Genomic DNA, 144,179 nt, shown 5'->3' on the forward strand with positions numbered 1-144,179 from the left:
CCTCAAACTAGAACTCAACCAAATGCAACCCAGTCCCACCACTGAGAACTTTGTCTAGCTAAAAGAGGTGGCCAGTTCAGACTCTGTGTTCCTCATTACTAAGAGTTCTCAGTAGGATCACCCTCATAGGTTCCAGGAAGTTTCCACTGCACTACTTTCCTACCCTACCCAACTGTTTGTCAGTTTCAGCCATCTCTCCCCTACTCTTCTTCCAAACCACCACAACCCCCCCCCAAAAAAGGAAGGAAATACTATAAAGTAATCTGCGTTTGTAACTTGGATTTAATGAGAAATTATTGATTGTATTAGTATATTTTATAAGAGTTTATGGTTCCTCTTAGGATTTGTATGGTATTGATCCAGGCCCTTCTGGCTTTCATAGTCTCTATTGAGAAGTCAGGTGTGACTCTGATGGGTTTGCCATTATATGTTACTTGGTCTTTTTCCCTTGCAGCTTTTAGTATTTTTTTCTTTGTCCTGTATACTTACTATTTTGATTATTATGTGGTGAGAGGATTTTTCTTTTCTGGTCTAATTTATCAGGTGTTCTGTAGGCCTCCTGCATTCTTATTGGCCTCTCCTCTAAGTTGGAGAAATTTTCATCTTTGACTTTGTTGAAAACAGTTTCTGGGCCTTGGAAAAGGGAATCTTCTTTTTCCTCTATTGCGATTATTCTTAGGTTTTGTCTTTTCATGTTGTCTTGGATTCCTTGGATGGTTTGTGTCAGGAATTTTTTAAATTTAATATTTTCTTTGATAGATACATCGATTTCTTCCATTGTATATTCCACAGAAATTGTCTCTTACTGAAATTGTGGTACATTTACACAATGAAATACTACTCAGCAATTAAAAACAAGGAAATCATGAAATTTGTAGGCAAATGGTGGGATCTAGAAAAGCTCATCCTGAGTGAGATATCCCAGAAAAAGAAAGACACACATGGTATATACTCACTTATAAATGGATATTAGACATATAATATAGGATAAACATACCAAAATCTGTACACCTAAGGAAACTAATCAAGAAGGAGGACCCTGGGTAAGATGCCCAATCTTCATTCAGAAAGGCAAACGGGATGGACATCTGAAGAGGGAGAAACAGGGTACAGGACAGGAGCCTACCACAGAGGACCTCTAAAATACTCTAGCCAGAAGGGTATCAAAACATATGCTGAGACTCATGCCCAAATTTTGGGCAGAGTGCAGGGAATCTTATGAAAGAAGGGAGGGATAGAAAGACCTGGAGCAGACAGGAGCTACACAAGGAGAGCAACAGAATCAAAAAATCTGGGCCCAGAGGTCTTTTGTGAGACCGATTCTCCAAACGAGGTCCATTCATGGAGATAACCTAGATCCCTTCCACAGATGTAGCCCATGGCAGCTCAGTGTCCAAGTGGGTTCCCTAATAATGTGAACAGGGGCTGTCTCTGACATGAACTCATGGGCTGGCTCTTTGATCACCTCTACCTGAGGGGGCAGCAGCCTTACCAGTCCACAGAGGAAGACAATGAAGCCAGTCCTGATGAGACCAGCTAGACTAGGGTCAGAAGGGGAGGAGGATCTCCACTATCATTGGACTGGAGGAGGGGCATAGGAGAAAAAGAGGGAGGGTAGGATTAGAAGGGAATGGGGGAGGGGGCTACAGCTTGGATAAAAAGTGAATACACTGAATTAATAAAAATATAATAAAATTATAAAAGTAAAAAATACAAAGTGGATAAACTGTAACTAATAAAAATTTGAAAAATATAAAAATAAAGTAAAAACAATTTAAAAAAGAAAAAAAAGAGTTTGTGGTTAAATCTTGAGGATTCTTTCAGATTTTGGGTCTATCAGTATTTCTTGATATCTCTGAGGCTCAAGTTACATGAATATGAGCGTATGTGACATTTTGAAATCATAACTGTTGTTAGTGTTTTTCCTTAGCTATCCTTTCTCGTCTTCCTTCAGTCTATCTAACCCTTTTTTTTCTGATAGTCTCAGGAATTCTTATAACTCCATTGAGCAATTTCCTTCATTTTTAATATCAGTACTACAAGTTCTATTATAAAATATATTTATTACTCTGGCCAGAATTTTCTTTCATGACTTTTGCCCTTCCTCTAAGCTGTGAATATATTAAAAAGAACAATCTCTAATTTCAAATGATGCATGCAAATAAACAAAGGGAGTGCATCTTTTTATTTCCCTGGAAGTTTTAGAAATGGGGACTGTTCTTTCCTCTGTCAGGTCATTTTATATTATTGGTGTAAACTGAAAATAACAGAGTATGGAACTTTACAAGGTACTTATTCAACTTTATGCACCACGTTAACGCTTCTTTAGGAAAACAGGGAGAAATCATACCACGCTTTTCATTTTATTTACATGCTGCCTAGAATATATTCCACCAAGTTTAATAAGAGTTCTTATTAGAGGGAGAAAATACAGAATGTGCTTTATAATATTTATCATATAAGGCAATTATAATTGCTCTGTTTCTATAATTTCTTTGTAGATATAATTTGATGAGTCATTTTCATCACACCTAGTACATAGTTAAAATGTGTAATAGAAGGAAAGGCAGCATTTTAAAATTTAACTTTAGTCAATGTCTTAGTAATGTGACTAGAACATTCTGACTTAGCATAACTCTCTGAGAGCCTCGCAGGCCAATAGTTAGCATTTGCTCTCACCTTACTGGTTAACAAAAGTAACTAGATATCATTTCATCAAATGCTGTACAATCGGTGAAACATTTCAATTTTCTTTTCTGGCTAATTCTGTCTATGGAAGGTATCTTGTGTAGAAGTGAAATAATTTTATAACTCTTTAATAAAGCAATCTTAATCTCCAGCCAATCCCCAGGTTTCACATTTACATTTTCGTCAAGTATATACTAACTTGATGTGCACTAAGCATCCTATTTGGAGATTCTATTCACCATATTTAAAACTGGTGTCCCAGTCAACAGGAAACCCAGTTACTTGCTTGCGTCCATTCAAACAACTGGTTTCCATATATCTGGAATGCTGAAGAAGTGACTGCCTGAGCAGTTAATTCAGACAGGTTCACAGTTTCTGCCTGTGTTTGTTCCAGTGCTCTACATACTGGGATTGAAGCGGCTATGTTCTTCATGAGAGTCCACTTTGTAGTACAAGTAAAAGAAGTAATCATGGCATGTAATTTAGACAACAAAACAGTTGATTTATATTTAAGGAAGTTAGAAAAGAAAACCTAGAGAATATTAAGAAAACAATGTTATTTAATATTATGAAAACAATAAAAAACAAGTATGTCTAGTTGTTGAATTTCCCAAATTCTCTTTAACATGCACTTTGAAATTGACTTTACTATAGGTAGACAGTCATAATTACAGAGCTAGTTGTTTTTCCCACCATGAGATTATAACAAAAAAGGATGTATTTTAATAAATAGCCAAATAAATATGTCAATTATACATTGGAGGAAAGGTAACCTTAAGCATCCATTAGAAAAATTTCAGCACAATGTGTGAAAACCACCTCTGATGTCCTAGCTTCTTTAATATCTGATTTTTTTCTTATGTTTTAAGTCTTTTGGAAAACTTATCTTATTCTCAAAACTAATATATACAGGCAGGTATGCCAGGCTCAATACTTATGAAAACATTTTTCATAATTTGAAAATAAATTTGAATAAACTGAATTTTGAAATAATCAACACAAAACCCTAAAAATATATAATTAAAGAAAAACAGAGAATGTATTTAAGTGGAAACAGAGTGTGAGGGGCTCATGGGAAGGATTGAAGGAAGCCAGTTGGAAATTATATGATTATATTTTAATAAAATAAAAAGTTCCTACCTCAATCTTATTATCTTCAGGGAGATTTCTCTGTGTAGTTTTCTAAAGGATACTGGCTAAATCTGCGTGAAGTTGAGGGCATACGTCTATGTGAGTCTAAGTAGAGTCTAGGAAGATGAGTTTAGATGGTTAGGTTTTTGAAACAGTAACACTGAAGAAAGGGAGAGGCGACAGTTAAAAAGATGTAGAGCTGAACTTTGAATGGTGAGATGTGATGTGCTAAGGAGGAAATTTTTAATGAGGTGACAAGGCTGAAACTCTTGAGATCAGCTGTTATCTTTCTTCAAGTACCTGAGACTCTCGCAATAGGATAATTAACGTGGTGATGGTGACATGGACTCTAAGTCTGTGTGTCAGTTTCTGTGTCGCTATAGCTGCTGATGGACAAACATCTGAAAATAGAATCCACCTACAAGCATATTTTATCTGTGTCTCACAACAGGCTTACTACATTGCCTTTGTCTGCGCTAGGGCTTCAACTGCTGTGACAAGACACTGTGACCTAAAACCACATGGGGGAAAAATGGCTCACTTTGCTTACACTTCCATGTCACACTCCATTAGGAAAAGACATCAGGGCAAGAAGATATAGCAAGGCCCTAGAGAAAGGAATGGAAGTAGAGCTATGGGCCCCCTTAGTGGCTAGAGAAAGGAATGGAAGTAGAGCTATGGGCCCCCTTAGTGGCTTGGTTTTTCATGGCTTTAGCATTATAATTTCTCATACTCAGGAGCACAAGCAGCCCAGCAGTGGCACCACCACAGAGAACCCTCAAACACTGATCTTCAATCACGAAAATTAGTCACAGGCTTGTACCTAGACAAATCTAATGGAGGCATTTTCTCAATTGAGAGACTGAGAGTCCCTGTTCCCCAATAACTTTTACTTGTATCAAGTTTGTAATAGACCATCCAGGGCAGCCCTCTTACCTTGGCAGATGTTGGGAAGCAACAGTTTATAATGTACACATCTTCTGATATCTTTCTCTGGGAATAGCTGTTTGAAAGGTATCTCTCCAATCAACAATTTTGAGGTCAAATATAGTGCTCTATTCAGCAGCTTTTTTTATTAATATATTCAATGGTAAAATCAAGAGACTGTCTGCTTAGCTGTCATTCTCAGAATGGACTTGGTTCAGATTCTTTGGGTTTGATCTACAAGTACAGCACCCACACAGGTGAATTCTGATTTAGATCTGTAAGGGAAAAATACATAAATGTTGCTTCTTACACTTCTACCACTAAGATAATCCCTAAATTCTTCTGGAATCAATAATTTCTTGCTGATTGAATTGGTGGAAATACAAAGCAAACAAGAAGGTTCACTCTTCTGTTCAGAGGCAGTGTGAGCTCCTGTTGGAACATTCTTCCAGCAACTCTAAGCGTTCTTCAAGTTCTATGCCTAATCTAATTGATTTCATTGTTTTACATCATGCTTTGGTGCTACCATGGTAGGATATTAAAGGAACAATACAACGACTGATACAAATTATCCCTTATCTCAGATTAAAACTTCAATATTGTAATTCTGATAAAACAACTGAGACAATAATTTTAAAGGAGGAATGCTCTGTTACTGCTAAAAGTTTATCGGTTTTCAAGTCATGCCTTGTGACTTTGTTGCTCTTTGCCCTGTGACATGGCAGTGGACCATGACAGATGAAGGGCACAGGAACTTGCTCGAATCTTGTTTTCTTGGATACAGAGGTACTGGAACGCACAGACACCCAATGTCTCATTGAAGGAGGTAACTATGATAACTGTGTACATTCTCTCACTATATCCATTTTTTTTCTTTAAATATGAGCCAATAGAAGATAAGGTTTTTATAGGTAAGTCTCTGGCAAAACATTCAGGATCCAAAAAAAAAAAAAAATAGCACTGGGAATCAACATTAGCCAGGAAAAGTATGGCTACCATTAAAGTTCTGAGGAAATTCAAACATGCCTGCATGCTAGGCATGACCAAGGAAGAAAGGCCCTCATTTCTGTCTTTACATTTATGTCATCCTTGATGACTATTTAGTACATCACGGAGTTAGAAAGCTTTGCTAGGAAAGGGAAAGATTACTACTAGGGGGACAAACAATGCAGTTATGAAACTGAAGGTAAAGAATTCCATGTGGCAGCTTTGAGCCTCATATTGAATCAATGTATACCACAGCCGACATATCACCACAATTTCAATTTCTATAATAAATTCTTAAGAAGAGCACCTTATGGTAGAAATAACCAATCGCTGTTCAGGTCATAATAATGACAGGAAACATAATGGATTGCTCTCTTTTGACAAATAATGATGTCTGTGAAAGAATCCCCAGTGACCTCCCTCACATGCCAGAGATCAGCTAACCAGATTTTCTAAGAATACTTATACAGGAAACAAAACTGTGCCCTTATGCATTATTTAAGTTTGTGTGAAACAAGAAAATAAAAGCCTTTGTGCCCCTGCCTGCAGTTCTTCGGGTTTCTCCAGAAACAAGTGTGACACAGGATGTGCATGAAATTCTTTGCAAGTTGTTCCCAAGAAACATTGGTGCGAGAACAGAAATTGAGACAAATATGGAATGGAAGCAATGCTGGGTCCCTTATTAAGCCAGTTAGCTTGATGAGCACATGAAGGTAAATCCTGCCTGGGATCCTGGGACTTCCTTTAGAGCACACAGTATGGAGACATTCACCTGGAAGCCAGGGACCTGAGGTGAAATCGCATTAACTCCCATCAATCACTAGTTGAGAGATGCTCCCTGAGGCATGTTAGTTCACAGGCATCACCGTGTGGTGCGGGCACAGCAGGTTGCAGAGGGCACAGAACACCTGCAGAGAGTCTCAGGGGCTGACAGTGGGAGGTTAGCCTGCTATGAACAAAAATGTTAAATACTGACAGGACACTGGCAATGTGCCAAAGACATTTACAACACATTTTATTTAGTGGGAGAGACAAACATTTACCCATTTATTAATAAACATAAATCTTTATAGCGTCCTGATTTGGATAAAAATAGCCTACTTTTGGTTCTTGGTTTTCTGCAAATACTTTCATTGTAATTCTTAATTTTGAGGATAAGGTAGTAAAAATGAGTTCTTAGAATTTTCTAATATGAAGGCTGTGAAGTTATATCAACAGCAAGATTATTGTATCACATCAAATAAGGTCAATGGGATAATTATATGAGAAAGTGCAATGTAATACTTAAGTACTATAATGATTTCAGTTAATTAATTCCATGAATCTGACATTTAAAGATTAAATGAAGTTAAATACCTTACCCAAAAAACAAGAAAATTAAAAAGAATTGTGGGTTTATTTTCCTATATAAAGTTTTAAGCATTATTCTTTGAGTAAATCCATCTATAAAAAGCAAAATATTTCAAATAATATTAAAACATTTAAATTGTATTTTGCCTTGACATTGAATTAAATCATAGTTCAAGTAAGCATTAGGCAATTATGTAGAAAGATTAAAGATAATGATTCCTACATTCTTAAGTTATATTTTAGGTGAACTAAACTGAGGAAATGGAGCATTAAAGACCAACTGAGAATAAATGTTGTATTAAGATGTCTTTATTTAGTGGAAACAGTAGTAAAAGATTAGAATTTTGGCCATTATTATGGATTATCCAAAACACAGATTTAATTTTTTTTTCATTAGAGAAAGGGACATAGAAGGCTTCTGTGACAACCCCTCCCCCTCACTCCACCTCAATCCCCCCAATTAATAGCCTAGATAGGAAGCCACCAAAGAGAACTCTTAAAAAGTGTGATGAAGATGCTGAAGTGTAGATCTCCACATTTGATGCTTCTGTTGGGGCTATAAGAAGGGAAGGACTTAGTTTCACTTAAGCAGAAGGCCACTGAAAGGTTGACCATGCTCCACTGAGTATATAGATAACATGATTTAGTCTTTCTAAAAGTATTTATTCTAGTAGTTAGTTTTACTCTTATTGTGGAAGAGGGAGACACCAAAGAGTGGGGGGGCAGGCACTGAAGGACTAGGAAGTGAATGTGATCAGAGTTCATGATATGAGAGGCCCGGAGAATCAATGCAAGTGTTATGTTATGAAAGAAGAAAGAAAGAAAAGAAAATTTGCCAACTAATTCTCCCTCTGATTCATGCATGCTATTAGCAAAGTTGTCATGCTGGCTCTGAATTACCCCAGCTTCTCATTGATTAAGAACAACAACGCTAATCTAGTTTCTTAAAGAGAATATTTGTTGCATTTTAAAAACTAAATAAAAGTTTATCTTTAGTAATCATAACTGAACATGTTAAACTCTGCATTCAATTGATTATATAATGTGATTGTGTATTATAAGATAGATGGCCTGAAAACTTTTATTTTCAATAAAATGTGCTTCATGGTTTCTGTCAGATTTAGTATTAATTATACTTATGCCAGCCTTTTAGTACATGAAAAGTGTTTTAACCTATAGAAGTCAATGACTATAATTTTAGAGTGCATGTATAATTTAAGAAAATTGAAAAATAGCAACTGAAGATTTGAATTAGCAGCACTTTTAAAAATTAATTAATTTTACACCCCAACCACAGTTTCCCTCCCTCCTTTTTTCTCAATCCCTCCTTCCCCCATCCACTCGTCTTCCCTTCCTCTTTAAAAAAGAACAGTTCTGCCAGCCCTACCATATCAAATTGCATTAAGACTGGGCGCACCCTCTCCTATGAAGGCTAGAGAAGGTAAGGCAGTAAGAAGAAAGAGTATCAAGGGCAGACAGGAAACAGCCCCTGCTCCCACTGTTGGGAGTTCCATGGAAGAGCAAGCTACACAACTGCTACATATGTGCAGAGGGCATAGGTTAGTTCAATGCAGGCTCTCTGGTTGGTGCTTCAATCTCTGTGAGCTCCAATGGACTCAGATTAGTTGACTCTGTGGGTTTTCTTTTGCTGTCCTTGACCCCTCTGTCTCCTACAATCCTTCTCCCTATTCCACAGGATTCCCCAAGCTCCACCTAATGTTTGCGTTTGGGTCTCTACATCTGTTTCCATCAATTGCTGGGTGAAACCTCTCTGATGATGATTATGCTAGACTCAACAGTGTCGGGGTGGGCACATGGCACGGGTTTCAAGCTGTACTTTTTATCATTGAAGATGTAGAGTAGAATTAAATAGTGGCTTTCTGATGCAACATTTTGCTTCTTAAAATTGAAGATTGTGCTACAGATTCAAGGAAGTGGCTGTAGGTAACATGATTATTTTCTTCTTCACAGCTGAATGGGTTTCATTAGGAATATTCCTAGTAAACTTACATTTATACATGTACATTTAGGTGACAACTAACAGTATATTTGTGCCTATTTTTGTCTATTAGAAACACATGTACATATTGACTGAAATCTTTGTAAGTGTGAATAATGTTTAATGAAACTGGAATTGCAGATACTGTTTAGCATGTTGATTTCACCTTTCTTGGATAGATAACTAGAAATATAGTTGCTGGATCATGTGGTGAAGTATTTTTAGATTTTTAAGGAATCTTGATCTTGTCTTATGTCCTCATGATACTAATTTATATTCCTAGCAACAGTGCAGAAGGTTTCCATCTGATTTCTTTTGCTAACATTTGTCCTTTGCTTTTCTTTGTTATTTTTCACAGTTGCTGTCCTGGAAAGGGTAAGGCAGTATGTCAGCCCTCTTTAACATGTATTTCCTGGATTAGTTTCTGAGCATCTCTCTGAGTACATGTTGGCCAACTGTTTTATCTCCTCTAGAGACATTTATTCTTGCTTGACTTATCAGATACATGGCTGCCAGGAAATTTCTTCCAATTCCTTCATTATCTCGTCTGTCTCTTTACTGATTTCCTTTGATCTGTAGATTGCTTTTTGGTCACTTACTGAGCATATGAAAATAGAAGCTACAATTTTCTTTAGTCACATGTTGGAATACTTTCAATATCATAAATCTTCATTTTTGTTTTTGTTTACTATGCTGTAGTGAAAATTCTCCTTAAATCATTGCTCAAACAAATGACAAAAAAATAACATAATTTTCATTGTGGTAATTTCCATTTCAGGACACATCCTACATCTAGATTGACATCATTAGTCAATCTAGAAATTAGTTTTGTACATCATATGAGAAATGACTTTTCCATAATTTGGCCATGGTATTTTATCATGAAAAAGAAAAATAACCAATGCATATAGTATGCTATAAATATTAAATCTTAAGCAAATTAGAAATTTATCCATGCTAATAATTCAATTCATTTATTATGTGTCAGTTAAATTTAATTTTTTCCAGTTAAGATAAATATGCTAGGTACTTGATGAATTTTGCTTGTAAACATTTTTGAGAAGGTTATGCATTGAATACACTGAAATATGCAATAAATATTAAATATATAATAAATATTGAGATCTACAGATATATTTATGATGCAGCAAATAACTTTTACTGAATTACTTAGTAGAATTTCTAGTAAATTGAGAGAAAGTAATGTTTTTGCACAGTTTACTATCTGCTGTAAGACAGAGAATAGTTTCATGACCTCTTTCTGCAGCTTCATTTCATAGCACACAGTAAAATTAAGGCAAAAATTTATGTATTTATTTATAAATTTAATTTTATTTATATATTAATTTATTACAGTTAATTCACTTTGTATAACTGCTCCAGCCCTCTCCCACATCTCCTCCTACCCAGCCTTCCTCACTTATTCCTATGCCCCTTTCCTAGTCCCCTGACAGGGGAGGACCTCCTCCCCTTCTATCTGACCTTAGTTTATCAGGTCTCATCAAGGCTGACTGCATCATCTTCCTCTGTGGCCAGGCAAGGCTGCACCCCCGCCCCACCGAGGGCTAGGAGATAAAAACGTCACTATTAATTTCAAAGTGTATAAATGTTAACAAGTATTTGAACAATAAAAACAACAAAACTATGTACTTATTTTGAAGAGCTATCTGAAAATAAAAATTATATTAGCACTAAAATTTAAACCAAACCATGTTAGAATTTTCTGTTATTAAAATAAAAAAAAAACTTAGTGGGTTTTAATTTGAACATTGCATTCTTAGCAATAAAATAACAATTTTAATAAAATAAAAAGATTTCTCATGGAAGCAGAAAATACTTAAATTTCTTTATATATATAATTATCTGTGTATAGTATTTGTTTCAATTAAAATAAATGAAGGAGTGAAGTACCTAAGTTCTTGATATCTATTATAGTTTATGAAACCAATAGTTTCAAAAAATTATTATGTGTAAGGAGGTACTGCAGGCGCTAAAGGATGCTAAAAATGCTATTCATGTAATATTATTTCCTAAAAATTATCATACAGAACTCTGAACTATAATTTATTAACACTCTCATACTTAAACACAAACACTTGACAGTGCAGAATAAAATAAGCACAGAACACAATAATATTTTGTATAAAAATGTTCTAATAGAGTCTGAAAAAATACAGAGGAGCAAAGAGAAGACCTAGTTTTAGTTCCCAGCTCCACCATCGCAATTGACAATTGTCTTTAACTGCAATTTCAAAAGGTCTGATACTAATGTCTGGCCTAAGTGGGGAGCAATAATGTGCTTGGTTCACATGCATACTTGCACCAAACCATTTGTACACATAAAATATGAACGAACCATTTGTTGGGAAAAAAATTTCAATAGTTAAATGAATGTATTATTATTTTTAAAAAACTCAGCTTTATTGCATGAATAGCTCACAGCAGCATTACTATTGCAGCAGCCATCTTACAATATTACAAGCTCCTCCAGCTAATATAACGTGGTTTCTGATATTGAAGCAAGTATGCACTTGACCCTTTGACATTTCTCTACCACATTTGCTTGATTCAAATGTACCTAGTTAAAGAACGCATAATTTCTAATCATTACTTTAAGAATAATGATGGTAATAAGGAAATATAAACCATTAGTAAATCATGCTTAAGATAAAATTTTATTTTACTTTAATAGAGAAGAATATATTATCAAACGCATTACTTTTTATATTACAATTCGTTTCACCAGTATTCTCCATCCCTTCAGCACTCTGAATTTTTTGCACCGTGTGTGTGTGTGTCACTATAATTAAATCAGTATAATATGACTCTTTAGAAGAAATGTGTCAGAATATACAATTATTTTATGTCTATTGGACAACACTTATTTACTGACCAAGAATAATTTTTGTTGCATTTTAATGAAAAACTAATCTTTACATTTACATTACTTCTATGTAGCAAAATTTGACTTTATTTTCATGAATTCAGTTTCAATATTGAGATAATAAATAAAATAGTCCATCATGTAATTTTTAGTTATTTATTTAATGTGTATGGGTGTTTTAGCTATACAAATGCTTGTACACAACATTTGTGCCTGTTCACTGTGTAGGTGTTGGATTTCCTGGGACTGAAGTTACAGTTAGTTTGGAACTGTTATGTGGGAGCTGGGAATTGGACCCAAGAATATAGAACTGATTAATAGTTCCATCCCTCAGTAATTATCTTTTTAGGCAGTGAATATATTTCTAAACAACAAATTACCAGATAAAATATTCTCTTATTAATGAAGACCATCATCCCGTGAGACACATCCTAATTGGTATCTAAGTCAATAATGCCATCTCCACTAAGTAAGAGCTTTTCTAAGTGTGTGACACCTACTATTTCCACAAAGAAAAGGTTTTCAGCTTGTTAAAAAGTGACAATAAGTCAACCTGCTTATAATGAAATAATCGCAGTTTTATGAGGAACAACATTTTGAAACCATGACTTCACTGGTTAAGTATAGGAAAATCTGCCTGCACTAATTCTCGATTTTCATATCAGTAAATAGTCTCCTCAACCTCATCAGGTCTGATGCACACTGTTCTGCTTCTTGTTACATCATCAAATGTATTCCCAGTTATTCATACAACTGTGAAAATGAATAAGACACAGAATGTCCTTCAACTATTCTTATGGGTTCTATGTTATTTTACTTTTCTGTCAAAGGTACAAACTATGCACCAAAATTCATGAAGATGAAAAATAGCAGTGTACCACTTTTAATATTACATATAAAAGGAAAGTTAGGCTTATTTCATTTTATTTTGTAGCATACCTAGCAACCCATGATTTAAAGTTTATGTAATAAAGGGACAAGAATTGTTCATGAAAATTATCCCTTATGAAATAAAATGCTAAAGGTCACACATTCACTCAAATATATTAGGCTATAAAAAATAGACATAAAAAGTAAAGCTGATATTGAGGTAGGCCTTCTGTGCAATGTCTAAGGAAATTATGTTTCATACAGTGTTTAACCAAGTGGGAATGGGATATGGAAAAAGCCAAAAGCTGATATTGCAAGTAACAGATGCTTGGTTATATGACCTGCCAGAGAGCCTGACTGTCTATTAACAAAAAAAAAAAAAAAAAAGTGTTACTGAATCTGTTATAATCTGTTATTTGGTCTACATTTCTTTTTTTCCAAAGTGGCTTAGCCAATTAAAAAAAAAAAAAAAAGATTTAAGTGTTGTGTGAAGATCCTTTCCCAGTCTGTAGGCTGCCATTTTCTTCTCACGACAGTGTCCTTTGCTTTACAGAAGCTTTCAGTTTCATGATGTCCCATTTATTGGTTGTTGATCTGAGAGTCTGTGCTGCTGTGTTGTCTTTAGGAAGCTGTCTCCTGTGCCAATGATTTCCAGGCTCTTCCCCACTTTTTCTTCTAACTGGTTTAGTGTGTCTGGATTTATGTTGAGGTCTTTGATCCACTTAGAATTTAGTGTTGTGTGGAGTAATAAATATGGATCTATTTGCATTTTTCTACATGTAGACACCCAGTTCGACCAGCACAATTGTTGATGATTCTATCTTTTTTTCTATTGTATTGTTTTGGCTTCTTTGTCAAAAATCAAGTATCAGGGCTAATATCCTGAATATATAAAGAATTTAAAAAATTAAACACCAACAAACCAAGTTATAAAATTTAAAAATGGGGAATAGAACTTAACAGAGAATTCTCAATAGTGGGATATTTAATGGCAGAGAAACACTTAAAGAAGTATTCAATGTCCTTAGTCATCAGAGAGACACAAATCAAAACAACTTCAAGATTTCACCTCACACCAAGCAAAATGACTAAAATCAAAAACCCAAGTGATAACACATGCTGGAAAGGATGTAGAGAAAGGGTTACCCTCCTCCATTGCTGGTGGGAATGTAAACTTGTACAACTACTTTGGAAATCAACTGGTGCTTTCTCAGAAAAGTAGAAATAGTATTACCTCAAGATCCAGGTTTACCACTCCTAGGAAAATATCAGAATATGCTCAACTACACAACAAAGACATTTTCTCAACCACATTCATAGCAGCTCTATTCATAATAGCCAAAAACTGGAACCAACCTTGATGTCCCTCAATGGAGGAATGGATACAGAAATTGTGGTACATTTACATAACGGAATACTACTCAGCTATTAAAACAAGGAAATCATGAGATTTTTAGGCAACTGGTGGGAACTAGAAAATTTCATCTTGAGTGAGGTAACCAAGATCATTTTGAGAGGTAACCCAGAAACAGAAAGACACACATGGTGTATTCTCACTCAGACATGGTTATTAGACATATAATATAGGTCAGACATAATAAAATCTATACTTCTGAAGAAGCTAAACAACAAGGAATATTGAGCATCCTAGGAAGGATGCTAAATCTTCATTCAAAAGGGTAAACACGATAGACATTGAAAGCAGGAGAAGACAGGGAACAGGACAGGAGCCTACCACAAATGGTCTCTGAAAGATTCCACTGATCAAGGTATCAAAACAGAGGATGAGGCTCACAATCAAACTTTGGGCATGATGCATGGACTCTTATGAAAGAAGGGGGAGAAAGAAAGACCTAGATGGGACAGGAACTCCAAAAGTTGACCAACAGAGAGAAAAACAAAACAAAACAAAACAAAACAAAAAAAAAAAAAAACAAAACTGGGCCCTAAGGGCTCTGAAGAGAATGATACCCTAAACAGGGACAATGCATGGAGAGGACTTAAAACCCCTGCTCAGATGTAGCCCATAGATTCAGTATCCAAGTGGCTTTCCCTAGTCAGGGGAGCAGGAGCTGTCTCTGCCATGAATGCAATGACAGACTCTCTGATCAACTCCCCCTTGCCAGGCCACGGAGGAGTAACACCGTCCTGATGAGACTGATAAGCTAGAGTCAGGTAGAAGGAGAGGAGGACCACCCCTATCAGCGTACTAGGTGAGGGACATAGGAGGAGACATAGGAGGGTGTGAGGGTGAGATTGGGAGGAGACAAGGAAGGGGCCACTGCCAGGATAAAAATCGAATACATTCTAATAAGTGACAATAAAAATTAAAAAAAATAAATAAATGTGAAAAAGAAAAAAAAATGAACGTTGTGGAAACTTAGACTTTATGTTCCCAGCAAGAATTGAGTTTTGGTTCTTCTCACAGACATTGGATTAGGTGAGAATTTTATTCATGAGAAATTATGTAATATTTTAGACTGGGGGCTGAAATGCATATTGAAACAAACAGAGACAAAGGGATAGGCATGCACTATATGTAGAATTGGAATATAATATATTCTTGGATCAAAGTACTTTCTCGGGGCTGGAGAGGTGGCTCTGTGGTTAAAGAACACAGTTGCTCTTTCAAAGGACCCAGGTTCAATATCAATGCCTACTTGGCAGCTCACAACTGCCTTTAACTTCAGTTTCAGAGGATAGGACACCCTCACACAGTGACATGCTTGCAAAAAAGATGTTCAGTCCTCATTCAGAAAGACAAATGGGATACACATCAGAAGTGGGAGAAAACGGAACAGGAGAAGAACCTATCTCAGAAGGTCTCTGAAAGACTCTACTCAACAGGATATTGAAGCAGACGCTGAGACTCAAAGCCACTTTGAGCAAAGTGCAAGGAATCTTATGAAAGAAGGAGGAGGTAGGAAGATCTGGAGGGACAGGAGCTCCACAAGGAGAGCAACAAAATCAAAACGTCTGGCACAGGGTCAGATGGAAGGGGAGGAGGACCTCGCCTATCAGTAGAGCTGTGGATTGATGTTGAAATGTTGACGCCAGGTATCTAGGAGCTGGTCTCGGGAAGTATGAAGGATCCAAATTCTGATTGTTGACATGGATCACCTCTGGAACTGCAGAAGTGGGTAGGGGTGCATATGAAAAGATACAACACCACCAGGCAACATGTGGACTTTTCTTGATACCAATACGGGGACTCATTGTGAGACCTAAACTATTTGGTGAAGCCCTCAGGGAGACAGAAGGAATCCAAGGCTTGGCTCTTGCAGCAGAACATCCCTGGGTCTGAGGACCCATGCTCCATTCTATCCATTTAGGCAGGTCTGATTCGGGCACTGAGGGATCTTTTGTAATTCCTGAACCTGGGAGACAGCTGTGGAGAGGCTAGAATTATGGGCCCCAGTTCCCAGAATGTCCCCTCCAGTCAAGGAAACATTGATGTCAGTGTTTGGGGGTCAGTTGTTAGGTTGCTCGTTTTAAACTACAGTCTCTTGGTCATCTGCCACTCAGATGCACTTTGCCGCCATCTTGGAAGTCTTTCTCTTCTGTAAGTTTTGACTGAACACTTAAAATTTGTATAAAACCCTGAAAACTCAGGGGATGAAGCTTTTTTAAGCCACGATCTGTTGAAATATTGGGTGGAATTTTCCATGAACACCCTCTGACTGTGTTTCCATGGTTCTCTTTTGTGTTTTACAAAGCCTGAACACATCTTGTTCTGAACTTTTCCTCTGAGAACTCCCTGGCCGGTTCTCTTTCTTCTCCATAGTTCCCACTTATTTAGTGGGATGCTATTCTTGAACACTTCAAACAAAATTTACACCCAGGATAACATTAGTAGCAAATTCTATGTCATTTTCTGTTCATTGTTTCTTTGTTGTTTTTCCTGTGTTAGATAATTAAGCCTTGTCTAGACAAAACAATTTCCAGGCATTAGTTGAACTTTTTGTAGTTTCTTTTCTTCTCTGGATTTTCAGCTTTTCTGTTTCTCACAGTTCCAAAATCCCCAATATCTTTAAGAATATTCTACCTTATTAGCAAACTCTCATATTGAATTTTTTATTATTTTAAAAAATTATTTTAAAATATATTTTATGTCTAAATACATGAAGGTAATATTTGTTTCTTTAAAATGTTTATCGGTGTTTACTGTGTACATTTTCGAATACATAAGTGACTTTAGAAAGGCCAATGTTTAGTTGAAGCTACTTTAGCTGTATTTAACATCTGAAGCTGAGAGACTGAACAGTCCTCCTATCATGCATTCTACTTGAAATTGCATGTCAACTAAGATAACTTATATCTTAGAGAATATTATGATTATAAAATTGTGAGTTTGACTTTCATCACATTGAATCATTGTGACAAAATTTATTTTCTGACAAAAATTATAAGACAATAATTCTGCTATGTAAAATAAGGCACTCCCTTAGAATGTTTTAAAAAATATTTTTGTTACATTGAAAACACATGCTAAATTATGTCAAATACACTAATTGAATGCATGCAACTATTCTTTTTTGAAAATTTTATTTTATTTTTTTATTTATTAAAGTTTATTCATTTTGTATCCCTACTGCTTCCCCTTCCCTTGTCTCCTCCAAGTCCCACTCACCTTCCTTCCCTCTTCTCCCTATGCCCTTTTCCTAGTCCACTGATAGGGGAGGTCCTCCTCTCCTTCCCTCTGACCTTAGCTTATCAGGTCTCATCAAGACTGGCTGCATTGTCTTTCTCTGTGGCCTAGCAAGGCCTAACCCCCCCAAGGGGAGGTGATCAAAGAGCAGGCCACTGAGTTCATGTCAGAGACACTCCCTGCTCCCTTACAAGGGAACCCACTTGGAAACTGAGCAGTCCAGGGGCTTCCTCTGAATAGGGGGTCTAGGTCCTCACTATGCATGGTCCTTGGTTGGAGTATAAGTCTCTGCAGCTCCCCTTCCTCCCGAGCCCATGTTTTTTGGCTCTGTTGTTCTCCATGTGGAGTTTCTGTCCACTCCAGGTCTTTCTAGCTCCTTCTTCTTAAAGTTTCAAGCACTCTGCCCAGAGTTTGGCAATTTTTCTATGTGAAATCTCTGGAAGTTACTTCATTAAAAGAAAAAATTAACTACCACAAGGTGCCCTCCAAACCCTTCCTGCTTCTCTCTCTTGCCTGCACCCCAATCAAACATAAATACAAAATAACTAAAAATTTAAAATATGTGTTTATGGACTTTTGAGATTGTGAATGAGAGCAGAAGCAGGATTATAAAAAATTAATTTAGCATGTTCACAGATAAGCACACAGGTACACTAACTGCTTTATCCATGAATCAGGTATAGGCACAACAATGCAAAAATGACAGCTCTTCTACTTGTTCCATCTCATTTTGATTGAAAAAAAAATAAGTTAGCTGTCATTTCTGAGGCACTTTTAACGATTGTCATTATTTTATTTTTATTTTTTTATTTTCTCAGCTGTGGATAGAAATCAGGACTTTGTGCAAGTTAGACAAACAACCTCAGCCACAGCACTGTTTTTAAGCTAATAGAATAAAATGGAGGCTATTGCTTCCATATGAAAGCTTCTCACTGCTATTCATTGAAGAGAGTATTGGTATTTGAACTGTTGCTCCTATTATGAGAGCTGTGAGCTAAAATTCATGAAGGTCTGATGAGACATTACATAGATGTTTGGTGTCTCCAAGCTCATCTGCACTTTCAAAATAGTTTATCACTATCAGTTAGCTCTTTCAGCATCATGGAGTTGCCTCCAGGATGCAAGGCATTCTTTAGAGTCTTGAAGACATGCAGTGTGGGCAGATTTGGAAAATAATGGGGTTCAGTATACATTGAAAGGAGAAGGTTGGAGGTAATCAAAAGATTACAGGGCACTGAAAGAAAGGTTGAAGGAGGTGATGTTGTGATAGCGAAGCAGAGAAAATGAGACGTGCAATGTGTTAGATGAGTCAGAAGAAAAACAATTTTGACAGGACACTAAACATCTTTCTAACATTGGTGGAATTTGCCTTTATTCCCAACACTTGGGAGGCTGAGACAGGCAGGTCTGTGAGTTTGAGGCCCACCTGGTCTACAGTGAGAGGACAGCCAGGGCTGACTGAGAAACCTTGTCTGGAAGAAAAAAAATAGTTTCTAAAATGATACCTTCAGGAAAGGAAGTACTTAGTACCTTCTACAAAATGACTTACGTGGTGATATAAATTGAAAAAATATCAGGAGACTGAGAATTTTTTTTCCTAATTTTCCTGATCTCATGTTCCATCTCATGTGCTAATATGCATAAGAACTTTAGTCCCCAAACAACTATGAACCAAATATAATTTCTCAAAACTGAAAAGTTGGGTCTGGTGTAGTGGCACATACCCTGAATCCCAGCATCCAGGAGGCAGAGACAGGCAGATCTCTATGAGTTTGAAGCAAGCAAGTGAGTCCAGGACAGTCAGGGCTTGTTACATAGAGAAACTTTTGTCTCAAAACACATTTTTTTTTAATTTTTGTTAAGGACATGATATTTGGACCTTAAAATTATTCTCTGAACTGATTGAAAGTTAACTACCACTAAAGCAATGCAAATCACAATGGTTGACTTTGCTTTGGGGAAAAGGCCTTAAATCCAAGGACTTCATAGAATCAGTCAGAATCATAACACAAAATAGCTTTTAAAACTCTTGCTGTAGATGAGTAAACAGACATGCATTTTATTTTAAAACTATTTCCATACATGTAGGAGGAAAAAAGTACACAGGCTAAGTGTAGACACTCAACCACACTCCAGAAAAGGAGAATTATTTAAAGCTAGACAGCATCAGTCTTAAGTGCTGATTATAGAGGAATTTTAATCTAGCAGAGTGGTTGGTCTGGCAAGGGATTACATCCAAAGACCTAAATCTGTGTGATCTAGCTGGAATACAGACACACTTTTACTACATGCCTATAATCCCAAATAATGATGTCTAACTGAGGGGCAGACAAAGTGATAAATCAGGAAAGATTTGACAGAATGAGTCAGACATTGGATATGCCCAACTCTGATGAGAATAGACAGGAAAGAGAGGGTACTTAGGAACAGGGCAGGGAGAGAGGGAGGACTTGCATTTGGTGCAGTTCCGTTGAGTGCAGTTGGCTTTGTGTAGTCAGCGCAGTTCAGTTCCTGGAGTTCAGAGACAGTTTTTTTTCTTCAAGCAGAACAATACAGTGAGAAGCAGATAGGAGTCAGTTTGAATCAGCCAGCTTGGGGAGGAATGAGAAGAGCTGAGTTGAACCAGCCAGCCAGAGTTCAGGAAGATCTAGGAAGTGTAAGCTTATTCATCAGTAAACCTTAGAGGCTGAAACATTCTAGGCCTAGATCAGCAGGGTTGTGGTCACTATATCAAGTTTAGTGTTAGTAGTTTATACATATGACTTCATGTCTATATTATTTTATTTAGCTTAATATTCATCAAGGCTATTTCTCTAAACACGTTTTTAAAATGATTTAAAAAATCAATTAATTTGTGTCTACAAAAGCAGACACAATGTGAAAAATATGAAATAGTTCCATAGTATAAAATATGTTTGAGAGTCATGTATATTTTACGAAAGAAATTTCATACAATGCTTTGTTGGTGACCATTTGATGAATGGTGCATTTTAATCAAATATAAAATCGAAGCTGAAGAAATGGCTCAGCAGTCAAGGACAAATTTGCTGATAAAGAGGACCAGGGCTCAATGCCTAGCATCCACATGATAGCTCATCACAGCCTGTAAAGCCAATTCCTAGAGATGCTGTGTAATCTCCTACCTGTGTGGGCACCTGAACACATATGGTACACAAGCAACCATTAGTGTCTACATAATACAAATAAATAAAAGTAAATTTTAAAAAATCCATATTTACTGTTGTACTCATTCATCTTTTCATTCTAAATTTTAATGTAATTGACATCAATCTACACACTTTTTACTTGAAGTTCTTCCAAATATACTGATTTTCAACATAATCTGTGTAATAAGATCAACTGGGAAATATTAAATGTCACCTCAGTTTGATTTGAAATCAGATGATGTCTGAACAGTAGAGTTATGAAATTCTCCCAAGGCCAGTAAGATGGTTTTGTTGGTAAAAGGACTTGCTGTGCAAGCCTGATGATCTGAATTTGAAACCCACAACCCACCACAGAAAGAGAGAAACAACTATCAAAAACTATCCAGTGATTTCCACATATACACCATGATATATAGTGTATAAATAATAATAATAATAATAATAATAATAAATAACAATATAATAAAAATAAATGAAATAAATAAATTCTCTTTAAGTAAAAGACAATGTGCAGCTAACTTATAAACTAAAGCTTAAGCATTGTTTTATGTTTTCACTTTACTTCCTTAAATTAATTCCAAAGTCTTTACTCACGGTAGAGTCCTGTCATTATTTTCCCAGGGAAACCTAACTGATTTTCTAGGTATTCCTGAGGACAGAGGGAAGCTTGTGTTTTAACTTTGTGTCCTTAGACATCTTTCATTTCAAATATACATGAGACATCTGATTAGAAGCTTAATCAAGTGGCAGAAGCTGTGATGATATTAGGTTCAATATTAATCTTCAAAACTGTCATGGAATTGGCCATCGTATATTGAGTTTTTGGCATATGAGAGATTTTAGAAGCATTAATTCTTATTCTCAATGGGTTCCTTCCACGTATCTCAAATAAATCTTAATAACACAATAAGCAAATGGAATTTCCTAAGTGTTCAACTATGAATAAAGTCCAAATTAATTATGAAACGGAGCCAACCATTTATGTCATTCTATATTTAAATAGAGCAAGAAAATCACTTACTCAGACACATAGCAGTATAGGTGAGGCTCTCCAGGCAATATAACACCATTACTGTTGTGAACATCAAGAGAATTGTTTATCTCCTATGTTTCTCATATTAATAATTATTTTCTCAGAAAAATCTGGCCTGAAGTTTTGTCTTTAAAAATATACATAATTTACTATCATGAAACTTAATTGTTCTTTTAAGATTTATGTTGGGTTTCTGAGGAAGAGGGTCCATGGCCTGGATGTAACTTAGAGAAGTAATTTTTAAATCTTCATTATGAAGATTTTAATGAATATTTTAATATAAGCTGTAAAGGTAATGATAATGTATCATTTGTATAGTTCATAGAATCTGAACTAGTCCATTCTTAAAACATAATTCGCTAACTTAATGGGCAGGTGATGAGTCTGTGTTTACTACTTTCCTGCAAAGATATATTCATGTATTAAAATTTCATCAACATTTATACACTGTATTCACTTTCAGTGCCTGCGAACTGTTTCAACATCAGGATGGAGAATATGAGGAGGTTTTTCTTCTACAGAGAATGTTTTGCTGCCAGACAGCCTGGTACTGTGGGAATGCATTACTTTGGCTTCTCTTTTATTTTTTTCATAATCAACTTTGCAGTTCTTTATCACGTTGATTGTTCCACATGCTTTCATGTTAGAGCAATGAGTATGATAAATGCAATATTATGTTTCAACTGGGAAATTAATAGTTTTCTTAAAATAAATTTTCACTAAAAAATAATTGAAATTTCAATTTTAAATAAAGCTTCTGTGAAATTCGGGTTAATCAGAATATTTTAAGGCTTATCTTTTTAAAAAGTTATTTTGCTTTTTAATTATAACATAATTACATCATTTTCCTTCCAAATATTTTTATATATCCCTCTGTGCTTCTTTAAAATTCATGGCCTCCTTTTTTTTTTTTTTAATTAATTGTTGTTTCAGACAAATTGTCTTGTCTACGGAAGAGCACACCAATTGGGTATCCAGTATCAACTGGTCAAATTTAAAACAGAAAACATTAACGTTATTGAGCAGGCTATACATATGTATGTAGGAATATATATGTACAAGTATAATGAATGTATGAGTATGTTTGTTTATATGTATATAGGACATTTTAATTTTAAATTCTAAACATCTAAATTATTTATATGAGTGAGAAACTAGACACTATAAACCAGTGCTCAGTATTTACTCCTATGATTTTAGAGCAGATATCATCATCACTGGCATTGTTATTACAAGACATTTTAAAGTTTCGTGATTATTTTGCTATGTGCACTTCTTGAATTCTGAGAAGAAAAAAGATTTATAGTATTTTCAGTTAATAATAAAAAGCCATAGAATTATATTTGTTAGCTTAGAAGAAAAGTTGAATTATTTTCTGTTTACAATCAAATGGCATCATTTTGAAATAAAAAACTACTTTGACAAAACAATTCTGAAAATTAAAATGTAAGCAAACTAATCTAGACTCATAACTTTCATGTGAATGAGACTATTCAAAAATTCTGTCATTTGGAGGCGGAGAACTTTACATAAAATACAACTTATAACTTAGACACTGAATGTCATAATATCGTTAGACCAAATAGAACAATTAACTTCCTTTTGGCTCTGTTTGAATTGTGAAAACTCAATTATTACTTTTCAAATAACTTTAAACAATTAAAGTATAACTAAGAATAAGAAAACTTGAATAGTCCTTGTTCCCCTCACTATGGGAAACCAATTGGTTACTGAGCTACCACAGGCTACATCTGAGCAGAGGTTCTAGGTCATGTCCATACGTGGTCCTTGGTTGAATATCAGTCTCAGAAAAGACCCTGTGCTCAGATATATTTGGTCCTTGTGGAGCTCCTATCCTTTCGTCATCAGACTAACTCCCATTCTTTCATATGATTCCCTGTACTCTGCTGAAGGTTTGGTCATGGGTCTTTGTATCTGCTTTGAAAACACTGCTAGTTAGAGTCTTTCAGATGCGCTCCTGTCATGCGTTCAATGCACATCCCATCTGTCTTTCTAAACGAGGATTGATCATCTTACCCCATGTCCGCTCTCTTGATAATCTTTTTTAGGTGTATAGATTTCATTATGTCTATCATATCTTATAGGTCTATATAAGTGAGTATATACCATGTTGTTTCCAGGTTCTGGCTATTACAAATAAAGCTGCTATAAACATGGTTGAGCAAGTATCCCTTTTGTATACTTGAACAAAGTTTGGGTATATACCTAACAGTGGTATAGCTGGGTCTTGAGGAAGCACTATTCCTAATTGTCTTAGAAAGCACCAGATAGATTTCCAGAGTGGTTGTACTAGTTTACATTCCCACCAGCAGTGGAGGAGTGTTACCCATTCTCCACAACCTCTCCAGCATGTGTTGTCCCTTGAGTTTTTCATCTTGGCCATTCTGATGGGTATAAGGTGAAATCTCAGGGTTGTTTTGATTTGCATTTCTTTGATGGCTAACTCAATGACTGGCTCTTTGACCTCCCCACCCCCCAAGGGAGGAGCAGTTCTGATAGGCCACAGAGGAGGGCTTTGCAGGTAGTCCTGAAGATACCTGATAAAATAGGATTAGATGAATGGGGAGGAGGTCCCCCCTATCAGTGGACTTGGAAAGGGGCATGGTGGAGATGAGGGAGGGAGGGTGGGCTTGGGAGGGAATGAGGGAGCGGGACACGGCTGGGATACAGAGTTAATAAAATGTAACTGATAAGAAAAAAATAAAATTAAAAAAAAAAAAAGAATAGATTCCAGCTTGGCTTCTCCAGGAAAACAATGGATGCCATGCTGTGCAGTACAGAAAAGTAGTCTAGGAAGCCAGTTACAAAGTTGTTAGGAGCTGGGAAGCAGGTTGGCACAAGGTCTTTGTTACAGATAGGGATGCTACCATTCCCAGGACAGTTGGACTAAATATGATATTGTGTTACCAGAGCCATAGAGTTTGGAATGCCTATTGGAGGGGCATTCTAGGAAACCTGGCATCACGGAAGGAGAGTGTTTTCAGTGGTTGCTGCTGCTGAACATTAGAGTTTGATCTTCTTTGCCTGGTTTCTTTTCTCCAGTGTCCTACCCTTTGATATGTCTCACTCACTGGACCTAAGTGCTACCAAGCTGACAATGCAGTCTTGGAAATTTAGTTTTTAGTAGAAAGGTGACAAATGGATTATCTTTACCCAAAGTAAGTAGCTATCATAGTTGGCATGGAATAATTTTTAGACATGACAAACACTGTAAATTTTTAAAATATGGAAGCCAAATTTTGTTTAAATATAAACTGAGTGAATTCTTGGTACACATAAGACCCAATTTGACTTATTAATATTTATATAAAGTATCTCATATTTAGGGTACTTGTGTTGTAAGTATTACTGTAAGTATTTAATAAAAAAGGGACAAAAAAAGGAAAACATGAATAAAGATTCAAGCTCTTAATCTAAATGTGTAAATTATTTTAGGATAAAGGTTTAATATTTTAAACCATCAGTTTGCACTATTTTGCTGATTAGATTAGAACATGTCTTAGAACCGATTATTATATCCTGGCTCCACTTAGTTTGAACTCTCTTTTGTGACTTTTGCTGATGACTTGATGTTTCGGGGCTCACAGTTTGGTCTGTTGGTTGCTCTGCAGTCATTGCTGTCCTGCTGATGAGACACAGTGTGCTTTTGGTGCCACCATCTTGCATCTCCCATGTAGACGATTTGTAAATTCTTCAGTACCTAATGGTTAAGTTCCTCAAAACCGCAATCTAAAATGCTTCTAATTTAGGCTATTGAAATACTGAACACCCAACTCCTAAATTTAGTGAGTCTCATATTTGGTGGAAAATAGATATAATTGGTACATTTCTGTAATTCCAGAGGTTTCAAGAATGACACAAGTAGGTCAAGAGTTGGTGGTCATCCAGGCTTCAGCATAAAACCTTAAAGAAAGTACTGGCAAGGAGATTAAGAATTAAGACCAGTGCCAATATCTAGTTTTTTGATGCCTTTCACCCATGCACCCATAGAAGGATGTTTCTCCCAAGAAATGACCTAGGAAAGAATTGAAAATCTCAGTGACAATTAACGTACCAGACCTTTACTGGTAGAGTACTTCCTTCTGAACCCCAAAATACATTAAATAGTCTAGAAGAGTTGATTGTTGAAGATTACATGCAAAACCCACCAAGTATCCCTCCAACCAAAAAAAAAAAATAAAGTCACACTATTTTATTTACTAAAGTTTTGCTAATATTTCTGTTAGAGCTATCTTGATTTATACCATTGACTGAAGTCTTCATATTATTTCATCAGAAAGTGTATTATGGAAAATAAAGTATAACGTCTTCCAACCAGCATAATACAAACATCTTCTTTCCCTGCTAGTGTCTTATTAATTGTGGTTTTGTTCTCCCAAGTATTCAGCTGGTGACAGCCAGATGGCTAGATACTCCTTTAATCACATCCTTAATGTAACTGATGACAGGTGAATGTTTCTTGATTGTCTTGCATTCTTCTATATTGTTAACCAGTAGATTATAGTCTATTATAACCTTATATCTCTCTGACTATGGGCCTCAAATTTATTTGGAGCTATACTGGGGACTTGTTTTAAAATTTTATTTGTTTTTATATTAATTACAGTTTCTTCATTTTGTATCCTAGCTATAGCTCTTCCCTCATTCTGTCACAATTCCCCTTCCCCATTCTTCATCTCCTCCCAAGCCCCTCTCTAAGTCCACTGATAGGAGAGTTGCTCCTCCCCTTCCATTTGATCCTAGCTAGAGTCAATGCAGACTTCGAAGGACCCAGGTGTTGACATCTTACTCCTTACTCTTGGGGTTAGCTTTGCTAGGAAGAGAACTAACAGCAAGGACAAAGGGTACAGTCAAGCATGTCCCTTTTCACTCTGCCTTGGGTAAAAGGTTCCAGTCTCCAGAGTCCCATCATATATCTCCTCTAGAAACATTTAACGTAGAATGATTGCTATTTGGAACCCCCAACTCGCCGTTGCTTAAGGCATTCAAGATGTGTTAAAAGTTCTAAGATCCCAGACTGGGTGATAAAAATCCATCCACCTATTATGTAAGACATGGGAAGTAGCTTATATTATTTACTGATAAGGATGAAAAGGATGGGCTGTAAAATTGAGTGTAAGAATGTTTAAGAAGTCCATGTAATCTAAGAAAAAGCAAAGCAGAGGAGAGATGCAATACAACATCTCCAAAATCCCCCTGACTTTTAGTTGTTATTTATTTTATTTATTTATTTTTATTTTTATTACACATATCTTGTAGCAACATCTATGGACCAAGCAAAGTGCAGGAAGTAACATCTCATTTTTATGCGGAGATAGCCTTCAGGAGCTATTTTAATTCTAAGCAATGTTATAGGAGGATGCTTAATTGTGACTTACTCAAAGATAACATTAATAACATTATCAGCAGTAGCAACTGTGAGTCAAAGATCTCTATCTTTCAGAAGACATTATCTATGAGTTAGTTATATTTTAGATTTTTAGAAAATGATTACCTTCCCCTCTATTGTTGCTGGCAAATTATATATCCTTCACATACCTGTTTAGCAAAGCTGAACATTCCCTCACTGTTATAACTTGCATTTTGTGTCACACAGCCGGGTGTTCATAGTGGCTTCTTTTCTTGAAGGATATATGTTGGTTAGAGTCTATTTCTGCTGACTCTATGGCCTCTCTGATAAAAAGAATAGTCAATAAATCAGTGTCCCAATTGTCCTCTGTATCCTCACTGGTCTTGGAGTGCAACTGCCAAAATATGCAAGTCCTCCTTGACCATTTTATCTTCACTGGTACACACACCTAAGATTTCTTGAACATTCAGAAGTAAAATTTTACCAGGGTCATAATTTAAATATTGTTTAACATCTAAATAAGGCTTAGACAAACCAACCCAAAAACTTAAAAACAAATGTTTTGCTTTTTTTTAATGAGTCAATTTCACAAGGTATTTAAAGTCTAACAATGTTAGTAAAACCTTAAGTTATTAGGAGAGTTTTGGTTAGCATGATCAGAACATTATAATGTTATGAATTGCAATAAACTTTAATCATTACAAATTTGTAACCTCCAAATTTTATCCTCTGTAAGCACTGTATAACCGTCTCAGACCTGGTGTGAAAAAAGCCTTTAAGCCAAAATACGACCTCATACTTATAGTTTCCATGCACATTAACTGTTTATTTATTTATTTTTAAATAAAAGTTGAATCTAAATTTATCATGTATGATATGTTATAGACATCAAAATTACCTGTACACATTTGTCCAAATTCACAGAACAGCTCATGAAAATTTTGTTCATTTGTCTATTTGCATACTCATTCTGTATTTATTTCAAACTTATGCTGAAACATTGGTTGGTTATTTAAAATTACCATAAGGATTAGTAATTTACATAATGACACACACATTTAATTAAAATTATACAAATGCAAGGATTCATAAATAATATATATTTTTATGAAAGATAAATTTGAAGAAAATTGATTATATTAAAATACTTGACATTGGAAATGATTCATAGTGACTCACACAATGATACAACATGAAATTCCCAGTCCCAGGTAGGATCTAGATTCTGCTTGGTTTACTATAGAATGTCTAGGCAAGATGTCTTCCCTTGTGCAATAGTGTTATGGTTGCTGTGGGATTAGCCAACAGCTTTCTAATTGAATGTGAGGCCTACTTTACAGAAAGTAATTTGTGTCTTCTATTGTAAGCCTGAACTAAAGCCCATGGCTGAGGAGATTTTAGGTCCTCTGGGGCAATCTATGGCTGTTTTGCTAAGTGGACCAGCTATACCTATCCAACTGACAATAGATCATTCTTTCTCTCAGCTGGGAACCACAATGTTTCTTCATGAGATGGGCTTAACTTACTCTGGAGGCTTACAACTGGTCAAAACTTTGGAGTGTTAGTTCTAAATGAAACATCAGTATCATCTATTTTTTAAATAATTTATATTTTATTAATTAAAATTTATTCATTTGTATCCCAGCTGTAGCCCCCTTCCTCTTCCCCTCCCAATCCCACCTTCCCTCCCTCTTTTTCTATGCTTCTCCCCAGCCCACTGATAGGGGAGGTCCTCCTCCCCTTCCATCTGACCCTAGCCTATCAGTTCTCATCAGGACTGGCTGCATTGTCTTCCTCTGTGGCCTGGAAAGGTTGCACCCCCCCTCAGGGGGAGGTGATCAAAGAGTCAGCCACTGAGTTCATGTCAGAGATATCCCTCTTTCCCTTACTAGGAAACCCACTTGGACACTGAGCTGCCATGGAATATACATCTATGCAGGGGTTCTAGACTATCTGCATGTATGGTCCTTGGTTGGAGTATCAGTCTCAGGAAAGAATGTCTTTTAGAACTTAAAGGATATCATAAAAGAAAAAGGAGATTGAAAGAATATAGAAATTGAAATGAGATGAATGTTGAAGAACACTGAGTTCCATAAATAATCAGTAACTTGTACTCCTGAACTCACTGAAGCTTTGATGACCTACACGAAACCTGACAAGGTTTAGATTTTGACATTTTCTTTTATTTTTATTTTTATTTATTTATTTTTATTCTCATTAGTTACATTTTGTTAATTCTGTATCCCAGCTGTATCCCTCATTCCCTCCCCAATCCCACCCTCCCTCCCTCATCTCCTCCCTGCCCCTTTCCAAGTCCACTGATAGGGGAGGACCTCCTCCCCTTTCATATGACTCCGTTTTGTCAGGTATTTTCAGGACTGGCTGCAAAGTCTTTCTCTGTGGCCTAACAGTACTGCTCCTTCCTTGGGAGGTGGGGACGTCAAAGAGCCAGTCATTGAGTTCCTGTTAGAAATAGTCCTTGTTCCCCTTACTATGGGAAACCAATTGATTACTGAGCTATCACGGGTCACATCCGAGCAGAGGTTCTAGGTTTTATCCTCTCATGGTGTTTGGTTGAGTGTCCATCTCAGAAAAGACCCTGTGCCCAGATATGTTTAGTCCTTGTGGAGCTCCTATCCTTTCCACATCAAACTCCCCTTCTTTCATATGATTCCCTGCACTCTGCCGAAGGTTTGGTTATGAGTCTTAGTATCTACTTTGGAACACTGTTAGGTAGAGTCTTTCTGCGGTAGACTCCTGTCATACGTTCAATGCATATCCCATTTGTCTTTCTAAATGAGGATTGATCATCATATCTCGTGTCTGCTTTCTTGATTATCTTCTTTACCTGTATAGATTTCATTATGTTAATCAAATCTTTTAGGTCTATATAAGCGAATATATTCCATGTTTGTCTTTCTCCTCCTGGGATACTCCACTCAGAATGATCTTTTCTAGATCCCACCATTTGCCTGCAAATTTCATGATTTCCTCTGTTTTGATTGCTGAGTAGTATTCCATTGTGTAAAAATACAATTTCTGTACCCATTCCTCTGTTGATGGACATCTGGGTTGTTTCCAGGTTCTGGCTATTACAAATAAAGCTGCTACAAACATGTTTGAGCAAATGTCCTTATTGCGTACTTGAGCAAATTTTGGGTATATGCCTAGCAGTGGTATAGCTGGGTCTTGAGGAAGCACTATTCCTAATTGTCTGAGAAAGCACCAGATTGACTTCCAAAGTGGTTGTACCAGTTTACATTCCCACCAGCAATGAAGGAGGGTTCCCCTTTCTCCACAACCTCTCCAGCATGTGTTGTCACTTGAGTTTTTGATCTTGGCCATTCTGATGGGTGTAAGGTGAAATCTCAGGGTTGTTTTGATTTGCATTTCCCTAATGGCTAATGATGTTGAGCATTTCTTTAAGTGTTTCTCTGCCATTCTATATTCCTCTACAGAGAATTCTCTCTTTAGCTCTGTTCCCCATTTTTTAATTGGGTTACTTGGATTGTTGCTTTTCAGCTTCTTTAGTTCTTTATATATACTGGATATTAGCCCTCTGTCTCAATAAAGGGTTGGTGAAGATCGTTCCCAGTCTGTAGGCAGTCGTTTTGTTTTGATGACGGTGTCCTTTGCTTTACAGAAGCTTTTCAGTTTCATGAGGTCCCATTTATTGATTGTTGCTCTTAAAGTCTGTGCTGTTGGAGTTCTGTTCAGGAAGTTGTCTCCTGTGCCAATGAGTTCTAGGTTGTTCCTCACTTTTTCTTCTAACAGATTTAGCGTATCTGGTTTTATGTTGAGGTCTTTGATCCACTTAGACTTTAGTTTTGTGCAGGGTGATAAATGTGGATCTATTTTCATTTTTCTGCATGTAGACATCCAATTAAACCAGCACCATCTGTTGAAGGTGCTATCTTTTTTCCATTGAATGGTTTTGGCTGCTTTGTCAAAAATCGAGTATTCATAGGTACATGGGTTTATTTCTGGGTCTTCTATTTGGTTCCATTGATCCTCCTTTCTATTTCTATGCCAATACCATGACATTTTCTTATAGATATGGAGAGGTTCACAAGGTACAGTCTTCTCAGAAGATTTATTGGCCATAAGTATTTGCTGTGAGAGGAGACCCAGGCTTCACTCATGGAGCTATTGGTAAGTACCTCATTCACACACATGCACAGACACACACACACACCGCACACACAGTGTGCGGTGTGTGTGTGCCTTGGCTGGTGTTGAACTCACACTGTCACCCATAATATCTTTGGATTCATCCTTGTTCTCTCTCCACCTACAAAATGCTCAGGTTATAGAGGAGTATCATCATATTTGAATCTGATAACTTTTTTGTTTGTTTTGGATCTTGTTTTTCCCATTTGTTCTGAATAGAAACAGGGTCTGACTATCTTGCTATTGTTAGCCTAGAACTAGCTAGATTTCCTAGACTGACTTTCAATGTGAGACCATCTCCCTTATTTTGTTGCACAGGTTCAACGATTACAGCCGTAAGCCATCAACAGTGATTTCTAATTTTATAGTTTTGGGAAACTCGAGATGGCATGAAATGATATAAATCAAAGACAAAAGAAAGAAGAAAGGATATGTTTTTTCCTAACCTCTATTATGGATTGTAATCTATAAACTAAATAAAATCTTCCATCCCCTAACTGACTACTTGTCATGTTATTTGTCAGAGTAAAAAAACAACTGACCATTACTTAACAAGTATGGGACTGAGAAGTTTTTTTTCTCAATTATCATTAGCAAAAATGTAGAATTCAAGTCTTCATATAGAAAATTATCTTGAAAATGCATGGCACATAAGCCAAAGATTAATGAGCCAAGAAAGCAGAAAAATAACCAGCATTCAGCTAAGACATCTAATTAATTTTTTTCAAAATGCCATCTCCTACTTTGGAAGATGAGTGTGGCATTCAGCGTTTGAAAATTTGTAATGCATAGTATTCCTCTCTTGTTAGAAAAATAAATCATTCATGTAAAATGAAATATACTTCATGGTTGTGGTGGATATTATTTTTCTAATTGGATGAAATTCCTTGTTTAATTTTTGTCATTTCAACATTCTTCATCCTCTGACTATATATTCAAGATAGCCATCACTGAAAGTAAGATTAATCTAGCAGGCTTTTCATATATTTCCTTTTTCTACTCATGGAGAACAGTTTTATAAAGCAAATCAAAAAATTAAACAAAGATTTATTCTTCTTCTTATGAAATGTATTATCGCAATGATTAGCTTTTGAAAGATTGAAGTAGTGTAGATAATTTGAATGTTTTCTGAAGAATTAATAGAGGTCAATGTATAAATCCCAAGGCATGCTTAAAATATTCTAGTTCTCAGCAGCTAAGATTTTGATAGAGAGACAAAATCTCTTATTGTCATATTTAAAAGAATTGTTTACATATGATATTAAGTATTTTATTAGAAATGTAAGTGCTGAGTTCTTTTTGTCACTGGAACAGAAGAGAGACCATATTTGACTCAACAAAAATTTCAAATCTCTTTCTTGACTAGTTTTTTTATAGACTAGTCTGTAGTCTTTTGTATACCAATTCAATTTTAGATGATCATCAATTTAGAAATTAGAATGATTTTCTTTGATGAAAAGTTTTTTTTTTTTTAACAAAAGGTGAGGGTACAATCCAGTTCCATATCTATAGAAATGGTGTAAAGTTTCTTTAAAAGCTTGAAACTATATCTGCAAGGAGGTTTAGCTATACCATTTTTGCCACATAGTAAAATGATTCTACATCCTATTATAGAAATACCTGCTCTTCCATGTCCATAACTTCTCATTTTGAAATAAACAAAAAATTGAGACAGTCCACATGGTCATCATCTGATGAACAGATAACAAAATGTTGTATAATACTGAACATTTTTCAGTTGTTAACACAAATTCAAAGGTAAATGGATGGAACTGGAAACAATCATTCTGAGAGAGAGATATAACCCAAATCCCAAAAGATAAGGTTTCACATGTTTCCTCTTATTTGTGAATATCATCTTTGAGTGTTTGGGTGGGTATGAGTCATTTGAAATGCCCTTATCAATTTGGAATTTAGTAACAAGTAATGGGAGAAGGGTTCAAAGGGGAGGGTATAGAAAACTGTCATTTAAAAGTTTGAATGGCATTAATGTAACAGGAAGGGTTAAATTATAATGGGGGAGGGGGCTACAGCTGGAATACAAAATGAATAAATTATAATTAATAAAAATAAAATTAAAAACCATGTAACTAAAAAGAAAATTATGATGGAATATGGGAGTGCAAGGGAGAGCAGGAAATATGGGGAAGGATAAATAACTATAAAATCTATTCTAAAAGTCATATGGAAGCTTCTACAATGATAGAGACATTTCCATATGGCAAATGACTTTGTAAATGTTTGTGTGTATGTGTGTGTGCATACTATTTAAATGTGTTTTCTTTTTATAGGAGTAAATTATCCCTGCCAGATCCATTATGCTAAGCAATTATAAATCCACTGGAGGGCCAGGTATGGCTCTCTTCTTTTGGAATTATTGACCATTGAGATCTTATAGAACCTAAACCTTACAAGCTATTGTCAGTGCTCCTTGTTACCTTCCAGAACCTCACAGTAAGAAACTATTGCTGAAGATACCACATATATGAGTCACAGAACATGGCGAAATCAATCTGGTACTGACATGGAGGACTTATTCCCTAAAATCTGGTGAGTTTTCATAGTGCTGGAAGGTGAAATGCATATTACTTCAGCAGAAATATAATCAATGGTTCTAACCTGGCTGTGAATCATGTGAGGAACAGTAATTACTGTAAATTATTTCCACTGGTAAAATAGTCGAATCAATAACATGGGAGTAATCACCTACTGTCAGGTTGCATATAAACCCTTCATATATGGAACCATTGTCAGATCAAGAACCTGTTTCTAGACAACTCATAGTCTTGTCTAGGTCTCATAGGAGACTTTTCTATTACATCGTTAAGTGAACATAGTATTAAAATGAATCTTATTTATTGCTTTACCCATAGATTAATGCCTACCTTAATCCTAATCAGAGAAACTTCTTTTTACAAAAGATATAAATTAACACAGATGGGCACAATGGGTGATGGTGTAGATAATAACAGCCTTAAGAATGATCAACCCTAAATGGACCATTTATAGTGTATTCTCTCCTCAAAAAGATTATTAGAGAAGAGGGGACGTAAAGACTGTAGGACCTAGAGTCAATGAATCGATAATAAGAAACAATGCCCTCTATACAATGCAGGACGTCTGAACATATGAACTCACAGTGGTTATTAAAGAATGTATAATCCCCATGCAAACTCAAGGCAGATGAGATCCCAGCATCAAGAACAGAGGTGATCATGAAGTCCTGCCCCTAGCTGTTAGGCAATTGATAGCTACTGGGATAAACAGTGTTCATTTTCTTTAAGGTATCTCCACTGGTAAATTTATGACACGCCAGTGGAGCATCATACATCTATTAATATATAGGTAGCAAAAACTGAATTGATGGCTTTATTTTCTTACAAGGGAACTTAGAATGATCACTTTTTGTTTTCTGACATCAAGATATATGTTGTCCACTGAAAGACAGGTTTTTATTTTTTTAATTCAACCATAGTTTGACCTTTTATTTTTGACATTCAGTCATCTGCTATTGAAGAAATCTGGTGTGAAGATTGCAGTACGAAGGATATGCTTCATATATTTTCAGATCTCTTTTAAGGTGGCATTATTCTGAGTTTAATCATTTCAAATCTATTGAATATATTGGCATAATTCCTTAGATTGTCATTAAAATACTTTGAAATGGCTCATTACTGCAATTTCTTCACATTGCTTCATCTAGATAAACATTAAGCAACCATTACATTAAGATTTGCCTATCAGATAAATGGAAAATATGTTTCAAAGGCATAATTTATCTGCTCAACAGAGTTAGAGAATATCCTTGCTTTAACTTTGGTGTTTGTTTTATCTACTTAGTACTGGCTGCAGAATTATTTATCTCTTATCAGCAACATTTCTTATTCAATGATAAAAATAAGGTGATATAGATTAATCATGAACATTTTTCCTTTTAAATACTTTTAAAAGTGATCATGATAAGAAATATGTTTTCACTTCCAAAAGACCTTTTCACTTGGCAAGATAATACTATAAATATCACTTTGTTGATCATCTAAAACAAATGAACCCTAAATAAATAAATAAATAGTATTTTTTATTTAATATTATTCGAGTAATCTTAGCTTCCTAATATTTTTAGGCCTCAGAATTATTTTATTTTCAATGATAATAAATATCTCCTATATATCAGCACCAACTTAAAATGTTTTCCTTCCTTTCACATTGAGAGTGTTCACATATGTACAATATAAGTTACCAAGCCAGCTTCATTGCTAAATCAGCCTTGGTAATGTTCAGAACAGTGCCTTCTTCTTCCTGATACCTGACTTCCCTTTTCTCAGAGCATTTGCTTCAGAAAACATACCAAGTAAGTAATTTCTCTGTTCCTACAATCAGTTAATATCCTCCCAATATTTGATTATTAGTTCAATCCAGAACATGTTTCCAAGAGGACTCAATTTTAAATATTTGTCCACTGTATGAGCAAGATTTTCACCTATGCCTAAATTGTCTCTTCACCCTGCTGATAGCTTCCTTTGCTGTCTACATTCACATCTAAGCCCATTTGCCCGTTCTTGAGACCATTCCTTGTGCTTTTGAAGTCCTTTTGAAAAAGTTGCTGCTTATGCTTGGAGCTTGAGTTGGTGTTTTATATTAAAGTATTTAATTCACTTTTAATTGTGTTATGAGAAGGCTTATATATGGGAGGAATTTAATCGGTGTTCACATGAATGCCCATTTTTCCCAGCACCATTATTTGAAAAGACCATGCTTATACTTATCTTCCATAATTAAGTACCTATATCTCAGGCAGAGGATAACATCTAGGATATATATATATATATATATATATAAATGTAAAATTAAACAGCATGATTCCAAATATCGCAACCAATATATGAGAGAGGGAGGAATGATTGTAGGAATCAGAGGGAATGGAGTACACCAGAACATGTTAGCAGAGTGTTGCATTACTAAAAGATAATTATTAGTAAATATTAATCGTTACTTACAACAAATGGCGTTGGGCCCATTTGTTGTAGGCGGAGATTAATATTTACTATTGACATATCTTCTGGTAATTCTTGCTGTTAATCCTAAACAGAGACTGAGTTTATTTAGTTAACCTAGAACACAATGCTGGGCAATAGCTACTCCATCCTAAACCTCCAAGCCCTTATAGTTTCCTAACATTTAGATTTCCCACATTATACTTGCTTTTAGTGAAATCTTAGGTCCAGTCCATCTCTCCATGTAGTTCCAAGATCTGTCCTCCAGCTCTCTCTCCAAGCTCTTCTCCCCCTCTCTCCTCCCCCTCATTTCCTGTGTCTCGTTGCTTTATTTGGAACTTTACACCAAGTTGAGACAGGATGCTTAGAATAAGTATCACAATACAATGCCCAGATTGAATCCAGAGAGTGGTTGTGGGGAGGGGAGAAATTAACTTTTGAATGAACATAGGTAAGGTGTATATATTTCAAAAGAACATTATACCAACAGCAGAGCTCACAGAGACTGAAGTAGGATACATAGGGTCTTTAGCAGGTTCTTTGAGTTTATGTTATTACTGACACATTGATGTTTTTGTAGGATTACTAACAGTACCAAAGAGTGTATCTCTGACTGTTTTGCCTGCTCTTGAGACTCTTTTCCTCCTATTGGGCTGCCTTGTCCAGTCTCAATATAAATGCTTTGTCTTATCTTACTGTATTGTTTTGTCCTGTTTGTCTGTAGTCTCTTGAAAGCCTGCTCTTCTTTTTTTAATTAAATTTTTATACTTTTTATTAACTACAGTTTATTTACTTTATATCCCAGCTGTAGCCCCCTCTCTCCTCCTATGAAGAAGAAACAGAGAGGGAGTGGATATAGGACAGAGAAGTGAGGAGAGTTGCTAGGAATTAATGGAGGAGAAACCATGATTGGAATATATTCTATGAGAGAATCTATTTTCAATTAAAAAAAAGTTTTTAAAGAAATAATTTAAGAATGTGTTAATGAACTAAATAAACACTTCTGAACAGAAACTCAAATGTCCAGTAAACATTCTAAAGAGCGTTGTACACAATTCACCATCAGAGAAAGACGTATTCAAACTACACTGTGAGTTTATAGAAACCCTGTTCAGAATCAATATTAGGTTAATGAATGGAATTAAATGCTTGATAAATTTATGCTAAGAGCAGTGCTCATCCACTGTCAATGGGAGTAAAACTTGGTAGAGTTATTTTGACAAAAAGTATGGAGGTTTCCTCAGAAGAAACTGGAAAGAACTACCATATAAACCAAATATTCATATATCTCTTCCAAGGGACACTGAGTCCCCACAGAGAGAAACTTGCACATACTTGTACGTATAAGCTTATTACTGAATATATTCACAATAGCTGATTAATAAACACAGCCTAAGTACCCACCAACAGAAAAATTAACAGAGTATAGTATATGCACACAGTGAAGATGTTTTTAGTTAGAAAGAAAAGTGAAAGGGAAAAAAAACGGAAATTATTAAGCAAAGTATTTCAGGGTCAGACAAATACCACAAGTTTTTTCTCATATGAGAATTCTATACTTTAGTTTTTATACATGTATATATTTGGTTGATAGACCATGTTATTAGAGAGGGAAACTTTATGTTATGAAAGACATATTAGAAAGGATAAAAATAAAACACCCCAATCCTCATACATGGATTCTATATTTTAATTTATACACACACACACACACATTTATTTGGTTGATATGTCATGATAACACAGAGAGAAATGGTGGGCTATGAATGCCATGTTAGAAAGAGAAAAAGTAAAACAATAGCATATAACATGGGAGCTGAAAGGATGCTAGGGTGGGATGGAAGGGAGTAGCAGGATGAGGGACTGGGGCTGCAAGAAACAAAAAGAGGACCAACATAAGTTTGTATGAAAGTCTTGTAATGAATCCCAATGCATGGTATATTTCTGTTGCTCTGTAGCTCTTTCTGTAGGGTCTAGACACCTTGGGCTTTTCCCTGGTCATGTTTTTACATCTTTGGTGTTCTATTTGGTCAGATTTTGTTTAAGCAGCCATGGTGGTGATACTTTATGGGTATACCTCTGCCATACTAGGGGGCACAATCTCAAAGCAGTCCATGTTCTACTGCCCTTCACAATGTTATATGATTAGATAGATAGATAGATAGATAGATAGATAGATAGATAGATAGATATACACAATGATTTTATATATATGAAATCATCCATGCATATTTGTCAGATAACCTCACCTTGCAAAACAAATACAATAAATTTATACTTGAGGGTGAAAGTTTCATTTTCTGATAGGTGTTATCCTAGACTTGCAGCACTGTTAATGGAATGAGCTCATCCCAAGAGCTTTACCTTAGTGGATGACTAAAGAAATAGGATACGGACACACAGAGCCACTTGTGGATGGCACGGTGTTATCTTCAGACTTTTAATCCTGAGACTTCAGGTCTTTGTGTCGTTTGAGCTTCCCCTGGGGCGCCATTGTTGCATTACTTTGCCCTTATGCCTGGGGTCTACCTAAGGCTCTCCATCCTTCTTCCTTTAACACCTCTGTTCTGTGTTAATCCAGGAAAATAGAACAGTCATTTTTAATCTGAAAATTCTGGTTCTAGAGACACGGCTGAGATGTTAAGGGAGAAAACTGGTCTTACAAAAGAGTCCATTTTAGTTCCCAGACCTACATCAGGCAGCTCAAAACTTCCTGCAGCTTAAACTCCATGGTCCAACACCCTCTTCTGGTCATCACAGCATCTACACAGATGCTGCTGAGACTGGGGTATCTATGTAGACCAAGGAGAAATTATCAGCCCTTGGGAATAAAGGAAAATTTATTTTTTTTGTTGTTGTTTTGTTTTCATTTCTTTCTAACCAACCTAATGCATGCCTGGTGAGCATCCTTAATTATTGTCAGAGGTTGCTTTTTTGCCTTTTCTCTTTCAAGGTGGCATGCGTTAACACTGTAAAACACACATACACATAAACAGAAATAAATATGAATCATAAACATTATTCTGGTTTCAAAACCATTCTTTAAAAATCAAATTTTAATTTAATATCTTCTTTTTTAATATCTTATTTTTTCTTAAACATAAAAAGTACTGAAAGTCCTAATAGAGTTTCACCTAGTGTAAGATAAGAAAAATAAATAAAATTTTCAATTTAAACAATATTAGAAAAAGTAAGGAATATTCTCTTATTGATAAAATGCTATATGTGAGGTCTTTTGTGGTGACAGATGTAAAAAAATTAAATAATCAAATACTTCAGCAGTATTTTCTCATTTGTATAAATAAGCCTAAAAGAAAAACCCCCTAGAACTAAAACAAATAATAAGAAAAACATTGAATGTATTGAGCATTTTTAAAATATTTACACACTTGGGGATTTCTTTTTACAATGCTCTCCACGCTAAATTACTTTCTTCAAGTAACTTAATGAGTGTTGACACATATCCAAACATTCAATGGTATAAATTTTGTTTACATTTGCAGGTATGTAGAGGACAGTGTTCAATTGTCTTCATATCCATGTACATATAAGGATGGGAACAACATAATGGAGCATCTATGGTCAAACTATAGTATTTCCTATCAGTGTGAACAAAAACATTGGTTCATTTAAAATCAGAAACGCTATAAAACTAACGTAACATGTAGGATTTACAAAATTCATTAAAGTGCATTTACTGGAAAAGTAAGTATTCTTTGAAAAGGCTGTCACTCTGTGCCTTACATTGCCAGGGACATAAGGTTGGAGGCATTTCATGCACAATTCCTTTGTTTCAGTGAAGCATCCATAAGAACACTTTTTCTCTGAAATAAAAACTAATCAAGATACTTACTCTTAACTGCCTGAAAATCATGATATAAGGTAAAATATTTCTGTAGAATTATTAGAATGTTACTGGGACCTGAGAATGCAGCAGAAAGCATAACTGAGAGAGTTTCTACATCCGAAAACAAAGGAGAAAGAATAAATTCTCACAAATGTATATATAGGATTTTAGAAAAAGCCGACATAGATGTTACAGTTGAAAAACTGTCTGAAATTTAGGAATTAGTATTTGCTTCAAACTAATGAATTTATCAGAGAGCTATAAAACAGCAAAAGTATAAAAAGTTTGTAGAAAAGATCACAAAATAAAAATAAGCTAAAAAAACCTTGAAACTAACTGGAGAAAAACATTTTGACTTTAGCATCCAGTATTATATGTTTACAGTAAAAACAAAACAAATTCAGTGAACAGGCACACTGTTTTTCAAAATAGTGTTTTGAGGCTATGTGAGCTGTCACAGACCTTTTTTTAAATTATTTATTTTTTAATTACAGTTTATTCACATTGAATCCCAGCTGTAGCCTCTCCCTCATCCCCTTGCAATCCCACCCCCCTTTCTTCTCCTTCTCTTATGCCCCTCCTCCAGTCCACTGATAGGGAAGGAACACCTCTCCTTTCATCTGACCCTAGCTTATCAGGTCTCATCAGGACTGGTTACATTGTCTTCCTTTGTAGTATGGTAAGGCTGTCACCCCCTCAGAGGGTAGTGATCAAAGAGCCAGCCTCTGAGTTAATGCCAGAGACCTTCCCTATTCCCATTACTAGGGAACCCTCTTGGACACTGAGGCGCCATGGGCTACATCTGTGCAGGGATTCTAGGTTATCTCCATGCATGGTCCTTGGTTGGAGTATCAGTGTCAGAAAAGATCCCTTTGCCCAGATATTTTGGTTCTGTTGCTCTCTTTGTGGAGTTCCTGTCCCTTCCAGGTCTTTCAGTCTCCCCGTTCTTTCATAAGACTCCCTGACCTCTGCCCAAAGTTTGGCAATGAGTCCCAACACCTGCTTTAATACCCTGCTGGGTAGAATCTTTCAGAGGTCCTCTGTAGTAGGTGTTGGTTCTGTTGTCTGTCTCTTTCAATGTCCATCCTGTTTGCCTTTCTGAATTAAGATTGATCCTCTTACCCAGGGACCTCCTTCTTGCTTACCTTCTTTAGTCGTAAAAATTTTAGTATGATTATCCTATATTATATGCCTAATATTCACTTATAAGTGAGCATATACCCTGTATGTCTTTCTGCTTCTAGGATACCTCATTCAAGATGATCTTCTCTAGTTCCCACCATTTTCCTGCAAATCTCGTGATTTCCTTGTTTTTATTTGCTGAGTAGTATTCCATTGTGTAAATGTACCACATCTGGGTTGTTTCCAGGTTCTGGCTATTACAAATAAAGCTGTTGCAAACATGGTTGAGCAAATGACCTTGTTGTGTACTTGAACATCTTTTAGCTACATGCCTAGGAGTGGTATAGCTGGATCTTGAGGTAGCACTGTTCCTAAATATCTGAGAAAGTGCCAGATTGATTTCCAAAGTGGTTGTACAAGTTTACATTCCCACCAACAATGGAGGAGGGTTCCCCTTTCTCCACAACCTCTCCAGCATGTGTTGTCACTTGAGATTTTGATCTTAGCCATTCTGATGGGTGTAAGGTAAAATCTCAGAGTCATTTTGATTTACATTTCCCTGATAGCTAAGAATGCTAAGCATTTTTATTAAATTTTTATTTTTTATATTAATTATAGTTTCTTCACATGGTATCCCAGCTGTAGCGCCTTCCCTCACTCCCTCCCAATCACACCCTCCCTCCCTCATCTCCTCTCATGCTCTTCTCCAATTCCACTGATAGGGGAGGTCCTCCACCCCTTCCATCTGACCCTAGCTTATCAGGTCTCATCAGGAGAGCCTGAAAATGGATCTTGTTTGGAAGTAGAGTATTTGCAGAATGAATTTAGCAGGCTATGATGGCTGTGCCCTGCATAAAGAGGAAATCATCTAATTATAAGAAGGAAATAAGTGAAATTTAATATAATTTTATTATTTCATGTTTAGGTACACTTCTTGAAATCAGTGAAAATAAATAATGACAAACTTTAGAAGACAGAAAAAAGTAAACATTTGAGCAATATTTTAAATAGGTAAAATTTCATAGTGCATATGACAAATCAAAATTATTACAGTGTGACTGAATAGCCAATAGAGCATGATAATAATATGTAAAGTAAACTGATAGTTAAGAGGTTTATTTATGAACATATGAATATAGTTAGTTACTATATAATATTTAATACTATAGAGTAAATTTATTTTAATATGCTAAAATGTGACCAAAGCCATGTTTATTTGTAATTCCATGTGCCAATGGAATTAGTATTTTCACAACACATTTAATATTTAATATAGTTTTGCTTAGTTAATAGAAAGCAAAATGAATCAATGTCAATTTTACTGTTCTAATATTATGTCTTCAATAGTAATGAATAATTAGAATTCTGTTTTTCTAAATCACATCAATTATGCTAAAAGTGATGTATCCATAATGCTTCTAAACAAAAAAAAATAGTTATTTTCAAAAATAAAATTAATTTCATAGATAATCAAATCAAATACTTCCACTCCTCAGTGCTTATATAGAAATTATGTATAAAATGAACAGGGAACGCCGGTCTATTTGAAAGTAGCATTGACACATCGGATGTTTGACAAAGGCCTTACTGTTTATAAGGACGGTGGTTTCTGGAAAACATTATGGAGTTTCATGATGTGCCTTCATCTCTTTAGTTACAGTTTTATCTCTAATCCCTGCCACTGGGGCAAGGCTCCCTTAGAAGCAGTCCTACCTTGCATCATCCTCCACTCCCAGGAGCACCGGGATTTTATCTTTGCCTTTTAGAAAGCAGGAAGCTAAGCTAGAACAAAGGCTCCTACTACATTTTCACACCCGTGCTGTGAGGCCCACAATCACTCTTAACTCCAAATCCAGAGACAGGGCCTCACTTTCTGTTTTCTGCCACATACATGCACACCTCATACAGATTCACAGGCACTTAAATACACATAATCATAAAAAATTTATTTCCAAAATATGTAGTTAATGTACTTTATGCTGTATTTTTCAAGTTAAATATTTTCAATAATTTTAATCATATAAATTAAATACAATATACCTAATCTTTAGGTGACAAGGGAGATAAAACATGGCTCTATGTCACCTGAAGAGAAGACATTAAGACATACACACCCCTACGGTAGCATAGGTGCATGTCATAGCATGCTAGCAGACTGGTTTTTTAAAAACTGTTTCAGCAGCAAAATCCAGACTTCATCATAGGAATAGCAATGTGTACTTTGACATATTTCTAATATAAATTTAGTGAGCTTTAACTGAAACGTGGACGTAAAAAAGTTCACTAGAATCCATTTAAACTGGAGGCAGTGATATTTAATGAATTAAGTCAGACTCAGAAGAAAAAAACATCATATTTCCCCCACATTCATTGTTCCTGTGTTGTATATAATTATACAATCATAGTTTGCACATGAATGTAAGAGCAAAACTGACTGGAGCAGTAGTAGAGAACAGTGAAATATGAGAGAGTGAGAAAATAGGATTAAGTATAGAGACAATGTGCTACACATATGATACAGTTATATGACCACCACATAAAACGAATAATACCTCAATGGAAAGAGATGAAACAAATAAAAATTAATCTGAATCAATATAAGTGAAAGAATTGTTTTGTCACCTACATTTTTTTTTTATTTTTAGTGCATTCTTAATCAGTACTTTAAATTTAAATGTGAGTTTGAGCAATAAAATTAAGGGAATCTCAAAATTTCCAAGGCATAACGGTATTTTTTAAAATTTAGTGTGTAGCATAATTTGTTATTTTAAAATATTTTGCACATTAATCAGTTCTGGGTTTTTGTTAGTCTAATATACCAAAAAATGCTTCTCAGATAAAGAAGGTCGAGAGATGTACTAATTTGTGGCTATAACCATAAATCTTTTTTTTTCTTTTTTTTAATTTTATTTTTTTTCTTATCAGTTACATTCTATTAACTCTGTATCCCAGCCGTGTCCCACTCTCTCATTCCCTCCCAATCCCACCTTCCTTCCCTCATCTCCTCCCTGCCCCTTTCCAAGTCCACTGATAGAGGGGACCTCCTACTCATTTATCCGATCCGGTTTTACAGGTATCTTCAGGACTGGCTTCCAAGCCCTCCTCTGTGGCCTAACAGGACTGCTCCTCCCTTGGGGGGTGGGGAGGTCAGAGAGCCAGTCATTGAGTTCCTGTTAGAACTAGTCCTTGTTCCCCTTACTATGGGAAACCAATTGGTTACTGAGCTACCACAGGCTACATCCGAGCAGAGGTTCTAGGTTATATCCATACATGTTCCTTGGTTGCATGTCAGTCTCAGAAAAGACCCTGTGCCCAGATATATTTGGTCCTTGTGGAGCTCCTATCCTTTCCATGTCATACTAACCCCCCTTCTTTCATATGATTCCCTGTACTCTGCCGAAGGTTTGGTCATGAGTCTTTGTATCTGCTTTGAAAACACTGCTAGTTAGAGTCTTTCAGATGTGCTCAGTAGACTCCTGTCATACGTTCAATGTACATCCCATCTGTCTTTCAACACGAGGATTGATCATCTTACCCCATGTCTGCTCTCTTGATTATCTTTTTTAGGTGTATAGATTTCATTATGTTTGTCATATCTTATAGGTCTATATAAGCGAGTATATACCGTGTTTGTCTTTCTCCTTCTGGGATATTTCACTCAGAATGATCTTTTCTAGATCCCACCATTTGCTTGAAAATTTCATGATTTCCTCCTTTTTGATTGCTGAGTATTCCATTGTGTAAAAATACCACAATTTCTGTATCCATTCCTTCATTGATGGACATCTGGGTTGTTTCCAGGTTCATGCTATTACAAATAAAGCTGCTATAACATCGTTGAGCAAGTATCCCTTTTGTGTACTTGAGCAAATTTTGGGTATATACCTAGCAGTGGTATAGCTGGGTCTTGAGGAAGCACTATTCCTAATTGTCTGAGAAAGTGCCAGATAGATTTCCAAAGTGGTTGTATCAGTTTACATTCCCACCAGCAGTAGAGGAGGGTTCCCCTTTCTCCACAACCTCTCCAGCATGTGTTGTCCCTTGAGTTTTTCATCTTGGCCATTCTGATGGGTGTGAGGTTAAATCTCATGGTCATTTTGATTTGCATTTCCCCGATGGCTAATGAGGATGAGCATTTCTTTAAGTGTTTCTCTGCCATTCTATATTCCTCTACAGAGAATTCTCTGTTTAGCTCTGTTCCCCATTTTTTAATTGGATTACTTGGTTTGTTGCTTTTCAGCTTCTTTAGTTCTTTGTATATACTGAATATGAGTCCTCTGTCAGATTAAAGGTTAGTGAAGATACTTTCCCAATCTGTAGGCAGTCGTTTTGTTTTGATGATGGTGTCCTTTGCTTTACAGAAGCTTTTCAGTTTCATGAAGTCCCATTTATTGATTGTTGCTCTTAGAGCCTGTGCTGTTGGTGTTCTGTTCAGGAAGTTGTCTCCTGTGCCAGTGAGTTCTAGGATGTTCCCCAGTTTTTCTTCTAACAGATTTAGAGTGTCTGGTTTTATGTTGAGGTCTTTGATCCACTTGGACTTTAGTTTTGTTCAGGGTGATAAATATGGATCTATTTTTATTTTTCTGCATGTGGACATCCAGTTGGACCAGCACCATTTGTTGAAGATGCTGTCTTTTTTCCGTTGAATGGTTTTGGCTTCTTTGTCAAAAATCGAGTATTCATAGGTGTGTGGGTTTATTTCTGGGTCTTCTATTCGGTTCCATTGATCCTCCTTTCTGTTTTTATGCCAATACCATGCAGTTTTTATTACTATTGCTCTATAGTACAACTTGAGATCGGGGATAGAGATACCTCCAGATGATCTGTTGTTGTACAGGATTGTTTTGGAGATTCTGGGTTTTTTGTTTCTCCATATGAAGCTGAGAATCTTTTTTTCAAGGTCTGTAAAGAATTGAGTTGGTATTTTGATGGGAATTGTGTTGAATCTGTAGATTGCTTTTGCCAGGATGGCCATTTTCACAATGTTAATCCTACCAATCCATGAGCATGGGAGATCTTCCCATCTTCTGAGATCTTCAATTTCTTTCTTCAGAGACTTGAAGTTTTTCTCAAACAGGTCTTTCACTTGCTTGGTTAGTGTCACCCCAAGGTACTTTATGTTATTAGTGGCTATTGTGAAGGGTGTTGTTTCCCTAATTTCTTTCTTGGCCCTTTTGTCTTTGGTATACAGGAGGGCTTCTGATTTTTTTGAGTTGATTTTGTATCCTGCCACTTTGCTGAAGGTGTTTATCAGCTGGAGGAGTTCTCTGGTTGAATTTTGGGGGTCGCTCATGTATACTATCATATCGTCTACAAATAGTGACACTTTGACCTCTTCCTTTCTAATTTGTATCCCCTTGATCTCCTTTAGTTGTCTTATTGCTCTGGCTAGGACTTCAAGTACTATGTTGAAGAGGTATGGAGACAGTGGGGATCCTTGCCTTGTCCCTGATTTAAGTGGGATTGATTTAAGATTCTTTCCATTGAGTTTGATGTTGGCTATAGACTTGCTGTATATTGCCTTTACTATGTTTAGATATGTGCCTTGTATTCCTGATCTCTCCAAGACTTTAAACATGAATGGGTGTTGGACTTTGTCAAATGCTTTTTCAGCATCTAAGGAGATGATCATGCGATAACCATAAATCTTCATGAATCAATGTAACTGGGTACATTTAGACATTTAGCAAATAATAGTATTATCTTCTCCCCTAGGGTTTATGACTTGCGTAGCCACAGATTCTTAAACTTGATAATGGTGCCAGGTATGGGTTCCTTTCCTAGCTGTGAAACTATTACCAGCTTGAAGAAAGAGTCCATTCTTTTTTTAAGGGTAAACCCTCTTTATGTCAACCACATCTTAGTGGATGGACACAAAACAAAAGGTATGTGGCAGCACAAATTGAATTTTATTGTGTCTTACCTTTTAAAGATGACATGAAATTGGGTGGATAATTAAAGCAAGTAAGGTTTGAATCTGAAAGGACTATGAACAAATACATGGTATTAAATTATCCAGGAACTTACAAAATTATGGTGTAAATTTTGTAGTACAAACCTGACAATCATATGTCTTTATTGAGAAAGAGAAGTTTTGAAATAAAATTTATTGGTTTTAAGATTTTGAAAAATTATTTTATTGAACAAATATTTCTGATAAACAAAATTTTAATGTATCTAATTTATCTTCTTTTATCCAGAAAAAATGATACACATTTCTCTTCTCATTTTTTTCTATAAATTCAACAGCTATTTGACACCTAAAACCTGAATTATTATGTTTATAACATGAGTTTTGAAGTTTGTATACGTTGTAGAATGAATGAGTTAGGGAAACAATGTACACATTCACTCACAGATTTCTTAGAATGGTGAAAACACAATCTCCTTCTGACAAAATTCAAATATAAAAGCAATTCTATCAAGTGCAGTCAGCATGTTCAAAGTAGGTCTCTTAACTGTTGAACTATAAAATTGAAAATATGTTGTACTGACCAAAATTTCAATTTTTAATCTGCTGGCAGTAACTCACTGCACCTCTCTGGAATGCATGTCCTTCCAGTAATACACTGGTACCTTGCTGCCCCCGAGCTTTAAGAAGACAGATTCTCCATTGATGTTCAGACATTGTGAACTGCTGAGCAAGTATCTGTGGAGTAAGATGTTCAGTCTTTTGACATACACTAAGTAGTCATATCCCTTGCCCAGGTGGTATATATGTTTTATTATTCTTCATACTGCTTTCCGGAGTGGCTGGACCAGTTTGCCATCCCACCCACAGTAAATGAGGTTTTGTCTTTCTCCATAACCACCTCAGTATTTGTTGTCAGCCTAGCATATCAACTAAGTGGCATCCTGTAGTATTCATCCTGCAGTATTCAGGATGATTTTAGGCAGACATTCAATTTGCTGGGGAAAATTTAATCCATACATCTAGAGATGTAGTTGGGAGACAACGGACCTAGGAACTTATGTATACTAGTCCCTTATGTGATTCGTCTAGGACAGGTCAATGTTCTCTTCCTAAGCATTGCTGCTGCTGTCATTGTTGCCCTTATTCTTAAGAAAATAAGAAACACATTCAGGTGAGTGTTTGTCAAGATAAAAATTTTTTAGCAAGAATTTGTAATAGTAATCATTTATTTTTTCAGACTGCTTTCAATCTCTATATAGGTTCAGAAATTCTAATCAGAACGAATGTAGAGCAGGACAGGGTACTGGTTCTAGTGATTCACATCCCTATATGAAGATATTACTTGACTTGTTAGCAAGTGGAATGTTTAGTTGTAAACTTTTCTGAAAATACCTTTTGCTTTTGAAGAGACTGAACTTTTGCCAGACTTGCAGCAAAGATGACAATATGCCTTGACATCATTTAAAACTATGTACTCAATGTCCTACTGTGTACTCACCTTGGTTAAGTTTAACCCAACTTATATAAAACAATTTAACCTATTTGCTGTGCCTTGAATTTGCTATAATATCAGCTTTTATAGCCCAATCAAAATATGTAGTGTAATAAAATTTTATTTCCTCAGATGAAGGAATAAGAGCTGTACCCAAGCTTTACTAATACATGGCTAAGACTTAACACAGATCATTTCTATCTCTAGGGCTAGGCCTGGATACTTTTAATCACCATACAATCTAATTTTGTGCAAGCCTGGACGTTGAAGTCCTAAGCTTCCAGTCTCTGTCTGCTAACCTCAGCCTACTATATTTTCAGCCTCAGAGACTTACTTCTGAATAAGCTAACCCTTTCTAGTTCTTTCTGAACTCTGGCTGGCTGGCTCACCTCGGTTATTCTGGCTTAAAACTCCTCTGCAAGTGGGTACCCTAGTAAGGGGAACAGGGACTGTCTCTGACATGAACTTCAGTGGCTAACTCCTTGACCACCTCCCCTGGATGGGAGAGCAGCCTTGCCAGGCCACAGAAGATGACAATGCAGCCAGTCTGGATGAGAGTGGATAAGCTAAGGTCAGATGTAAGGGGAAGAGGACCTGCCTATCCGTGGACTTGGAGAGGGGCATTGGAGATGAGAGAGGGAGGGTAGGATTGGTAGGGGAAGAGGGAGGGGGCTACAGCTGGGATATAAAGTGAATAAACTGTAATTAATATAACAAATAAAAAACAAACAAACAAACAAACAAAACCTCCTCTGCAAGCTGAGAGGTTTCAAACTTGCCTCTTTCCATTTCCCACTCAATTGGTCTGCTTGGAAAAACTGCTTCTGAACTCAATGAACTGAACTGCACAAACTCCACTGCATCGAATGAACTGCAGTGAACTGTACTGGACTCACAAACGTTGCTGTACTGTCTCCCTGACCTCTTCTGCTTTCTCTCTGAGCTGCTCTTAAGTAGCTTTTCCTGTCTGTTCTTCTGTTACAGTTGGGTGTAACCTATCTCTGACTCACTCTGTCAAATCTTTCTCCGATTCATCACTTTGCTTGCCCCTCAATTAGATAACACTGTTTGGAAGTAAAGGTAGGTAGTGAAGTTGTGATTGTATTCCAGCCAGCAGGATCAAATGTATGTCATGTCTATATTTCCTCCAGAAGGACTAAAGTGTTTCCTAAGTGATTGTCTAAATTCAGCTGGATCATCTAGACATAGGTCTTTGGATGTGATCCCTTGCCAGAGCAGCCATGTTACTGGAGTAAAATCCCTGTACAGTGTAGCTTTAATCTATAACAATGGTCTTCTCCATGACTCCAACTCAGAAAATATTTCTGTATTTTTAAAATTTTATTTATTTATTTTATTTTTATTTTTTAAGTAACTTACAGTTTATTCACTTTGTATCCCAGCTGTAGCCCCCTCCCTAATCCTCTCCCAACCCCACCCTCCCTCCCTCCTTCTCCTTCCTTGCCCATCCCCAAGTCCACTGATAGGGGTGGTCCTCCTCCCCTTTCATCTGACCATAGCCTATCAGGTCTCCTCAGGACTGGCTGCATTGTCTTCCTCTGGGGGCTGGTAAGGCTGCACCCCCCTCAGGGGGAAGTGATCAAAGAGCCAGCCACTGAGTTCATGTCAGAGATAGTCCCTGTTCCCCTTACTAGGGTACCCACTTGGACACTCAGCTGCCATGGGCTACATCTGTGCAGGAGTTCTAGATTATCTCCATGCATGGTCCTTGGTTGGAGTATTGGTCTCAGAGAAGAACCATTTGCCCAGGTTTTTTGGTTCTGTTGCTCTCCTTGTATAGTTCCTGTTCCCTCCATGTCTTTCATCTCCCCCTTCTTTCATAAAACTCCCTGTACTCTGCCCAGGGTTTGGCTATGGGTCTCAGCATCTGCTGAGCGGAGCCCTTCAAAGGCTGTCTTTGGTGTGCTCCTGTCCTGTTTCCTGTTTTCTGTATTGTGGTAATCATTTTCTGAAAAGAGCTCACAGGTTGAAAGCAATTCTAATAAGCAAATACCCCATAAATGTCAATGTAGCGTGCGGACACCAGTTGATGACATCTACACATATTTTTGATTGCTATTCTGGAAAAGTGGTAGTCAGTGAAATAGCTGCCTTCTGTGTAAAGATTTCTTTAGAAAAGCATCCCTTCTTCCTTGCTTGTACCATGTTTTCTGTGCTGTTCAGTAAACAGATCAATGTGTTTTGTGAAGGAAAGGCAGCACATACATTTAATGTGGACAGACACAGATAGCAGACAGACTACGGTCAGACCATAGAACACACACTATGCAGACAGACAGAAAGATAAAGGGTTAGAAGTGAAGGATCCAGATTTGGAGTCGCCCTTGGTCTGAACTATTGTAAGAGGAAATGTTTTTTTTTGTTTGTTTGTTTTTTGTTTTTTTTTTTTTTTTTTTTTCATTTCGTACAGTTCAATGTGGCTGCATTTGGATGCCACTGAGGTATCTGTCATGATCAGTAGAAGCATCCACGCATTCGGAAACTACACTGATTCTTCGCCTGCTGTGCAACTGGATGCTTACAACAAAATAAATTTTAAATTGTGGTAAAATTGTAAATTAAATCTAAGAAGTTTAAGAAAATAGAAAAAAACAACTTCATACTGAGAAGTCTTAAGATTTTCCATAGGAATATATGCAGCAAACTATATGCTAATGGTGTTTTGTTTTTGTTTATTTTTTTAGGATTGGGAGAACTATTAAAACTGAAACCACATTTTTGTGGTCTGCCTCCTTTTTATGACATGCTAGAGAAGACTTGTTGATTTTATACTATAACAAATCCATGTAAAAAATACACTATTAAAATGAAACCACTTAGTGTTTAGGATCAGTGTGTATCAATTATTTTACTATCCTTAGCAAGATGCTGTGAATTCAGTGTTGGAAGACGAGAAGAAGATCTATGAGCTAGAAATTACTGAGATGTTTAAAATTTAGTCATCCTACAGGTACAGAAAGTAACTAATTCAGTTCTGTAAAAGACTGTTTAGGGTCTATTTAATGGAGCCCCAGGTTCTTCCCATGAACACAGCTGAATTAAGCATAGGATACAACAGAAATTGTGTGATGGCCTTATATACCAACACCACCCTAAGCTCAGTCTTGAAATCCCATTTCTTATGCTGTGCCTGGGGCAGAAGTAACATTTTCAAGGAGTCTCGTTTGCATAATGACTCCAAATGGTTATAGCAAAAATATAATGAGGTTAAGACCCATTGTGGAGCAAATGGATGATAAAACTGATGAATATCAAACATACATTATATGTAATTATTATCGGAGTAACATTTTACCATATTTTTAACACTTAGAAAGAGGAGCCAAGTATTTTAATTTTTATTACTTTTTCGTAATTTTGTATTACTGTGTGTGAAACTTGTGAAAAGCTTGTAAGAAAAGCATAGTGTGAGTGAAAGTTCCATAAGATCTTCATTTGTGAATGCACCATGTAAAAATGGAAGATATTCAAGGAAAAACCTGCAGATAGAATAGAGATGTTAACGCACTTTGTTTTCTATATCATTGTTTTCTGTAAATACAATTTTATAAGATTTTTATTGCATTATGTGTTTTAAGTAAACTGAAGTGTAAGTGATGTGTATAAGTTATGTATAAATACTTTACTAATTTATAAAAAAAATCTCAGTACAATTACAAGATACACAAACTTTGGGGAAATGTACAAGGGAGTATGATACATATACACATTATTACTAATTTGTCTTCAATAAGATTTGCTGGTGCTTTGTTCCTTTTTTCCTTCTCTCTTTTCTCTCTCACTTACTTCCTCTCTCCTCTCCTCTATTTTTGTCTCCACTCCTCTCCATTTTTATAATTTTTCTTCAGTTCTCCATAACACATTATTGTGTGTACGAGCACGCACACACACATAAGCCCACGTGTACACACACACAGACACACATACACAGACACACACACACACACACACACACACATCTGTTCTATCTTGCTTTTAGTTAATTTTCTTTAGGAAAATATAAAAGAGGGGAGTTAAATTTCACTCTATTACATGTTATGTGTTAAATATATTATTTTTTTGTAAATGTCTGGTTTATAAGTACAGATTCTCACACAGCAGAGAATATAATCAATTATGTTACCTGTCTAAAACTCTTGCAGGGAATTTTCACCCATTTCTCTATTGTTTATTTCTCTTGACTTAAAATTGTATGTGTTTTCATCCACTTTTCATCTCTGACACACAGATTTGATGATTTATACAAAAGTGCTGTAAAACTATGAAATGGCCAAACAATGCTGAAAATGTATCAATAAACAGAAATGTATAATGGTAGCAAAAATTTAAAATGGTCATAAATGAGGTTACAGAAACAATAGCAGAATATGAAGATGTTGATTACCTTATATATGAGAAACTTCAGCTAGACAGTTCTAAAAGTTTCGATAACCATACCTACAGAGCAGTAGTTGGGACAGATAGAATGCTGATGTCTAAAACATTGGTAGCAGAGAAAAAAACCTGTCACATTATAGATACGCTAATGGGTACTTTGTTATAATATCATGTAATGTTAGACACAGTATGCACTGGTATCATAAGGTGCATAAAAGAAGAGACTCTTCAAATGCCTCTTGATCCTTCACTGGAAGATACAAATAAACTGATGTGTTTCTAATGTCTTAATTTACAGTGTATGCAATATACTGTTTTGATAGTTTTCATTTAAGGGTAAGACTTTGGAAGTTTATAGTATTTTAAGGCCGTCATTAAAACATAAAGTTCAGCAGTCATTAGTAAGCTCTTTTGAATTGAGATTCCTTTGAGCAGTTTCAGTTAAGGAGGTCAAGTCTTCGGCTTGTGGCTTTGAAAGAAGAGAACAAGTGCCATTTGAGCATAGGTTGACAACGTAAATGCCCACAACAAGGAGCCTGTGCTAAATAGGTAATGCACTCGGAGTGGCAATGCCCCAATCAGAAAATTAATACAGAAGCAAGATTTCTCTCGCATAACACATTTTACATTCTGCCTCAAAATAGATATAAAAATGCATCAGACACATACAGACACACGTTTCCTCCATTACAATATCTAGCCTCAGGTCATAGTATTTACATATTTTAACCTCTTTCCATTTAATGAGATCTCATTCTTTCTTTATCTTGGCAGTTGTTTTATAAAATATTTCTCATCTTGGGTGTTTATGTCATCACCTTAAGCTTAATTTCAGCTATTTTCCCAGTTTTACCCAACATGAAGTTGTCCATTTCAGTTCACTTAATTATAAAAAATTCACTTTTTCTATCATATTAGTGAGGTAGTTAACTCTGGTCCTTGATTAAGATTGTGTGTGTGTGTGTGTGTGTGTGTGTGTGTGTGTGTGTGTGTGTAAGAGAGGAAGAGGGAGAAAAAAAAGGAAGAGGAAAAGAGTGATTTCTATGACTGTAAAATTAATTTCCTTTCTGTAATTATTATGACATGTTGAGTTATCTGCTTTAAACCTATTAACATATTATTGTTTTCACTAGCCTTTTATCTATTGACTTTAGTATTAGATAATACAATTAATATTCTTTCTTTTTTAATTTTTATTTTTTTAATATTCATCACAGGTTATTTGCTTTGTATCCCAGCTGTAATCCCCTCCCTCATTCTCTCCCAATTCTGCCCTCCCTCCCTCATCTCCTCAATGTCCCTTTCCAAGTCCACTGCCAGGGGAGATCCTCCTCCCCTCTATCTGACTGACCCTAGCTTTTCAGGAATCTTCAGTACTGGTTGCAATGTCCTCTTCTGTGGTCAAGCAAGGCTGTTCCTCCGTCAGGGGTGAGGGGAGGTAAAGGAGCCAGTCCTTGAGTTCTTGTCAGAAATAGTTCCTGTTCCTTACTAGAGAAACACACTTGGATACTGAGCTACCATGGGCTACAGGTTCTAGGTAATATCCAACCATAGTCTCATCGAGGACCCCCATGCCCTGATATATTTTGCCCTTGTGGAGCTCCTGCCCTCTCCTGGTCATATTAACTCCTCCTTTTATCATATGATTCCCTGAACTCTGCTGAAGGTTTGGTTATGGGTCTCAGCATCTGATTTGCTAGGCTGCAAGATAGAGTCTCTCAGAGGCCCTCTGCAGTAGGCTACTGTCCTGTAACTTGTTTTCTCCTACTTCCACTGTTCATCCCTTTTGTCTTTCTAAGTGAGGATTGATCATCTTACCCCAGGTCCTCTTTCTTGCTTAGTTTCTTTAGGGGTACAGATTTTAGTATATTTATCCTATCTCATAGGACTATATAAGTGAGTATATACCATGTGTGTCTTTCTGTTTTGGGGATACCTCACTGAGGGTGATCATTTCTAGATCCCACCATTTGCCTGCAAATTTCATGATTTCCTTGTTTTTAATTGCTGAGTAGTATTCCAGTGTGCAAAAGTACCACAATTTCTGTATCCATTCCTCCACTGAGGGACATCTGGGTTGTTTCCAGGTTCTGGCTATTACGAATAGGGCTGCTACAACATGGTTGAGCAAATGTCCTTGTTTTGTACTTGAGCATCTTTTGTATGTATGCCTAGGAGTGGTATAGCTTAGAGCAACAATTGATAAATGGGACCTCACGAAACTGAAAAGCTTCTGTAAAGCAAAAGACATTGTCATTAGAACAAAATGACAGCCTACAGACTGGGAAAGTATCTTCACCAACCCTATATCTGACAGAGGGCTGATATCCAGAATATATAAAGAACTCAAGAAATTAAAAAGCAATAAATCAAGTAATCCAAATTAAAAAAAAATGGGATAAAGAGCTAAACAGAGAATTCTCTGTAGAGGAATACAGAATGACAGCAAAACATCTAAAGAGATGCTCAACATCCTTAGCCATCAGAGAGATGTGAATCAAAACAACCCTGAGATTCTATCCTACACCCCTCAGAATGGCAAAGGTTAAAAACTCAAGTGACAACACATGCTGGAGAGGTTGTGGAGAATTGGGAACCCTCCTCCACTGCTGGTGGAAATGTAAACTTGTACAACCACTGTGGAAATCAGTCTGGCACTTTCTCAGACAATTAGGAATAGCACTTCCTCAAGATCCAGCTATACCACTCCTAATATCCCTTCTTAATGATGAGATGCTATTTTCTCCTTTTAGTTCATTATCACATTGGCATTGGGACTTCTACCTTGCACTACCGAATGGGTTGTTCTGTATTTGATCATAACACACGCTTAATTCACATGTATACTAAACCAATTTTCTTCAGCATGTCTTCTTTGACATAGCTAAACTTTATTTAAACATTCTATCATATTTTCTAGTACAGAAAATTAAACTCTCACAAATGATCTTCTTTGAGCTAAAGAATAATTTATGTATTTATTTATTGTGTAATTTGCAGATATTCACAGAGTTAATTCTTGACTAAAAGAATTTAATTTCCTTATTGTGTACTTGATAATCTTTTAGATATATGCCTAGGAGTGGTATAGCTGGATCTTGTGGAAGCGCTATTCCTAGTTGTCTGAGAAAGCGCCATATTGCTTTCCAGAGTGGTTGTACAAGTTTACATTCGTAGCAGCAGTGGAGGAGGGTTCCCCTTTCTCCACAACCATTGACCATTTCTTTAAGTATTTCTCTGCCATTCAATATTCCTCTGCAGAGAATTATCTGTTTAGCTCTGTACCCCATTTTTTAATTGGATTACTTGATTTTTTGCTGTTTAACTTCTTTAGTTCTGTATACATACTGGATATTAGCCCTCTGTCAGATATAGGATTGGTGAAGATCTTTCACCAATCTGTAGGCTGTCGTTTTGTTCTGAGGACAGTATCCTTTGCCTTACAGAAGCTTTTCAGTTTCATGAGGTCCCATTTATTGATTGTTGCTCTTAGAGCCTGTGCTGTTGGTGTTCTGTTCAGGAAGTTGTCTCCTGTGCCAATGAGTTCAAGGGTATTCCCCACTTTTTCTTCTAAGCGGTTTAGTGTGTCTAGTTTTATGTTGAGGTCTTTGATCCACTTGGACTTTAGTTTTGTTCAGGGTGATAAGTATGGATCTATTTGCATTTTTCTACATGTAGACTGCCAGGCATTTGCTCAACCATGTTTGTAACAGCCTTATCTGTAGTAGCCAGAAGCTGGAAACAGCCCAGATGCCCCTCAGTGGAGGAATGGATGCACAAATTGTGATATATTTACACAATGGAATATTACTCAGCAATAAAAAAAAAACAAGGAAATCATGAAATTTGCAGGTACATGGTGGGATCTGGAAAAGATCATCCTGAGTGAGCTATCCCAGAAGCAGAAAGATGCACACGGTATATACTCACTCAAATAGACATATAATATAGGATAAACCTAACTAAAATCTGTACACCTAAAGAAACTAATCAAGAGGGAGGACTTTTGCTAAAATGCTCAATTCCTATCCAGAAAGGCAAAGAGGCTGGACATCAGAAGAAGGAGAAAAGCGGGAGCAAGTCAGGAGTTTGACACAGAAGACCTCTGAAAAGTTCTGCCCTGCAGACTATCAAATGTAGATGCTGAGATTTATTGGCTACTTTTGGGCAGAGTGCAGGGAATCTTAGGAAAGAAGTGAGAAATAGTAAGATCTGGAGAGGACAGGAACTCCACAAGGAGAGCAACAGAACCAAAAAATCTGAGCACAGGGGTCTTTCCTGAGACTGCTATTCCAACCAAGGACTATGCATGGAGATAACCTAAGACCCCTGCACAGGTGTAGCCCATGGCAGTTCAGTATCCAAGTGGTTTCCATTGTGATAGGAACAGGGACTGTCTCTGACATGAACTGATTGGCCTGTTCTTTAATTACCTCCCCCTGAGGGGGAAGCAGCATTACCAGGCCACAGAAGAGGACAATGCAGCCACTCCTGATGAGACCTAATTGACTAGGATCAAAAGGAAGGAAAAGAAGTCCTCCCCTATCAGTGGACTTGGGGAGGAGCATGCATGCAGAGGGTGGAGCAAGGGAGGGATTGGGATCAGAGGAGGGAGGGAACCACAGGGGAGATACAAAGTGAATAGAGTGTAATTAATAAAGAAAAAAAAAAGAGAAAAAAACAATTTAATTTCAGTTGCATCTTTTAGGATGATTTGGCAGGTAAAGTAAGAGCACTTCCGTACATACTCAGGATAGGTAACAGACTTGAAGGAGGTAGGCATTGTTCAATGAACTTAACTGCAGCTCTTAATGATTACATGATTTTTCTCTTTTAGGAAGTTAAAGGATTTCATTGCAATTAATTTTCACGACGTAATCAGCCTCTGAGTGAGCGTCTAATCATCTTCACATTGTTGACAGAGATCCCACTTTAGATAGTGTATTAATTTTTATATGTCTCTGGAATTTGTTGAATCACATTTTGTTCAAAGTATTATATAGAATTTCATGAAGAAAAAAGGTCTGTTGTCATATTTCTTTGTTAATATTTTTTCTAGCCCCTCTATCAGGGTAAAGCACACAATATAAAGACATTTTATGTTTTATTTTTATATGATGTGTAATATTACAGTTCTGAAATCTGCATTATAATGTTTCCGTGAAAATATCAATGACCAAATATTCCTGTATCTTGAAATTTTTATTAAAATAATTAGTGCTTGTATATTTATTAAAATAATAACTGCTTGGAAGTTACTTTTGTGGACAACTTCTTTTTCTGACAGAAATACCTTGAATAAATGTGTGAGGATTGCAAGAACTGACTATAAATGCCTTCTATGTTACCACAGGAATACCTGCTCATCCTTCATAATTGATGCATTAACCAACAAAGATAGAAAATGGAACTAATGGTGGTGTCCTTCAACAGATGAAAGGATAATGAAAATGTGTATTTGTGTGTGCACACAAATGCACACACTCATGTTTATAATGTAATTTTATACAGTAGTAAAAAAAAATGACAAAATTTGCAGTGAAATGTATGTGTCTGGAAACTGCATAATTCAGACTTGGAAAGATAAAAAATACCAGGTGCTTTTTTCTCATATATGTGCAGCTTTATGTTCAAAAGGGTGTATGTAAGTAGGGATGGAAATATTCTATGGAAAAAGAAAGAAGACTGAGATGTGGAGGAAAGTGGTGCTGAGGATTGCCAGTTGGCTACAGAAGTGTTCTGAGATTCATATGCAAGATTTCTTGTGTCAGTGTCTTTTTTCTATTTTTTTTTCCGTTTGCATTTGTATGCTAACAGAACAGAGTGGTTTTCTGTTTATGGGCAGTCAGCCTGTCTCCGCTCTGGCACTATTCTGAGATACACTGTGTACCTCTTATTATGTTGCTGGGGTTTTGTGCATAGATAGTTTAGTTTAGGAAAGCATAGGGGTGAGAACGACAGCTAATAGTGCTTCCATGGGTGTATGTTTATTAAAACAAATGAGAAGTGATATAAAATGAAGCTGCTGGAACTTTTTCCAAAGTAATTAACCTTCTTGCAGTACAATCAACAATGATGGGCACTTTCTTTTAGTGTCTTTGCTTTTAACGTCTAACCCACAGTCTTTCATTGTGGTTGTCATTATAAATGGTTGTGATTAAAAGTATTAACTTAAAGCATTTTAATATTTTTATATATTAAAGGATTCTTACCAACTTTATCATTTATCATTTTTCATTCATAGCTTAATGTTTTTATTATTGACACAAGTCAGTTTTATATTTTTCAAAGTAGTTACCCAACACATTCCATGTCTTGTAATGGTACGGTAAACAAGATATTTTTATTAGCAGTAATTTTTAATAAAGTTTAATTTGGCATATATTTTGGCAACTTATATTAACACTGATTATTATTAAAAGTATTTTTCTTACCTCATAATTTTCTTTAAAATTATTAGTGTTTTAGTCATATGTGTTAAACTATCATAAAATAGAATTAAATATAATTTTATGTAAGAAGTGGGAAATAGTAAGAGCTGGAGAGGACAGGGTCTCCACAAGGAGAGCAACAGAACAAGAAAATTTGAACACAGGGAACTTCCCAGAGACTCTTACTCCAACCAAGGACTATTCATGGAGATAACCTAGAACCCTTGCACAGATGTAGCCCATGGCAGTTCAGTGTCCAAGTGGGTTTCATAGTAATGGGAAGAGGGACTGCCTTTGACATAATCTGAATGGCCTGCTCTTTGATCACCTCCCCCTGAGGGGGGAGCAGCCTTACCAGGCCACAGTAGAGGACAATGCAGCCACTTTTGATGAGAACTGATAGACTAAGATCAGAAAGGAGAGGAGAACCTCCCCTATCAGTGGACTTGGGGAGTGGCATGCATGCAGAAAGGGAAGGGAGGGTGGGATCAGGAGGGGAGGAGGGAGGGGCTTATGGGGGGATACAAAATGAATAAAGTATAATTAATAAAAAATTTAAAAAATATAACAAAGTATACAAATATAAATACATTTAGCATTTCTTTAATTCTCTGAGCTGATAATGATGAAAATGTACTGTGTACCACATTGTGTTTAGCAATAGACGCTACACAGCACAGGTGTTTACTAGGCATGTTCTTTCCTGGAGGACTGCAGAGTCCCACATTTATTACTTCAACCTATGAGACAACACGATCAGGAGTTGTAATTATGTAGGAAGTTTCAGGAAAACTGAGCCTATCAGGAAAATTTACCTAATAAAAATGGAAATGGATTTAAGTTTCTCTCCATTGAGTTTGATGTGGTAGCTCAGTAACCAAGTAGTTTTCCAAAGTAAGGGGAACAAGGACTATTTCTAACAGGATCTCAAGGGCAGGCTGTTTGACACCCCCCCCCCCCAGGGGAGGAGCAGTCTGTTAGGCCACAGAGGAGGACTTTGCAGCCAGCCCTGAAGATACCTGATAAAACAGGGTCAGATGAAAGGGGAGGAGGTCCTCCCCTATCAGGGGACTTGGAAAGGGGCAGGGAGGAGACCAGGGAGGGAGTGTGGGGTTGGGAAGGGAATGAGGGAGGGGGATACAGCTGGGACACAGAGTTAACAAAATGTAGCTAAAAAGAAAAAAAAATGGAAATGGAAAATTTCTCTTTATTTTTTTTCATTTGTAACTTGGTATTTTTTTATTTTTATTAATTACACTTTATTCACTTTGTACCCCCCGGTAAACCTTTCCCTCCTCCCCTCCCAGTCCCACCCTCCCTCCTCCTTCTCCATGCATGCCCCTCCCCAAGTCCACTGATAGGGGAGGTCTTTGTCTCTTTCCTTCTGATCCTAGTCTATCAGGTATCATCAGGAGTGGCTGCATTGTCTTCCTCTGTGGCCTGGTAAGGCTGCTCTCCCCTCAGGGGGAGGTGATCAAAGAGCAGGCCAATTAGTTCACATCAGAGACAGTCCCTCTTCCCATTACTATGAAACCTACTTGGACACTGAATTGTCATGGGCTACATCTGTGCAGGGGTTCTAGGTTATCTCCATCAATGGTCTTTGGTTGGAGGAGAATTTCACTTTCTAACACAAATATTATAAAATAGCAACATGATTTTAAAAATTGGATAGACATTAAGCTACATGTAAAACTGTTAAATTTTTCCATTTTTCGTATTATTTTGATAAAAATCCTCTAGCACAGACTGTCCCCTTACTTTGTTTCTGAGGTTGACCTTGGATTACTGATATTTTCACCTCTTCAGTGATTACAGATGTGTACCACATGCTAGGTTTGTGAGATGCTAGACACCAAGCCAGAACTTCATGCATGCTACCAAATACATCATCATCAACATATTGTCTTTAAAGAAAACAATGTCTCTAGTTTTTTTTTATTCTTAGATCATTTAGATACAATCATCAAGACTTTTTTACATTACCAATTAAACTTCCCCGAAGTAAAGAAAAACATACCTTATAGATACAAAAAGCATCTAGAACACAAAATAGAAAAAAAAAGAGGAAAATAAATTTCACCATGATTTATCATTTTTAAATCCTGAAAACTCAGAAAAAAAAAATCAAACACTAAAAGAAAAGTAATACAAGTCTCATGTATAGTAAAAATCTTCGGTAATCTGCCCCATATCTGAATATCTCTGAAAGCTGGAAATGCCTAGATCAATGTCCTACAAGTCCTAAAAGACTACAACTGCTGACCTGGACTACTATATTAAGAAACATGATCTGCCATAGTTGAAGAAGAAGGAAAAAATTTAATGAAAAAAAATTCCTAATCTGTAAAAACAAACAAACAAACAAACAAACATGGTAATGGAAGAAATACTTCAAACTGAAGAGAGGATAAAACAAAACCAAGAGACTCTAGGAAGGAAACATATGAAGCTATAATGAAAGGAAAGGCATAAGTAATAAAAACTGGCAACAAAAGCAACATTAAATGATTTTAATCTACACATATCCTTCATTCATAACTCTAAACACCAATGATCTCAAATCTCCAATCAGTAGACATGGCTAGCTGAAATTATTAAGACGCAAAATGCAACTATTAGTTGTTTACAAGAAATCCAACTTTGCTTTAAAGATAGGCAGCAGCCAAAAGTGAAAAAAAAAAGAGTATCCCAAGAAAATGGGAACAGAAAATAGCAGGCATGGCCATCAAAAAGACTGACAAGATACCTCAAAGTAAAAGTAGTTAGAAGATACAAAGAAAGGCTCTTCATTCTAATCAAGGGATCAGTTAACCTAGAGAATACTACAACATTGAGTATATATGCACCAAATTCCGTTACACCCAATGTCAAAAAGAGTCTATATGAAATTAATATCCAAATTAAAACAGATTCAAAAACATCGATATCCTGATGAGTAGTCTTTCAAAGGCCCTCTGTAGTGGCTCCTGTCCTGTTCCCTGTTTTCTCCCTCTTCTGATGTCTATCCTGTTTGCCTTTCTGAATGAGGACCTTTCCCAGGGTCCTCCTTCTTGCTTAGATTCTTTAGGTGTACAGATTTTAGTATATTTATCCTATATTTTTATGTCTAATATGCAATTATAAGTGAGTATATACCATGTGTGTCTTTCTGCTTCTGGGATACCTCACCAAGGACGATGCATGGAGATAACCTAGAACCCTTGCAGAGATGTAGCCCATGGCAGCTCAGTCTCCAAGTGGGTTGCCTAGTAAGGAGAACAGGGACTGTTTCTGACATGAACTCAGTGGCTGACTCTTTGGTCACCTCCACCTGAGGAGGAAGCATCCTTACCAGACAACAGAGGAAGATCATGCAGCCAGTCCTGATGTGACATAATAGGCTAGGGAAGGGGAGGAGGACCTCTGCTTAGTGGACTCGGTGAGAATATGGAAAGAGAGGAGGGAAGGAGGGCTGGATTGGGAGGTGATAAGGGGGTTACAGCTGGGATACAAAGTGAATATATTGTAACTAACTAACTAACTAACTAACTAAATAAATAAATAAATAAATAAATAAATAATTTTTTTAATTTTATTTTTTCTTATCAGTTACATTTTATTAACTCTGTATCCCAGCCATGTCCTGATCCCTCATTCCCTCCCAGTCTCTCCCACCCTCCCTCATCTCCACCGTGCCCCTTTCCAAGTCCACTGATAGGAGGGGACCTCCTCCCCATTCATCAGATCCTGTTTTATTAGGTATCTTCAGGTCTGGCTGCAAAGCCCTCCTCTGTGGCCTAACAGGACTGCTCCTCCCTTGGAGGGTGGGGAGGTCAAAGAGCCAGTCATTGAATTACTGTTAGAAATAGTCCTTGTTTCCGAAATAAATATTAAAAAAAAAAACAGATTCATTAGTAGTAAAATATTTTAACACCTGAATTTTTCTAGTATATTGGTCATGTATACAAAAATATTAAGGGGCACATCAGAATTCAATGATATTTGACATCAAATACTAGTAAAATAACAGTTATCTATAGCATATTTCACCCACACATCAAAGAATATTACTCAGCAGCACATGATGCTTTTCTAAAATAAACAACATGAGGAGACACAAAACAAACTTTAACAAATAAAAAATTTCAGTATTTCCATGTAGCCTACCTGATCTTTACCTAGTAAAGTTAAAACTATCAAGAAAGAAAACTCTAGTAAGTATACATAAACATATGGAGATTAAACAACTCATTACTAAATTATTAAGACTCAAAAAAATCAAAATATTCATCAAAATAAATTGAAATAAAAATGCAACACAACAAAAACCCCAAATAACCAATGAAGAATACAAATTACTAATATTTTATTCAATGAAAACTTACAATAAAAAAAAGTACAATGGGATTTGCATCAACTCTCTATATATGGAAAAATTACTATAAAACATTGACATACTGGAATTAATGATCATTTCTGCTATTTAGGAACAACGGGATTCAAGGGATCAGTTTATGAATATTATGTACACAAGCCATGCATTCATAAATTATATAGGATTTGTAAACATATTTTTGCTTCTAGGAGGCTATTGCTGAGTTGTACTGAAATGATCGCTGGAATTTCTGTCAGTCCTGGGGACGTTGTAAAGCACAAGAAAAATTTGCCATATGAAATAGCTTTCCTCAGACATCTGCTGCCAAGATAGCTTGTTGGGAGCCGGTGATGATGGATGAATTTTTGACAGGTAATTGCAATTCAGATCAGATGCAGACAGATTTAGTACCTAAAAGCTTCTAGTTTATTAAAATCACCACTGATTTATTTAGCACCCCTTCCCCCCTCCAAACTGTCATGCATTTTAACACTTTGGGAAATTAATAATTTAGTTATGATACCTATAATTTATGTGATTTGTGAAAATTATTAGATTTTTCTTGGTTCGGCAAAGAAAATTTTAAATAAGTTTTTTTGCAAAGTCAGGCATACTTTTTGTTATTTTGAGCACTAAAACACATGACATTCATACAATTGTTACTTAGCAATAATTTCTCATTAATTCAGTTTTTAACGTTTTATCTCAATTGGCAAAACTTGTGAACAATAATAAAAATTGTGGGTGGTGTTCTGGAAATTTGGCTCACAGTTGGAAATTTGTGTAAAAGAACAGTTGTGTGGAAAACCTTAAGAATTGACCCCTGAGAAAAGAGGACAAAAAAAAAAAAGGGTAGAGTGGGAGTTAATTAATGAAATATTTTGCAAAAACAAACAAACAAACAAACAAAAAACCAAACAAACCAAAAAAAAGTAAACAAACTAATCTTGAGATACAGGGTACTGTGAAATGTTCAGTAGAAGAAATTCTATGTTCCTTCTATGTGTATTATAATTCACACTTGTTTGACATTGGATATGTTATTATTTATTAGAGTTTTAAAGGAGACTTTTGTGTAACAAATGTACATACAGGTATAGTATAAGAGGAAAAGAAGTGTAAATGGATGAGGAAGGAGTGAATGTCATTAATGGGCAAGACATAAAATAATATGAAGTTAATTGGTTTTATGGTTTTAATCCTATCATATATCTTTACTTGGAGTGTTGAATAAGTGCATAAGAAATATTGAACATTGAAAGTGTAACATTTAGTATGAAGTTCCACAGCTTTTGTTCCAAATCTTCATTCTAGCTGTATAGAAGTTCATCTGTATAGAAGCTGCAGATTTCAGGTTGGTGGATATTGGTGTGTGCTGATCTTTTTAATTTACCTGTAAGTTTCTATAACAAATTTCATAAAATTAAAAATAAATAAAAGTAATTCTATAGTGGTATATTTTTTTGCTTTATGAAATATAGTTTCTTTCTGTTAAGGCCATTATTGATATAAACATGAAAATTACACAGACTGGTCTCAGTCTTGTCCATAAAAACTGAACTCAACATGCTCCTTATCTTATAGGAAGCAAAAATAAACAGCACATTATTAAATTTGGCTTAATTCTTTAGTCAATACATGATCTTAAACTCATGATACATGTTTGCCATGAAACATAGTTGACTGAATTGACTATAATGACTATTTATATTTTATACTTTGATAAATTTGTGCCCAGAAGGCACAGTTAATTCAATAATAATAATAATTATTTTTTTTATAAATTCTTATTTAAAATAAATTTTTATTTTTATATTAATTACAGTTTATTCACCTTGTATCCAAATGTAGCCCCCTCCCTCCTCACCTCCCAATACCACTCTCCCTCCCTCTTCTCCACTCATGCCCCTCCCCCAGTCTACTGATAGGGGAGGTCCTCCTACCCTTCCCTCTGACCCTAGCCTATCAGGTCTCATCAGGACTGGCTGCATTGTCCTCCTCTGAGGCCTTAAGAAATTCATATATTTTATTTTGACCACACTCACTTTTTCACAAATTTTGCCAATTGAGATAAAACATTAAAAAAATTGAAATAATGAGAACTTATTGCTAAGTAACAATGGGGATCTTCTTCTAGATAATATCAACACTCACTCAACCCTGGGTTTTCATTTGCTTTTATCTAATCCACTAAGTCCAACTAGTGCACCCTACGTATTTTTGGGTGTGTGAGAATGTACTGCCCACTGGTGTCAGAGTGGTGTGAATGTGATGGGCTAAATAAGAACATCTCAGTTGATTTAAGAACTGCTCCACACATAGGACACAAACACAGCATAGTTCTGAGCCAGCTTCGGCAGGTTAGAGAAGATAGGAAGAACGTACTACTACTACTATGCTAAATGTATCAATATGAAGTTATCCTTATGTATGTATACATAAATAAATGAATTATATATATTACACTTCTCAACACTCATCTGGGAAGTTTTAATTCTGAAGTAGATTGTTCTTAACAAAAAGACCCCAACTGGTATGTGGCTTTCTTACATGGCTTCAGGGGTTGATCTGACTGGGGTGACAAAAAAATGAAAAAATGGACATAAGCAGACAAAAATTAAAAACTGGTTGGCTTGGTTCTCAGATGGACAATCACAGCATCCTGAAAGGTTAACAGCACAGAGAAGGAATTAGACTCTTTGCATATGCCTGAATCAGGAGGTAGAACTTGTGATATATAGATGAGCAAAGATGTGGGCTTAGCTAATTATGGTAGGAGCATTATGTGCAGGGGAGCTGTCTTCAACCATAAAATTCCAAGAGAAGAAAGGTATAGTGGAAATTTTCTTTCCACATTATCAACAACAAATCATGTGTAGGAGAAAACGGCTTTGCTGACCTTTTGATACAATCCTTTCAGTTCTTTCTTCCTCAGAATCTGACATTCTTTTCATCATTATTGCTACACATACACACACAAACACACACACACACAGGGGGGGGAGTTCATTTAGTGTTCCTTGTATATATATATATCGCAGAGTTCACAACTTTAAATTAAATAACCAATAATGAGACTTACCCTGGGTAGAAGCTAGCTCTCTCTTTCTCAGAAGTCAGAAGTTGCCTGTAGTTCTTTGTTTAGAGGTGGAATCCCAAGAGATTCCACTAGAAATTACATGAAGCTATATTTGTGATAACTCAATGACATTTCTACCTAAACAAAAACTGAACAATAATACCATAGCCATGATAATGCAGAAGGGAAAAATGGGAAAATTTTATATAAGAATGGGCCTCTTCTGATTTAAACTGCATCTGAATTATCTGTACATGTCAGAATTCATCTTAGGGCATACCCATGAGAAATAAATTTAGGTGAAAATGAGAGACTATTTAGGTATTTATCAAAGTAGGTCAAGAGTAGACACTAACTCATCATAAGTGAAAACTCAGCAGGCTCAACATAAAGTGTCACTTTAGCCTGACTTTGTAGAAAATGTCTGGAAGTAAATTAAAGCATAAGAAATTCATGGAGTAGATTTTGGTATTGCCATGATGTAGGCCCTTGTATTAAGAGTCATGCCTGGTAGATTTAAATTGGTAGGCATTTTCATTGTGTGTACATGGGATTAGTGCCATGGTTGCATCCTGAGAACTTTTTCTAATAAGTACCCATGGTTTTTATCAGTGAAAAACAGAACAATAAAAAAGGAGGCTTAAAGAGTATAGGGAATCATAAGAAAGAAGGGGAGTTAGTATGATGAGGAAAGGATAGGAGCTCTACAAGGACCAAATATATCTGGGCACAGGGTCTTTTCTGAGACTGACATGCAACCAAGGAACATGTATGAATGTAACCTAGAACCTCTGCTCAGATGTAGCCTGTGGTAGCTCAGTAACCAATTGGTTTCCCATAGGGAGGGGAACAAGGACTATTTCTAACAGGAACTCAATGACTGGCTCTTTGGCCTCCCCACCCCCCAAGGGAGGAGCAGTCCTGTTAGGCCACAGAGGAGAGCTTTGCAGCCAATCCTGAAGATACCTGATAAAACAGGATCAGATGAATGGGGAGGAGGTCCTCCCCATCAGTGGATTTGGCAAGGGGCATGGTAGAGATGAGGGAGGGAGGGACTGGGAGGGAATGAGGGATCTGGACAGGGCTGGGATACAGAGTTAATAAAATGTAACTGATAAGAAAAAAATAAAATTAAAAAAAAAAAAGGAGGCTTAAGTCACTGGCTCAGGCACCACAGAAATCTGTTTCTTTTATTCCTTGTCATTGCCAGCTCCACTTGAATTTAGGGTATGTTAATTTCATTCTTTTGTTTGCTTCAAGAGGATGTCTTATTTGCTCAACCATGTTTGTAGCAGCTTTATTTGTAATAGCCAGAACCTGGAAACAACCCAGATGTCCATCAACGGAGGAATGGGTACAGAAATTGTGATATTTTTACACAATGGAATACTACTCAGCAATCAAAAAAGAGGAAATCATGAAATTTGCAGGCAAATGGTGGGATCTAGAAAAGATCATTCTGAGTGAAGTATCCCAGAAGGAGAAAGACAAACATGGAATATACTCGCTTATATAGACCTAAAAGATATGATAAACATAATGAAATCTATACACCTAAAGAAGATAATCAAGAAAGCAGACACGGGGTATGATAATCAATCCTCATTTAGAAAGACAAATGGAATATGCATTGAACGTATGACAGGAGTCTACCGCAGAAGGCATCTGAAAGACTCTACCTAGCAGTGTTCCAAAGTAGATACTAAGGCTCATAACCAAACCCTCGGCAGAGTGCAGGGAATCATATGAAAGAAGAGGAGTTTGATGTGGAAAGGATAGGAGCTCCACAAGGACCAAACATATCTGGGCACAGGGTCTTTTCTGAGATGGACACTCAACCAAAGACCATGAGAGGATAAAACCTAGAACTTCTGCTCGGATGTGACCCGTGATAGCTCAGTAATCAATTGGTTTCCCATAGTAAGGGGAACAAGGACTATTTCTAACAGGAACTCAATGACTGGCTCTTTGACCTCCCCACCTCCCAAGGGAGGAGCAGTACTGTTAGGCCACAGAGAAGGACTTTGCAGCCAGTCCTGAAAATACCTGACAAAACGGAGTCATATGAAAGGGGAGGAGGTCCTCCCCTATCAGTGGACTTGGAAAGGGGCAGGAAGGAGATGAGGGAGGGAGGGTGGGATTGGGGAGGGAATGAGGGATACAGCTGGGATACAGAATTAACAAAATGTAACTAATGAGAAAAATAAAATTAAAAAAAAAGAAAAAGAAGAAGAAAAAAAAAAGAGAATGTCTTGTCAGACTTGTTAAAAAATATGGGAGTTATGTGAAACACAACAGATGTACCATCCTAGATTTTTCTAAAATTATCATTATTCCTCTCTTTACTACTCAGTTGCAGTTTTCTCTTGATTTTGTTTAACACACATCTAACAGTTCCTGTCTCACTTGTTTGCATCATACTGTAGTTTCCATGAAATTTGATTGTGTGTTTAGGCCATTTGATTAGAGTTGAAATAATTCATCACAGATTGAAATAGTTGATCTGATTGTGTGGGACAATCCTTCTCATTCATCATCATGCTCAACAGGATCAACTTCTTTAATGATGATAAAACTCTTTTATTTCCCCATTGGTTATCAAATATGAAGATTCCAGAAAATCCCATTGCAATATGGATGTGAAGTATTATGATATTCCCAGCAATCTTGTTTATAGGAGAAATATTCTTTGGTTTGTATGAATGTTTATAAACTGCTATAACTTGGATTTGTGAAGTTTGGAAGTACAAAAATTGAGTAATAGTTAATGGGCCTCTGCCAAGTCCACCCGATCATGGTTCCTTGATGTATGTGCAATGTCGTTGGTCTAAATTAAGCACTGTATCTTAAAAAGAGAGTGTCCTTGTAGGTTTTTCTTCAAACTAATGCTTCAGCTGAGACATCAAGAGGCCAGTTTCCTAATCTATTAAATCCTCATAGGCTTTAAAGCAAAATAATTTTTACGACTCTTGACATACAGTGTGCTACTTGGTTGTGGATAATGTTACTCAAGATTCTTGTCAGTGACTCTACTCTGTAACACTCATATAACAATTCTGGTAAGAACATTATGGGCTAAAAAAAGAAATCTACATTTGGGATATGCTCCAATCCCAATACATCTTAGTAGTTTATTTTGGAGAGTGTTGCACTGTGGATCAGTATTGATCTGTGCCACTGACAGATCAAGCATTTAATAGTAATAACACTAAATAATCTTAGAGATGGCAGATTCAGGGGACTGTACCTCTTCTATAGCTCTGGAATTTTTCAGCATGGGTATAACTAAAATTGGAGTGTTTGAGTATTAAGAGCAGTCTAGTGTGCATCTTTTCTTATCGACTGAGATGGCTATCCATTGCTGTAAACAAATAAAGGGAATCCTTAAAGAAAAAAAAATCAAAAATCTTAATTTAATATGTCACTTAAGAAGTGTGGAAAGTTTGGAATATTTCATATATTATATCCAGTTAACAGATGAAAAAAAAACAAATTGAAACTATAAATAAATTCCATTCATTTTATATCACTCATAGCTATTCAATAACCTAGCTAGATTATGAACATTTAAAGTGTTTCAGCAAAGCATTTCCTTTGAATCTCTACGGAATCTAAGGATTTCATTCTTTTAAATCCCCTAAAATAGGAAGATATTATTTCTGTGAGTGCATAAGATAAATATTGCAAAGATATGTGAAATACAAGAAAGTATAATACCCCAAAGAACTTCAAATTTTTACACTGACATTTTTTAAGTTTTGAAAATAACAATATTACAAAAATACAATATTAAATGCTTTAAACCATATGATTGCAATAACTGATTAAAAAAGAGAAATACAACCATATCATTCCAATACAGTAATGCAACTACAGAAAAAAATATACCTAAAACATAATGTTAAATAATTTTTTTATTTTTTTTATTTTATTTATATATTTATTTACTACAATTTATTCACTTTGTATCCTCCCTGCAGCCCTCTCCCTCATCTCCAAGTCTCACCCTCCTTCCCTCTTCTATGCCCTTTCCCTAGTCTCCTGATAGGGGAGGATCTCCACCCCTTCTATTGAACCCTAGCTAATCAGATCTCATCAAGGTTGGATGCATCATCTTCCTCTGTGGCCTGGAAAAATGATAAATAATTTTAAATGAAGTAAACTTTGTCATCAATGTTGAAGCAAATGCAGGAAAAAATACTATTTATTTTTATTTTATAGTTAAAATTGTAAAAAGCATTTATTGGCTATAGTGTATTATAAAATAGTTTTCTACTAATGACATTTGCCTAACATGAAAGTAACTATGTCAAAAAGCTTTTTTAAGTATCAGTGAAATAGAAAAGAAAATAGCATTTTTAAAGTATAGATGAAGATAAAAATTAGGGTCTTACCCTAGGTATATTCTAATTCTTAATATTATTACATCACGTCCCTGAGCATCTATGCCCCAAACCAAAGGGCTTCTGGATTTGTCAAAGAAACATTATTAAAACTTAAATCACTTATAGATCCCAACACCTTAATAGTGGGAGACTTCAACACCCTACTCTCACCAAGGTTCAGATAAATGAGACAGAAGCTAAATACAGAAAAAATGACACAAAGTTCTTAAATGAAAAGGACCTATTAGACATGAACTCAGTGACCGGCTCTTTCATCACCTCTCCCTGGAGGCACAGTCTTGCCAGGTTACAGAAAAAAAAATGATGCAGCCAGCTCTGATGAGACCTGATAGGCTAGGGTCAGATAGAAGGGGAGGAGGACCTCCCCTATCAGTGTACTAGGGAAGGGCATAGATGGAGAAGAGGGAGGGTGGGTGGGACTAGGAAGAGACATAGGTATAGACAGGATAAAAAGTGACTAAATTGTAATAAAAATAATAAATAAATAAATAAGATTCTTTACAGTCTTTGAAAGAACAATTATCAACTTTATATGGAAAAACAAAAACTCAGAATAACTAAAACAATTCTGTAAAATAAAAGAACTTTTAGACAATGTAGCCACTCCTGATGAGATCTGATAGACTAGGATCAGAAGGAAGGAGAGGAGGACCGCCAGTATCAGTGAACTTGTAGAGAGAAATGGGTGGAAAGAGGGTGGAATTGGGAGGGGAGTAGGGACAGAGCTACAGGGGGAATACAAATTGAATAAACTGTAATTAATAAAAATTAAATAAATAAAAGAACTTCTAGTGGTATCTCCATCCCCAATCTCAAGTTGTAACACTAATAATAATAATAATAATAATAATAATAATAATAATAATAATAACAATAATAATAATAATAAATACAGCATGGTATGGGCATAGAAACAGTCTGGAGGATCAATGGAATCAAATCAAAGTCACAGAAATAAACCCATACATTATGGACACTTGAGTTTTGACAAAGAAGGCAAGACCATCCCATGGAAAAAAGACATCTTCAACAAATGGTGCTGGTCTAACTGGATGTCTACATGTAAAAAAAATGCAAATAGCTCCATACTTATCACCCTGCACAAAAGTAAATTCCAAGTGGACCTAAGACTTCAACATAAAACCAGACACACTATATCTGTGTAAAGAAAAATTGGGGAAGAGTCTTGAACTCAATGGCACAGGAGAGAATCTCCTGAACAGAACACCAAGAGCTCAGGCTGTAAGATCAAAAATCAGTAAGTTGGACTTCATGAAACTGAAAATCTTCTGTAAAGCTAAGGACATTGTCAACAGAAGAAAATGACAGCCTACACAACTGGAAAAGATCTTCACCAATCCTACATCTGTCAGAGGGCTAATATCCAGAATATATCAAGAAATTAAGAAATTAAACACCAACAAATCAAATAATCCAATTAAATAATGTGGTACAGAGCTAAATAGAAAATTCTCAACAGAGGAATATCAAATGGCAGAGAAACACTTAAAGAAATGCTCAAAGGTCCTTCTATCTCTCCCTTCTTTCATAAGATTCCCTGCACTCTGCCCAAAGTTTGGCTATGAGTCTAGCATCTGCTTCAATACCAAGATCAGAAGAGTCAGAGACCCTGTGTAGTGGCTCCTGTCCTGTTCCCTGTCTTCTCCTGCTCCTGATGTCTATCCCATCTGCCCTTTTGAATGAGCCTCTTCCCTAGGATTTTCTTTGCTGTTTAGCTTCTTTAGGAGTGTAGATTCTAGTATGTTTGTCCTATTTTATATGGCTAATATCCACTTATAATTGAGTATATGCCATGTGTGACTTGCTGCTTCTGGGTTACCTCATTCAAGATGATCTTCTCTAGTTTCATCCATTTGCCTGCAACCTTGGGCAGAGTGAATGAAATGTGATGGAAGAAGGGGGAATAGAAAGGCCTAGAGGGGACAAGATCTCCACAAGGAGAGCAACAAAGTGAAAAAAATCTGGGCTCAGGGTATCCTAGAGAGACTGATGAATCAACCAAGGACCATGCATGGAGAGGATCTAGACCTCCAGCTCTGATGTAGCCTAAGAGCAGCTCAGTTTCCAAATGGAATCCCTAGTAAGAGGGAGGGGCAGGAGCTTTCTCTGTCATGAACTCAGTAGAGTTCAGTAGATGGCTCTTTGATCACCTCCCTCTGGGGTGTGCAGCCTTGCCAGGACACAGAGGAAGACAATGTAGCCAGTCCTGATCAGACCTGATAGACTAAGGTCATATAGAAGGGGAGGAGGACCTCTCCTATAAGTGGACTAGGGGAGGGAGAGTGGGACTGGGGGGAGATGAGGGAGGTTGCTACACCTGGTATAGAAAGTGTATAAATTGCAATAATGAATAAATAAATAAATAAATAAATAGATAGATAGATAGATAAATAAATAAATAAATAAATAAATAGAAGTGCTCAAAGTCCTTAGCCATCAGGGAAATGCAAATCAAAATGACCCTGAGATTTCACTTTACACCCATCAGAACGGCTAAGATCAAAAACTCAAGTGACAACACATGCTGGAGAAGTTGTGGAGAAAGGGAACTCTCCTCCAATCCTGGTGGGAATCTAATTTTACAACTACTTTGGAGATCAATCTGTTGCTTTCTCAGAAAACTGGAAATAGTGCTACCTCAAGATCCAGCTGTATCACTATTTATTTTTTGTTTTTTCAGAAAGTTCAGGTGCTAGTTTACCTGAATTATTTAAAAAAAATCTACTTAATCTTTCATGCAAATAAAATGTAAAATTCTATTTTTTGGATTTTATTTCCTCTTTCTCTGACCTCATCGTGAAACATAAAGAATGGTTGATATTTTTGTCCAAGTCTTTGAGTTTATTGTTAAATTTCTTCAAAGGTAATTTTGAGACTATTGTGAGTAGCATTGCTTTCCTCTTTTCTTTCTCAGTATGTTTGATGTTGTATAGAAAAGGTATTGATGGTTCTATGTTGATTCTGTATCCTATTACTTTCCTGAATGTTTTAATCTGCTATACGAAGTTTCTGTTGGAGTATTTAGGATCATTTATGTATAGAATCATACTTCTGCAAATAAAGACAGTTTGATCCATCCTTTCTTCCTTGTGTCTCCACGTTCCCCTTCACTTTCCTCATTGCTCTGGCTTAAATTTCAAGCATTATATTAAATAGCGATAAAGAGAGTGAACATCCCGTTTTGTTTCTGATTTTAGTTAAAATTACTTTTAAAAATAATTTTATGTTTATATTTATTATAGAATAATGATTTTATTAAGCACACATAAAAGAGTATAAAACATGTTAATATTACATCCTTGTTATTGAACAAATTACATTGGATAACATTCACAAAAATATTTTAAAGTATTTATTTGATTTTTTTTTATGATTGCGGTAGAAATAGGCTTATGTTTTCATGTTATCATTTACTCCCATCTACATTATTACAAAATGCTCTTAGAATACAAGTAAAGCAATTAGATGAAGAAAGGTCAGAAACCATAGGTGGCATATTACTCCAGTCTCTCTATAAAATTCAGACAGGCAAAATAACCTGGCATAGTTTTATGTTGAAAAAGCAATTACTGATGTTTTGCTGTCAGTGCAATTACCAGATTTCAAAGGAGGGTAAACCAAAAAACTAAAGTGGCAAGTACCAAAAAAAAAAAAAAAAGCATCACTCAAAGATACAGCTGAAATTCCGAGTTTTAACATCCAGGCTCTGCAGACAAAGAGCATAGTCTTGTCTCCACGGACAGGGCTTCATGAAGGACATGTTCTTAAGCAGATGCTACAATCTGTCTTTGCTAAAGAATGTTCTCTTCAGGGAAAAAATAGGTTCCGTTTCAACACTCCACAAGTGATAAGTGAGACATTTCAAAAATAGAAGCTCCTACATGTGTTGATGAGACAATATGTCATTGGTTTAAAAAAATAGAAAAAGAAAAAGAAAAGAAATCTGATTGAAAAAGCTAAATTTCACAGCCTGTTATTGAGCAGTTTCCAGCTGTATGGAGTCAGCATTCCTTATGGTTCAGGAGATTTTAGATTAGGAGCCCACATTCTTACAGTTTGAAAGTGAGTACCTATTTCTACAAAATATAAAATTATTTGTACTTTTTTTTTTCAAAAAATCAAACATCTTAAAGAAGGGCTGCATATCACAACTTGTAAAGAAAAGACACAAATGGTGTAATGCATAAGTATATAGCTTACAACGCGTAAGGATATATCTTGTTACTAAGGATCAGTAAGACTAGGGATTCAGTCCTTAGCACTTTAAGAAGACAACTGTCTCCTAGTGCAGAAAAGATAGAAAGCACATGCCACTTGCCCGTCATCAAGCTCAATCAGGAACTGGCTGCAGTCATTCTGCCTAGAGCAGGTCTTGCCTGTCTGCATGTCAGTTTTCCCCAACTAGGAGAGTTCAAAAGTTAGAATAAACTCTCTACGAGGCTTCTTGAGCTTTCAAAGCTTTTGTTGTAGAGCCTCTGTTCAAGAAAATCTGTGTTAGGCAAGTTATCCCATTATGTTCTCCTTATATTCAAGAGGCCTGTCATGGATATTTGATCTAATTGTATTCATTTTAACAAATGAACACAGATGTGACACCTGGAAGGACCTATTATCAATAGCTGATTATCAGATAGATATTTTTAATATGAGTTCCCATTGCTTCCATTCTCAGTGTTTGGCACTGTGGAAGACATCACAGAACTTCAAGTCAGAGCATCAAGGTAAAAGATGGAGAGCTGAATTGGCCCTGTGTTCAGCCAAACAACAACAACAACAACAACAACAACAAACAAACAACAAAAAACAAAAACAAACAAACAAACAAAACAGGGCTTCCTAATATGAGGGGTAACACATCTGTTTTCACTTTCTTCACTTGACCTAGTAAACACTGAAATTGGGAAGGACTTTCTATTCATTAATGGCAATTGAAATAATGGATTATAAACAGTAAATCCTGTAGCTTTTGTTTCCCTCTCTCTTATTTATATTTTTCTTATATATATTCTAGCTGTTAAACTACTCATAGAGCAAGCTTTCTTGAATATAAACAGTTTTGGTCAAAGTATTCATATAATCTCTAGATTGTGTTTTAGTGTGCCACAAAAATTAATTTATTTTGGTAGAATATATACTACCTTCCCCCACACGCTATTTGATCAAAAAGTTACACACCCCACAAGCATATTTATCCCCATTTACTCTCCCGCCCACCCAGTATATTTCTCTGAGTGTTTGTTGTTTCCCTTCTTGCACAAGTGTTTACATTCACTCTCCTGCTTCCTGATTTGAACATCTCTTTGAACCCTCTTGGATATCGGCGATTGCCTGCTGCTTCTATACATTAAAACACGAGCAGCCTCTTTCATGGACTTTCCTTGAAATATTTTATAGACTCGACCAGACCCCTCACTCTAAATAAAATTGACTCTGTACAGAAACAGTTAGAAATGGCAATTCTGTGGGCAGTATACTTGCTAACTTCAAGAAAACTGTAAAGTCATCTCGAAATGGAAGCGCCATTTGTCTTTCTAACTCTCAAGTGCAGAAAGTGGAACACGTCATATAAATGACAAATAAATCACATAAAATGCCAGGCATGGAATAAATAAACATGTCTTTCTCTTCATGAGACAAGGATTCATTCTATATTTTAAAGATGTTATGAAATCAATAGCTTCCTTATTTCTGTTGTCACTGGGAGGTGATGTATTAACATTGCTGTCATTGTTTTACTTGCCCTGACACCTCTCAGCTAATGCAGAAAAACAACCTGTTTCTTGTCTAATGCGTTTTGCTTATGGGCACTCAATCACTGGAAATCAATGTTCTGCTAACAATGTCTCCATTTATGCCCGCTGCTTAGGTACATGTAAAAAGTGATTCACAGCATTAAGTGTAAGTGCACTAAAGATGCATGTAGAAAGTGTTACAAAACATACACAAATGATTAAACAAAACTCAAAACAATATATGTAGCCGTGATGAGTAAGCAAGTGTAAGGTTTTGAAACTGTTCTACACAGAAATATATAGTTGTAGTTCTGTTTAAGAGAGGCATACGCTATGAATGGGATTAATAAACTACAAAGTCAGAATATACGAGTCAATCAAACAGTACACTATGATAGCATTTGTCTTTCCTACTTTAAAACTCTCTGAAGTAGATGTACCAGAATAACAGATTTAAGAAAACTATAATGGTGAAAACAGCATTGATTCACAAGACAGCGTGTAGATAGAAGCCACCTGCAACTGACACACAGCATCCTTTGCAATTTTTATTAAAGCATATGGAGTTACTAAATCTCAGTTTCTTCAACTGCTTTTAACTCTCCTTCTCTCTAAAGCTTTCATGTCTACAGAAAGGTAATCACTATTATATGGACTATCATAATAGTAAACTCCATTTGCTTATTAGTATGTAAATTTTTTATCAAACAACAATTTTCATCATAATGGTATAAAATCTAGACCTTAGGGAACAGGGTTTTTCTATTTTGTTTTGTTTTGTTCTTTGTTTGGATTTGCTTGTTTGTTTCAGTGTGTAAGTGACTGTGTGTGTGTGTGTGTGAGAGAGAGAGAGAGAGTTTCACCTGAAATCCTTTAAAGCCCCATTTCCAAAGTAAGTCTTTCAAATCTTGGGAGATCACAAAGGGCAAGATCAATAGTCCACATTGTTTGGAGAGTCTCTTGCATTCTCCTGAACAATTGTGATGGATGCTTCTCCTTCCTTGTATACTGCTTTTTGTTACCATTTATGGCTCTTGTGGTGAAGTACTAGGATCTCAGTTGACATAAAGTCATTTAAACTATGCATACCCATCTATCTATCTATCTATCTATCTATCTATCTATCTATCTATCTATCTATCTATCTATCTTTCTATCTATTATATCTATGTCTTTATATCTATCTTTCTATCATCTATCATCATTTTATCTGCCTATATATATCTGTGTATATATATATATATATACATATATAAATTATCTGCTCATCTATATCTCTAGCTGTCTGTGTACATGTGTGTTTGAGTGTGTGCCAGTATTCCTGTGTATGCATGGAGGTCACAAGAAGAAATGGGGTCACTTGATGCATTATTTATAGGGGCTTGTTAAATAACCAGCTTTTTACATGGCTGCTGAGAACTGAACACCAGTGTTCTTAATTGTAAAGAATTATTCTTCACAGATTGGACATCTGTCCAGCCCACATCGGTGAGTCTTACCCTGAAATTTTCATCTATTTTGAGTTGATAATCTCACCTTAAAGAAAACCCAAAAATGACACATAAAGTTCACACCATTAGTCCATACCTTGTCAGTGAGGCATTCCTTTACAACTATGAAAATCATGCAAATATACATGTAGTATGGTAATGAGGTTATAGATTGACTTAATATTCCATATTAATGTGTACAAAAAAAGTGCATTAACCTTTTTCTCAGAAGAAGCATGGAGCCAAAGCATACTATGATTTATATTCAAAATATCAGAACATAGGTAATTTAAAATTATTAATTCTTAAATTGTAGCTGAAAAGATCACTGTATCTTATGCTACAGGAAGGTGATAAGACATGGAAGAAAACAAGCACATATGTTACATTCATGAATTTATGCAGATCAAGTGTGTGCCTGCGTGCATGCACACACACAGCATAGTAAAGGATGTTAGAGTCCTCATTTCCGTAACCTGCTCTGTCTTCCATAATTCACACTGCGCTGTGTATTCCTGTCTTGTTTAGGGTTTCTATTGCTGTGGAGAGACATCTTCACCACAGCAACTATAAATGAATTTAATTGAGCCTGGCTTACAGGTTCAGATATTTAGTCCATAATCATCATGGTGGAAACATGGTTGGCATACAGGCAGACATGGTGCTAAAGAAAGAACAGCAGGCAACAAGATGAGCAGGGTGCTAGCCTGGCTTTAACATCTGAAACCTCAAACCCCAGCCCTGGTGACATACTTTCTTCATCAAGGCTACACCCACTCCCTGGTGACTGAGCAGTTTTGAGTAGATGGGGCTCATTCATATATATCATAATTTATTCACTTTGTATCCCAGCTACATATTTATCCCTTTCCTCATTCCCTCTCAATCTCACCGTCCCTCACTCATCTCCTCCCATGCTCCTATCCAAGTCCACTGATAGGGGAGGTTCTCCTCCTCCTCTGACCCTAGTCTATCAGGTCTCATCATGACTGGCTGCACTGTCTTCCTTGGAAGGGGGCTCACTCTTATTCAAATCACCATGATTCCTTTTCCTCAAGGAAACACATCCACTAGTTGTTTTTTTGTTTGTTTGTTTTTTGTTTTTTTTTTTCTCTCTTCATGGAAAATTTTGTTCCAGTAAAGTATGAACTATTATTAATCTTGACTTGACTAGAGTTTTTATTTGTACTTAAACCATAAAACAACACAGTGAAAAACCACATGGCTTTCCTTTTTTACATAAATGCACTCTCTAAAAAAAAAAAAGTTTTTACTGTGGACCAGCAGCCAAGCATTGCTTTGGAATTAAAGTCAAGTATATACCCAGCCTTGTAGTACCACATTTCCTATTTGCATAAAAAGTTTGAAATATCTGAGTGTTTTCTTATTCAACTCAAAAGAATAATTTTGTTTTATGTTACCTAGACCACTCGATTATGCTAGTTTTAAACCTAATAAATTACTGAAAGCTGGAATTTGCAATGCCATTTTCATTTCTATATTTGGTTTTTGGATTCATGATTCCTACCTATGAAGAAAGGTACCATGAAAAATAATATCCTAACTCAGAGTCAGTACACCTTCCTGAATAAATGTTTCCTGGCCTGCAAGGTATTATAATTCAAATGACCTTCCAAAGTCTTCTTTAATGGTTGATGGTGTGTGCGTGTGTGTGCTGTTGTTTGCAATGCACCAAATAAGCTTATTTTCTTCTAAAATAAAACAAAATCTTCTGCAGTTCTCAAGCTGACAGTTTCATAACGACAGAAAGCATAATACGAGCCAGCTTCAAGACCACAAGCCAAATGGTGCATTTATTTCATTCGTTTACTGAGGAGAGAAGCTGCTTGCTCAGACACAACGCTTGATGAACAAAGAAAAATTATCGGGTGTAAGAGTCATTCTATATAAGCATAGATGGTAAATTTAAAAGAAATTTTGAGTACAGCGATAGAAAATTTCTTTTCACTAGATGTTTTTATTCCTTTAAGAACAATAAACTACCTTTTTTAGGATAGAAGAAGTATAACTTTTTCTGTCCAGTACATAATCTACCAACTGATAACACCTTTTCATTATCAACACTGGAAAAGTTTCCTGTTGAAGACAGCCTTGAGCTGGTGGATAGTGCACATAGCAGATACTTAGCAAGCCCAGTTGTGGATGTCAATAAAGACGAGGTCCTGAATTACCCTTATCCCACAAACTTTAGCTAATGTTGCCCTGTGTCCTCTTAGCAATGCCTGGAATTTGCAGGCTGATGCTGGCATCTGTTCATGCCTTTTGATTATTAGAGTCCAAATATTTGATTATTGTAGTCCTCCTGTCCTGAGCTCATCTATTGGCCGTCACTGATGTGGATCATACACATGCACTTCTTTATTATTTTATTTACTCAATCAGAGATATTCACCAATATCCAGTATCCACATACTTTCTAGTTACCAACTCCCCAATTGTGTTTATTCTAAGGAAAAAAAAATTATCCTTCAAAATTACAAAACTACATTTCTTGTTATTTGTTCTGTTAGAAAATGGAAAAACTGTTGAACAGAGAACTTCTGTCAATAAGGAAGATTTATTATTTTATCAAAATTAAAATATTTAAAAGTATCAGCACTAGGATGCAAAGGTTCAGCCCAAAACTCTCCAGTGTCATCTTGAATCATGCAAACCATCTCTTTCTCTGTGAATGTTATGTAACTCTCTATGAAACTTTATGTACATTATAGGAAGGACAAGATAATATCACATCATAGAACCATAGTTTCACTTTACTTAACCTGGATGCAAGTCAGTCTTCTCCAGGCCTAGTCTTACATATACAACTTTTATTTGATAATAGTGTTGGTCCAGGCTGTGTACGTATGTGGGTGGGGTGGATTTCATATACACATGTACTTGTGGAGGTCAGACACTGGGCTTCCTCTTCTATCGCTCTCCACTTTAATTTTTGAGTCAGAGTTTCCCAATTGTAAGCTGGCTTGTAAATGACACCTTTAGGGATTTGCTTTTTTTCTGCTTCACACAATAGCTGGGGTTATAGATGCTGTGTCTTTTATATAGCTTTATATAGCTTTTATAGAGACACTAACTAAAGATTTGTAATCAAGTCTTAATACTTGAGTAGGAGGCACTGGATCTACTTAACCACTTCACTAAACCCCCCCCCCCCAAACAAAACAAACAACAACAACACTGGCTCTGAAAAAGTAGTTATCTGGAAAGGATTGTACAGCATTGCTCCAACATCTTGACAGGTTGGTGTGTCATTCTACTGTGTCTCATCAGAGGCTTGCCTGCTACCGGCACATAAAGTACTGCTTGTCTTGTAGAACAAAGAGCCAGTGGTGTAGGATCTTTGTTTGTCTTGCTCTGAGTCTCATTCACAGCTTGTAAATTTCTGCTCATTTTTGGGAAAGGTTCAGAAGAACACACAGAAGTGAATCCTAGAAGGCCTTCAAAGTAAGTAGAAGTTGTAGATTTCTGCAATGAAAATCTATGAAGTGATTGAAACACTAGAAAGAATAAATTAAAAATGACATAAAAAGGAATTCAAAACTCAGTGTGTTATCAGTTTTTATAAGTCTTTGAAATGTTCAATATTTATTTACCTGACTTTGCTAGATAGATGAAATTAATTCTTGTTGATCTGATGAATTTTTTTGCAGAGCTGTATTTGGATACCTAGAAAACACAAAAGTGCACGAATTGCCATAATTTTTTTTAAGTTTTCACAATGGATTTAAGACTTTATGGAACAAATTAAATGCATTTACAGTTCCTGAGCTGTATACCAAATTAGGCTATTTATAGGAATTTTCCAAGCCTTTTGTTTTGTTTTGTTTTAGTTTTGCTTTAGTGGATGCTCTGAATTGAATTGCAACTGTACTTTTGTGATTTAATTCGCCATTTATAACTGTGCTAGTATTCCGGAGATGCCTACAATAAATAAAAAGATGAAGGATGAATCTGATATTATGGCTGTAAATTCTCACAGCAGGCAACATTTTACTGTTGTATGGGTTGAATACCAGAAAGGTTTCCATGCGATAAATTTATCTATGTCTTAAACAGCTATAAAATATGGGGCTTTTTGCCTTTTAAAAGGTCGATCAATCATTGTTATTGAGGACTTTATATCACTGAAAATTTTTCATTAATATTTGAGTCTTTGATAAAGTTTCAAAATATCTTTTCAGCTTATTGTAGTTGAAGCCTTTTTATCCAAGTTTTAATAATTACAATTAACACTTGTATGCAGTATTTTGTATACTGTTACTCAAAATTGATGTCTTTTAGATTGATTAACTAAACAATTATTAAAATAAATTCATAGTATTGAAAATGCAGTAATTGATGTATAAGCTAACTCCTTTGGGAATTCACAATCAATGCTTGAAGATATATTTTAGCATAGTGATGTGAGTTAATTCGTTGCTTAAATAAATGTAAACTTAAAGAGAAAATGTAGATTTGTAGAAGATGTTTCCCAGATATAATATGCCAACTATAAAATGACAATTTTCATCACTACAAAACCATATATTACATATTCATAAACACACTTAATATTTCAAGATAGGATTGTGTCTATTTTTAAAATGTTGATATAAAAGACTTTTTATTTGGTCATTAGATCACATATTGAGTTTTAGTGAGAGTGGTGATGCTGTACTAATTGTAAATATACATTATATTTATTATTGTTCAGAGACATGCAAAATGAGAAAAATGCAAAATAGCTACTTGACAAATGATTAATATCCAGAACATATTTTAAAAGCATCTAACCTGGGAGTAGAGTCATAACTAAGATTATAAAAAAAATATTTAAATAGATACTTCTCAAAAGGTGATATTTAATAGCAAATGAGATTATTAAAAACTGTTAGGCCACAGAGGAGAGCTTTGCAGCCAGTCCTGAAGATACCTGATAAAACAGGATCAGATGAATGGGGAGGAGGTTCCCCCTATCAGTGGACTTGGCAAGGGGCACGGTGGAGATGAGGGAGGGAGGTATTGGGAGGGAATGAGAGATCGGGACACGGCTGGGATACAGAGTTAATAAAATGTAACTGATAAGAAAAAAATAAAATTAAAAAAAATAAATAAAAGAAAAAAAACTGTCAAAACTTGAGCTTGTTTAAAGGTTTTTATCAGGGGAGCGCAGCTACTCCTATACCCTTGACCAAAGACCCCAAAGACTGGTGCTCCTCTATTCCAGGAAGGTCAGCTGAGCACACAGCTTCCTGAGTGACTCAGATGGAGCAGTGAGGGAGGAAGACGACACAGGCCTAGCCAGTCAGATCATCGGAATCAACCCTGGTGATCAATGGGGTGACAGAGGTTGCATCCAGATCTCCCTCACATCCCTTATGATGGAAGAAAAAAAAAAAGACAAAATTTTAATGAGCTAAAATAAGCTATGGTAGAAGAGTAAAATAATAAATGTTCTTCAAGATTTACAGAAAAGAGAAGGTTATAGACTTTGGTTGATACACAAATTGCCAAAATTGCCATGAAAAACAGTTTGAGAAGCCTCAAAAAGTAAGATCACAATAATGTCCAGTTATGCTTTTTCTGCATATAAATAAATATTTTAACATATCAATTAGCATATTACAATAATAATACTGTACTGAAAGTAATAGCTAAGATTGTAATAATAATTGACATAGATGAATAAATAATGAAGGTAAAGTGTAAACTCAAAATGTAATTTCATTCCATCAAATAGAACAGATAAAAATGCTAGCATTTGTAGAAAAATTAATTTGACTGAAATATATTAGGTTAAATATATGTCCATTGGAAAAATGCATGTTTTATTTTGCATTAAATTATATAAAATTTTACTCAAGGACAGATAAGTAGGAAAGATAGAGTATGGTGGAGGTTAAACAGTAGGTGTGTACAATTAGACTAAGATCTGGCGTTCTAGTTCAGAAACTAGAATTCAGTATAAATCAAATACTATACCTTAATTTGCCTCAGTATCAGTTGCCTCTGTGGGAAAAAGTTGTTCATAATAAGAATTGTATTTGTATTGTAAAGCTAGTGTGTTCTACATCTGGAGTAATGTATATATATATCATACATATATATATATGTATATATGTATATATTTATGTGACATACTTTGTTATTTTATCTAATACTGAAAATATACATTTTTGTGATGGTGAAAATGTTAATATCTGTACCAGTTTTCTACTGTCCATTTAAAAAAATTCGGTATGAGCAAAACATCTATAATATTTGTGCAAAAAATTTCAACAAGTGAATGTGTGACGGCACAAACTTTTAATACCAGCACTTGGGAGGAAGAGGCAAGTGAATGTCTAAATACTTGGCTGGCTTGTCTATATGATAAGTTCCGAGACACTGTGAGTCATGCAGAGAGATGAGAGACTGTCTACACACACACACACACACACACACACACACACACACACACACACGAGAGAGAGAGAGAGAGCAGAGAAAAAGGAGAGATTGTCATCTAGGGTTTGAAAGCTGGCATAGTGATTAAGAACACGTGATCTTTCAGGGGACTGTAGTTCAGTTACAAGTTCCAGGGTTGGGTGACTCACAACTGTGTGTAACTCCAGCTCAGTGGAATCTGATGCCCTCTCTGGTCTGGGGAAACATGCACACACGCACACATGTACAGACAAAGACGAAGAGAACTCATACATAAAGCCTACAAATACGTGTATATGCATATATATGTATACATGCTTTATTTATGAATACGTTTGTGTATAACAAGGGATATATATGGTTGTGTATAACAAGGGATCAATTGCTACTTAATACAGCATTGTCCTACTTATTCTGTGGTATAAACTTATTAAGAAATAAATGAAAACTATGTGTCACAGTACCAAGATTGAGATAAATATCAATATTTGAAACCGAAGTGATTTTTTATAAAATATCTAAGATAGATTACCGTTCTTAAAATATGTATTAGAGTATTCATTATATATTTTTAGAAATATTTGAAGCAAGATCTTTTGTAGAAAAAAAACTTAACAGGAATTTTGTTATTTACAAAGGAGCAACAGATTCAGGAAGGAGACTATACCAGATAGAAAGTAGGGTACTAAACAGAAAAAAGAGTGACACAACTCATAACCTCAGCTCTGGTCCTAGGAAGAAAGGCCACAATGACCCAGGTTAAAGACCCTTGGCACAAAGAATCTAAATATTAGCATGTTAAGCTGCAGAATGGAGGGTCGTTTCAAGTTAAACCAAGTTTGAGCATCTGGGCACAGATAGCTACACTAAAGGATGGTACAGTAGGGGACCAACAAGAGTATGCTGACCTTTGTGTAGAGTTATTGCAGGTAGTAGCTGACTCTTAGAGAAAAATGAGAGATAGAGCCTATTGCTCAGAATACCATCCAATGGAAAACAACATCTCAAATTGCTATGAATAAGTTTTATCTTGAACATTGCAAAAGCTTCCATTAAAAAAATCAATTGAGTTTTAAGAAAGAATGAAAAACCCAATTAAAAAACCTCTAGATGTATGAGTTACTGAAAAAAACAAAAACTAAAACAGAAAACCCAAGGTATATGTTTTTTTTCTAGAGAGTACTAGTCTCATAGGAGTAGCCTCTGGAGAAAAGGGGGAATGACTTTATTAAATTCAAGACAACAAAGTCAAAGAAAATCCGATAACTATTTTCTTTTTAATTTTTATTATTAGTTATATTTTATTAACTCGGTATCCCAGCTGTATCCCACTCCGTCATCTCCTCCCTGCCCCTTTCCAAGTCCACTGATGGGGGAGGAACTCTTCCCCTTTCATCTGACCCTGTTTTATCAGGTATCTTCAGGACTGGCTGCAAAGTCCTCCTCTGTGGCCTAGCAGGACTGCTTCTCCCTTGGGGGGTTGGGAGGTCAAAAAGCCTGCCATTGAGTTCCTGTCAGAAATAGATAAGAATGTGCCCCCTCAAAACTAAAGTCTAAGTGGATCAAAGACCTCAACATGAAACTAGACACACTAAATCTGTTAGAAGGAAAAGTGGGGAAGAGCCTAGAACTCACTGGCACAGGAGACAACTTCTTGAAGAGAACAGCAAACAGTACATGTTCTAAGATCGTCAATAAAGGGGACCTCATGAAAAGCTTCTGTAAAGCAAAAGACACTATCATTAGAACAAAACGACAGCCTACAGATTGGGAAAGGATCTTCACCAACCCTATATCTGACAGAGGGATATTATCCAGAATATATAAAGAACTCAAGACGTTAAAAAGAAAAAAAAAATCAAATAATCCAATTAAAAAATGGGGAACAGAGCTAAACAGAGAATTCTCCGTAGAGGACTATAGAATGGCAGAAAAACACTGAAAGAAATGCTCAATGTCCTTAGTCATCAGGAAATGCAAATCAAAACAACCCTGAGCTTTCACCTTACACCCATCAGAATGGCTAAGATCAAAAATTCAAGTGACAATACATGCTGGAGAGGATGTGGAGAAAGTGGAACCCTGGTTCATTGCTGGTGGGAATGTAAACTTGTACAACCACTTTGTAAATCAATATGGTACTTTCTCAGACAATTAGGAATTGTGCTTCCTCAAGATCCAGCTATACTGCTCCTAGGCATATATCCAAATCATGCTCAAGGACATTTGTTCAACCCTGGTCATAGCAGCTTTATTGGTAACAGCCAGATGTTGCTCAAAGGAGGAGTGGAACAGAGTTTGTGGTACTTTTACACAATGGAGTACTACTCAGCAATTAAAAACAAGTAAACAATGAGATTTGCAGGCAAATGGTGGGATCTAGAAAAGATCATCCTGAGTGAAGTATCCCAGAAGCAGAAAGACACACACAGAATATACTCACTTATAAGTGGATACTAACCATATACTATAGGATAAACATATTAAAATCTGTACATGTAAAGAAGCTAATCAAGAAAGAGAATGTTGGGTAAGATGATAAGTCCTCACTCAGAAAGACAAATGGGATGGACATTGGAAGAAGAAGAAAACAGGAAGCAGGAAACAGTACAGAAGCCTACCACAGAGAGATTCTGAAAGGCTCTACCCAGCAGTGTATCAAAGCAGAGGCTGAGACTCATAACTAACTTTGGGCAGAGTCCAGGGAATCCTATGAAATAACAGAGAGAGAGAGTGAGACCTGTACAGGACAGGAGCTCTATAAAGAGAGCAACAGAACAAAAATATCTGGACACAGGTGTCTTTTCTGCGACTGATACTCCAACCAAGGACCACGCATGGACATAACCCCTGCTCAGAAGTAGCCCATGGCAGGTCAGTATCCAAGTGGGTTTCCCTAGTAAGGGGAATAGGAACAGTCTCTGACATGAACTCAATGGCTGGATTTTTGATCACCTTCTGCTGAAGGGGGAGCAGCCTTGCCAGGCCATAGAGGAGGACAATGCAGCCAGTCCTGATGTGACCTGATTAGCTAGGGTCAGATGGAAGGGGAGGAGGACTTCCCCAACAGTGGACTTGGAGAAAGACATAGGAGGAGATGAGGGATGAAGTGTGGGATTGGGAAGGATTGAGGGAGGGGGCTACAGCTGGGATACAAAGTGAATAAACTGTAATTAATAGAATGTGCCCCCAAGAGAGCGTAAACAAAGAATACCATGAAATGAGAAAGTGAAATCAAGATTTAAAAACTTTAATTCAGTACAGATATAGAATTGATGAAGACAATCAAATTAAAATCATGCAATCATGAAAAAATAAAATAAGCAAAAGAAAATTCTCAGTGGAACCCAACACCAGTAGAATTGAGAATGCAGATAACAAAGGAATAAGTCTTGAAGAAAACATATTGTATAATTCAATAAATAGTTGAATTTACAAAATAGCAAATTAAAAAACCAACATATTAGTAAAATATGGGACACTTATGTTACACTATGAAAAGAAAAAATGTTATAGACATAGAAGGAGAAAATCACCCCAAAAGCATAAATATATTTTCAATAAAACATAGAAGTATCTCAAATCTGTAGAAAAAGATGTCAAACCTATAGAACACTAAATAGTATGAGAAAAAACACCCTCCATTACATAGTATTGTTAATACATTGAGTAAAGATAGAATACTGAACGCTGAAATTCCGAGGGTCAAGTATAAAAGCAGTACAACCAGAGCAAATGTTTATTTTGTAGAAATTTTTAAAACCAAAAGACTTTAGAAATATCTGTTCTAAGTTCTGAAACTTCAGGACCTCTAGAATAGGCTATTTTACACCACACAACTATCTATTACATTTGAAAGATAAGTGTAATATCCTACATTAAAACAGAATGCTCTGTTGACAGTGTTTTTTGCTTTACATAAGCCTTTCAGTTTTACGAGGTCCCATTTATTAGTTGTTGATTTTATAGCCTGAGCTGTTGGTTTTCTGTTCAGGAAATTGTCTCCTTGCCAATGAATTCGAGGCTCTTACCCAACTTTTCTTCCTCCAGATTTAGCATGTCTGATTTTATGTTGAGATCGTTGATCCACTTGGACTTTAATTTTGTGCAGGGTGATAGATATGGGTCTATTTGTATTTTTCTACATATGAACATACAGTAAGACCAGCATCATTTGTTAAAGATACTGTCTTTTATCCATTGTATGGTTTTGGCATCTTTGTCAAAAATCAGGTGTCCATAGGTATGCTGGTTTATTTCTGGATTTTTTATTTTATTCCATTGATCCACCAGTGTATTTCTATGCCTGTACAATGCATTTTGTATTACAGTTGCTCTATAGTATAGCTTGAGATAAGAGATGGAGATACCTCCAGAAGATCTCTTATTGTACAGGATTATTTTAACAATTCTGGGATTTTTTTTTTTTTGTTATTCCATATGAAGTTGAGAATTTTTCTCTCAAGGTCTGAAAAGAATTATGTTGGTAATTTGATCGGAATTGCATGGAATTTGTAGACTGCTTTCAGTAAGATGGTAATTTTTATTATGTTTATCCTACCAAGCTAATAGCATGGGATATTTTTCCATCTTCTGATATCTTCTTCAATTTCTCTCTTCAGAGACTTGTAAAATATCTTCACCAACCCTACATCTGATAGAAGGCTAATATCCAGAATATATAAAGAACTCAAGAAATTAGACAGCAACAAACCAAATAATCCAATTTTAAAAAATGTGATACAGAGCTAAGCAAAGAATTCTCAACAGAGGATTATTGAATGGCAGAGAAACACTTAAAGCAATGTTCAACATTCTTCATCTTCAGGGAAATGCAAATCAGGACAACTCTGAGATTCTATCTTACACTGATCAGAATAGCTAAAATATACCCAAAGTTTGCTCAAGTACACAAAAGGGATATTTGCTCAACCATGTTTATAGCAGCATTATTTGTAATAGCTAGAACCTGGAAACAACCCAGATGTCCATCAACGGAGGAATGGGTACAGAAATTGTGGTATTTTTACACAATGGAATACTACTCAGCAATCAAAAAGGAGGAAATCATGAAATTTGCAGGCAAATGATGGGATCTAGAAAAGATCATCCTGAGTGAAATATCCCAGAAGGAGAAAGACAAACACGGTATATACTCACATATATAGACCTATAAGATATGATAAACATAATGAAATCTATACACCTAAAAAAGATAATCAAGAGAGCCGACATGGGGTAAGATTATCAATCCTCGTTTAGAAAGACAGATGGGATGCGCATTGAACATATGACAGGAGTCTACTGAGCGCATTTGAAGGACTCTAACTAGCAGTGTTTTCAAAGCAAAGACTCATGACCAAACCTTTGGCAGAGTACAGGGAATCATAAGAAAGAAGGGGAGTTAGTCTGATGAGGAAAGGGTAGGAGCTCCACAAGGACCAAATATATCTGGGCACAGGGTCTTTTCTGAGACTGTCATGCAACCAAGGACCATGTATGAATGTAACCTAGAACCTCTGCTCAGATGTAGCCTGTGGTAGCTCAGTAACCAATTGGTTTCCCATAGTGAGGGGAACAAGGACTGTTTTTAACAGGAACTCAATGACTGGCTCTTTGGCCTCCCCACCCCCCAAGGGAGGAGCAGTCCTGTTAGGCCACAGAGGAGAGCTTTGCAGCCAGTCCTGAAGATACTTGATAAAACAGGATCAGATGAATGAGGAGGAGGTGCCCCCATTAGTGGACTTGGCAAGGGGCACGGTGGAGATGAGGGAGGGAGGGAGGGAGGGACTGGGAGGGAATGAGGGATCGGGACATGGCTGGGATACAGAGTTAATAAAATGTAACTGATAAGAAAAAAATAAAATTCAAAAAAAAAACTGAAGTGACAACACATGCTGGAGAGGATGTGGAGAAAGGGGAACCATATTCTAATGCTGGTGGGAGTGCAAACTTGTATAACCATTTTGGAAATCAATCTGGCACTTTCTCTGAAAATTGGGAATACTGCTACCTCAAGATCCAGCTATCCCACTCCTAGGCATTTACCCAAAATTTGTCCCACCATTCCATAATGACATTTACTCAACTATGTTCATAACAGCTTTATTTGCAATATCTAGAATCTGGAAGCAACCTACATGTCCCTCAATGGAGTGATGGAAACAGAAATTGTGGTACATTTACACAATGGACTACTACTCAGCTATTAAAAACAAGAAAATCATGAAATTCGTAGGTAAATGGGTGAAACTAGAAAAGATCATCCTGAGTGAGGCAGAAGCAGGACACTTATAATATATACTCACCTATTAGCGAATATTAGCCATATAATATTGGATAAACATGCAAAAATCTACAGACCTAAAGAAGCTAAACACTAAGAAGGACCTTAGGAACGATGCTTAGATCTCATTCAAAATGTCAAACAGGATAGACACCAGAAACCGTGGAAGAGAGGAAACAGGATGGGAGTCTACAATAGAGGGTCCTCTGAAAGGCTCCACCAAACAGGGGATGGAAGCAGATATTGAGACTCACAGAAAAGAGGGAGAAAACATGAGCAAAAAACAGGAGTCTCATTGAAGAACCTGAGGCCAGGAAGATAGCAGGATATGGAGAGGACATGATGCCCATGAGCAGACCAACAAAGCTAAGAAATATGAGCCCAGGGGTCCTTCAGAGACTGATTCACTAACCAAGAATCATACACAGAGAGGTTTTAGACCCCCAGCTCAGATGTAGCCAGTTGGAAGTTAGGTCTCCATGTGTATTCCCAAGTAGGGGAGTAGGGGCCACTTCTTTCCTGAATTCAGTTGCCTACTCTTTGATCACTTGCCACTGGTAATGTGGCCTTACCAGGCTACAGAGGAAGATGATCCAAGTAGTCCTGATGAGATTTGACAAGCTATGGGCAGATGACAAGGAGGAGAACTCCCCCTTTCAGTGGACTAGGAAAAAAGGATAGCAGGGAAGAGGGAGGGAGGATGGGACTGGGAGGTTTTGAAAGAGGGGTCTTCAATTGGGATATATAATGAATAAACTGTGAAAAAAATAAAAATAAAAAGTCAAAAAAACTCAACAAAATCAAAGCACTCCCCCCCCCCACCAAAATAAAATTAAACAGAGATTGCTGATGCAACAGTGGCACAAATTGGAGTAACAAATGGTTTTTATTAGAGTTAAGGTCTACACCATGAAATGATGCTTATGACTATAACTAAGAAAGTGTTCAAGAATCTGTGATGACATTGCTCATGGGCTTTGGGGAAACCCTAATGTTATTATTTGGCTCAGGGAACATTGCAATAAAGTGGCTCCTAGTCGAATATGCTAGTCTTTGACCTTTGATTGGGTCATTGAGAGCAGTTATCATGGAACGATGTGCATTAATTCTTGTAATTTTCTTGATTTTACTTTTATTTTTCTCATTTTGCTTCTTGGATTTAAGTGTTCTCCACTGCCCACTTAATTTCTTCCACTGTTCTCTGAAGACCTAGCATACTCATAAATTCCTTAAGCTTCTATCTTACATTTTCTTAAAGAAATATTTTTAACTTATTTTTTAATTTTACTTTTGTGTGTGTATGTGTGGTGGTGGGGTCCGGAGGAGACTGTGCCCAGTAAGATGAGAAGATGGCATTGAATATTCTGGAGCTGGAATTATATGCTGTTGTGAGTCACCTGACATGAGAACTGATAATCACACCCGGGACCTTCGTGAGAGTAGCCCATGCTCCTAATCACTGATTAGGGCCATTGGGTTCTTTGGGTATATCTCAGTTGTCAGGATACCAGCGGTTCAGTCAAACAGCAGAGCAGCAAAGCACAGTAGCAGCAGCAGCAGCAAACAACGAGCAACAGCTGGTACTACTCAGAGAAAATGGCAAGACTCTGCCCAAATGGCACAAGTCTGCTGAAGTGGCAAACTGTGCCAAAGCAGCACAAAGGGTTCTCTGCTGCATTCCTCCTTTCGAAAACCAGAAAAGTGATGCTGTTATGCCTATATCACTAGACCCCAAAGAGACCACAAGGAACAGGAGTCCTGTGCAAACACACAAGGGTATTTATTCAAGCTGGAGCTTGGGTCCCAACCCTTCCTGACACAGCAGATTGAGAGAGCGGCCCTGAGGTCTGGGGAGACAGGATTTTTAAAGAGAAAAACCGAAAGCAGGAACCTCAGAGCCTTGATGTTACACAATTGGACAAAGGGGCAAAGGAATGCAATGCACTGTAAACAAATTGGTTAATCTCATCTGATCAAACCACAGAGAAAAACAGTTTGTCCAAAAGAGATATCTTGACCTGGGAGCAACTCATGTTTTTCTTGACCATCCCTGTCATTATCACTTAGCCTCAGCTGCTACATCTAGCTGCAAGCTGCTAAGGACATTCTGTGGCTTTTCCTGGAACTCATGGGTGGGGGGAGCCAAGTCACTCTAAGGACAGTCAACTTAAGATAGAGTCTGAGAAATAAAATGGAGTGAGCCCTGTTACTTTTAACCTCTTCAATACAAGCCGTTGCAAAGTGTAGCTACGCAAACAGAGTTGTCTCACTGAGTTTGGGCTTCTATTTATCCCTTTTCAGAATCTGCAAAAGGATGTTTTCCAACAAAGACCATGCCACATGTCTGAGGTAGTTTCCATTTGACAAATATCAGGTGCCTTTGCAGGGGAACTGTTTTCCATGGAGGGAAAAACATTCCCACATCCCACACTAGGGACGAAAACAAACAAACAAAAATCATATTAACATGACACAACTGAGTTTCCAAAGAAATCAGAGACTTCCATTCCAGATTGCAGTCATTGAGTTGTTGATTTTTGATATTATTGTTTGTGTTCTCAGTTGCCTTTTTACTTCAATAATTACAAGCTCATTTACTTTTTATACATTCTCATAGCTAAGTTCATTCTTCTGTTCTAACATTCTTCTTTTATTTTCCATATATATGTTTGGATTATTCTTTTCTTGTTTAAATCATTGAACAATTTTATTTTTTCTTTTATTGTGGCAGTTGTTTTTGCTGTATAATTTGGTCTGAGCTGACAATGTTTTTCTTTTAGGACTTGGAATGCATTGCTCTAGGCTCATCTGGGTTTCAAAATTTCCACCAAGAAACCAGCTATTATTCTGATAGCTTTTCCTTTATATGATTTGTGAGGTGTTTTTTTTTTTTTTTTTTCAGCTTTCAATAGTCTTTATTTGTCTCCATATGTACTGTTTTAGCTATCCCACAAGGTATTTCATATTTGTTTTTCTTTTTTTTTTTTTCTGGCCTTGTCTTTGCTGTTCTAAGTATTTCTTATATCTGTACTTTTAGGAGGTCTGCTTCTATTATCTTGCTGAAGATCTGGAATATGCCACTGACTAGTATTCTTCTCTCTCATCTATTTCTATTATTCAATGCTGGATACTTTCATGCTTTCCCACATTTTATGCATGCTCCTTTCCCATGTTTTAAAAAGATGTTCATTTCTTTGCTGCAGGATATTTGATCCCATTGTGAACCCCACAATTGTGAACTGTAAAATCCAGTTTATTGTTTAGTTTGTGCCCTAACACACCTTTAATCCCAAAACTTTCTGTTTATTGTAAACAGGTGATTAATATGTGGATCCCTCAGCCCTAGCACACACCTTTAATCCAAGAACTCTCTGTATACTGGATCTAATAAAGTTAACTCTAGGTCAAGATGTGGAGCAAGAAACCAGCTGACAGGGAATAAAGAGTAGGAGGGACTTGGAATTGAGGTGTATTAAAGACAGTGACTAGAAGAAGCAATGATTTTAGTACAAATTTTGGGTTTAGCTAGGCTTCAGCTCCTCAGCTGCCTGGCTTTTTGAGCTCTGAAATAGCAAGCCTTCGGTCTGGACTTTTTTGGCCTTTTCCTCTTGGGCTGTCAATTGTGCTAAAGAACCATTTCATTTAATTATTTATTTATTCATTTATCCATTTATTTATTTATCTATCTATCTATCTATCTATCTATCTATCTATCTATCTATCTATCTATTTATTTTCCCATCTGGTCCTGAGCTGAGAAGGAAGGACAGACTGGGTGCTTTCTCTATCTCTCTGAGCTAGCAGGTTTTCACCCCAGCATCTGGCTCCTGTGTTAGGGATAGAAAGGTTAGGGTTTTCATCATTGTTTATAGCAACATTTCTTTGCTTATTTCATCGACATCTATTATTTTATCTTCATCCCAATATTCAGTCTTCTGCTTAATGCATTCTACTTGTACAGCTTTCTGCTTAGTTTATTAGTTGGGTTATTGGGTGAAATGGAAGTTTCTGATTTTTTTGGAGACTCAGTTGTGTCATATGAATATGTTTTTTGTTTTGGTTCCAAGTGTGGGATGTGGGAATGTCTCCCCTGCCCCCTGAAAATTGCCCCCTGTGAAAAGGCATATGATGTTTGTCATCAGGAAACTGCCTCTTGTAAGGGGTGTGGTTTTGCTAGTTGGAAAACATTCTTGTACAGACTCTGAGAAGGGATAAATAGAAGCCCATGGACAGTGAGAGAACTCTTTTTGCACAGCTACATATTGCAATGGTTTGCATCACCTTTCTGAATTTTTGCAGAGAGAAACACTCCAGAGTTGTTTTTTTTTTTTTTTTTTTTTTTTTTTTTTTTTTTTTTTTTTTTTTTTGCTGCGTTGGTGGACCTTTGCCGATTCCAAGGACATGTCCCATTTGGGTGGAGTCTTGCCATTTTTGCTGAGTAGTACCACCTCTGTTGCTGCTGCCTGTTGTTTGCTACATTGCTGTTTGACTGAACTGCAGGTATCCTGTCAACTGATATTAGTATATTCCCAAAGAACCAAACAGCCTTAACCAGCAGGAAGTAGCTAAATGGGGTCTACAACTCCTTTCCCTACCAAGGTCAGAGGGTTGGAAAAGAGGTATATGTATTTATGAACCTTAAATAAAGTAGGTGTTTGAAAAATCTAAGCCTACAATTGGGTTCTTCAGTTCCATCTTACTTTCAAGTTGAGTTTCTTCAGTATTTTTATTTCTGTGTTGAATTCTGTTTTCAAATCCTGGATTCTCTTCACCAGTCTTATGAGCTTTATATTTGTGTTTTCTTGGGCAACACTTATATATTTATTCTCTTAAATTCATTTAGCTGTATTTTTGTGTACTTTCTTTTCTTTTCTTTCTTTCTTTTTTTTTAAGGTATACAGTCTCATCTTTTCAGGGTGTTTGTATCATTTTCTTTCCTTTTTTCTTTTTTTACGTTTGGGTGGCTCCAGGTCTTAGCAAAGTCAGTTGGCTGTGAAATACCTTGTAGAACATGTTTCTGTTACTTGACTGCTATTTTATACCAAAGTGGTACAATCTTTTGTGTTTTCTTCACCACCCTGAATTTTTTTATGAAGTTTATAATTTCTATGTTAAATTCTGTGACCTGGCGTTAATATAGGTAATTCTCATTGGTGAGCATTTCTTTTTTTAAAATTAATTAATTTTTTTATTAATTAGAGTTTATTCACTTTGTGTCCCAGCTGTAGCCCCCTCCCTCCTCTCTCATCTCTCCCAATCACACCCTCCTTCCTTTATTTCCTCCCATGCCCTTCCCCAAGTCCACTGGTAAAGGAGGCTCTCCCCCCCCCCCTTCCCTCTGACCCTAGTCTAACAGGTCTCATCAGGACTGGCTGCACTGTATTCCTCTCTGGCCTGGCAAGGCTGCACTCACCAGCAGGAGGTGACCGAAGAGCCAGCTACTGAGTTCATGTCAGAGACAATTCCTGTTTCCATTACTAGGGAACTCACTTGGAGACTGAGCTGACATTTGGCTGGTTGACAGTTTTGGAGAAATGTACTGCCTTGATCCTTTATATTGTTTGTATTTATGAACTGAGATATGGGCATTGGGGCTTCTTTTGTGAATTCGATGCCTAATCTGTACAGAGCACATTGGAAAAGAACACAGGGTGTATGCCCTGTTTTGAACTTTGAAGTTGAATATAGTTTTTGTGGAATAAAGTGAGGTAGACACAGTAGTTTTGGCTAATGTTCAGGATGTGTGTCCTGATCCAGTCCTTTAGCTTAGAGGTTTAACTGAGGATCAGGAAAAGTGTGTAGAACAAAGAATCACTTATACTCACCTGACTATATATTATATAAGAAGTACAGAATCTTACTGAGCAGAAAGACTAAAATGATGGTACATGAGGAGCCTAGAAGTTTGAGGCCCAAACAAACTTTATAGTGGGTTTAGGCCAGAGCACTGAATATAGTATCCAGCCTAGATTTGGGAAATTGAAAAGTGTATATAGAGAAAAGGATCACATGGACTCATACCAGGCTAAGTCCTTTACAAGTTAACTGTTTGTTTCTTTGTATTATGAGTGGTGGTTTGAACAGCAACAACAGATATGTGGCTTGCTCAACCATGTTCATAGCAGCTTTATTTGTAATAGCCAGAAGCTGGAAATAACCCAGATGTCATTCAGTTGAGGAATAGATTCGGAAATTGTGGCATATTTACACAATGGAATACTTCTCAGCAATTAAAAACAAGAAAATCATGAAATTTGTAGGCAAATGATGGGAACTAGAAAAGGACATCCTGAGTGAGTTATCCCAGAAGCAGAAAGACACACGTGATATATACTCACTTATAAGTAGGTATTAGACATACAATATTGGATAAACATACTAAAATCTGTACACCTAAAGAAGCTAAACAAGAAGGAGGACCCTGGGTAAGATGTTCAATCCTCATTGAGGAAGGCAAATGGGATGGGCATCATAATAGGGAGAAAACAGGGAACAGGACAGGAGTCTACCCACAGACTCTACCCAGCAGGGTATTAAAGCAAATGCTGAGACTCATAGCCAAACTTTGGGCAGAGTGCAGGGAACCTTATGAAAGAAGAGGGAGATAGAAAGACCTGGAGGGGACAGGAGCTCCACAAGGAGAGAAAAAAAAAATCTGTGCACAGGGATCTTTTCTGAGACTGATACTCTAACCAAGGACCAAGCATGGAGATAACCTAGAACCCCTACTCAGAGGAATCCCATGGCAACTCAGTGTCCAAATGGGTTCCCTAGTAAGGGGAAGAGGGACTGACATGAACTCAGTGGCTGGCTCTTTGATCACCTCCCCCTGAGGGGAGAGCTGCCTTACCAGGCTACAGAGGAAGACAATGCAGCCATTCCAGATGAGACCTGATAGACTGGGATAAGATGGAAGGGAAGGAGGAAGACCTCCCCAATCAGTGAAGTGGGGGAGGGGCATGGATGGAGAAGAGGGAGTGTGGGATTAGAAGGTAATGAGGAAGTGTCTACAGCTGGGATACAAAGTGAATAAACTGTAATTAATAAAAATTAAATAAAATTTAAAAGCAAAGCTTAAAATTCATACAACTAGGCCCTTAAAAATGTTGGAGGGTGTGAAAGTAACTTTTATGCAACCAGATATGATTCTCATCTTGGAGGCCTGTTGCTGAATACATTCTCCCTTTCTACCTCTTTCTGAACTGTGGGTGGCTGGTTCAACTCAGCTGTTGTGCCCCTCCCTACACTCTCTTAAACTGCCTTTCTCTCCTCTGCTGCTCTCCTGAGAGTTGGGCATATCCTATTTTGTCAAACCTTTCACTTAGTCTGTCCCTCAATAATCATTATTTGGTTTTAAAGGAATGTACTAAGGTTGTGTCTGTAATCCAGCCAGAGGAATTAAAGGTGTGTGGCATGTCTGCATTCCAACTGGATCACACAGACCTAGAAGGTTTTTGGATGTGGTCGAGCAACCATGTTGTTAGATTAAAATTTCTCTACAGGATATTCATAAGGTACCTTTAATTTTAGTTTTATTTTGTTATGATTTTTCCTTTTAATCTTTTATTTATTTTCTTCAGAAAAAAAAATGCACTCATATTTGCTGAAAGTTTCCCAGAAAAGAACAAATCCTTTGCAGAATCTAAATATGAAGTCAACGGCAATCTACACTGAAGTAGCCATTAGTGAATACTCACTTTTCAGTACTTGATAATAAAGTCACCATAACTAAGTAAAATGAACATGTGAAATATTTCATATTTCATATAATATGATCTCTTTTGGTAATTAAAAAAAACACACTTGTGTTGAATCTTCATGCAAGTGTACCACATACTTCAGTGTATTTGTTTGGAATAGTCTGAACACTGTTGAAGCTGCTGACTGTGGCAACTTATGATGAAGAATCTACATTAGGAAAGGGATCATTTTAGCCCCAATTCTAAACTTTAAAAATTGTTCTCTTTCCTAATGCAAGTGGAATTGGAGGCAAATCTGAGCTACATATAAGCACAGCAGGAGCTTGCATCTCCACTGCTGAGCAGTGAGCCTGACAAACATAGGAAATGCAAGAAATGCAGTACAGCCAGTGTTTTTGACAATGGACACAAACAGACTTTTTCTGTGTTGCTTTTTTTTTTTTTAATCACTGGCCATAGAATAGTTTGCATTGGTAGCACTCTCAGTTAGGAAATGGGCTAAAACAGATTTTGGCAGAATTAAGCAGTTTAGGAAGAAATATGTTCTTTTGGAAGAGTTGTGATGCTTAGAAAAATAACTGAGTTGGGAAAATTGATAAAATTAAGAAGTACATAACTCCCCCCTTCTTCTGCCAGTAGTCACTCAACCATCTGCTCTGCTGGTTTCATGTGGAATATTTTAATAGAGGACATCTGGTTGATATACTTAAAACATAGAATTATTCATTAAAATTTACACACACATACACACATTCGCATGTGTCACTACAGAATGCTTTCAGTAGAGTACAGAATCCTCACATTGGATTTCCTTTGTCTATATGTATGTGATATAATCTCCCCTAATAACATTCAGTGAAAAAAAATGTTTGTATCAAATTCAGAAACCTATATTTATAGAAATATTCTTCTTCACCGAAGCTATTAATAATTAAGGTCAGTGTTAAGATTGTAAAGCTTATTGGAAAAGTTAATATGCCTGCTATTTAAAAATTGTGCCATTTAGTAGTTGCTATGGAGTGGACAAGCAAATAGAATGTCTTTGCTCTATCTAATCATGGTAACTCAGTAGCCATTCATGAGGTTGTCCACATGCTCCCTAATTCCTCATGGTCTCCTGCTAGCTCCATTCACATTTTATGAACTCAAAATTTGTGGATTTCATACTTTAGTGAGATCCCGGAGGGTTTGGAGATCCCGTGTTTTCTCTACCTCATTTAGCATAATATACCTCCAGCTACATTCTTACTGTGGCAGCTGACAGTCTTTCTGCATTTTTGTTGTTGAATGCTATTCTATTGGACAAACCCACTGCCTTTTCCTTATCCATGTATCAACTTTTGAATACTTAGGATATTCCAAATTGTCAGGTCTTATGAGTAGAGTTCCAATAATCATGGGACTACAAATCTCCCATTGCCACGCTCATGTAATATATTTTAGATACACAACCCACAGTAGTATTTGTTGTAGGCAGTTCTTTCTCCTGTACTTAAGCTCCCAGAATAATGACTCATGAAACTCAAGGTAATTATTTACAAATACCTAACCCATATAGCTAGGCTCTTTTCTGACTAGCTCATAACTTAAAGTAACCCATTATACAATCCATATTCTGCCATGTGGCTGATTACCTGGGCTTAGGAACCACGCAACTCTTTTCTTCACATCTTGCTAGCAGAATCTCTTCTGCCTGGCTCTTTCCCAGAATCCTCTTTGCCTACCAGAGGATTCATCTCCTATTTCCTGACTAACGTATAGCTGTACAATATACAAGATATTTCTTCTACAGGAATAACATACAGTGACTGTATTCTTATTTTGAAAGTTATTTCAAAAAATGCATTTAATGGTAACAGTTAATATACAAATACTTTTAAACTTACTGGTTTAAGAGACATAGGCACCTCTTACATATTCAGGCTACAGTAGCTCATCTAAACTTTAAAAATAAAATGAGGCAGGGCTATTGAGAGCAAGGATGCTCCAAGGCTTTTTCAGAGGCCCCAGTGAAAAGTCAAAAGGAACCTACTCCTGTGTCCTTGTCCAGAGCAGAATTGATAAGACCCAGTGTGAGACTCGGGCCAGAGTCCCCAGGGAGCTAAGGCTTCAGTTCCTGGGAACATGGCCTTCCCCACTAAGAAAACTGAAATTATCAGTTCCAAGGCTGGTGTGTGCTCACTGAATGTAAAAACCACACTTAAAGGCAGGCCCCCATGTTGAGCAATATATGATAAATTAAAAAAAAAAACTTAATAGTGTTTTTTGAGATTTTTTTTGTCTTGTATTGCTTTGGAGGGGGGCATTTTATCTATTTATTTGTTATTTGTCACTGGTCTTTTCCTTGTATATTTTCATTCTCAATTTGGAAATGTATCTCTCATTCGCCTGATGTAATTATCATCTCGGAGGCTTACTGCTGAATGAGTGTATTATTTCTAGCTCTTTCTGAACTCTTGCTGGCTTTTCATTTAATTCAGCTGTGTGGCTCAAACTCCTTTCCAAGCTTACTAATTAAACCTGGCTTCTCTCAGATTCTCATGGAATTGCTCTGCTTGACCTCCAACTAACTCTTGCAATTTGTTTTATCTTCTGGCTCATTCTTTTTTTTATTTATTTTTATTAATTACAGTTTATTCACTTTGTATCCCCCCCTGTACCTCCTTCCCTCCTTCCCTCCCAATCCCACCCTGCCTCTTTCCTACCAGAGTCCCTCTCCCAGTCCAATGAAAAGGGAATTCCTCCTCCCTTTCCCTCTGATCCTAGTCTATCAGGTCTCTTCTTCTGTGGCCTGGTAAGGCTGCTCCAACTTTGGGGAGAGGTGACCAAAGAGCAGGCCAATCAGTTCATGTCAGAGACAGTGCCTGTCCCCATTACTATGGAACCAACTAAGATACTGAACTTTCTGGCTCATTCTTTTTTTTTTGAATTTTATTTTTTTCTTATCAGTTACATTTTATTAACTCTGTATCCCAGCCTTGTCCTAATCCCTCATTCCCTCCCAGTCCCTCCCTCCCTCCCTCATCTCCACTGTGCCCCTTGCCAAGTCCACTAATAGGGGGGACCTGCTCCCCATTCATCTGATCCTGTTTTATCAGGTATCTTCAGGACTGGCTGCAAAGCTCTCCTCTGTGGCCTAACAGGACTGCTCCTCCCTTGGGGGGTGGGGAGGCCAAAGAGCCAGTCATTGAGTTCCTGTTAGAAATAGTCCTTGTTCCCCTCACTATGGGAAACCAATTGGTTACTGAGCTACCACAGGCTACATCTGAGCAGAGGTTCTAGGTTACATTCATACATGGTCCTTGGTTGCATGTCAGTCTCAGAAAAGACCCTGTGCCCAGATATATTTGGTCCTTGTGTCTATATTTGCAACCATAGCATTGTAGGACTTCTAATTTTGTAACTTGGGTAAAGTTTATTATTTCTATCAGAAATAGTGAATCCAGGAAAACTGCTTGAGCTATCTTCCCTTAGGACAATTGCTATAAATATAAAACTGATTCAAATTACATGATAAACAACATTTCAGAATACCACATCAGTTTTTTAGTCATTATCAAGATATGGTTAATTTTCTTGTTTTTTTATCTTAAGCAACTGCAGTTTCTGCAGATACTAAATATATTTCTAAGAGTTCATAGAAATTAAATAAAGCATATTACTCAGGGGTTCAGTTCTTTTCTGTCATTCTTTATCATTTTGATTTAATATTAAGTTCATGGGTGAGACAATTTTACACAGCTTAACACTTGGCATCTAATACATTAAATCACAGCTTCTTAGTCTATCAAATGATCTAAAATCAAATAGTTAAGCCAAAGCAAGTGTGAGTGAAAAGTCAAATATTTGTGTAGAAAATAAATAGTACAAAGACAGAACTAAAACCATATGTTGTATTTGACTGCCGTGTGACTACAAAACTGTACAAATTAATACTAACCAGCATTTTAGCCTAAATATTATTTATATGACATTTTAAAATATAATTTGAAAGTGCTATACTTGTATTCTGGTAAAGCTATTATTTACAGTCTAAGAGTATCTTTAGGTCAGTTACTTTTTATCAATCCCTCATTATGTGTTGCTTGGCATATTGTGGATAAAAAAGGATTTAGCTGCTCTACACTGTTAACTGTGGTTCAGAAATTGGTAGGAGCCACCCTAAAAATAAGCATGACCAACCACATAGTTTATAAAAAATGTCTTCTAATAAATTTCTTGTTTTTATCAGTTGCTTACATTTGTATACTGTTATATTTATTCTAAGAGACTCTAGTCAGGCTTCTTTAACATATTATTGTGCAAGGAAGAAACTGCTTACTCACAATGCTCCCACAGAGATGGCATGTCTGATCATACCACTGTTACACACTACCAGACTGGTTATTTAAGCATAGTCATTTCTTCTCATGATTTTGCAGTTCAAAACCACAGTGAGACCAAGGTAATATCTCATGAAGTCTTCCTTCCTTCCTTCTTTCCTTCCTTCCTTCCTTCTTTCTTTCCTTCCTCCTTTCTTTCCTTCCTTTTTCCCCCCCTCCTCCCTTCTTGTCTTCCTGCCTTCCTTCTGTCCTTTTTTCCTTCCTTCTTTCTTTCCTTTTTTTTCAAAACAGATTTTCTCTCTGTAGCCCTGACTTTCTTGGAACTTACTTAGTAGACCAGGTTCGCCTTGAACTTAGAGATCCACCTGCCTCTTCCTCCCAAGTTCTGGGATTAAAGAGGGTTACCTCTGCTCACTGGAGGTAATTTTTTCTAATGTGGAGATGAACATCCGAAATCCTCACTTTGTAGAGATTGGAGACTGAAGTGGCTCTTGTGTCATTTCATAAGCACACTCTCTGACCCAAGAGCCTCATTGACTCCAAAGGACTGACTTCTAATTGTAATCCTATGACATTGGATTTAGCATTTCAGTGTGACATTGGGGTACTTGATTCATGGGTTGCAGTTAGAATTAGGTAGTATTCAACTAATAGTATTTGATAGAGATTTTTAATTATAATCATTTTCACATTGGAAAAGACCCAACTCTCTCAGTGTTAGTAAAGCCAGTCAATATCTCTGTGGTTATTTTCCAGGATCTCGTCCTCCCTCACAGAATTCAATTCATGCTACAGTCCCTCATAGTATAGTGTTTCTGTGTAACTTATCAATTTCCTCTTGTACACTGCACTTATTGTTTAATATTTTCTTAATTAAAATAAATTTTAGGAATGAATATGTCCATTTTTTTATACCCACAATTATCTCTTTGATTGTAAACTATAATATCACGCCTTCTGGAAAATTAAGAAAGAAGAAAGACCAGAGAAATTATGGTAATTTGAATATTGCATGTTTTACTTTACAAATCTCATTTTAAAACTTCATTTACATAATCAACTAATATTAAATGAATGGTAAACTGCAGAGAGTAACACATCAATCTACTTACAAAGTCTTTACTTTGTAAAGTCTTTACTTTTTGCTTAGTTACTATAGTATTAAGGACCTTCTAGATAGCCATAAAAGAGCTTCATAATGGTTTTTTTCATATTTTTATCAATACAACTTTCTCTCATCTTTATTTATCATAGAATTGTAGCATATTTCTTACATCTGATGATTTAGTGTCACACTAAACTATATGTTCAAATTACCAAGCTGTTGAAAAATTTAGAAACATCAACATCCAAATGCCAAATTACGGTTATAACTCCTAGAAAATGTTATCTAAATGATGCCAAACACGCAGCAAATGCTCTTTATTTTTGTGAATGAGCTCATACTTTCAGGTTGATGAATTTCCCCTTCCGTTTACTCAATGTATTTGTAAAAAATCCTATGTGGTATGGAATCAGTATTTTTGTAGCAGTTGCAATTTTACCCAGTTTTCACTTTTTGATGAGACTGGAAATCACCCAAGCAAGACATAAGGAAATTTTCATGCACATATGTGCAAAGACTCCAAGACAGAGCCTTCTAGTCACTTAAATTAGCATACAGAATCATTTTACATGCCATAAATCCTATAATACATCATCTCACAGAATGAATAGCATTTAATGATTTTCCCAAATCTGTTTCTCTATAAATTTTTGTGTGAATTCTTGGCAGGATATAATACCCTGTTCAACATTAAGCTACAGAATTTTACTTCCGTATCCATTTTCTTTGTCAAAATATAACTGATTGTCAGTGTTATATTATTTTTGTGTATCTTTTTTAAATTCTATTGGTGTGTCCTACATCAATGTTTTGAAAATATAAAAGACTGACTAAAATCTCTCCCCTCAGCTTACTTTATGGAGACATTCTTTTTAGCCAATTTGTTTGCAATCATATAAACTGATAAGAGGAACATTTAATAATTGACACATTTTTAAATGTTTTTATAAACTAATTCACCAAATTTTATCATGTACAAATGTCTTCCTGTGCTATTTGCTTCTTCAAAAACACTTTATGCCTAAACACTTGCATATATATGCATGCATACACACACACCATATATATTTAAATTAAGACAATAATCATTACAATAATTACAATATTTATTAGTAAAGCACAAACTTTGACATAGTTAAAAATATTTATAAGATGATTAAGCCTAAAATTTCATTATATCTATTGATTGTTGTATGTGTTTCTACGTGTGTCTCTGCGTGCATATACATGTTCATGTGCCATGGGACAGATATAGAAGTCACAGAACAATTTGTGAGAGATGGTTTTATTCTTTATCAAAGTATTCTTTGGTCATTAGGTTTGGACAAGGACCTTTGCCTACAAAGCCACCATGCCCAGAACTAAAATTCTGTCTTTTCAGTATTGCTGAATTTATTCAATTTTCCCAAGATCTATGGTGATATTTTAACTACTCTTGAAAAATTTTTAATATCTACCAGCATAAGTATTTACATATGTTTCTCAGGTCTGCTTTTCCCTTGGGGTACCCAGACATCATTCTGTACCAGGCAGTACTGAAGGGAATGAAGCTTAGGCAGGACAAATGGATTAAGTAGTATATCAGGCAGCACTGAATGTGGGAGAAACAGCTTTCTCCAGAGACAGTTTTCAGTCAAACAGCTCTATCTATTAGGGTGGGAAGAGGTTGTATGAAGAATGAGTAAGAGTATTTAGGGTGAGTGATGTCATTGGCTGGGACCTAGGTGCTGGGAATGCTTGATTTGCATGGAGAGGAATTCTGGGTGTAAGATGAACATGTCTTTATAAGGAGAGAGCAGAGAGAACAAAGGCAAATTTTTTTCACTGCTGAGATCATTCTTTTATCCCATTTACATCTTAAGGCATAAATCATGGAAAGCATCACCTGTTTTTAGTATGGAAGACCCCGATTAAATAATGCAATTAAGACAATCTCATAGACTTGTTCATAGACAAACCTGATCCCTGATGGCATTTCATTAGGATCTTCTTTCTAGAATAAAAAAAAAAAAATAACCAATACAACTCCACTATGTGTCACTATGTCACAGAAAGGTGTCATGTTATGTAATTCCTTATCTCCAAATCTTATGTTTATTTCATACTGAAAAGTTTAAGCAAACTTTTAAAACTACCCAAAGTCTTTCAAAACTCTGACACTAAAAGTCTAAAATATCTTCACTGGGATTCCTTATGAAATAAGGAGAAAGTTTTATACATCTTCACTATGTCATATAGGGAGCACTTTTATTTTCTAATCTCACCTAACAAATATTTCCACATTGCAATCACAAGTATTTCAAATGTCATTAGAACTACATATGTTTGTGACACTGATGGCTCTAAAATATGGATTTCTATCCTTGTTTCCTTTATGTTTCTATGATAAAAAAAAATACCTTGACAACCCTGCACTCAGCAAAAAAATATTATTAGGAAAAAAAAAAAAACAATGCAGCCACTCCTGATGAGATCTGATAGACTAGGATCAGAAGGAAGGAGAGGAGGACCTCCCCTATCAGTGGACTTAGGGAGGGGCATGCATGGAGAAGGGGGAGGGAAGGTAGGGTTTGGAGGGGAGGAAGGAGGGGGTTATGGGGGAATACAAAGTGAATAAAGTGTAATTAATAAAAATTAAAATAAAAAAATATTAAAAAAGATTCCATTACCAGAAAAAAAGAAATAAATTAGTTTAGTTTTCAACTGTTTTTTATAAAAAATGAAAATGCCAACTGTTCAATTTTACCAATGAAGACTCAGTAGCCAGATGCTGAGGTGAAAACTTGCTAGCTCACAGAGGCAGAGAAAGCACTGGGTGACCTTCTTACTCAGCTCATGCCACAGATGGAAAAGGCTAAAAAGCCAAAAGCCAAAAGCCCAAGAACAAAAGCTTGCTAGCTCAGCTGACAGCCAAGGGAGAAAAGGCCAACAGTTGAAAGCCAAGTATCTCTTTTTTTCCACACTATTTTAAATATTCTTCTTTCAAAATCCCTCCTGCCTACTTAATCCCTGCTAGCTGGTTTCTTTCTCTACCTCTTAACCTACAATTAACTTTATTAAATCTTTTGTAAAAAACGCTATTGGATTAAAGGTGTGTGCTAGGACTCAGCCACACCATAATCACCTGCTTACAATAAACAGAAAGTTCTTGAGTTATAGGTGGGTGTTATGGCCTAACCACACTAAACAAGAAAAAAAGGTTTTACAGTTCACAACCTTGAAGTTCACAATGGGATCAAATATCCTGCAAAAATGTCATGTTTAGTTTTTGCAGGCTGAAGCTTGAGATAGCTGGTCACATCACAGCTACAGTCAAGAGCAGGGAAAAGTGGGTTCATAAATGCTATCCATCAGTTTACCTCCTCCTCTCAACTCTCTAGGAGACAAACTCAGAATATTCTCAATAACTTTATGATGGGTCTTCTCAAATCACCTAAGGCAAGCAAGCAATCCATCACAAATATGTACTCAGGCCAAAGTCATCCATATAATTTATCACTCAGACTCTCTGCCCAGGTGATTCATCAGTGAGTGAAGTTGACATTTAAAAGTAACCATCAAACATGTTTATGAGGATAGAAGAAAGATTACAGTGTTATCAACAAAAGAACAAAATCATGATATAACACTGAAATTGCTTAGAAGATAGAATCTCAATCTTTTCTGTAAATTGCATGTGATAAAAATGGAAACATACATCCTCCTTGGTTGGGGTATCAGCTATAAGTTGACTAGAGGAAAGGAATAGGGGGAGAAGAGGGAGGGAGGGTGGGAGGAGATGAGGAAGGGAGCTACAGCAGGTATACAAAGTGAATAATTGTAATAAAGATAGATAGATAGATAGATAGATAGATAGATAGATAGATAGATAGATAGATAAAGAGAAAATGGAAATCATAAAACTGGGTTTGATTCCCAAAGTTCCTATGGAAATCCACAATATAATATATTTTAAATTATAAAGGTCTCTTTTGCCCTCTTTTGGTCTCTACAAACATCAGGTATACATGTAGAAAAATACTCAAATACACAAAATTAAATTTAAAAAATCAAAAATTAAAAAGATGTCATATTGTAAATTGATGTATCATATAAAGAATATATTCTATGTAGATTCATGATCCTATTTCTTTCTGCATGAAGTAAAATCTAAATGATTTATTTGACCTCTCAGGATTTGGGAAACTGCTATCATTTGGATATAGATATAGCAGTTAAATACAGGAAGAAATATGTACAGGTTAATAATCTCTTTGTATTTGGAAGTTTCCTACTGATGAAAAGTTTTGTTGATCCTGTGAGTCTGGATGAATTGGACAAGGGAACAAATATTATAGAGAGAGGAGTATAGTGTACGCACGGGGAGCTTCTGGAAATGAGTGCCTTGAACACTGAATGATGGGATTGAGATTGAAGCAGAATTGACAGAAAAGTGATTTAAAAAAGCATCGAATGGTTTAGATGGCTATGGTTTATAAAGACCAATAAGACATGTAATTGAAGAATAATGAATTATTTCCAATGAACTTTTAGTTTGTTATTTTTATTGCTTTGTAATTAAGTCATAATTATGTATGTGTCCCACAAGGCAAACCTTAAAGATATTTAAATCGATATACCAGTGGGCATGACAATTTGTCAGTATATTAAACACTTATTTTGTGGTGGAATTCATAGGTTCATTTTTTTTGAATGATAAGCTATGTTTTTAAAAAAGCAATGCTTTGGAAATAGCACGGCAACCAATCATGAGTTCATAATATAAAATTTGAATTATGATTTGATTAGATATATATTAAAATATTCATCTCCTGTATTGTTTTTGGAAACAGACAGAAAACAGTAAGAGTATACTAGAGTTCAACTAATTTCCAAGAACGTGTTAAATACTAAGTCAAGTCAAAATATTTTGTGAAATCTTTTATGTTTGAGCATGTACTAGGAAGGACTATTTTCTGGCATCCTTGATGATGTTAGCAATCCTCATAAAGACTTGTTGCTTTGCAGTGTATTTCATTTCTCTTGGAGAGGTTGTGGTAACAAGAAAAGGGTTGAGACCATTCTTCTTACCTATTCAGCCATGCCTGGGTATATCAGGGCAGATTTAGTGCTGGTCTGTTCCCTAAAAAAAAAAATCTCCTTAAAGTGGACCTTTGCAAAGCACTTACTTTTGTATTAGTCTCCATTCCACTGAGACAACCCAGTGATGGCCATTTATATTAAATAGCAGAAAAAAATAAAAAGTATTAAGTTTTGAGGGACAAAATTCTTGGGTTGGGTGGAACAATTTGTTTGATCTCTAGGGAGGACTTGATGGCAAATTAATAACAACCATGGGTGTCTTTGAGAGTAACCAAATACTGGGATAAGAATTTACAGTGGGCTAAGTCAGTTTTCATCATTTATAAGTACCTATCTGCAGAGAAATGAACTGAGATTCCACAAGAGCTACATTAAACCTTACCCACCGTATATAATTATTTTGAACTCAGGCCCATCACTAGGGTTCCATTATTATCACCACACTAAAGACCAAGTCTCTAAAACAAGAACTGTTAAGGAAATGCAATCAAAGACATGGCAGCTTGCTAGGTTCATTTGCTAAACTTATATTATCAGAATCTTGACAAATACATTTTTCTCTACATTCTTTTAGTACCCTCCACACTCTGAGCTATTTTTCTCTTTTCTTCTCATCTTTTGTTTCATTAAAAGATCTACAGGACACCTTCACAATGAGACAGTTAACTGTGTTTGTATAATATTCCCTTGACCTTAATATAGTACCCATCTAAAAAATAAGAACACAGGCCTGTTGGTAATCTACCTATGTCTAATGGATACAGTGTCAAAGTAGGTGAATAAAAGGTTTGATTAATTATTTCAGTTTAGCTTGTAATCATAATTGACTATCCTCAAACCCAACCAACTCCCTGTATGACACTAGTTACAAATAATGTTGGCTTATTCCCAATATTTGAGACTGTCTAACTATTTCAATATTTTTATAATTATTTTCAGTGTATTCAGAGAATAGGATGAAAATTAAAACAGTTGATGATTAAATAGGTCTTTTTGGATCATATGAAAACTTTCCAACAATTTTGTAACAGGCAACAGTTTCAAATACTAAAAAAGAAAAAACAAACAAACAAAAAAACGTTGAAATAAAAAGTTAAAAAAAGATCTGGTGCATTGAATGTATTTCCATTATACACGGTCATACTAAGATTTGGAGAATTCTAGTATTTTTGTTAGTGAAAAAGTATCAGGATCCATGGAAGAAAAGTAAGAAAATGGAATATATTCATACTGAGAGACATGGTCAGATTGCCAAACAAACAAACAAACAAACAAAAATATTTCACGAGAAATTCACTGTTATTCCTGAAAAAAATTTAGTAATCTCTTGTAAAACTATCAAATTTCTGTAGGTTGTCCATTTGTTCTGATGACAGTGTCCTCTGCTTTACAGAAGTTTTTCAGTTTCATGAGATCCCATTTATTGATCGTTGATCTTAGAGCTTGTACTGTTGGTGTTTTGTTCAGAAAGTTGTCTTCTGTGCCAGTGAGTTCAAGGCTCTTCGCCACTTTTTCTTCTAACAGATTTAGTGTGTCTGGTTATACTTTGAGGTCTTTGATCCACTTAGACTTTAGTTTTGTGCAGGGTGAAAAACACAGACCTATTTGCATTTTTCTACATGTAGACATCCAGTTAGTACAGTACTATTTTGTTGAAGATGCTATCTTTTTTCCATTTTTTTTGTTTTGGCTTCTTTGTCAAAAATCAAGTATCCATAGGTGTATGGGTTTATTTCTGGGTCTTCTATTCAATTCCATTGCTCCTCCAGCCTGTTTATCTGCCAGGACCATTCAGTTTTTATTACTGTTTCTATATTGTTCAGCTTGAGATCAGGGATGAAGATACTTCCAGAAGATCTTTTATTATACAGAATTGTTTTAGCAGTTCTGACCTTTTTGTTTGTTTGTTTGTTTTTCCATGTGAAATTGAGAATTGTTCTTTCAAGTTCTGTAAAGAATTGTGTTAGAATTTTGATGGGAATTGCATTAAATCTGTAGGTTGCTTTTGGTGAAAGCCTGCTCACCAACCTATATCTGAAAGAGGACTATTATCCAGAATATATAAATAGCTTAAAAAGTTAAACACTAACAAACCAAAAAATATACTTAAAAAATTGTTTACAGAGCTAAAAAGACAATTCTCAACAGAGGAAATTGAATAACAGAGAAACACTTCAAAAAATGTTCAACGTCTTTAGTCATCAGGGAGATGCAATTCAAACTGACTCTGAAATTTCACCATACATCCATCAAAATGGCGATGATCAAAACTCAACTGGCAGTACATACTGGAGAGGATGTGGAGAAAAGGGAGCACTCCTCCATTGCTGTGGAAATGTAAACATGTGCCACTTTGGAAATCAATCTGGTGCTTTCTCAGAAAATTAGGAATAGTGCTACCTAAAGATCCAGCTATACCACTCATAGACATATACATCTGAAATATATTCAAGTATACAACAAAAACATTTGCTCAACCATGCTCATAGCATTTCTACTTGTAATAGACAGAATCTGGAAACAACTTAGATGTACCTCAATGGAGGAAAGGATATAGACATTGTGATATATTTACACAATGGAATACTACTCAGCTATTAAAAACAAGGAAATCATCAAATATGGCATGCAAACAGTGGGACCTAGAAAAGATCATCATGAGTGAGATATCCCAGATGCAGAAAGACACACAAGGTATATACTCACTCATAAGTGGTTATTAGATATATGATATAGGATAAACATACTAAAATCTATAATCCTAAAGAAGCTAAACAACAAGCAAGACCCTAAGGAAGATGGTCAGTCCTCATTCTGAAGGTCAAACTCGATACATTGGAAACAGGTGAAGACAGGGAACAGGACAGGAATCTACCCCAGGGGGCCTCTGTAAGACTCTACTGGTGGAGGTATCAAAGCAGACGCTGAGACTCTTAGTCATACTTTGGGCAGAGTACATGAAATTTAATGAAAGAAGGGTGGGGATAGAAAGAACTGGAGGGACAGGAGCTCCAAAAGGAAAACCAACAAAGCCAAAACAAACAAACAAACAAACAAACAAAACAACAACAACAAAAAACCCTAAAACTAAGCCCTAGGGGCCCTACAGAGACTGATACCCCAACAAAGGAGAATACATGGAGAGGACCTAAAAATACCTGCTCAGATATAGCTCATATACTCAGTCTCCAATTGGATTCCCTATTAGGGGCATCAGGGCCTGTCTCTGGCATGAGCTCAATGGCAAGCTTTCTGATCACATCCCCATGGAAGGTACTGCTTTGCCAAGCACAGAGGAAGACAATACAGCCAGTCCTGATGAGACCTGATAGGCTAGGGTTAGATGGAAGGGGAGGAGGACCTCCCCAAACAGTGGACTAGGGGAGGGGTATAGGAGAGAAGAAGGAGTAAGGGTGATATTGGAAGGGGATGAGGGAGGGGGACACAGCCAGGAGACAAAGTAAATAAACTGTAATAAATAAAAAAATAAAAAAAAAAACTAATTCTCAACAAGCCAGGATAGAGGCCATTAGAAGTCTTATTGTTTTTTCTAGATCCCACCATTTGCCTGCAAATTTCATGATTTCCTTGTTTTTAATTGCTGAGTAGTATTCCATTGTGTAAATGAACCACAATTTCTGTATCCATTCCTCCACTGAGGGACATCTGGATTGTTTCCAGGTTCTGACTATTATGAGTAAAGCTGCTATAAACATGGTTGAGCAAATGTCCTTGTTGTGTACCTGAGCATATTTTGGATATATGCCTTTTGGATAAATGCCTAGGAGTGGTATAGCTGGATCTCGAGGAAGCGCTATTCCTAATTGTCTGAGAAAGGTTCAGAATGATTTCTAAAGTGGTTGTATCAGTTTACATTCCCACCAGCAATGGAGGAGTGTTCCCCTTTCTCTAAATCCTCTCCAGTGTATATTGTCACTTGAGTTTTTGATCTTAGCCATTTTGATGGGTGAAATGGCTAAGTGAAATCTCAGGGTCATTTTGATTTGCATCTCACTGATGGCTAAGGATGTTGAGCATTTCCTTAAGTGTTTCTCTGCCAGTCTATATTCCTTTACAGAGAATTCTCTGCTTAGCTCTGCACCCCATTTTTAATTGGATTACTTGATTTGTTGCTTTTTAAACTTTGTTAGTTCTTTAAAGGTCCTCCTGAGTGAGGTATCCTTGAAGCAGGAAGACACACATGGTGTATAAGTACCTATAAGTGGATACTAGACATATAATATAGGATAAACATAAAAATCTATACATGTAAAGAAGCTAAGCAAGAAGGAGGACCATGGGTAAGATGATCAATCATCACCCAGAAAGACAAACGGAATGGACATTGGAAGAAGGAGAAACCAGGAAACAGGAAAGAAGCCTACCACAGAAGGCCTCTGAAGGACTCTACCCAGCATTGTATCAAAGCAGATGCTGAGACTCATAAACAAAGTTTGGGTAGAGTGCAGGGAATCTTATGAAAGGAGGGGGAAATAGAAAGTCCTTGAGTGGTCAGGAGCTCCACAAGGAGATAAACAGAACCAAGAAATTTGTGCCCAGGGGTCTTTTGTGAGACTGATTCTCCAACAAAGGACCATTTATGGATATAAACTAGAGCCCCTGTTCAGATGTAGCCCATGGCAGCTCAGTCTCCAAGTGGGTTTTCCTAGTAAGGGGAACAGGGAATGTCTTTGACATGAACTCAGTGGCTAGTTCTTTGACCACCTCCCCCTGAGGGGGGAGCAGCCTTGCCAGGCCACAGAGGAGGACAATGCATCCAGTCCCAATGAGTTCTGATAATCTAGAGACAGATGGAAGGGGAGGAAGGCTTCCCCTCTCAGTGGACTTGGAGAGGTGCATGGGAAGAGATGAGGGAGGGAGGGTGGGATTGGGAGGCAATGAGGAAGGGTGCTACAGCTGGGATAAAAAGTGAATAAACTGTAATTAATATAAAAATAAAAATTTATTTATAAATATTTTAAAAAGAAGTCTTGTTGTATGTAATTGCATAAAATGGTAGACAAAACAAAGAATTCCTGATATTAATGATATCAAAGAAGTTAAGACTATGAGAAATAGTTATTGATGACTCTTTAGAGGTCTGTGGTTATAACCAGAGGAAATGAGGATCTGTCTGAAGAAGAAAATATAGAATCCAGGGAGATTCATTTACATGGCATAAAAATCACTAATGATGGAAAACGAGTACTAAATAAACAAAAGAATGATGGGATGAACCAAGAAGATAATTGCATTATAATATCAGAAATGTCCTTCTCTCCAGAGCAGATGGGATTTCTCACCTAACACAGAATATTCAACATTTTCAGCAAAGGGCAGCAAGAGGACATACAGATTCCCAGACCTGATGCTTATACCATGAAGAAATTCTTTTGTCAATTTCTATATTCTAATTGAAATAAAAAAGTTATATCCTGAGCTGAATAACTATTAGAGAAAGATACAAAAGAACATTCACTGTAATTAGCACAGGATAGAGAAAGAGTCAGCAATGCAGGGAATTGTAAATCACCCATATTGTAAATCACCCATGAATGCAAGGTGAGCATACAGGATAATTCAAAGGCTCACTGTCAATTTTGAGTATTGGGAATGCAAACACAATAAAGATAATGCTGCCTAATAATACAACCAAGACCAATTCAAGAAAATTTTAATTTATTATGTGATTTTAATTTGCAAATCAATTTATCTTCCATTTTCAATTCTTTATAAATATATATATGAGAATATAAACCAATTTTAAAGAAGAATGTCCATTGCTTTTTTGTTTTAATTTATTTTTTAATTTAAAAAATTATATTAATTACAGTTTATTCACTTTGTATCCCAGCTGTAGTCCTCTCCCTCATTCCCTCCTAATCCCACAGTTCCTCCCTTATTTCCTCCTATGCCCTTCTCCAGTTCCACTGAGAGAAGTTCCTCTTCCCCCTCCATCTGACCCTAACCTATCAGGTCTCATCAGGACTGGTTGCATTGTCTTCCTCTGTGGCCTGGTAAGGCTGCTCTCCCCTCAGGGGGAGGTGTTCAAAGAGCCAGCCACTGAGTTCATGTCAGAGACATTCCCTGTTCCCATTACTAGAAAACACAGTTGGACACTGAGCTGCCATGGGCTACATCTGAGCAGGGGTTCTAGCTTATTTCCACGCATGGTCCTTCGTTGGAGTATGAAAGACCCATGTGCCCAGAATATTTGGTTCTATTGATCTCCTTGTGGAGCTCCTGTCCCCTCCAGGTCTTACTATCTCCCCCTTCTTTCATAAGATTCTCTACTTTTTACCCAAAGTTTGGCTATGAGTCTCAGCATCTGCTTTGATACCCTGCTTGGTAGAGTCTTCAGGGGCACTCTGTGGTAGGCTCCTGTACTGTTCTCTGTTTTCTCCCTCTTCCATTGTCTGTCTTGTTTGCCTTTCTGAGTGAGGACTGATCATCTTACCCTTCTTGCTTAGTTTCTTAAGGTGTACAGATTTTGCCTTTCTCAGACAATAAGAAATAGTGCTTCCTTCTGACTCAGGGATACCACTCCTAGACATATATGCAAAACATGCTCAATTACACCACAAAAAAAAAAATTTGCTCAACCATGTTCATAGCAGTTTTATTCATGATAGCCAGAATCTGGAAACAACCAAGATGTCCCTCAACAGAATAATGGATACATAAATTGTGGTATATTTACACAATGGACTACTACTCAGCAAATGAAAGCAAAGAAATCATGAAATTTACAGGCAAATGGTGGTATCTAGAAAATATCATCCTGAGTGTGGTATCCCAGAAGATGAAAGACACACATGGTATATACTCACTTATAAGTGGATAGTAGACATATAATATAGGATAAACATACTAAGATCTATACATAATATCTATTTCTATACATGAAATATCTGTTATAACTACTTTACTAGTACTGTCTCCCAAACACATATATATTAAGATTTGGCCTAGAGTTAAAGAGGTTGTCGAAGAAAATCTGTCTTCTTATTCAATATAATATAAACAGAAGTTTAAATAATAAAATTTAATCCTGTTAAATAAAATCAATTCACATGATTAGTTCTAATATTACTCTTGATCTTTTAAATAATTACAATTAATTACGTGACTCTAATTATTTGAAACTATAAATAATTTTGATCCTTAAAAAATTATTTTAGGATAATTTAAACAGCTCTCTAATGCATATTCTCCACCATTATGAATGCATTATTAAGTACTGTAAATAGTATCAGCACCGTGTTGTAGGAGCACACTTCATATGGCCATTTAAAGTATCGATAGGTTGTCTTCATGTTTTTATGCAAGTTAAATGAAAAACACTTACAATTTATCTTAATTACAAATCACTTCATATTAGAAAGTTGAAATATGTTTTGGAAAGCATCATTTTTTTTTTAATCCTGGGATTCAATATACAGAGGGAAATACAGGTGTTCTTGACCTCAGGTGGGCGTTCATACCTTCAAAGACAGAGCCCCCTTGGACTTTAGTTTTGTGCAGGGTGATAAGTATGGATCTATTTGCATTTTTCTACATGTAAACATCCAGTTAGAACAGCACCATTTGTTGAAGATGCTATCTTTTTTCCATTGTATGCTTTTGGCATCTTTGTCAAAGATCAGGTGTCCATAGGTGTGTGGGTTTATTTCTGGGTCTTCTGTTTCATTCCATTGATCCATCATTCTCTTTTTATGTCATTACCATGCAGTTTTTATTACTGTTGCTCTATAGTACAGCTTAAGATCAGGGATGGAGATACTTCCAGAAGATCTTTTATTGTAGAGGATTGTTTTAGCAATTCTGGGTTTCTTGTTATTCCATATGAAGTTGAGAATTTTTCTTTCCAAGTCTGTAAAGAATTGTGTTGGTAATTTGACAGGAATTGCATTGAATCTGTAGATTGCTTTTGGTAAGAAGGGCATTTTTAATATGTTAATCCTGCCATGCCATGAGCATGGGAGATTTTTCCACCTTCTGATATCTTCTTCTAATTCTTTCTTCAGAGAGTTGAATTTTTTTTCATACAAGTCTTTGACTTGCTTGGTTAGGGTTACACCAAGATACTTTATGTCATTTGTGGCTATAGTGAAGGGTGTTGTTTCCCTAATTTCTTTCTCAGCCCTTTTGTCTTTTGTATACAAGAGGGCTATTAATTTTTTGAGTTAATTTTGTATCCAGCCATACTTATCACCCTGCACAAAACTAAAGTCCAAGTGTATCCAAGACCTCAACATAAAACCAGACACATTAAAACGGTTAGAAGAAAAAGTGCGGAATAGCTTAGAACTCATTGGTACTGGAGACAACTTCCTGAACAGAACACCAACAGCACAGGCTCTAAGAGCAACAATCAATAAATGGGACCTTATGAAACTGAAAAGCTTCTGTAAAGCAAAGAACACCACCATCAAAACAAAATGACTGCCTACAGATTGAGAAAGAATCTTCACCAATCCTTTATCTGACAGAGGGCTAGTATCCAGTATATATAAAGAACTCAAGAAGCTGAAAAGCAGCAAAGCAAGTAATCCAATTAAAAACTGGGGAGCAGAGCTAAACGGAATTGTCTGTAGAGGAATATATAATGGCAGAGAAACACTTAAAGAAATGTTCCACGTCATTAGCCATCAGGGAAATGCAAATCAAAACAACCCTGAGATTTCACCTTACACCCATCAGAATGGCCAAGATGAAAAACTTGTGTGACAGCACATGCTGGAGAGGTTGTGGAGAAAGGGGAACCCTCCTCCACTGCTGGTGGGAATGTAAAGTTGTACAACCACTCTGGAAATCAATCTGGCGCTTTCTCAGATAACTAGGAATAGTGCTTCCTCAAGATCCAGCCATACCACTCCTAGGCACATATTCAAAAGAGGCTTAAGTACACAATAAGGACATTTGCTCAACGATATTTGTAGCAGCTTTATTTGTAATAGCCAGAAGCTGGAAACAGCCCAGATGCCCCTTGACCGAAGAGTGGATGCAGAAATTGTGGTACATCTACACAATGGAATATTAATCAGCAATGAAAAATAAGGAAATCATGTAATTTGCAGGTAAATGATGGGACCTGGAAAGGATCATCCTGAGTGAGCTGTCCCAGAAGCAGAAAGACACACACAGTATATACTCACTCATATAGACATGTAATATAGGATAAACCTACTAAATTCTGTACATCTAAAGAAACTAATCAAGAGAGAGGACCCTGACTAAAATGCTCAAGCCCCATCCAGAAAGGCAAAGAGGAAGGACATCAAAAGAAGAAGAAAATGGGAAACAAGTTAACCCTCCCCTCCACCCCCCATGAAGGCCCTCTGAAAGGCTCTGCCCTGCAGACTATCAAAGCAGATGCTGAGACTTATGACCAACTGTTGGGCAATGTGCATGGAATCTTATGCAAGAAGTGGGAAATAGTAAGATCTGGAGAGGACAGGAACTCCAGAAGGAGAGCAACAGAACCAGAAATTTGAACACAGGAGTCTTCCCAGAGACTCATACTTTAACCAAGTACTGTGCATGGAGATAATCTAGAACCCCTGCACAGATGTAGCCCATGGCAGTTCAGTGTCCAAGTGGGTTCCATAGTAATGGGAAGAGGGACTGCCTCTGACATTAACTGATTGGCCTGCTCTTTGATCACCTCCCCCTGAGTGGGGAGCAGCCTTACCAGGCCACAGAAGAGGACAATGCAGCCACTTTTGATGAGATCTGATAGACTAGGATCAGAAGGAAGGAGAGGAGGACCTCCCCTATCAATGGATTTGGGGAGGGGCATGTGTGAAGAAGGGGGATGAAGGGTGGGTTCGGGAGGGGAGGAGGGAGCGGTTTATGGGGTATACAAAGTGAATAAAGTGTAATGAATAAATAAATAAATAAATAAATAAATAAATAAATAAATAAACAAAAGAAAAAATAGAAGTATGTGAAAAAAGACAGAGCCCCAATTGAACATTAATAGTATCTAAAGCACAAAAGGTTTCCATGCAAAACCATAGCCCTCAATTCTGAAATTTGACGGTGAAAAATACATATCCTTTTAAGCTATTGTTGTATTATACTATAGAACATTTTATCAGAAAAGTCCTTGTTTATACCCATGCTTGATATTTTCAGGAAAATAATCACTCATGAGACTGTTTTCATTAATCATATTTAAAGCACATTTTTTTAAAGTCTCATAAACTGCAGTGTAAGAGAAATCATATTAGCGTGAAGACAATCCCTCTATACATCTATTTGCATAAAGGGGGATTGATTTTAATTGGATTGTGAGTAGCTGAGAATTTAGTAATATTAAAGATATTTTGGGTAATCAGTACATGAGTATTCATGGAGTCATACTTCTGCCAAAACTGTCAGTTTATGTAACTGCCTAGTGGCAAAGCCGATATTAATGGGCGAGAGTCATTAATGCCCCAGGCCTCTCTTCGTTTGCTAAGACATGATAATCAGCTCTTCCGGGCTATATGGTTTAACCTCTGCCAATTCATAAATACATCATTCAAATGAGTGTCATAAATAGAAGTGTAAGTTGCTACTGTCCTCAGAGCCTTCTGTCAGGAATTAGAAGTAGGCTTGTTGGGGAGTGTAAGCTAAAAAGAAGCCTTGCTGAATTTGCTATAAATGAGTGTGGTGAGGCTTTTCTGAGAGGTAACCATTCAGCCATTATTAAACTCCACATTATTTTGACATTATAGGAAAAGAAATGTGTTCTCTATTTTAAAACATTTTAAAATTTAATAATTTATTGACAAGGATTACCCTCGAAGTAAAGTTTTTTAGGGGGGTTATCATTGTTCTATATCATAACTAGAAGTGATTTCATGTTTACCTGATGATCTCTCACATGTAATACATGTTTCCCATAGATAACTCTTACATATTGTAGACAAACACCGCATGGCAGTATGGTGTTATGACAGTTATTTTAATTTTATTGCGATGGGGATGGATTACCAACCCCATGTCTTACATATATGTTTGCAACAAGCAAGTTAATTTAGTAAGATTTAAAATCTAAACTGAATTTTATATAGAAAGTAAAAAATGCATTGCACTGTTATTCATGTAGTGTTGACACACATATTTCAGCATAGAGCTCCATCCCTTCTGGGAAAATTTGCATTTCATGCTTCATTACAGAAAAAGACAAATGTAATACTTCAAGAAATTCTATGTTGTACTCACAAAAACTTGCAAATATTGTCAAAATTAACACAATTCATTAATATACTCATTGTTTTTATAATTAACTCACCAGGGATATATTCATTCATTTTTGTGAAATTTGACTATAAAGTTTTAAATAGCACATTTAATTTTGTAGTAGAATGCTCACTTTACAGCGTTTAATTGGCACTGTTTAATTATGATTGCAAAACAAATTATTATGAAATGCTAAATTAATATAATTGTTACAAAGAAAACCTAAATCTTCCAACATTTCCTTCTCGTCACACAAATTAGAATAGGAGGTTGAAAATGTTGCTTAATAAACAGCCTTTCTTCTGCCACCAACTGTTGGGCAATCATTCGTGACTAACATCAGTGAGTAGCAAGGTCACAGCCAAGTCCATAATTAGAGTGTCAAACAGAACATCAATTTTTATCCAAGATTTCATTTGAAAGGATTCCTAGAAAAGTAAGCCCTTTGTATATTATTATTGCAGTCTTTAATCCGCAATCTTACTAATGATTTCCTCCAAAGTTAGTATGGATATTTATACACTAATAATATAATTTTCAAAATTGAATTCTGATAGGGATATTTTCAGGTAAAGTGAAAGTTTTGTATTTCGTTTTTTCAATAATGATTGAAAACATAACATTTCAATCTTTAAAAGAAATACAGCAAAATGAAGTTTTGTTTTGTACATTTTTCTTTTTCTTTTGGAAGTTGAAATTCTTACACTTTCCATTTTAGGATTATTTCTCAGTTTTGGATCTAATTTCAAGCAGATTTTTGTGCATGCAAAATCTTCACATATTAAAAATGATGGACTTGTCATGCTTCAGAACAGTGTAAAGCAGATGAACTGATGTGCACATGGCTTGCCTCCAAGAATGCTGATATTCTTTCTTGTCGAAGCAATAATTGTTGATTTCTTTTCCAAAATGCAGACCCTTGACAGAAATCTGAATAAAAGATCATTTTGTGCATTCATTACATTGATACTGATATTTACCTCTATTTATCATGGACTTTTATATTAATGTAAAGTTTTTGTTGCAATCGCTGTAAACTTTTTTGAGCTTTTAGACTTGTGTTTAAGTTTAAATGTGTTTCCATTTGTGGGTATGTGCACATGAGTGAGTACTGATGTTTGCAGAAGCTAGATTTTTCAGGAGTGCAGTTCTGAGCTGCCCAGCAGGGGTGCCAGGAAATAAACTAAGGTCTACTACAAGAGCATAGTGAGCTCCTAGCCCCTGAGCAATGACTACAGACTCTTTTCATAACTCTTGATCAAAGATCATGAAAAATTCTAACTTTATCACCAAATGACAACTCAGATCACTTTTCACTGTAATTGTGTGTGTGTGTGTGCATATTTATACATCCAGTAATTTTGTGAAATAGCGTTTTGTTTATAAATATTTTAGAAAATGTAAATACCACTCTTATTTCAGAGAAAAAAGAGAAACAACTCTCTATGCTTAATAAATTGAGGCTTGTTTTGAGACAATCTTCTATTTTTATGTAAATCATTTATATTACAAATCAAAAATTTATATAAATAGTATTGTATATATAATAGAAAGACATAATTTGTGAGCAAGAGTTGATTTTTAAATTATCATTATATGAAATATACTCTTATATGGCTTTTTCTATCTTAAATTATGTATAACTGGATAATCATATTTTCTGTGGAATTTGATGATTCTGTTCAAAGTAGTTTCTTAATGCACATGTGTAAATTATGCTTAATCAAATTGCTTTTTAAACATATCTAGCAAGTGATTTTTAAAATTATGTTAGAGCATTTAAAATAAAATAGTTTAATAATTTACATTCATTTTCATAATTATATTATTAGTTAAATACATTTAACAATATATACAAAATGTGCTGAATACATTCATATCTAACTTAAGGAGCTTTTGAATTTGTGATGTTACTCAGTGAATAAATGAAATGTTGCTTAGTGGAGCATAAGTAATTCACCTTGTAGAGGTCGAGTTTTAATTCTTCCCTTTCTCAGTACTTTTTACGTTGGAGCCTTCGAAATTTTCTAACTTTCTGAGCTCCCTGAGTTTACTAAAATATACTAAACGGATAAACATTATTTGCATTCATAGTGTAAGTGTGTAAACTAGAAAGTAGCTTCTTAGCTGCTTTAACCGTAGGAGTCTCTCCATTCTTTCCAGAATGGAGTGTATCAATTTGAGGGAGGAGCTGGTTTGTTCTCTCTATGAAGAAATGTTGTAAACAATTGTCCATGTGTTTTTGCTTTCTTATTTATTTGAGAACGTAATATAATTAATTTCTTCCTTCCCTTTCTTTTTCCAAACTCTCACTTACAGCCCTCTTTACTCATAATCAAATCCATGACCTCTCTCTTCATTATTTGTTGCTATGTTTGTGTGTGTTTGTGTATGTATGTACGTAAACGCTTATCTGTACATGTATGTCTGTGGGTATGAGTATGTATGTGTATATATGTATATGTATGCACGTATGTATATGTATTCTTGAATTAAACTTTTTAGAGTGTGTGATTCTACTCACATGTGATTTGTTTTCAGGGATGACCATTTAGCACTTGATAACCATAGGAAAGACTTTTTTTTTTTCACTCTCAGCATTTCTGTAGTTCTCTGCATACTGTTGGATGCCTTACAGACTTTCTTTTGTTCACTTGGGCATGTCTGCAGTTCTTCTTATCCAGCTCATGTTAATTTCTCATGTTGGTGAGAAATTATGGGTGTAGATTCAGACACTTCTAAGCATATATAATCTTACAGCAAACTCCTCGATCCTCTGACTCTTATAATTTTTCTTATTCCCTCCTCCACAGTGTTTCCCAAATCTAAATTACCAGAGTGCTCTGTAGACATTATTTTTGTTACTTGACTCCCCAGTTCTGCATTTAATACTATTAATATCAGAAAGAAACTGTGATTAAGGAAGTGTTAACTGATGTGAATGTAGGTCTACCCAGGGGAGGCACAGCAGTAGCATGCTACTTTTATACCTCAATTATGTCAACAAGGAAGCCTTCCAAAGTCTTCAGGAAATATGCTGAATGTACTAAAATACACTAAATAAATAAACATAATTCATAAAGAACTTTTATATATGCTGTTTGTTAGTTTATTAAATGTGCCAGATGGTGCGCATTTTAAACTTGTATCTGTGGGATCATTTCACCCTCAAGAAATTACAAAACAAGTAGATATAATTAATAAAAATTTTGTAACATAGTCCATTATTTAAAATGCAGTAAGATTTTAGTAAAAAAAAAAAAGTCTTTGAGGGACATCTGGGTTGTGTCCATGTTTTGGCTATTACGAATAAAGGTGCTACAAACATGGTTGAACAAATGTCCTTGTTGTGTACTTGAGCATATTTTGGATATGTGCCTAGGAGTGGTATAGTTGGACCTTGAGGAAGCGCTATTCCTAATTGTCTGAGAAAGTGCCAGATTGATTTCCAAAGTGGTTGTAGAAGTTTACATTCCCAAAAGCAGTAGAGGAGGGTTCCCCTTTCTCCACAACCTCTCCAGCATGTGTTTTCACTTGAGATTTTGATCTTAGGCATTTTGATAGCTGTAAAGCTGTAACGTGAAATCTTAGGGTTGTTTTGATTTGCATTTCCCTGATGACTAAGGACTTTGAGCAGTTAAGTGTTTCTCTGCCATTCTATATTCCTCTATTGAGAATTCTTTTTTTAAATCTGTACCCCATTTTTTAATTGGATTGCTTGATTTGTTGCTTTTTAACTTCTTTTTTAAATTTATTTATTTTTTTTAATTTTATTTTTCTTTTTAGTTACATTTTGTTAACTCTGTGTCCCAGCTGTATCCCGCTCCCTCATTCCCTCCCCAACCCCGCACTCCCTCCCTGGTCTCGTTCTTTATAAATTCTGGATATTCGGAGGAATGATTACAGAAACTACGGTACATTTACACAATGGAATACTACTCAGCAATTAAAAACAATGAAATCATGAAATTTGCAGGCAAATGGTGGGATCTAGAAAAGATCATCCTGAGTGAGGTATCCCAGAAGCAGAAAGACACACATGGTATATACTCACTTTTAAGTGGATACAAGACCTGTAAGATAGGACAAACATACAAAATGTGTACACCTAAAGAAGCTAAACAAGAAGAGGTTCCGGGGTAAGATGATCAATCCTCACTTAGAAAGACGAATGGGATGGACAGTGGAAGTAGGAGAAAACAAGAAACAGGACAGGAGCCTACCATAGAGGGCCTCTAAATGACTCTACCTAGCAGTGTAGCAAAGCAGATGCTGAAACTCATAACCAAACCTTGGGCAGAGTGCAGGGAATCATACAAAAGAAGGGGGAGTTAATATGAGCTTGAGAGGGCAGGAGCTCCACAAGGACCAAATATATCTGGGCACAGGTGTCTTTTTTGAGAATGACTCTCCAACCAAGGACCATGCACAGATATAACCTAGAACCCCCGCTCAGATGTAGCCCATGGCAGCTCAGTATCCAAGTGGGCTTTCCTAGTAAGGAGAAGAGGGACTATCTCTGACATGAACTCAATGGCTGGCTCTTTGACCTCTCTCCCCCTCTGAAGGGAGGAGCAGCTTTGGTAGGCCACAGTGGAGGACATTGCAGCCAGTCCTGATGAGACCTGATAAGCTAGGGTCAGATGGAAGGGGAGGAGGATTTCCCCTATCAGTGGACTTAAAGAGAGGCAGGGAGGAGATGAGGGAGGGAGAGCATGATTGGGAGGGAATGAGGGAAGGGGCTACAGTGGTGATACAAAGTAAATAACCTGTAATTAATATAAAAAATAAAATTATTAAAAAAATTCAAAAAATTAAAAAACCTGCAAAGTAAAAAAAAAAAACTCTTTCATTAATTAAATTTATAAAATGAAGTAGAAGCTAATTTGATTGTTTCTTAAAGTTTTGAAGTGTATGTTATTTATTTGATGCTTGTAACTATGTTGATATTCAACATTAAAGAAATAGTTTCTATATCACAAATTTATTACAAGGTTATGAGCTAGCTCTCTCGTCTCTCTCATGTATGTGTGTGTGATATGTATGAATATGGAGTACATATATGTGTTTGGAAAAGCAGACTTGTGGGTGTACACCTACATGTGTGTTTACAAGTTAGGATGAGGTTTAAATTTTTGTGTTATTCGTTAGGTCTCACCAACTCTATCCTTAGTATTCAAGATCTCTCATTGGCATGAACGTAACCATGCAGTCTAGACTGGATTCTCATTAAAATCCTAGGCTCAGCCTGTCTGCTTCTCAGGTGCTGGGATTACAATCACAAATCACCATAAGTGACTTTTTCACATGGTTCCTGGGAGCAAAACTGAGGTCTTAATATTTGCAAACATCTTGTTTATTGAAACATCTCCCCAGCCAACAAGGTTTTGATTTTATTTGTTTGTTTTTGGATTGATTGTTTTTTACTTTTGTTATTATTTTTATACATGCCCCTTCTTTACCATTTTGAGAGAGAAGGGTGTAATCTTTGGAAAGAAGATGTGAAAATGAGTCTGTACTTTCGAATGTTTGCTCCTTTAGGTATTTTAGAATGCTTTCATTCTCTGTAAGATTTTATTTAGTGAGGCTTACTGTCTACATGAGTGTCATGAGCTTAACATCCTCTCCTTCTTTCTGATCTTGGTCTATCAGTTCTCATCAGAAGTGGCTGCATTGTCAGGGTTCTAGGTTATCTCCATGAATAGTCCTTGGTTGGAGTATGAGTCTCTGGGAAGTTCCCTGTGTTCAAATGTTCCTGTTCTGTTGCTCTCCTTGTGGAGTTCCAGACAGGACCTCTCTTTAAAAAAAAAAAAAAGTTACATTAAATTTATTACTCAGACATGTGTGTATTCACGTGCTATAAAGGTCAGACAATTCTGTAGGATTGGTTTTCTCTTTCCACCTTTAAGTGAGCTCCAGGGATAGAATTCAGGGTGCACTGTTACATGCTATCTTGCCAGTGAGACAGTCTCTTGTTCTCTACTGTGTATGCCACAATAGCTACCCTACAAGCACGCAGAGATGCTCCTGTGTTTTCCTGTGTCCATTTCCCATATCTGTGTTGGGGTGCTGGATTACAGGCACATACTAACTATGTTGATTCTGGGGAACCAAATGCAAGTTATCACACTTAGACAGGTTCTGTGCCTCCTAAGCAATCTCCCTAGCAATCTTTATACTCGCCTTCCTTCCGTGATTATGTTACCGTAATGGAAGTGAAATTTCTGCATGTTGTAAATTAGTCTACGGACTCAGTATAATCTCTAGCACCAAAGAAATGGGGAAAAGTTCTAATTTTATATGGAACAACAAAAATACAGTGCCTAGCCACTGCAGTGCTGGCCAAAACAGAACAAAGCTGGGGCTTTGCATTGTCTTATTTGAAAACAGTATAACTTCTTACTCAAAGAGAATATTGTTATGCTCAGAGGCAGACACATAGGCCCGCGCTAAAGAATAGATAACCTCAGAGATCTGCACATTTGTGGTTGGTTCGTTGATGGAGCTTATTTCCGAAAGTGCTTTTACTTACTTTATTCCCATTTTGTTGTTGTTGTTGTTGTTGTCTCGCGCTACCACCCAGGAGTTTCTAGCATCAAGCAAAGCACCTCAGAAATGAAATATGATCTTACTTCCGAACATAACAAAGACATAACTTTGATACAGTCATGTGGTTCGTATTCCGACAGTACAATCGTAATTCCGTGGAAATGTCTTCTAAAGGTGAAACAAGAATGTTTTGGGAAATTAAAAGAAAAAAAATATCTAAATAAATTTCTGTACTTTGAAGCCTTAAAAAAAACACAGCTAAATAATTTTTATTCCCTATATACTATCAATGCAATTTTAGTATAATGATTGTTATAGTTTTAAAATTCTTAGACAATAAGATTCCCTGTACTCTGCCCAAAGTTTGGCTATCAGTCTCAATATCTGCTATGATACCCTGCAGGGTGGAGTTTTTCAGAGACCCTCTGGGGTAGGCTCCTGGCCTGTTCCTTGTTTTCCCCTCCTCTGATGTCCATCCTCTTTGCCTTTCTGAATGAGGATTGAACATCTTACCCAGAGTCTTCCTTCCTGATTAGCTTCCTTTGGTGTACAGATTTTAGTATGTTTACCCTATATTATATGTTTAATATCCACTTATGATTGAGTATATATCCTGTGTGTCTTTCTGCTTCTGCAATATTTCATTCATGATAATCTTTTCCAGTTCCCACCATTTGCCTGTAAATTTCATGATTTCCTTGTTTTTAATTGCTGAGTAGTATTCCATTGTGTAAATGTACCACAATTTCTGTATCCATTCCTCAACTGAGGGGCATCTTTGTTGTTTCCAGCTTCTGGCTATTACAAATAAAGCTGGAGAGGACAAGAGCTCCACAAGGAGAGCAACAGAACCAAGAAATCAGGGCACAGGGTTCTTTTCTGAGACTGATACTCCAAACCAAGGACCATGCATGGAGATAACCTGAGACCCCTGCACAGATGTATCCCATGGCAGTTCAGTGTCCAAGTGGGTTCCATTGTAATAGAAACAGGGACTGTCTCTGACAGGAACTGATTGACCTGTTCTTTGATCACCTCCCCCTCAAGGGGTTCAGCCTTACCAGGCCACAGAGGAAGACAATGCAGCCACTCCTGATGAGACCTGATAGACTAGGATCAGAAGAAAGGGGAAGAAGACTTCCATCATCAGTGGACTGGGTGGAGGGGCAAGGGTGGAGAAGAAGGAGGGAGGATGGGGTTGGAAGAGTAGGAGGGAGGGAGCTACAGATAAGATACAAAGTGAATAAACTGTAATTAATTAAAAAAAAAGGATCCAGTTTGACGCCAAGCAATACATAAAAATCATAGGGTGGGACACATCTATAAAAAATCTCAGACAAATATGAAACATTTTAATATTTATTCATTCTTAAGGAAATATCAATAAATTTCAACTTCACAAAGCAAACAATTCCATTTTACGTATCAGAGCAAAAGTTTGTTGTAAAACTAAGTTAAATAACTAATATATAGATAATATTCAATTAAATAATATTCAAGAAAACTAATACATGAATATATTTTAACCACAGTTAATGTCAGATTTATTCTTATTTAGCATATGTACCATCTTCTCATGAAATGAAAATGGCTGTACTCAGTAAGGGGGAATGCACTAGTATTCGTCCCAGAAAAAAAAAAAAATGTATTAGTTCAAAAACATTTCAGAGATATTTGCTAACTTATTTGAGCAAAAGGAAGAACAAAGAAGTTAACTAGAGAATTTAGGGACCAACAAAGTGGCTTATTGTATAAGGCATTTGCTAACAAGTAGGTGGTCTGAGTTCTTTCCCTAGGACACCAAAAAAAGTAGAAGAGAGAAGAGACTTTCGAGGGGGCCCTCTGGACTTCTCCTCATGTGTGACTTGGTGCAGGCCTATACAGACATCGCACACATTGATACATAGTACATGTCATTTAAAGAAGACAGTACGAGAAGAAAGGGACAAGTTTTTCTATCTTGCAACTCTCAGGTCACATGGCATTACTGAGGTAAGTAAGCACAGAGATGGCAGGAACACGGAGGCAGTGACTGATGCAGAGACTGGGGAGGGTGGTCCTTACTTCCAGGATCCTCATTGTTTTACTTACCCAGCCTGCTTTCTTATACAACTCAACACAGCCAGCCCAGGTCTGACATTATCCAAAGGTGGCTGGGTCTTCCTTTATCAGCCATTGATCAAGAAAACACTCTACAAATTTGCCTGTATGCTAATCTAATAGGTACATTCACTCAGTTCATAGCCATTCTTCTTAAATGACTCAAAGCTCCTGTTGGGTTGACTAAATATGAATATTAAAAGCTTAAAAACACAAGAAAGGAACATACAGGAAATGTGAGACAATTAGAGAAAACAAAACTATTGAATTGTAGGCCTAGAAGATCTGCTCAACAAGAGGGAAATAATGTTTGGTACTGGAAATCTAGCCAACTATCAGGGGTAGTTAGGTCACAGATCTTGGATAAGAACCTGCAAGTACCATTTTACTAAACCATCAAAACCCCTAATTACACTGTGAAAATGTATACTTATAATCACTGAGCAGTGTAGTCTAGAGCCCCTGTCAAGGAACTTTTCTTTGCAAGAAACTCTTACAGAAAAGCACAACCATCAAAATGCAGTCATGTAGTCCATTCCCAAAAGATACATCTTACAACCTATTCCCTTAGCTAAGGCTCAATGAACATTAAGAAAGGAAGGGTGTTAACCTTCTCTCCTCACCTCCCCCTGGGGGGAATGTAGCTGTACTAGCCCACAGAGGAAGGCAATGAGACCGTTCCTGAGGAGACCTGATAAGCTAGGATCCCATGGAAGGGGAGGAGCCCCATCCTATCAGTGGACTAGGAGAGGAACATAGGCAGAAAAGAGGGAGGGAGAGTGGAATTGAGAGGGGCTGACGAAAGGGGCTACAACTGGGATATAAAGGGAAAAGGCTATAATAATCAAAAAATTGAAAAAGAGAAAAAAAATTAAAAAAGAAAGAGAGGGTAGAAAGATTTTAAGAGCCAGTGGATCATGGAGTTTTCATTTAAACCGTAATGCTAGAAGCTATATCCATAAAATCTCACCAACACGATGATTTAATAAGCTGAACAAGAACAGCTATAAACTTGCAAACCTCGACTGAGGAAAGCCCAGAAGGTCTCAACCAAACACAAAATTACTAAAGACACCTAATCAATGCTAAGAGTTGTAGAAATAGTCATCCTAGAAAAGAGCAAACCAATTGGTTATCCAACACCAAATGGTGAGCCCTGAAAATATAAATCTAACATGTACATGACATCATATATACAGAGCCAATTGTTAAATTTAGGGTTGTATTCCTATATGCATGGATGTATATATATGTAACAACCATTAATAAACAAAGAGGTTATTGTTTGAAAGAAATAAATCTAGGGTATATGGGAGGGTTTTGAGATTGAAAAGGTAAGTAGGAAATAATGTAATTATAATCTCAAAAATAAAATACCAGTTTTGAAAGGTTATATCTTGCTTTTTTAATTAAATTGTTATTTTTTATATTAATTACAGTTTATTCACTTTGTATCCCAGCTGTAGCCCCAACCCCCATTCCCTCCCAATACTACCCACCCTCCCTCATCTCCTCCCTGTCTCTCTCCAAGTCCACTGATAGGCTAGGTCCTCCCCCCTTGCCATCTGACCCTAGCTTATCAGGTCTCATCAGGACTGGCTGCATTTTCTTCCTCTGTGCTGTAGCAAGGCTGCTACTCCTTGGGAGGGGGGGTAGTCAAAGAGCCAGCAACTGAGTTCATGTCAGAGACAGTCCTTGTTCCCCTACTAAGAAAACCCACTTGGATACTGCGCTGGCATGGACTACAACTGAGTAGGTGTTCTAGGTTATATTCATGCCTGGTCCTTGGTTGGAGAATCAGTCTCAGAACCACCCTGTGCCCAGATATATTTGGTCCGTGTGGAGCTCCTGTCCTCTCCAGGTCTTACTAACTCCCCCTTCTTTCATATGATTCTCTGCACTCTGCCCAAGGTTTGGTTATGAGTCTCAGCATTGCTTTGCTAACTGCTAGGTAGAGTCTTTCAGAGGCCTTCTAAGGTAGGCTCCTCTCCTGTTTATTGTTAGAAAATCATGAAATTTGCAGGCAAATGGTGGGATCTAGAAAAGATCATCCTGAAGGAAGTATCCCAGGAGCAGAAAGACACAGGGTATATGCTCACTTATAAATGGATAATACACCTGTAAGATAGGATAAACCTACTAAAATCTGTACACCTAAAGAAGGTAGACAAGAAGGAGAACCCGAGGTAAGATGATCAATCTTCACTTAGAAAGACAAATGGGATGGACATTGGAAGTAGGAGGAAGCTTGTTTTGAAGCCAAATCAGAAATACTGGGTTTCAAGATGTACAAAATACGCATCTCATACAGATACAGAAATATGCTATTCAATGAAAAGGAAGATCAAATTCAGAGCTGACATAAACAGCAACACTATAACATAGTACTTAGAACTGACCACTTGGTATTGACAATCAATTGATATAACAAATGAGATAGCAGTTCTACGATTCTCATGACTTTCTAGTTTCCCATTATTTTTTTCTCAGTGTTGAGACCCTGAAGGCTTTCCCCATTCCACATTAGAATGTCGATTGGAGTCTTCATTGTTCAATTCTTATCTAGACAGCTGATGAGATTTTTATGGGTGTTGCTTCTGACATTTCTAATAGACAGAATTTCACAGCAAGCTTCCTATTTCTCTGTCTCTTGAATCGCTCTGTCCTCTTCATCCACAATGATTCCTGATCCTTGACAAAAGAAATCTGTTGTAGATATATCACTTGGGACTGGGACTGGTCAGGATACATTTTCTTGCTCTCTGCCTTTTTATGGGTTGTAGTTTTCTGTAATGGTCTTCATGTGTTGCAAAGATAAGTTAGTTTCTTTGGTTAGAAATGAGAACTACAATTATCTTATGAATAATAACAGCAAAGAAGCCAAAGAGTACTTAAACTTGAAATAGAGAGCAGATAGAGTTGAACGGTGGGCTTGGAAGAAAGAAAGAAAATGAAGAAATTATGTATTTATTATCTCAAAAACTAAACAAAACATAATACTCATAAAATCACACTTAGAATGAAGTATATATACTGAATTCATTACGTATATAGTGTTAAGAAGTATGCAAATATATTACTTGATAAATCAATGTAAAACATCATTAATATGAGATAAGTACAAAAATAGGAATGTAAAAAACTTTAATTCAGAATAAGTTGAATCTTAAAAACTTTAATATATAGGGTATTTCTTCAATATAGGTTAGTTCAAATTGAGAGTGTGAAAAATTGTATTTTTAAAAGAAATCTTTCATTTTTATTTTATAAATTACAGTTTATTCACTGTTTATCTCATGTAACTTCCTCTGTCTTCCCCTCCCAACCTCAGTCTTCCTCCCTCTTTTCCACCCATGCGTCTTCTTCAGTCCAATGATAGGGGAGATCTCCTTCCCTTCCATCAAGTCCTACTCTATCAGGTCTCATCAGGACTGGCTGTATTGTGTTCCTCTGTAGCCTGGTAAGGCTGATTTCCCCTCAGTAGGAGGTGATCAAAGAGCAAGCCAAAGAGTTCATGTCAGAGACACTCCCTGTTCTCCTTACTAGGGTACCCACTTGGAGACTGAGCTGCCAAGGGTTACATCTGTGCAGGGGTTCTAGGTTATCTCCATGCATGGTCCTTGGTTGGAGTATCAATCTAAGAAAACAACCCTGTGTCCAGATTTTTTGGTTCTCTTGTTCTTCTTTTTTTTCCTTTTTTTTAATTTTTTATTAATTATACTTTATTCATTTTGTATCCCCCCATAAACCCATCCCTCCACCCCTCCCGATTCCACCCTCCCTCCCTTTCTGCATGGATGCCACTCCCCAAGTCCACTGATAGGGGAGGTTCTCCTCTTCTTTCTGATCTTAGTCTATCAGTTCTCTTCAAAAGTGGCTGCATTGTCCTCTACTGTGGCCTGGTAAGGCTGCTCCCCCCTCAGGGGGAAGTGATCAACGAGCAGGCCAATCAGATTATGTCAGAGGCAGTCCCTCTTCCCATTATTATGCAAGCCACTTGGACACTGAACTGCCATGGGCTACACCTGTGCAGGGGTTCCAGGTCATCTCCACGAATAGTCCTTGGTTGGAGTATGATTTTCTGGGAAGTTCCCTGTGTTCAAATTATCTTGTTCTGTTGTTCTCCTTGTGGAGTTTCCGTCCCCTCCAGCTCTTACTATTTCCCACTTCTTACATAGGTATTTCAATCCCCCCATTCTTTCATAAGATTCCCTGTATTCTGCCCAAAGTTTGGCTATGAGTCTCAGCATCTGCTTTGGTACCCTGCGGGGTAGAGTCTTTCAGAGGCCTTCTGTGGTAGGCTCCTGGCCTGTTACCTGTTTTCTCTCTCTTCCAATGTCCATCCTGTTTGCCATTCTAAATGAGGATTGAGCATCTTACCCAGAGTCTTCCTTCTTTATTAACTTCTTTAGGTATACAGATTTTAGTATGTTTATCCTATATTATATGTCTAATATTCACTTATGAATGAGTATATACCCTGTGTGTCTTTCTGCTTCTGGAATATCTCACTCAGGATGATCTTTTCTAGTTTCCATCATTTTCTTGCAAATTTCATGATTTCCTTGTTTTTAATTGCTGAGTAGTATTCCATTGTGTAAATGTACCACAATTTCTGTATCCATTCCTCAACTGAGGGAAATCTGGGTTGTTTCCAGGTTCTGGCAATTATGAATAAATCTGCTATGAACGTGGTTGAGCAAATGTCCTTGCTGTATATTTGAGCAATATATTTTGGATATATGCCTAGGAGTGTTGTTATTGGATCTTGAGGTAGCACTATTTCTAATTTTCTTAGAAAGCGCCAGATTGATTTCCAAAGTACTTATACAAGATTACTTCCCACCTGCAATGGAGGAGGATTACCATAGTAAAGATGGCCTTCTTACCCAAAGCGATCTACCAATTCAATGCAATTTGCATAAAAATATCAACACAATTCTTTACAGCCCTTGAAAGAAAAATTCAGGATTACATATGGAATAATAGGAAACCCAGAATTGCTAAAACAATCCTCTACAATAAAAGATCTTCTGGAGGTATCTCCATCCCGGATCTCAAGCTGTACTATAGTGCAACAGTAGTAAAAACTGCATGGTACTGGCATAGAAACAGACTGGTGGATCAATGGAATCGAATAGAAGACCCTGAAATAACCCCATACAGTTATGGACACGTGTTTTTTGACAAAGATGCCAAAAGCATACAATGGAAAAAAGATAGCATCTTCAACAAATGGTGCTGGTCCAACTGGAAGTCTACATGTAGAAAAATGAAAATAGATCCATACTTATCACCCTGTACAAAACTAAAGTCTAAGTGGATCAAAGACCTCAGTATAAACCAGACACACTAAACCTGTTAGAAGAAAAAGTGGGGAAGAACCTAGAACTGATTTGCACATAAGACAACTTCCTGAACAGAACACCAACAGCACAGGCTCTAAGAGCAACAATCAATAAATGGGACCTTGTGAAACTGAAAAGCTTCTGTAAAACAAAGGACACTGTTGTCTGAACTAAACGACAGCCTACAGATTGGGAAAGGATCTTCACCAATCCTATATTTGACAGAGAGCTAATATCTGAATATATAAAGAACTCAAGAAGTTAAACAGCAACAAATCAAGCAATCCAATTAAAAAATGGGGTACTGAGCTAAACAGAGAATTCTCAATTGAATAATATCGAATAACAGAGAAACACTTAAACAAATGCTCCATGTCCTTAGTCATCAGGGAAATGCAAATCAACTCGACCCTGAGATTTAACCTTACAACCATCAAAATAGCTAAGATGAAAAACTCAAGTGAGAACACATGCTGGAGAGGGTGTGGAGAACCCTCCTCCATTTATGTATTTTTAAATATTTAATTTTATATTGGAAAAACAATAAATTTAGGTATGTTCAAAATATATTGAGATACTTTTATATAGTGTCACTTGAGAATGATTAAAATTAGATAGTCATTTTATTCTCTCTTTGCATAGTTTATGGCAAGCACAGTCAACATTACAGCTCAGGCTTTACTATCAACGATTAATAAATGGGACCTCGTGAAACTGAATAGATTCTGTAAAGGAAAGGACACTGACAATAGATCAAAATGACAGCCTACAGACTGGGATAAGATCTTTACCAACACTACATCTGACAGAGGGCTAATATCCAGAATATGAAAATCTCAAGAAATTAAGAACAAACAGAACAATTAAAAATGGATACAGATTACCTCCCGCTGCAAAGGTGGCTCCCTTACTAGGCCACAGAGAAAGAGGATGGAGTCTGTCCTGATGAGAGCTGATAGGCTACTGTCAGATAGCAGGAGGACCTCCCCAGTCAGCTCACTAGGTGAGGAGCATAGAGGGAGAAGATGGAGGCAAGGTGGGTCTGGGAGGAGATGTGGGCAGGGGCTACATAGTGAATAAATTGTAATAATAAATCAATAAAACAAAAAGAAATATCTAAAATGGGGTACAGAGCTAAACAATGAATTCTCAGGAGAGTAATATCAAAGGCTTAAGGCACTAAAGAAATACTCCAAGTCACCAATGAAATGTAAATCAAAAGTACTCTGAGATTCCATCTTACACCTCTCTGAATGTCTAAGATCAAAAACTCAAATGACAACACATGCTGGTGAGAATGTGGAGAAACACGAACCTTCTCCCTTGCTGGTGGGAATGTAATCTTGTACAACCACGTTGGAAATCTGGTGGCTTCTCAAAAAAATCTACCACCAGACCCAGCTATACCACTCCTGGGCATATAACCAAAAGATGTGCCAGCATGCAACAAGGACATTTGCTCAACTATGTTTATTGCTGTTTTATTCGTAATAGCCAGAAACAGGAAACAGCACAGATGTCCCTCAAACAAAGAATAGATAAAGAAACTGAGGTACATTTACACAATGAAATAGTATTCAGCTATTAAAAACAAGGACATCATGAAATTTAAAGGCAAATGGATTGAACTGGAAACGATCATCCTGAGTGAGGTAACCCAGACCCAGAAAGATACACACAGTACATACTCACCTATAAGAGGATATCAGCCATACAATACAGGATAAACATACTACAATCCACAGACTAAAAGAAGCTATATAGCAAGGACCCTAGGAAGGATGCTTAATTCTCATTCAGAAGGGCAAACAGAATAAACCTGGAATGGGGTTGAAAAGAGGAAACAGGATGGTAGCCTTCCATAGATGTCCTCTGAAAAACTCCACCCAGCAGAGGATTAAAGCTGATGTTGAAAGTGAGTCAAACTTTGGGCACTGAACAGGGAGTCTTATAGAAGAGTGGGGGGAGAGAACTATCAGGAGGGTACATGAGCTCCACAAATAGACTAACAGAGCCAACAAATCCGGACCCAGGACGCCTTGAAGAAACTGATGTACCATCCAAGGACCATGAATGGAGTGATCTGTCACTACCTGTGACCTGTCCCCTGCTCACAGGTAGCCAATAGGCAGCATAGTCTCCTTCTGGGTACCTTAGGAAGAGGGGCCGAGGCTGTCTCTGACATGAACTCTGTTACCTGCTCTATGATCACTTTCTCAGGGTGAAGAGGCCTTGCCATTCCATAGAAGAAGAGGATACATGCAGTCCTGAAGCGACTTGATAGGCTAGAGTCATTTGGTAAGAGAGTAAGGCTTCCCTGTTTCTGAGGACTAGGGGATGGGGATAGAAGGAAGAGAGAGGGAGGTGGGAGCAGGAGGAGAAGAGAGAGGGAGCTACGAACAGGATATAAAATGAATAAATTAATACAAAATTAAATATAGGATGCATCATTAATAGTAGATACTTTAGGTCATGCTAGATCTCCTACTTATCCACGGATGGTTTTCCCTAGAATAATTGACAGGATATATATGAAATTTCTACAGCTGAATAAATCAGTTTCAAAGTCCAATTAATACCTAGTTTGTTATGTACACACACAAACATGCCATACATATGCACACACGTTCTCACCCACAATTTCACAAAAATATATCAAACGTATATGTAGGATTAATAATTTACATATAGATAAATTTGCCCATAATATTTTAAATATATCATTGCTATTTTTATCATTATGACTATTACATTGTAATATTATACTAGTATTATTTACTCCTTAAATTTTGGTCAACAGAATTGTAAAAAAAAAAATGAAACTTTTATTACAATTTTGTGATGTGTAATGATAGTTCCATGAATTTACAATGCATGAAAAACTAAAATATGAATGTTGTGAAGTATTGAAAACTTTCTCAGGGTAATTTAGAATGCTGCGGTTATGGCAAGTAGGAACAGATGGCTGCTAGTACATCATCAATCTCAGTTACTTAGGCTGAAATAAACTTCTCAAATAAAGAAGAGTAATTCACCCGGATAGAAAAATATTCATTAAATCACTGTAGCCCCCTCTGACTGATTTTACATTCAGAATGAAATGGCTGAGCTACAGGTGTTCCCATTGCACAAACCTGCTCCAACCCAGGAGGGTGCCTGCAGGAGCAACTGCTCTTGTTTGTTCAGCAGGATATAAAGCTTGGCTGAGTAGTTCTGTCTACTATTCCTCCTTCATTTATTAAAATGTGCTATGACTCAAGAACTAAACATGATAAATTTATGAAACCATACACAAAGAAAAGAGAAGTAAGAATACGTTTAGAAGGATTTCAATTAACAAAAAAATGCCAGATTAATATTAATACTTTTCTAGTTTACACCCTTTTTGACTGAAATAATCACACATATTTAACCTCCATACTTGGGTTATTAGGGTGTTCCTATTGGCAGAAGATTTAAGTGATTCTATGTTCGGCTAAAAAAAAATACTACAGTACAGTTTGATGAGTAACTGCCATATCCCCATTTTATTACAGCCTGAGCTTGATTACGATGCTCATTAATTCCCTTTCACTTGCATAACGTCATTTGATACCGGAAGTGTATTTGCATTGCTTGTCCATATCCTTTAACACACATGAATCCTTTGCTAGGGACCCTTGGTTGTAATGAAGTCTGAGCTTTCAAGAAAGTTTTGTACTCTACAATGATATTCAAAAGACTCAAATATTAACTTACCACATTATTAATATTCTTTTCAAAGTGAATTGATGAGAATTTATAATTGTTGTCTTTCATAAATTTCATTCACTCCTGGTAACAACCACTGGAAGGCTATCAGCAGGTTGTAGGTTTGTTGTCAAACTCTACAGAGACTCTGAAATCATATGTCTTATCTTTGGTAGTTTAAAATTTACTTCTGGACAATTTATAACTGTCTTCAAATGCATAAAAATTTTGCAAGAAGTTTTGGCTTAGAAGTTACAGCTCAAAAATTTAAATAAAATTTATAAAATCTCATAGATAGCTTAGGAGAATTATGTAATATTAGCATATAGATAATAGATGAGAATTGCTACTAAAATGTAAAAGATTAATAAATTTAGCATCAATAGCAATCTTTAAAATAACTACTCTCATGTGTACTATCTGCCTAGATAACTTCAGCATTTTAAAATGTCACTTGTAAACCAAGTAAGTAATCAGGAAAGCAAATACACTTGGTGATAGTTTATGAATTTATTTTCAGTGTTTTATCTAGTGTAAGTAGAACACATCAAGTTAGACTTCTTAAAGTAGACTTTTTCTTCTATGTGGAATCTCTAATGGCTTTGTGTTTTAGTCTAAATTTGTATAATATAATACAAAAGACATTATAAATTTTGTGTTTGTTAGAATTTTAGATTTTTATTTTCAAAACATTGTCCTTAATATTTCAAAATTATTTTCCTTATCATGAAAATGTATTTGTCAAGAGCTGTGGGTCCACCATCTGTAAGACCCTACACTCCATGCCAAGAATCCATGTATCCCCTTCTAAAATGTGTTTTCTCTAAGCAGATTTGAATTTTAATTTTAAGAAATCTGGAATAACAAATTTCAGGCTTTACTGAGAGTATTAAACTCATTTACAATGATTATAAGTCTGTAAAATAGCCCTGGCTTGCAGGATATTTTAAATGTGTGCATTTTACATTATAAGGCTGTAGTTTTTTCTAAAGACTACACTATTTTAGGGCATAATAATGACAAAACACTTTCCAAAGTTGATACATTTTTTATGACCACCAGCTGTAAGCAGTGTGATTGAGAAAGAAGTGAATAAATTAAAAATAAATTACATAATCATTGATTGTAAAAAAATGAAATGAATGAAAAGCAACCACTGAATTCTCTCCTCTAAAACACAAAGGGCAGCTTGACTTTCTATTTCCTCGTCTCCTCCTTTTTTTTTTTAAATAATTTTACTTATTTATACTTCATAAGCATCACCTGCTAAACATCATTTCAATATAATGAAGTGGTTACCATTCTAGCATAATTCAAACTGTTGTCACAATTCTGTGCTTTCCTCTAGAATTACTGAATTTATCCTGTTGAGTGTTCTGTGTCCATTCTTGAAATATCAGTCTGAATGAAAACAAATGTTTTGGCTTCTAATTTTCTGTCATTTAGTATCTTCATTTATTCTTACTTTTAAAAGATACTTTGATTGTTATAGAATTCTATGCTGATTGATATCATTTTCTGAATTCTTCCGACAGTGTTCCACTTTTGATATCTCTAATATTTTTCTTCTAAAATCCTCTCCTCCCCCATTTCTTTTCTTCTTTCTCTCTCCCTTCCTCCCCTCTCTCTCTGTCTCTCTCCCTCCCCTTTTCCTCTCTCTTTGTGTGTATGTGTGTGTGTCCTCACACACACACACACACACACACACACATATAATGGGATGGGATTATGCTTAAAAAACACAATTACTTACAGCAAGCCTTTCTATTGATTCTGACTAACTTATGATTGTAATTTAATTTTCAGTGTTCTGACTGATGCAACTGATATTGCCATTAAGTACATCATAGTTGACATTCATTTATTTAATCTTGTAGACATGAGAGTCTTACAGTTTTAAGCATCCTTAGTAACTTAACCATTAGTTTCTTTAAAAATCATTATTTTTATCATCTCTTTTGGAGGTAAAAAAAAAAATTACACATTTTTTAAAACATTTACTTATGTTTCACATAATGTTGAAGTCTTTTGTTTTTAATTTGTGATTTTCACTTCAGTCTTTACAACTGAGGGGTACTGTTATAAGTTCAAAATAATTTAGTAATTTTGGATTTATAAAAACTCTGTGGTATTCCTTAAAACAATGTAATACTCCACTGAAGGGCTTTATAGTTCATTGATTCTGCCTAGCTGGCTTTTCTTTTCCTGTGTAATGTTGCTATTAAAGTACTTACTAACCCTTAGCATGTATCCATCTGCTAACATACAGGTATGTATATGTTGTTCTACTTACAGTTCCCTGAGTCTGTCTGTCCTATAATTGCTTCCCCTTCTTGCATTATTTAGAAAGCAATAAAATTGCAGACACTGCAGAACTACTATTTTGTGTGTGTATGTGTGTATGCAAGGCTTCTTTTTTAATACTTATTTATTACAATCTATTCTCTTTGTATCCCTGCTGTAGACCCCTCTCTCTTCTCTTCCCAGTTCCATTCTCCCTCCCTTTTCTCCCCCTATGCCCCTTCCCTAATCCTTGATAAGGGAAGTTCTTCTCCCCTTCTCTCTGACCCTAGCTTATCAGGTCTCATCAGGACTGGCTGCATCAACTTCTTCTGTGCCCTGGCAAGGCTGTGCCCCAGGGGCATAATTACAATTTTCACTGACAGAATAACTTACCCACTTTCTCCCTGTGAATGATGGTCCTTTTTGCATGGAAGGGGCTGAGATAGTATGACGCATGTCATCAGATTTAGCAAAACTAAGCTCCAGCTCTATGTCCTGAATAAACCCTATCACATATCCCATCAGACTTCTGTCTACTGCTGTTTAATAATTTTGTGTGACTTTTGGATCTTCATCCTTCCTGTGGCTTGATAAATACAAAATGCTTTGAAATGCACTTTGATAAAATCCACTAGGTTTTCCGTCCCTACTAAATGCTCTAGTGTTTATAATTTACTATAAATGCTCTTAAAAGAGAGAGAGAAAATAAACCTCCAGATTTCAATAAATGAGGTAATCCCTCATTGTAGTTATTTACAAATTCCTTAGTATCATTCTCTTAGTAGATTCTAATTTTTTGTAATAAGGGTAATTTCCAGGTTTTGTAGAATCTTGGAGCAGTCTGTCCTTGGCTCTTTCCTGCCTTGCTTTCTTTGTTTACTGCTCACTGTATCTGATGGATGCTTGTTGCAAGGTTTTTCCTCACTATTAAGGACTCATATATTCTGAAACTACAAGGAAAAATTAATTTGTTCTATCTTAATCTATTCTACCCTGTCATGGGTTCACAGTGACAAGAAAATAATTATGCCATGCTTTTGAAAAAAGAATATTCAAAACAAGAACCACTGTTTAGAAATGACCAGTACAGCCTTGAATGCCTATATTGGGTTCAGAATTAGACCCCAGTGATTTCCAGCCTTTCATATCAGTGCCACAGGAAATAAGCATACATATCCTGGAAGGAATAGAAAGGAAATGAATACACAAAATGTCAGTATCATTTTCCTTTGAAAAGACCCTTTTGCACAATGACAGTGTTCTTGCGAAAAAAAAATAAAAGGAATGTAATTAGAGAAATTGAAATTAAATCTATTTACCTTGTTTGACTTATTGTTTACAAGTTCAATATTATGACTCCTAGATGCCTCACAAAATAAGAAATTGGACTCATTGGCTGGAAATCTAGTTAGTTTCTATAGTGATATTCACTGAAATGGTCTACTCCGAGCAATTAAACACTGCTTTAAGGAACTGACGAAAGTACTTTCAATGATAATCAGAGTTTAAAGAATACAACATTGATTTCATCCATTAGTTTCAGCTCACTCTCTGTGCTCCTTGTTAAAGATACCCCTTCTTATAAATTTGCTATTGTGTTCTAACTTCAAGTGTGTGTACAAATAATGTCAGTCATTTTGAGAAATGGCTGTGATGTAAATTTTGTCTAGTTCACATAGCATTATATGAGGTGTATGAGAGGCTATAAAAACAGCAGAGTTGCTTAATCTGCCATAAATGTGAATATTTGTTGTCAACACTAGAACCCCATTCAATATCCTGATTGAGTAATGTTTTCATAAGAAAAATTGTTACAAATCCCATGCAACCATCAGTGTTAGGGCATACTGCTAGTCTTAAGATTTTCCCTATAATTTAAGTGTCTTGTGTAATTCACATACTACAGCACTTTCTAAGCACCTTGGTCTCTAACATTCACACCTTCCTCTATTCAGACTTTTAAATATATAAATATAATCACTAAGTGAAATCTTCTTTTGTTAGTATGCCGCTTAAATGTGTCACCTTTAGTATTGTTTCTCTCACACCAAGTCTGCTGCTTAATTCATCTTAACTGAGGCCCGAAAGTCTATGCTCCAATAGACTTTAAATATCTTTGTAAACCTGGACATACAACTGATTACAAACATATGTTTTTTAATCAAAACTAAGAGTAATGATATGTAAATTGAGATTATCTGAATAGAAAAATTACTATTTTTTCTAAAAAATGAGGCTGCTTAGTTATACATACTGATAATAGCTAATAAATACATTAATAAAGGGATTCTAATGATACCATCAACAGCATTCTCACAGACACATCCAAATGAATCGAGGGACAATGGAAGGATCCACTTGAGGATCATGACTCCAGTGCTACCTCTGTGTCTGATTTTGATAATAACCATAATGCTTTGTTTTTTACTTCCCTAGTTAATAGGATTTGAAGTCTAAGACAAAGTGTTTCTACTTGGCATACAAAAATCTGTACACCTAAAGAAGCTAATCAAAAAGGCGGACCCTGGGTAAGATGCTCACTCTTCATTCAGAAAGACAAACAGGATGGACATCGAAAGAGGGAGTTAACAGAGAATAGGAGAGAAGCCTACCACAGAGGGCCCTACCCAGCAGGGTATCAAAATATATTCTGACTCATAGCCAAACTTTCGGCAGAGTGCAGGGAAACTTATGAAAGAAGGGGGAAATCAAAAGACCTGGAGAGGACAGGAGCTCCACAATGAGAGCAACAGACCCAAAAATTCTGGGCACAGGGGTCTTTTGTGAGACTGATACTCCAAACAAGGACCATGCATGGAGATAACCTAGAACCCCAGCATAGATGTAGCCCATGGCAGCTCAGTGTCCAAGAGGGTTTCTTAGTAATGGGAACAGGGCTGTCTCTGACATGAACTCAGTGGCCAGCTCTTTGATCACCTCCACCTGAGGGGGAAGCAGCCTTACCAGGCCACAGAGGAAGACAATGAAGCCAGTTCTGATGAGACCTGGTAGACTAGGGTCAGATGGAAGGAGAGGAGGACCTCCCCTACCAGTGGACTGAGGGAGGAGTATATGAGAAGAAGAGGGAGGGAGAGTGGGATTGGGAGGGGATGGGGAGAAGGCAACAGCTAGGATACAAAGTGAATAAAATGTAATTAATAAAAATAAAATAAAAGTTTAAAAAATGAATTTTGGCTTTTAAGATGTTCACCTTGATGTCAACAACTTTGAAACTAATTTCTTGTCAAATATAGTGATTTGCAACTGCAATTAGTAGCATATATCAACTGTATAAAATTATTTTGTTGTTTCATCAGTTCTTGTAATGTTTCACTTTAAGATTTTCATAAACCCAGAAAGTACTGTGGACACAGGCATTCTCCTTTCTCCTCTCATGACCACTATTTTTCCCACCATCCAGCATTCTTTTCTACATCCTTCTCCTTTGTCTTGGTATGTATACTCAGGAGGGCACATGACATTTGCCTGCTTTTCTTCTAAATCTAACA

The sequence above is a fragment of the Psammomys obesus genome, unplaced genomic scaffold, assembly GCF_907164565.1.
Source record: "Psammomys obesus unplaced genomic scaffold, mPsaObe1.curated_primary_1811, whole genome shotgun sequence".
In the NCBI taxonomy this organism is placed as follows: domain Eukaryota; kingdom Metazoa; phylum Chordata; class Mammalia; order Rodentia; family Muridae; genus Psammomys; species Psammomys obesus.